This window comes from Marmota monax, unplaced genomic scaffold (assembly GCF_021218885.2).
Source record: "Marmota monax isolate L192 unplaced genomic scaffold, Marmota_monax_Labrador192_F-V1.1 WCK01_AAM20220418_F8-fsc00175, whole genome shotgun sequence".
NCBI classification, from domain to species: Eukaryota; Metazoa; Chordata; class Mammalia; order Rodentia; family Sciuridae; genus Marmota; species Marmota monax.
This window is the reverse complement of record NW_026695246.1, coordinates 448,037-592,215: the sequence shown is the minus strand read 5'-3', so window position 1 is coordinate 592,215 and position 144,179 is coordinate 448,037. Positions and strand designations below refer to the sequence as shown.

General features: G+C 33.4%; 1 protein-coding gene across 1 annotated transcript; it reads right to left on the bottom strand.

Annotated features, from left to right (window-relative positions):
• Positions 1–45,772: 45,772 nt before the first annotated feature.
• Si (sucrase-isomaltase) lies at positions 45,773–125,067 on the bottom strand. The gene is made up of 48 exons (XM_046422983.2): positions 125,011–125,067; positions 122,580–122,697; positions 121,057–121,166; positions 115,823–115,940; positions 115,405–115,514; positions 114,425–114,576; positions 112,572–112,743; positions 111,148–111,247; positions 110,154–110,266; positions 107,085–107,210; positions 106,332–106,463; positions 106,131–106,250; positions 103,578–103,691; positions 101,481–101,565; positions 100,936–101,053; positions 99,134–99,305; positions 95,317–95,433; positions 93,193–93,347; positions 92,302–92,386; positions 91,491–91,547; positions 89,688–89,812; positions 87,842–87,930; positions 86,759–86,808; positions 85,864–86,034; positions 84,937–85,092; positions 81,408–81,608; positions 78,360–78,514; positions 75,901–76,069; positions 74,567–74,663; positions 74,361–74,473; positions 74,150–74,275; positions 72,608–72,736; positions 71,678–71,788; positions 69,979–70,041; positions 69,555–69,671; positions 67,883–67,970; positions 66,673–66,811; positions 62,049–62,182; positions 61,096–61,130; positions 60,886–61,002; positions 60,368–60,516; positions 59,094–59,178; positions 58,951–59,004; positions 58,226–58,350; positions 52,262–52,350; positions 49,210–49,259; positions 48,868–49,032; positions 45,773–46,302 (listed from the first exon to the last, which is right to left on the bottom strand). The coding sequence occupies exons 2-48, from the start codon at positions 122,695–122,697 to the stop codon at positions 46,234–46,236; spliced, it is 5,445 nt and encodes a 1,814-aa protein (XP_046278939.1). The 5' UTR covers positions 125,011–125,067; the 3' UTR covers positions 45,773–46,233.
• Positions 125,068–144,179: the final 19,112 nt, after the last annotated feature.

The window sequence follows — 144,179 nt, the reverse complement described above, 5'->3', positions numbered from 1 at the left end:
GGGGCTGTAGCAAGCACACCCATGCATGAGACACTGACCCTTGAACCCAAGAAGGGTGGGGAAAGCTCTGTCACATTTCTGCGACTGAGCGCCTCAGCATCCAGTGGGGGAGTGTGACTCAGTCACGTGTAAGGTTGGTCTCCCACATGTGAAGAGACCATGAGCAGAATATTTAAGGATCTAGGATAACATTAAGAGATTTGTTAATGTTAACTAAGAACCTTTACATAGAAGAAGGCACCGAGATACAAATGAGAGAAATGTACAACAATTTAAATTAAGTAATATAAAAAATGCTTTCAAAACTTAGGAAGGAATGGGAATTCAAATGCAAGAGCCTTCTAGAACCCCAAATGGACAAGATCAAAAAATATATATTATAATTAAATTATCTAACATACAGAAAAAGAATTGAACTGTAACAGCTGCAAGGGAAAAATGACAGATCATATTTTCAGTAAGCCAATTAGATTTTTCACTTAACAACCCAGATGCTAAAAGCTAAGAGGGCTTGTATTAATATGTACCCAGCCCTGGAAGATAATGGATGTCAACCAAGACTGCTGTATATAGTAAGCTATTCTTCTAATTTGAAGAAGAAATAAAAACCTTTCATAATAAAGAAAATATAAATGAATTCTTAGTTTTTAAGCCATCACTACAAAACATACTTAATGAAACATTGCATAGAGAAGAAAGAAAAATAAACATCAAAGTGACCAGATAAACGAATTTCACTGAATGATAGTCAATTAGACTGCATTAAACATTAGAATCAAAATGGCAGGAAATAAAAACCATTTCATTATAACACTGAATCTAAATGACCTGCACTGTGGAATTAAAACAGACAGATTGGCAATGAATTAAAACTAACTAAATAAATAAATAAATAAATAAAAGATCAAACAATGTGTTGTTTACAAGAGATTCACTTTATAGGCAAAGACATCTACAGGCTAAAGATGAAAATATACACAAATGGAGACTGAAAGCAAGCAGAAGCAGATACTCTCATAGCTGACAAAATAGACTCAAGTATAAATTAATCAGAAGAAGCAAGAATGTCACTTCATACCAGTTAAGGAATCATCCAACAATAAAGTAGCAAAGAAGTTCACTTCATATTGGTCAAAGAAACCATCCAACAATAAGATATTGTGATTGTAAACATTTATGGCCTCTAATTTTGTTGTATTTTATGTACAGAAACAAAACCTACTCATAAAGATTCACATAAACACCAATTCACGAATGCTGGGTGATTTCAACAATCTCATCAATTTGGAGGTTATCCAAATAAGAATGAATTAAAGAAGCTGGGGTTGTGGCTCAGAGGGATAGCATTTGCCTCGAATTTGTGAGGCATTGGATGTGATCCTCAGCACCATATAAAAATAAAATAAAGATATTGTATCCATCTATAACCAAAAAAAGAAATATTAAAAAAAGAAAGAATAAATTAAAGACTTTTTATAACTAAGAAATATTATTAATCAAATCCACCCAGCAGATATCTATAGAATGTTTCATACAATACCAAAGTCACTTTTTTTCTCAGCTACACATGAAGAGACTTTTTTACACATGAAGAAAGTCTTAGAAAACATTAAAAATGAGAGCTAATTCCTTGTATCAGATATTAATGCAATAAAATTAGAAATCAATAGCAAGATTAAAAAAACAGAGCCAATTTAGCATATGGAGATTGAATAGTTTGCTTTTAAATGAGGAGTGGATTATAGAAATAATCAGGGAAAATTAGAAAGTTCTTATATACAAATGAGAAGAGAAATACAACATATCAAAATCTCTTGGAGACTCTGAAGGCAGCTCTTAGAGGGAAGAAGATAGTCATGATTTCCTTCATTAGAAAAGAAGTCAAATCCCAAACAAATAATCTAATGTTATATCTCAAGGCCCTAGTAAAACAAGAACAAACTACTTCCAAAATGAGTACAAGACTGGAAATAATTAAGATCAAGACAATAGTAAATACAATTGAAAATTTAAAAAAATTATCTGATTAGAAACTATTTTTGAAATTTGTCCTCAAATAAACTTGAAAACCTAGAAGATATTGCTAAATTTCTAGACACATGGCAAAGAGGATACAGAAAACCTAAACAGGCTTATATTAATAAATAAGAGTAAAGCAGAATTTAAGAGCCTTTCAACAAAGAAAACCCAGAATGAGAGGGATTCTCAGGTAAATACTGCCAGACCTTAAATAACAACTAATTCCAATCTTTCTACAATTAGTGTATGAAATAAAAAGGAGAGAACAATCACTAATTTGTTAGGATTTGATGTATGAAGCTACCTGATACCAACATCAGACAAAGTCACATCAAAAAAGTACAGAAAAATATCTTCAATGAACATAGACACAAAATTTTTATTCCATATTAAAAAACACATTAAGAAGATTGTACACCATGATCAAGTACATTTCATCCAAGGGATACAAGGTTGGTTTGACATATGCAAATCAAAAAATATAATTCACCACATGAATAGAATTAAGGATAAGGATCACATTAGTGTTTCAATAGATTCTGAAAAAAAAAAAAACCTTCAACAAAATCTAGCACCCATTCAGGTTAAAAACCGTGAAGAAACAAGGGATAAGTGGAAGTTACCTCAACATTGTAAAGAATATATGACAAACCTGAAGCCAACTTCATACTGAATAGAGAAAAATGGAAAGCGTTTCCTCTAAAATCAGAAACAAGACAAAGATTTTCACTCTCATGACTTATATTCAACATGAATTTTGAAATTCTAGCTAGAGCAATTGGGTGAGGGAAGGAAACAAAAAGGTATAAACAGGAAAAGAAGAAGTCAAATTATTTCTCTTTGATGATGATATGATTCCATATATAGAAGACGTAAAACAACTCCACTAGAAGAATTCAAGAACTGATTATAAAAATTCAGCAAAGTAGCAGAATACAAGATTACCATATATAAATTAACCACATTCTTATACTCTAATAATGAATCTGCTGAGAAAAAAAATTTTAAAAATATCCCAGTCACAATAACCTAAAAAAAGGGAGAGGGGAATAAATCTAACAAAGGAGATGAAAGATATCTACAATAGAAACTATAGAACAATGAAAAAAGAAATTGAAGACATTAGAAGATGGAAATAACTCCCATGTTCTTCAATACTCAAAGTAATATTGTCAACATAGACATAATACCAAAAAGTATTATACATATTCAGTGCTATCCCCACCAAAATACCAATGACATTTTTCACAGAACTGAAAAAAAATTAAAAATAAACAGTTCTAAAATTCATCTGGAAAAATAAAACATTCAGAATAGGAAAAATGACCCTGAGTAAGATAAATGATAGAGGCATCACAATTCCTGATTCTAAATTTTCATATTGAGTTATAGTAACAAAGAAAGTATGATACTCATAGAAACAGACATGGAGATTGATGGAAACAGAAACTAACCCACTGATATAAATATAATTGTCTATCCTTGAAAAATGTGCAAAAAAATTGGAGAAAAATAACATTTTTAACAAATGGTGCAGGGAAAACTGAATATCTATATGTAGAAGAATGAAACTATATCCTATATTCCACCTTGAACAAAAGTCAACTGAAAGTAGACGAAAGACCCAGGAATGAGACCAGAAACTTTGCAACTGCTAAAAGAAAACAGGACCAATAATCCAACATACTGTCACAACCACCAACTTCCTTAACAAAACCTCTGAAGTTCAAGAAATAAAACCAAGAATCAATATGTTGAAAAACATCAAATTAGAAAGCATCTACCCAGCAAAGGACAATTTCATGAAGAACGAGTCTACACAATGGGGGAAAGAAAAAATAGCTAGCTAATTTTGAAACTCGAGATTAATACCCAGAATATGTAAAGAACTCAAAAAGATTAACACAAAAAAAATTAGCCAATAGATAAATAGGCAAAAGAATTAACAGACATTCTCAAATAAAGAAATACAAATGACAAATATATGAAAAACTCTTCAACAACTCTAGCAATCAAGGAAATGCAAATCAAAACTACATTCAGAGATTTCATCTCATTCCAGTCAAAATGACAATCATAAAGAAAAAATAAATAAATGTAAATGATGTTTTTGGGTAGAGTACATTTGTACATTTTTGTACAAATGGACATAATATCAAAAAGTATGATGTCCATAGGACTGCAAATTAGTACAACCTCTTTTGAAAGCAGAAAGGACATTTCTCAAAAACTAGGAATGGAACCAGTATATGATTCATATTTCCAATCCCTTAGTTTTTTTCCAAAAGAACAAATTAACATAGTATAGCATATCAATATTTATAGCAGCATATTTCATAATAGCAGAGTTATGGATCCAGCCCAGGTGCCTGCCAAGAGCAGAATGAATAAAGACAATATGGTATATAGGATGGAGTTATTCTTAGCCATAAAGAAGTGGTGCACGTTATGTAAATGGTTGGTTCTGGAGAGAATCATGCTAAGTGAAATAAAGAAGATTCAGCAAGTCATAGTTGAATATTTTCTTTCAGATGCAGAATACAGAGAGAAATAAGGAAATAAAAAATGGCATGAAGGATCCTATACTGAAAAATAAAAAAAGCATTTCCTCTAAAATCATAAACAAGGATTTTCACTCTCATCACTTGTATTCGACATGAATTTTGAGACTATGAAGGCAGGGAACAGTCAACATGAATTTTGAGAGTAGGGAATTGAACGGGAGAGAGGACAGATGGGAAAAGGGAGGTATTACAGAATGAAAAAGAACACATTATGCTATATACATATATGAATATACAATGGTAAATTCCACCTTATTTATATCTATAAAGCACCAATTAAAAACACAATAAAAAGCAGAAGGAATAAAAAGGAAGGGAAACAGGGAGAGAGAGGAGGGGAGATAAAGTTGAAGCACTGGAGTTTGAAATGGAGCAAATCATATTTCATGCTTGTGTGAACATGTAAAAATGACTCAACAATTCTGTATAACTATAATGTATTTCTAAAATATTTTAAAAATTGTATGGATATAGAAAAAGCAGTATGTGGATGTTTATAATATGCCAAAAGAAGAGAGATTTCAAATGAACAAACTATGGAACTAAAGAAATTAGAAAAGCAAGAATAAGTGAACCCCCAAATAGCAGAAATCAATAAACTATCAGAGAACAAATAAATGAGATACTAAAAAACACACAGCATAATAATCAATAAAATAAAGTTGTATTTCTTTAAAAAATAAGCAAAATTTGCAAACCCTTAGGTAGATTTAGAAAATGAAAAGACTCAAAAGAAATGCAATCATAAATAAAATTGGAGACATTAAAATTGACACCACAGAAATACAAAGAATATTTAGATATTATGAAGAAAATCTGTGCCAACAAATTGTAAAACCTAGAAGAGATGGATAAATTTGGGGAACATTACATTGTATCAGAATTTAACCATAATTACATAGAATACCTAAACAGACCAATAATATGTAACAAAATTCAATCAGTAAAAAACAAAAGAAAACAACAACAAAAACAAAACCCCTAACAAGGAAAATTCCACAACCAAATGGATTCACTGCTGAATTTTAACAAACTTTCAAAAATTTGAAACCAATTCTACTCAGCCTACTCCAAAACATTGAAAACAAGGGAACTCTTGCAAACACTGGCATTAGCTGGAAGGCAAAACTAGACAGCAAAAAGAAAGAAAATCTATATCCCCAGTGAACATACACCCAAAAAATTCTCAGCAAAAACAACATCAAATTGATTCTAAGTGCCAGTAAAATATTATATACCATGACCAAATGATATTTCTTCCTGGAATGCAAGGACATTTCAATATACACAAGTCAAAGATAAAGCATCATATCAGCAGAAGAACAAAAAATATTTGATTATCTCTAGTTGTATAAATAGCAGTCTGTATACTTCTGCATCTCTTTATGATAAAACTGTACAAATTATGTATGGGTAGAGCAATTCAATAAAATCTAATTGTGGCAAAAATGCATCCAGTATAATAAGAGGGGAAAACAGATTTAGAACAAGATAAGAAAGCCAATTTTATTCAACATAGTGCTGAAAGTTTAAAGTACAGAAATTAAGCAAGAGAAGGAAAGGAAAGACATTCAAAGAACAATGGAATAAGTTGAATTATCTCTGCTCACAGATAAGTGAGATATATAATAAGTAGTAGATATTCAAGCTCATGGTGCCATATATACTGTGTGTGTGTGTGTGTGTGTGTGTGTGTGTGTGTAGTCTTCTAATGAAGTTAAAAAAATAAGCCTAAAATCAGTAACCTAATTAAGGCAAATAATCTGTACAGGACATTTCTTTAAAAAAACTAGAAATGTCTATTTGCTACCTATTATGCATATTATATCACTCATTATATATTACACTCACATTTATACAGTTATAAAAGATTTGTCACAAAGGAGATTTTTTAAATGTATGGTCAGTGTAACCTTTGTGGTATTCATCTTAGAGGAGAGGTCTCTTATTAAAACTTGGAATTCAGTAACTTTTCTATTTTGTTTTATGAAACTGTAACAAAATACCCAAGATTCAATATTTTGTAAATAGCAGAAATTGTAGATATCCAAGATCATGGTGCCAGAATCAGTTTTTGGTGATTTGTTGGAAGATATCATTTCATTGTAGGTGCATATACAAGAGAGAGCTCTATGGCAAGATAGGAAAAAAAAAAAAAGAGAACAATCCAAGAAATCCAAACTCACTTTATACCTATACATGCTTTTTGCTTTTGTATTTTTTTTTAGTTATACATGACAATAGAATCAATTCTGACATATTTATACAAACATGGAGTATATCTTATTCTATTTAGTATCCCTGTCTTCTAGATATACATGATGTGGAGATTCACTGTGGTGTATTCATATATGTACACAGGAAAGTCATGTTAGATCCATTCCACTGTTCTTCCTACATTATCACATTAAACAACCTAGTCTGAAGAGACCTAATTGACTCCTATTAGATGAGCCTCAATCACATTCAACAGTGGTTTTCTCTTTTAATCACCTATCACTCTATTCCATCAATGTAAAGCTTTGGACATGAGGTAGGCTCCCAGAGCTTCTGTTAATGCAAAAGTATTCATAGGTAAAATCATTAGATGTGAAAGCTACAACCTAAAGAGTCTCTACTAGTTTGAATGGACTGCCTGGGTGGTAACTGTAGGCAGGTGGGGCATGGCTGAAGAAGGTGGCTTACTGGGGGCTGCCCTGGAAGAAAGGATTGTTCCTTTCTATAATGACCTCCTTCTCCTTCTCCTTTTCTCCTCCTCTTCTCCTTCCTCCTCCTTCTCCTATTCTTCCTCCTTTTTGTTTTTCTCCTTTTATCTCCTCCTTCCTCTTCCTGTCCTTCTTCTTCTTTCGATTGTTTCTCCTTCTTCACCTTTTCTTCCTCCTCCTCCTCTTCTCCTTCTCATTGCTCTTCTCCACCACCCACCTTCTCCCTTTCTCTCCTTCCTGACCCTTTCTTCACTGGGCTCTTCTCCTATGATGCAGTGCCTCACTTTCATATCAGAGCATGGGAGTTAGCTGTCTGTGGACTGATTTCTTTGAACCCATGGGCCCCAAATAAACTTTTTCTTCCCTAAGTTGTTATGTTGAGGTATTTTGGTCACAGGAATGAAATAAGTAACCAAAACAACCTCTTAAATGTTCCATCTCTTATCAGTAACACCAATAGCTTCTGCACAGGAAGAGAAACAAATAACGGGAGCCAAGAGACAACATACAGATAAAGATATTAGCAAAACTATATTTCACAAGGTTAAATTCAATTGATTATTTCATAAGTAATGAATATTGTATGCTTAGTGTCTTTCTTTTGAATCCACGGAAGTAAGAAAGTTATTACTTTTTCTAATAGACATTATACGTAGAAGTCACAGCTGGAAATAAAGTCTAGTAAACTCTGCAGCTGCTTCCCATTTACTCAAGACATAATGAAAGAAAAAGGAGTCTGTTGCCAAGAGCAAGAATTTGTTTGGCACTTCAACTGTGGTTTGGTACATAGGTAAATTTGGGGTTATGAAAAATTGAACTTAATGTGTCCACCTACGATCCTCAACTGCTGGTATTCATGACCTTGTGTAATTTCCTGTGCTTGGTGTGAACAGTAACCATAACTCTGATTAATAGACTATGGTTGATGAAATGTTAACCTCTATGGTTATGTTACATCATATATAACTTTATCTTCCTATCAATCTCACTCTAGTTGTTCTCTTTACTTCCTTGAATAAATAAGTAGGTAGTCATAATAATGATGTACATATGGCAAGTAACCCTAGGCAGATTATAGGAGCTGAGAGTTAAATCTAGAAGCTAAGGGCAGCTTCCAGCAAACGACCAGCAAAAATGTAAAATCCTCACTCCTACAGCTGTAAGAAAATTTTGCCAACAGTCTTTGTGAACTTGTGTTTTCATCCCATCTAGTCTCCAGATGAAAACATAACTTAGCTGATTCTTCAATTGCAACCTTTTGAGACTCTCTGTAGAGGACTCATCTAGATCATGCTCAGATTTATGATTACTAGAAATTGTAAAATAATTTTAAACTGATAAATTTCTGATAATTTGTTACATAGTGTGATAGCTAACCTGGATTTTCAACTTAAGTAGATTGAGGTAAGAAATACCTAAGATTAAGAGTCTTCTGGGTGTGTCTCTGGTGATTGCAAAGACAATAGGTATGTAGGACTGCAAGCTGAGGTGATCAACATCCAAATGTGTATAACACTGTCCAATAGATTAGGGACCTGGGTGGAGCAAAAATTAAAAGAAAGAAGTCACAGCAGATGCAAACTTGATTCTTATTGAGTGGTTGCATCTATTGCTGCTGCTATTATCACCCCCAAAATCAGATTCTAGCTTCTTCATTCTTCCTATACAGACTCTTACTAGTATTCTCCAGGGATCTTCCTGGATTTCAGTATCAGAAGGGCTACATCATTGGACCTTCTTGTTCTGAGGCTTCTAGCTTCTTGAACTGGGCAGCAACTGGTTGTTCCAGCTTTCCAACATGCAGATGCCATTGAGGTGCTATCCAGCTTCTGATTGTATAAGCCAACCTAATAAACCTCCTTGCACACATTCTGTGGTTGCTGTTCCTCTATAAAACCCTGAGTAATGTACACAGCAATATAAAAACTAACATAGAATGAAGTTTTATTGATAGTATGAAGATCCTCAAAGCAAGTCAGAAGTTAGAAGATCTCTTAGAAGTATTAAAAGCTATAACAATAGTTGCACAGAAAGACATACAAATTCCTTCAGGCTGTTTCGGAGTGATAAATATAGGAATCTCATTTTTGTGTGGAGAACTACCAAAGCACAAATAATCTACTATTATCTCTTAGAATGAATAACTGAAATCCTTCACACACTTACATATGAAATGTGACATTGAAAATTAAATAAAATTGCTCTTCCAATATTCATATTGTACCACACAGTCCTGTATTTGAAATTAGTTATGGTTTAAGTAATTTAATGATAAGGAAAACTATTCATTGTTACAAAATGGTGGGCCTCACAAGAGCATTGTCCTTAGGAGTCCTAATGAGAGAGAGTTATCTCCATATCTTTGCTAACAAAGTTGAAGCTTGCACTATAAACACATCCATAGTCAAAGTTGTTTGTTTGCAGTGAGCAGGAATAAAACAACTGCCTGGAAATTCTAGACCATCTCAGTGAAAGAAGTGTACAGGGGTGTTATTAGAATAGGGATTGCAACATGAGAAATGAGGATATGTTTGAGGAAGGATGACTTGCATTAAAAAAAACAGGAAAATTTTATAATTAGTTATCTGTATATATTTTAAAAAGAGAAAAGAAATAAAATAGTCTTGTCGCGACCCCTTGCCCGCAAGGAAGACGCAACTCAGGAATCTTCTTTCAGCAGTTTATTCAGGCCCTTGATATTTCTTCTTCTCTCCCTCGGATGCCCCTCCCAGCCTTAATAAAGCATCTCAAGCCCCAATGCGAAGCTGCCACGTGGAGCTTTCTCATAGGGTGGTGAAAAACCATGCGCCAACTCTCAAAAATAAGGAGTTGTTTGTCACAGACCACAGCGGAGCCAGCGCCATCTTGTAATGGCGACCATAGTCTGCAGAAACGGCAGAAGCGGCTCACCACAGTTCCCCCTTTCTGTTTTCTTAAAACAATACAGGCGAGAGTAGAGGTCCTATCCCACTGTGCAGAAGTGGCTGCATAGTATGGCTCAGTCCTAAGGAGGGCCCTTCCCCAGATCTGAGGCCATATCAGCCGACGCCTTTTTTCGTGGGGCGGGGCGTGGACAAGTCTAACCCGCGTGCAATAGGACATGCTCTCCTTTTTTTTTTTTTTTTTTTTTTTTTATTGGTTGTTCAAAACATTACACAGATCATGACATATCATCTTCCATACATTTGATTCAAGTGGGTTATGAACTCCCATTTTTTACCCCAAATACAAGTTGCAGAATCACATCGGTTACACATCCACATTTTTACATAATACCATATTAGTGACTGTTGTATTCTGCTACCTTTCCTATCCCCTACTATCCCCCCTCCCCTTCCCTCTCATCTTCCCTCTCTACCCCATCTGCTGTTGTTTTAATTCTCTCCCTTGTTTTTTTTTTCCCCCTTTCCCCTCACAAACTCTTATATGTAATTTTGTGTAACAATGAGGGTCTCCTTCCATTTCCATAGTTTCCCTTCTCTCTCCCTTTCTCTCCCCCCACTCGTCTCTGTTTAATGTTAATCTTTTCCTCATGCTCTTCTTCCCTGTTCTGATCTTAGTTGCTCTCTTTATATCAAAGAAGACATCTGGCATTTGTTTTTTAAGGATTGGCTAGCTTCACTTAGCATAATCTGCTCTAATGCCATCCATTTCCCTGCAAAATCCATGATTTTGTCATTTTTTAGTGCTGCGTAATACTCCATTGTGTATAAATGCCACAGTTTTTTAATCCATTCATCTATTGAAGGGCATCTGGGTTGATTCCAAAGTCTAGCTATTGTGAATTGTGCTGCCATGATCATTGATGTGGCAGTATCCCTATAGTATGTTCTTTTAAGGTCCTCAGGGAATAGACCGAGAAGGGCGATAGCTGGGTCAAATGGTGGTTCCATTCCCAGCTTTCCTAGGAATCTCCATACTGATTTCCATATTGGCCGCACCAGTTTGCAGTTCCACCAGCAATGTACAATTGTACCCTTTTCCCCACATCCTCGCCAGCACTTATTGTTGCTTGACTTCATAATGGCTGCCAATCTTACTGGAGTGAGATGGTATCTTAGGGTGGTTTTGATTTGCATTTCTCTCACTGCTAGAGATGGTGAGCATTTTTTCATGTACTTATTGATAGATTGTATGTCCTCCTCTGAGAAGTGTCTGTTCAGGTCCTTCGCCCATTTGTTGATAGGGTTGTTTGTTATCTTGTTGTTTAATTTTTTGAGTTCTTTGTATATTCTGGATATTAGGGCTCTATCTGAAGTGTGAGGAGTAAAGATTTGTTCCCAGGATGTAGGTTACCTATTTACCTCTCTTATTGTTTCTCTTGCTGAGAAAAAACTTTTTAGTTTGAGTAAGTCCCATTTGTTGATTCTAGTTATTAACTTTTGTGCTATGGGTGTCCTATTAAGAAATTTGGAGCCCGACCCCACAATGTGTAGATTGAAGCCAACTTTTTCTTCTATCAGGTGCAGAGTCTCTGATTTGATATCCAGGTCCTTGATCCATTTTGAATTTACTTTTGTGCATGGCGAGAGAAAGGGGTTCAGATTCATTTTGTTGCATATGGATTTCCAGTTTTCCCAGCACCATTTGTTGAAGATGCTATCCTTTCTCCATTGCATGCTTTTAACGCCTTTATCAAATATAAGAAAGTTGTAATTTTGTGGATTGGTCTCTGTGTCCTCTATTATGTACCATTGATCCACCTGCCTGTTTTGGTACCAGTACCATGCTGTTTTTGTTACTATTGCTCTGTAGTACAGTTTGAAATCTGGTATCGCTATACCTCCCGATTCACACTTCCTGCTTAGAATTGCTTTTGCTATTCTGGGTCTTTTGTTTTTCCATATGAATTTCATGATAGCTTTATCTATTTCTATCAGAAATGCCGTTGGGATTTTGATTGGCATTGCATTGAACCTGTAGAGAACTTTGGGTAATATCGCCATTTTGATGATGTTGGTTCTGCCTATCCATGAACAGGGTACATTTTTCCATCTTCTAAGATCTTCTTCTATCTCTCTCTTTAGGGTTCTGTAGTTTTCATTGTATAAATCTTTCACCTCTTTTGTTAGGTTGATTCCCAAGTATTTTATTTTTTTTGAGGATATTGTGAATGGGGTGGTTTTCCTCATTTCCATTTCAGAAGTTTTGTTACTGATATACAGGAATGCCTTTGATTTATGCGTGTTGATTTTATATCCTGCCACTTTGCTGAATTCATTTATCAGTTCTAGTAGTTTCTTTGTAGACCCTTTTGGGTCTTCTAAGTATAGGATCATATCGTCCGCAAATAGTGATATTTTAAGTTCTTCTTTTCCTATTTTTATGCCTTTAATTTCTTTTGTCTGTCTAATTGCTCTGGCTAGTATTTCAAGGACTAAATTAAATAGAAATGGTGAGAGAGGGCATCCCTGTCTTGTTCCAGATTTTAGCGGTAATGCCTTCAGTTTTTCTCCATTTAGAATGATGCTAGCCTGAGGCTTAGCATATATAGCTTTTACAATGTTGAGGTAAGTTCCTGTTATCCCCAGTTTTTCTAGTGTTTTGAACATAAAAGGATGCTGTACTTTGTCGAATGCTTTTTCTGCATCTATCGAGACGATCATATGGTTCTTATCTTTAAGTCTATTGATGTGGTGAATAATATTTATTGATTTCCGTATATTGAACCAACCTTGCATCCCAGGGATGAATCCTACTTGATCATGGTGCACAATTTTTTTGATATGCTTTTGTATTCGATTCGCCAGGATTTTATTGAGGATTTTTGCATCTATGTTCATTAGAGATATTGGTCTGTAGTTTTCTTTCTTTGAAGTGTCTTTGTCTGGTTTCGGGATCAGGGTGATGTTGGCCTCATAGAATGAATTTGGAAGAGCTCCTTCTTTTTCTATTTCTTGAAATAGCTTGAAAAGTATTGGTATTAATTCTTCTTTGAAGGTTTTGTAAAACTCCAGTGTATACCCATCTGGTCCAGGGCTTTTTTTGGTTGGTAGTCTTTTGATGGCTTCTTCTATTTCTTCCTTTGTTATTGGTCTGTTTAAATTGTGTGTGTCTTCCTGACTCAATCTGGGCAGCTCATATGACTTAAGAAATTTATCGATGTCTTCACTGTCTTCTATTTTATTAGAATATAGGGTTTCAAAATACTTTCTAATTATCTTCTGTATTTCTGTAGTGTCTGTTGTGATATTGCCTTTTTCATCCCGTATGTTAGTGACTTGAGTTTTCTCTCTTCTTCTCTTCGTTAGCATGGCTAAGGGTCTGTCGATCTTATTTATTTTTTCAAAGAACCAACTTTTAGTTTTATCAATTTTTTCAATGGTTTTTTTTGTTTCAATTTCATTGATTTCCACTCTGATTTTAATTATTTCTTGTCTTCTGCTATATTTGCTGTAGTTTTGCTCTTCCTTTTCTAGGGTTTTGAGATGTAGTGTGAGTTCGTTTATTTGTTGTTGTTTTTTTTTCTTTTTTTGAGGAATGAACTCCAGGAAATGAATTTCCCTCTTAAAAATGCTTTCATTGTGTCCCATAGATTCCGGTATGTTGTGTCTGAATTGTCGTTTATCTCTAAGAATTTTTTGATTTCCTCCTTTATGTCTTCTGTAACCCATTGATCATTCAGTAACATATTGTTTATTTTCCATGTGATGCAGGATTTTTCCTTCCTTCTTTTTTCATTGATTTCCAGTTTCATTCCATTATGATCAGATATGGTGCATGGTATTATCTCCACTCCTTTATATTTACTAAGAGTTGCCCTATGGCATAATATATGATCTATCTTTGAGTACGATCCATGTGCTGCTGAGAAGAACGTGTATCCACTTCATGATGGTTGATATATTCTATATATGTCGGTTAAGTCTAGGTTATTGATTGTGTCATTGAGTTCTATAGTTTCTTTATTCAGCTTTTGTCTGGAGGATCTGTCTAATGGCGAGAGCGGTGTGTTGAAGTCACCCATAATTATCGTGTTGTGGTCAATTTGACTTTTGAACTTGAGGAGAGTTTGTTTTATGAACGTTGCTGCACCATTATTTGGTGCATATAAATTGATAATTGTTATGTCTTGTTGGTGAATAGTTCCTTTTAACAGGATATAGTGTCCTTCTTTATCCCTTTTGATTAACTTAGGTTTGAAGTTGATTTTATTCGATATGAGTATGGCCACACCTGCTTGCTTCCGAGGGCCATGTGAGTGGTATGATTTTTCCCAACCTTTCACCTTCAGCCTGTGTATGTCTTTTCCTATCATATGAGTCTCCTGAAGGCAGCATATTGTTGGATTTGTTTTTTTGATCCAGGTTACCAGCCTGTGTCTCTTGATTGGTGAGTTTAGTCCATTAACATTTAAGGTTACAATTGAAATATGATTTGTACTTCCAGTCATGTTTATTTATTTATTTATTTTAGTTTGGCTAGTTTTTACTTTTTGGTTGTTTTCCTCCCCCTTTACTGAGTTACCTCCCGCTGTTGGTTTTGGGCACTGTTTTCCCATTCCTCTTCTTGTAGAATTTTGCCCAAAATGCTTTGCAGTGCTGGTTTTCTGGCTGCGAAATCTTTTAGCTTTTGTTTATCGTGAAAGATTTTAATTTCATTGTCAAATCTGAAGCTTAATTTTGCTGGATACAGTATTCTTGGTTGGAATCCATTATTTTTCAGCGTTTGAAATACATTGTTCCAGGATCTTCTCGCTTTCAAAGTCTGTGATGAAAAATCAGCCATTAACCTAATTGGTTTACCCCTGAATGTAATCTGCCTCCTTTCCCTCGTAGCTTTTAATATTCTCTCCTTGTTCTGTATGTTGGCTATCTTCATAATTATATGTCTTGGAGTTGGCCTATTATAGTTTTGGATGTTTGGGGTCCTGTAGGCTTCCAGGATTTGTCAATCCATTCCATCTTTCATCTCTGGGAAGTTTTCTAGGATTATTTCATTCAATAGGTTGTCCATTCCTTTGGCTTGAATCTCTGTGCCTTCTTCTATCCCAGTGACTCTCAAATTTGGTTTTTTGATGAAATCCCATATCTCTTGGATAGATTGCTCGTGAGATTTAAGCATCTTTTCAGTATTGACTATATTCTTTTCAAGTTGATAAACTTTGTCTTCATTATCTGATGTTCTGACTTCTACTTGATCTAGTCTATTTGTAATATTCTCATTAGCATTTTTAATCTGGTTTATGGTTTCTTGCATTTCTAAAATCACTGTTTGGTTTTTTTTTTAAGATCTCTATCTCCTGGTAGAGCTCATTCTTTGCAGTTTGAATTTGTTTGTTTAGTTGGTTTTCAAAATATACTTTCAATTCTTGGATTTGCTGTCTCATGTCTTCTCTAAAATTCCGTTCCATCTGAGTTAGGTATGCCTTGATTTCTTTCCCTGTCCATGTTTCTGATGCTTCTAGGTCCTCCTGTAGATTTAAGTTGTCCTGCATTATCTGTACTCCTTTTTTCCCTGGTTTTTTATATTGTTCACGTTACTTTCCAGCTCTATTTGACTGCTTTGTAACTGCTTTCTCCTATACATTTGTTTTGGCTTTGTTTATATCTGTTGTTTCTCCTTTGTGGTGGGAGATTATGCCTATAAATGTTGGGCTTTATTGTACTTTAGAGCTGATTCATTCAATTTATAAAGGGCTTCCGGATTTTGTATGCATATAGTGATTTGTTTTTTGTTCTTAGGACTTTATGTTGAGTGCTATGAAGGTATATGGGTTAGTATGTCTTGGCTACTTTAGAAGATTGCTCTACTGAAGGGGGATGCTAACCGTCAATTGGATCAGGGTGTTGGTAGTAGCTAGGTATTTAGGAGCACTATAGACGGCCTCGAAACATTCACCTGTTTGCATTTAGACAGTTACACGAAATGGAGGACGTAATGCTTGGGATGAAAGTTGGGGGGAGGGAAAGGAAGGTGCTCTTGAAAAGTAAGAAGGAGGGGGAGTTAGATAGCATAGAGGAGAATGGAAAGAACTATAAAACTTGGAAGGGGAGAGAAAGAGGGAAAAAGGGATAGAAAAGATAAAATAAAATAAGAAATAAAATTAGGTCTTAGAGATCCATTTTCTTCTCTTCCCGTAGGCAAAGCTGTGCCCTCCGGGCTGAGATTTGCCCTCAATGTGTCAACAGCAATCCCTGTAAGGCGGCTCTTGGGAGTCTCTCAATCCTGTTGGTCCAGAGCCGTTTCACTTCTCCAGCCCCTCCTCCCCTTCCTCCTGCCAGCCAGCCAGGTCCTGTGCACCGGAGGAGGTTCTCCAAGGATTTGGTTACACTTTCAGCCCCTCTGAGTGCTCTATTTCCCTAATGACTGAGCACTCTCTCTGTCATTCATCTAAGCCCCAGTGCTGTGGAGCTGTGTTCTGGGAGTCAATAGTTTAATTTTTCCTGACCCCTTTGGTGGGCACACCTTCGGAGTCTGGCGGCTAAGACTATTGGTGTCACCACTGGTGGTAATGGGAGTTGGGGGTCGAGGATCCCATCTGCTTCCCTCAGCCCCTACAATCACGACCACTCCGCTGGCAGTAGGAGGAGTTGGGGGTCTGGAGTGTCCTCTGTTTCCCTCCGCCCCTACTGTCACGCCCTCTCAGTTGGCGGTTGGGGGAGTTGGGGGTGGGGAGTCTTCTCTGCTTCCCTCCGCCCCTACAGTCACACCCACATCACTGGCAGTATTGGGAGTTGGGGGTCAAGAGTCCTTTGGCCCTTACAGTCACGCCCACGGAGAGATTTTGAAGTTTCCCGGTTGTTTGTATCTGATGCGGGTGGGAGTCACACACCTGCTAAAGTAGATTCCGCTGGGAAGGAATCTCTTTGGCCAAACTTTGGTGACTTCCCCTCTCTGCAATGGCGGGCCCCTGCCTCCTTGCTGGAGTGTCCGAAGGGAGAGGTGGAACTGGCTTGTCTCTGGTCTGACCCAATCTCTGGTTTTAGTTCCCAGTTCGCTATTTCATAAAGGCTTGGTTAGATTTCCTTCACGTCGTCTCAGGGGAGGGAGCCATTTGCCGGGTGGGCGGGGCCGTTCGCAATGGGGGCGGGGCCGTTAGCAGAGCTGGGAGGGCACAGGCCGTCTGCCGGGCGGGGACCCTTCTCGAAGTGCAGGGCCGCTGGGGGCCACCTGCAGAGCCTGGGGCAGTGGCCGCGGGCGGGGCGCCAGCAGAGCCCGGAGGGCGGGGGCCCGTTTGCCGGGTGGGTGGGGCCGTTTGCAGAGCCAGGCGGGCAGGGGGCAGTTAGCCGTGCGGGCGGGGCGTTAGCAGCTCCGAGAGGGCACAGGCCGTCTGCCAGGCCAGGCGGGGATCCTTCTCGCTGCACGGGCCGCCGGGGGCCACTTGTAGCACCCGGTAGGCAGTGGCCTCCTCGTGGCTAAGAGCCGGGCGGGCGGGGTGGCCGATCACCGAGCGAGCGGGGCCGCCAGGAGAGCCAGGATGGCGGGAGCCGTCTGCCGGGCCAGGCGGGGACCCTTCTCGCTGCGAGGGCCGCCGGGGCCGCCTGCAGAGCCGAGCCTGCGCTGGCCGGGGGCGGGGCCGCCTACAGAGCCGGGAGGGCGGGGGGGGGGGGGGGGGCCGTTTGCCGTTTGCCGGGTGGGCGGGGCCGTTAGCAGAGCCAGGAGGGCGCAGGCCTTTTGCCAGGCCAGGCAGGGACCCTTCTCACCGCGCCGGCCGCCGGGGGCCACTTGTAGAACCCGGTAGGCAGTGGCCTCCTCATGGCTAAGAGCTGGGTGGGCGGGGTGGCCGATCACCAAGTGAGCGGGGCCGCCAGGAGAGCCAGGATGGCGGGAGCCGTCTGTCGGGCCAGGCGGGGACCCTTCTCACTGCCCCGGGCCGCCGGGGGCCGCTTGCAGAGCCGGTTGGGCGGTGGCTGCGAGATTGGACCTCTGCGCCCGCGTGGCCGGCCAAGATTCACTTGTCTGGGGCCAACTGTCACCTCTAATATAACTTACTTCTTCCTGGCAGGTCTCCTTTCAGCAGAATTTTGCTAGAAGTTCCTCAGTAGGTAGAATGTAGCTGTTTTAATGGGTGTTTCTGATCCGGTTAATGTGGAGATACTGAAAGTGCTGCTTCCTTGCCAGCCGCCATGTTGGATCCCAGGACATGCTCTCCTTGAGGTCCACGTCAAGGATCACTCAAGTGCAGTGCCTTGCCTCGCATCCTGTATCGTGACGATGGTGGACGAAGGGGGATAGCTGAGGTTGAACGGTGGCTGTTTATAACGACAAACAAGTTGACAGCACCCTGAAAGAAAGGCACGGACTTTAAGGCGATAGAAAAGCACTAGTGTGGAAACCCATCTGCGTGCAATGGCAGTAAGACCGGCAGAGTGCAAGGGCTTTCCAACACTAAGAGAATAACAAGGAAAGTCATGTCGATCCCAGTGCAATGTTATAATAACTTGGGGTGTAACGACCATGTCAAAGGTTTACTGTTTAAGATGCGCAAGCCAGACTTGAGGTGAGTTGCCATTTTCTAAAGCTGCAAGAGCTTGTATGATCATAGCCTTATCGTGAGCACTGCGGGCCTTAAGGCGACAGAGAAACCACAAACAGAGGAACATACCGAAGCAACACATTGCCCCAAAAATGCCTACCCCCACCCACTCTTTGAAGAAGGAAAAAGCAGAAGATATCCAATCGGTGAATTGACCCAAAGTCACGGGATCGACACGGGTACTGTTCAAGACAGCTATCTGGGTTAGTTGAGACTGGATCATGTCTTCCGCTGCCATGGACCAATTTCCGGCCAAATATTCGCCAATGATGCGGGAGGCATTTCTGGAATCATAAAATCTGACAGAGGTTATGCATAAATGTGCACTTTGGTCAACACAACCCAAAAGCACCAAGTCGGCCAATTCTTCTACCTGAGCTTGGAGTAAATCTATTCTTTGGTTGGCAGCTAAAATCCCTGACAAAATATGTTGATTAATTGTATTTTGGGATTCAAGTATGGTGGAAGTTTGTTGAACAACTTGATTAATGGTGGCAGCAGTTTGTACTTGACTGGCCATGGCCACTCCGGCCGTAACCGCTGCAGCAGCAGACACTGCCACAGCTGTCACTATAGCTGCCGTAATTCCAAAATCTCTACAGGCTCTAATCAGTTCAACAATAGGAAAAGATTCTGGATCCGCAGTAACCGGGATCGGGACAAAGGTTGGGATTTTCATAACCATTGCCGTAGTCCAGGAGCCATTCCAACACTCAGACAAATAACAGGTAATATTAGAACAATTAAGCATCCCCTGTAATGTAACATTAGCCAAAAGAAACAGGAACGGAGATTGGAGACAGACTGCTGCGGAGGGTAATGTAGCATTAGATAATTGTGAATTATTTGCAGAAATTTTAAGCCTCCTACCTCGCTCCGAGTCTTGGGTACTACCAGAAACATTAAACAGCCAACTTTGGACTCCTAATATTTCCCTGGGGAAACACAAGCACGGACTAGACTAGCCCAATCTGAGGGAGTCATGCAAAATCTAGTAAGTCCCTCCACCTGAGTGAGAGTGAAAGCGGCATCTATGCCATAAGTGCGGACAGATTCTGCCAAGGTTTTAATTATCTTAAAGTCTAAAGGCTCATGATATCTTCCCCTGTTATTGTCCTGAAATACAGGGTAAGCAAGACCCATCTCAGCGTTAACAGCCCTCCATGTTTGGGCATGGAAAGCTCTCCCTGAAACACCCCCACCATACGGCAGTGGATCCGGGGGATCGCTTTTCTTGAGCCCCTGTTTATTTCTGTTCCCTTCTCCTATAGCTAAACTCTCTAGCTGACGAGACAGCCTCCCGAGCTCTTCCTCCTCATCCTCCTCTTCCTCTGACCCACTTTCACATGGGGGTGTGCGCAGCGTACTGAGATCTGGATACAATCGTCTCCTCCCCTGTTTCACGCTCCGCACACTCCCATCCTTTTGAGATACCTCACTTCTTGCCGGAGACAATTGTCTCCTCCCCTGTTTCACGCTCCACACACTCCCATCCTCCTGAGGCACCTCACTTCCTGCCGTCTCTGATTTCTCCTCATGTAATTGCTCTAGAACTTCCTGTCCTTTAGTAAGTGCTTCCTGACATCTGCCATCTGTCAGGCAACTACGGACCATTTTCCAAAGGGGTATCACCCCACCCTCTAATATGCCCTGCTCAGAAGCAAAGTCAAGATCTTTGCCTAATTTATCCCAACTAGGTACAGTAAGGCTGCCCGAAAATGCAAACCACGGTGCAGCGATATCTATCTTCTATAAAAATCTCTGTAAAGTACTATGTTTCACTTCCAGGCCCTTGGAACGTAACAGGCCATCTAGGGCCAGGAGAAGCGGACTTGAAGATGCGGCACCCATGACACAACAACAAAAGAAGCACAAAAAACAAAAGTGAAATGACACAACAAAAGAAACACAGAAAACAAAAGCGAAAGTAGAAGCGAAAGTACACAGTGCAGCTGCAATAAAATGTAATGTTCTCTCTTTCTTTATAGAGGAGCTGCCCCGCTTTGGTCGCGGATCCCACTTACCTGGGACTAACCCCGCTTTGATCGCGGATCCCACTTATTGGGACTAACCCCGCTTTGGTCGCGGATCCCACTTACCTGGGACTAACCGGTGCACCACCCCTGACTGCTGAAAGTTCTGGTTCCCGGGTTTCGGCACCACTTGTCGTGACCCCTTGCCCGCAAGGAAGACGCAACTCAGGAATCTTCTTTCAGCAGTTTATTCAGGCCCTTGATATTTCTTCTTCTCTCCCTCGGATGCCCCTCCCAGCCTTAATAAAGCATCTCAAGCCCCAGTGCGAAGCTGCCACGTGGAACTTTCTCATAGGGTGGTGAAAAACCATGCACCAACTCTCCCAAATAAGGAGTTGTTTGTCACAGACCACAGCGGAGCCAGCGCCATCTTGTGATGGCGACCATAGTCTGCAGAAATGGCAGAAGCGGCTCACCACATAGGCTAAATATGAAATTGGTGAAATAATCAGATATTTGTATAATACAAGAGAGCAAGTCATTAGTATTACTATGGATTTACTTCTATTTTCAAATGTGTTTAGAGAGTAGTCTTGTTTTTGTCTTATTCCATAGTGTTTACAGATGTATGATGTTGGTATTGTGTCAATTGTTTATGTTCAACAACAACAACAACAAAAAATATCTTTTAGAATCAAGACAATTACAAGCTGATAGCAGTCTATGAAATTTGTTTTCTCACTAACAAGTGACTACTCATTAATACTTTTGTGCCTCTGTGAGAGCTTCTCAGGGCTGGGACTCAAGGTAAAAGAGAACATGCAAACTTAGTTTCACTGAATATCAAATGATCATCAGTCAAAATGGCTCTATTCTTTTAATCCCATATGCAGTGACTGGATTCCTTCCTAGCACCAGGTTTTATAATTTGTGACCAGCTTATCAATTGCCCTGAATCAGTAGAAAATTTCTTGTAAGTAAACAATTTATTATTATTGTCATTATTATCACTCTCATTATTTTTCCTCATCTTTGTATTCTGAGTTATATATTATCGTAAATATTCTATAATAGCAAAAATCTAAGATCATAATTAGTAAACAATTATATCAAGTCACAGTTGATTAGTTAAGTAAACTTGAAGTAATCTAAATGCTAAAAATACCAAGGAAATATTTTCTAGTCCATGGATTAGAGAGTCCTAATGAATGAATTAGCTAGAATGATTTAATTCCAAGTAACTGAAGAAAAATAGGCAGCAGTATTTTTTTTTCCTGCAGAAAATAAAACTTTAAAAATAAATGGATTCCTGCTGTGTAGTTGATGGTTGTTTTCATCCAAAATTCATTTGTCGAAACCCCCAAGTCACCAATGTGATAGATTGCCGCAGTCTGGCTGGGCACACAATCACGAGCCACCACACAGCTTGTAGATTCAAACAGCAACTCTTTATTCCCGAACTCACACCAGCCGTCTACAATCACGTTCTGGGGAAATCCACGTTCTCTTCCCAAATCCCTATTCACTGGGCTTCTGTCTCCCAAAATATATTGTCTGAATCCCGTGAGAACTCAAGGGGAACTCAGGCAGCAGGATATGCCCTATTCCCAGCAGGAATAATCTTAAACCTTAAACCTGGAACCTAAACTGGGAACGCCCTAAACACGATTATCTTAAAACCGGGAACACCCTAATCTGCCTTGGTCCTTGAGCAAGGTCACCTACATTCAATGTCACTGCAACATGTCAGCAACATGGGGTACGCTGGCAAGGAAATTGTCATACCTACTTGGCTAATGGCTCCCAGCAATAGATATCTGAGGATAGGGACTTTTGGAGGTAATTAGGTCCCAAGACTGAGTTCTCACTTAAGGATTGGTGTCCTAAATATTGGGAAGGATGTGGGGAAAAAGGCACACTCATACATTGCTGGTGGGACTGCAAATTGGTACAATCACTCTGGAAAGTAGTATGGAGTTTCTAAGAAAATTTGGAATGGAACCACCATTTGACCTTGTTATTTTACTCCTTGGCATATACCCAAAGGACATAAAAATCAGCATAGTATAATGCCACAACCTGCATAGCTGAACACGAGAAACTTCTGAGGGGTGATGGAGGATTAAGAAAAACATACACATTGAGGAAAAGTTGGAATCAGGTAGAACAATGCACTCTGATGGAGAAACAGTGACTGAAGAGCTGGACCAGCAAGTTTACTTATATAGGGTCTCATCACCAAGAAATAAAGGACTATAGAGGCATTGTTTTTATGCACTAAAAGTTACAGAGCTAGAAATATTCTTGTAGCTATTTCACTGTTGCAATGCTTGAGCTTCCTGCAGCACTCAAGAATCTCATTGCTCAAAGTTACTGTTAAGTGGTCAGGCTCAGAAGTAGCAATGCTGGTAAAATATTTTAGTTGTCTTGTCATGCACAGAATTCTTCTATACTTTCTATACTCCGGAGCTATGTACCTTAGATCAAGGTGGAGACCAATAAGACTCTTGCACAGAGGCTCTTTGGGTGGGTATCCCACAGTAACTAGGCTTCCTGAACCCCTGCAGAGAAACATTCCCAGGCAGCAGTCTATAAAGACCTTCAGTCTCATTCACAGACTCCAAACCTAATGGGTGTGAAATGGTAGCTCATTGTAATTTTGATGTGTTGGGTTTCTCTTTGTTATTTGCAAGATTACTTTTTAAAAAATAATGAAATTATGACATTTGCTAGTAAATGAATGCTAATGGAGAATGTCATGCTAAGAAAAAAAAAACAAATTCAGAAACTCAAAGGTCAAATGTTTTTTCTCAAATGCAGAAGGCTAAAGTAAAATAAAGGAAAAGGGGAGGGAAGGATAGGCTAACATAAAGAACCAATCGAATATAAATTAATAGACACTATTTTTTTAGAGAATTTTTAAAATATTTATTTATTTTAGTTTTTGGTGGACACAACATCTTTATTTTTATTTTTATTTGGTGCTGAGGATCCAAGCGAGCGTGCTACCGCTTGAGCCACATCCCCAGCCCCACACTAATATTTTTGATGTGTTTATTTCAAAAGTGTTCTCAATTTTGTTGTTTGCCTTTTAACTTTATGTGAAATTTTGAATGTAAATGCTTGTTTTATGTACTCAAATCTATTAATCTATTAAATCTATTAATCATTTCATTAGTATCATCTAAGTTTACTTGTGTTGCCCTCATAAGTATTAGGTATATTGTTTCCTTTTTCTTTCAATTCTTTAATCTATCTGAAATCAATGTCAGGTAAGATGATCTAACAGTCTAATCCATGTGTATTCCCCATAGTTACAAACCATGTTCCCAGCATCCCTTATCAAGTAAGATTTCATTTTCCTGATTTGTGACCACCACTTACAATGGACACCGAGTTTTTTATATATACCAAGACTGCAGACTGGACCCTGTGAGATGCTGTTGTAGGGACAAACGAGGCAAGGCACCAAAGATAGCAGGAAACAGTTTTATTTGGCTGCAGCCAGGTTCAGAGGGTACAGCCTTTGCTGTAATCAATCAATCCCCTGAACCCCAAGTTCGGGGAGTTTCAGAGTTTTATACCCAGCATGTAAGGGGAGGGGCTCAGAAGTTCACAATCTGCAGAAGTTCACTTAAAAGCAGCTTTTTCTTTCACTGTTCTGGACAAGTTAACTCTTCAAGGACAACACCTGAGAAGGGGAGAGCTTTTTCTCCCCTTTCTTTCCTCCCCCTGCCAGCTGTTACCATGGGCCCATTTGTAGCTATCTTAATAATATAGACATCTCTGTGAAGCTCAGCTCAAGGCCAGAGGCCTTGTTTGCACATTTCTTCAAAGTACTATACTGATACGTTTGTGGAAAACTAGTAAGGGGGTGTCCAGCACCTGGAGTGCTGGTATCTTCTCGGCCAGTGGCCAAGTAAACGGGGTGACATGAACATAGGAAGTTTATCTACAGTGGACTCTTTTGCTGACAGTCCTAAAATTAGCCATGGTGAAGAGGGCTTTTCTGTGGAGAAAGGGGGTGCCATTTCAATGCCTCCTAAATTCCCATACAGGAATGAAGAACTCATCTACTCAGTAGCTAGAGTGTGGGTGGGAGACAGCCCCAAATTTGGGGACTCTCTCCCCCTCCTTCCAGGAACAGATTGCATACAAGGAGTAATCACCACAGGGCATAAAGGCCCAGCCACTTTGCCTCAAAGCAGGGCAATTTTGAAAGGCTACATGACCTTTGGGTTTACTGAGCTTTTATTTTGCCCCTACCTCAGATGACTCCCTCTGCTCAGTTTTGCATCTCCCCCTTTCCTTCCCTTCTTTTCATAGATGTAGTTGATAATATCTGAGATATTATCACCAAACTGGGAATGGGGAGATGATCAAGAGTGACCCCAACATCATGCAGGATTCTCACCTTGGTGGGCACATGCTCTGCAATGAATACAAGATACATATCAGACCACATCTCATCAGATCATTGCAAGAATTGACAATATTGGTAATCACATCCATGATTGGAGAAAAATACTCCAGACCTCATAATTCAGGCTGGGTGGAAGAGTTTGAAAACAGAAATAAGATAATGCCACACAAAATTGTTGAAGGTTGCTAGTAGTTTATACTGAAATCTGGAACACCGTTTTCCTAAGCTAAGAATAATTTCTTGCAACTAACTACTATGTGTAAAATGGTTTTATGGTATAATGGAGATTCTTATCACATACTATGGAGTTAGTTTATAGAGTGATTTTTTTTCTCTCAGATTTTTTAACAAAGTGTCTTCATGTCTTGGGCCTGGTCAGTCATACTATTAATTATTAAACACTAAATCTTTGAATAATGTCAATTATGTAGTGCACCATATGAATAGTGAAGAAAAAAAAAGATAAAAGGAAACTTCTTCAACCTAATAAAAGGCTCGCCTACTATACATAAGGCCCTGGGCTTGATTTGACCTTCAGTACCACACACAATATCTCTCTCTCTCTCTCTCTCTCTCTCTCTCTCTCTCTCTCTCACACACACACACACACACACATACACACACACAAACATACACACACAATCCTAAAGAATACACATATGTTCACCCACACAATTAGATCTAATAATAAATAAGTTTATTAACTAATAATAAATAAATTTCTATTTTGTGCACTTGGTATTATCCTGGCTGCTTGGTTTTCTCTCCTCGCATCTCCAGCTCTTGTCAGGAAGCCAGCCAGGTCAGTTGCTGTGATTATTACTCTTGCCACATTTTAAGGATGAGAGAAATGCTAAGTGTCTTGCCCAAGGTCAAAGAGCCAGACAGTGTTGGTTCCTGAACTTGGGTCTCCAGAGAGCAAGGCTCTTCCCTTCCAGGAGGCATTGGTCCCAGCCCCTCAGAATCTCCCCCGCACCCACAGGAAACTCGCTTCTCTAAACCTAGAACAGACAGGCAAGACAGCCATAAAAATCAGCAAAATATATATATATATTTATAAGAATTAAACTGTCATGGGGGCATGGCACTTCCAACAGGAGTGAGTGAGGGCTCAGGTCCAAGAGGCCTCCATTTGGGGCTCATATCTTGGCATCACTGGGTGGGATGGGGCCTCCTGCTGCAGCACTGGGCTGATAGGAAGATAAACACGAAGTCAGTACATGGTAGCTGTCCCTAACCTCCACCCCACAGCTCACAGTCAAGGACCTGGACCCCTGGAGGACAGACAAAGACAGGGCTGGCACCACAAGTCACTAAAAGTGCCCTTGGGGAGCACTGTGGGTTACCCACGCCACTGCACTTTCTAATGCTCCACTCTATGTTTCACATGGGACCTTAAAACTTCCAATAAAAAAAAAAAAACTCCTTAAAACATTATAAACTACTGAACTAGTCTTTAGGACTGAGGAAGGTGGGGGATTGCCCCAAGGCCAACCAGCTAGTTAGCAGTGCAGTCTTTTTTCTTTGTCTATCCAGGGACACCTGGGTGTGTCTGAAGCTCTGTGACCTGGACCCTGTGCCTCCCAGGTATATAACCCTGCTTCTTAAGCTTCAAGTGCTTCAGCTTCAGGGCCAGCCCCACCTCAGGGGCCTCCCCAACACATGTGCAAACCACACATACCCCTCTCCCAATGTACACCTGCTACTCCTCACATCCTAAATAGGTTTAGCCTTGCCTCTCCCTGGGAGGGTGCTGCCCATCTGAATGGATATCCACAGATTTAGACTTGGTCCCAGGGAGGTCTGTGGGATGGCATGGGTGGGAGTACTTTGGAGAGAGTAGGGCCTCCAGGGGCTCCCATTCAGTCCCCTCCTCCCTCTGGAGCCACAAAGGAGTACCTCAGGAGTGACAGGCCAAATGTAAGGGGTCACTCTACCCACCTTGGCCTGAACTCACAGATCCCCCTTCACCCCTGAGTTTGAAAAGCACAGAGTCCAGGGCTCTTACCAGGAGCCTCATCCAGTCTGCAGTTCCCTCTACCTCATCTCTTGAGGGAAGAACCTAGAAAGTCAAGATGAGGGGAATTCCCAGAGACTCCCAGAGTGCCCTGGAGAAAACCCTGAAAGAAAGGAACAGTGAGTGCCAGGGCCTGGATGCTTGGGTAAGGGACCAGGGAAGAAGACCCAGCTTCACCTCACCCCACCAGCCCCAAGTTCCACAACTTGAGTCTCTGGTTTACTAACTCACTTAGGTCCCATAGATGCACAGAGGGTGATGTTAATAGTTCCTTGCACGCCCCTGGTTGAAAGGGTTGTCCCCCTGAATTGTCCCTGGAGGGAGATGGGAATGGGAAGAGGAGCTCAAAACCAGCAAGATTCAGCAAGGCCATCTCCCAGTGACCCTCCCTAAGCTGATTAGCCAGAGCTCAACCCCGGTCTGGAGCAAGACTCCAAGACCAGGGAATCCCGAGAGTGACCCAGGGCCTCCTGTCTTCTCAGGCTCCTAGGAAGTGTGTCCTCCCTCAACCCACTTGTGATCAGCTCTCTCCAGATACAGATACTGCACCCACCCCTCCTGCCTTCTCAGGGCTCCTCATAACCTTGTACCTGCCTTGTAGAATCCTTGCTTTGTCTCCATTGGCCACACCTGTCCTCCCATCACGTCCTTCCAGATGCCTTATAAGCTCTTCCTTGTGCTGCTTCACAACTGCTCCAAAGACAGTGTTACCATCCTATTCCCACTTCACTTTCCCACCTCTCATTCTTTTTCCTAAACTTGTGGCTTCATTGAATTTCACTATTCACGAGAGCAATGGCAGCAGGAATGCCCTATCATATTTTCCTAGTCAAAAATTACATGGTCTAGGAAAATATGGCCTGGAAGCCTTCAGTACACAGAGCAGTAAAGATCAAGCTCAAAGTTCAGGTCCTCCCCTGAACGCTGACTGGCTTCTTCTCTCCCTATTCCATTTTCTCCTTCCCCCTACTCCATTCATCTCCTCTCTAGACCAAATTGAGGCTCACCACAGCTTCAAGAGCTTTACCTAGCAAATATTCTGAAACAACAAAATGGGATGTGACCCAGCAGCACTTCTGTCCACCCCTAACTTTCCCATGGCACAAGCATGAAGACTTTGATCTTCAACACTATTATCCACTAGAAGAAACTAAGAAACAAAGATTCTACATCAGGACAGCTCTGGAATATTCCACCACGTCCAAAAAGCAAAACAAACCATTGGGCTCTATGAGATTCTATCACTTTTAAGGTGTTCACAACACTTAAGAAACTAATATCCTGCCAGGTGCAGTGGCTTATGCCTGTAATCCCAGTAACTTCAGAGGCTGAGGCAGGAGGATCACAAGTTCAAGGCCAGCCTCAACAATTTAGCAAGGCCCTTAGCAACTTAGTGAGACCCTATCTAAAAACAAAATAGAACAGGATTGCAGATGCAGCTTCAGAGGTAAAGTACCCCTGGGTTCAATCCCTAGTACCAGAAAAACTTAATGAACAGCAGAGTTTAAAAACAATTGCAGGATTCTTAAATTAGGAGGAAGAAATCTTGATTAGATGTTTATAAAGGATAAAAAATGTTGATTGTACGTAAGATCTAGAATAATCATCAAAGGAATAATAATTAATAATTTGTAAGAACTGAGCAGTAAATTTGAATACCTTCCTCTACCCACCTGAAACCCTATCAAACACAAATAGAATCTAACAGTTCTGAAGCACCCAGACCAGCTTCTCTAACTAGCTGCACTCCTGGGCTCCTCCTCCACTTCTGTCTCTCAAATGCCCTCACACTCCCAGGACCAAAATCAAGTGGCATCTTCCTCTTGCGCCATCTTCTGCCCAACTTCCTGTTGCCTCTCCTTCTTCCCCTTATCTGGTGGCGATCAGTGCATCAGTCTGCTCTCTGTTCCTTTCTCTCTTTTCTTCTATCCCCTAATGTAAATTCTTTTGTTTGTTGTTTTGCATGCTCTACCACTCAGAAACATCCCCAGCTAGAAATATTTCAGGCATCAAAGATGTCTTAGTCAAGTCCAGCATGGTAGTGAATTCCTCAAATCCCAGCAACTTCAGAGACTGAGGCAGGAGCATGGCAAATTTGAGAAAAGTCTCAGCAACTTAGTGAGACCATGTTTCAAAATAAAAAAAATAGAAGGGATTGAGGATGTAGCTCAGTGCTAAAGGGCCCCAGGGTTCAATAAACAGTAGCAAAAAGAATAAAGTCCATTCACTGCACTGGGGGTTGAAAGGACACTGCAAACAGAGCAGCCAGCCTGCTTTCAGTGTGATGAAGTCAGAGACACCACAAGGCCCTTAGCTCCCTGGGGAGTGGCCAGGGTAGTGCAGAAAGAGTGTATCATGGGAAAAATATAGGCAACCCAGCCCACAGCATCCAGGTACATGCAGAGTAAAAAACCTAGAGAATTAAAAAAATAAGAAATGCAAGAGGGCTATTTTAGGTACTTCCAGTTTACAGGCTGTTTCCAGTCCAGAAAGAATGATCTGAACAATGTCTGCTGGCTTTGGCCATTCATGAGATCATCACCATGACACAAGGGTTGGGGCTTCTCTGATATGGGCCAGGAAATTAAGGGTGGAGCTAGTAAGTAGTGTCAACTCTTTCATGGAATAAGTCACAATGGATACAAGAGGAGGAGTAGAGGCCTGGGACTTAAGGGTGGGGCTTGCTTGGCTTTTAAGATGAGGCACAAACATTTGTAAATGATGATGTGAAGGAATGGTTATAATAGTCACAGCAGCACATAGGACACTTTCTGGTCCCAGCCACTGTTGTATGTGTCTTCTGTGAATTAGACCAAACCTCCCTCTTTGGGCCCAGTTGGTTAAGTAGCACACCCCAGGTCTCCCTGCTGGTATGTTGTAGAGCTGTATTTTAGACTTCTGTGGTCTGGTTCAGAGTCTTTGCTACCAACCACCAAGCAAGTGGCTCCAGGAGGAGTTGCAGTCAGGGAATGGGGTAGGGAGGGAATGAAAATGGGAGCATGTAATCAGTGCCTGAAGTGGGTAGTGCAAGTAATGGACAGGAGCCCTGCCTGGTGAATCCCAGAGGATAGGCCACATTTAAGTCCCTTGAGACTGGGGATTCTGGACATAGAGGGCCTCATTCTGAGCAGAGGAGGAAGGACAGTGGCCTATGGCCTGACCTGGGGCTGGAAGAACCACAGGATGGGGGAAGGGAAAAGGCTGCCAGGCAAACTCAATGATGGAGTGAAGCTGGAGAGAGGAGAAGACAGGCAGACCACAGGGCTGATGGATAAGGGCCAAGCACAGGAGTCACAGGTGGGAGGGGAACCAGATATGGCAGTGGAGGGGTGGTGACTAAAAGGATGGGAGGTGATGAGCAGAGAGGCTCCTCTGTTGTTCAGCTGTCTCAGGGTCTGCAGCTTCCCCCTCCCCCATTGATGCTGCCCACCAGTCTTCCTGAAAGAGCCTTTGGTCAAGTGATTGTCATACTAAAGGAATCCCAGGGCAAAGATGCCCACTCCTATCATTCCTATTCAACACTGAAAAGAAAAAGAAATAAAGGCACACAGACTGGAAAGGAGGTAATGAAACTGTTCTTCACAGAGGACATGACTTCCCAAGTAGAATCAACAACAACACTCAGTGTTAGAGCACCCCTGATTCAATCCCCAGCACTGGAAAAACAACAACACTAACAACACACTTCAGCTTCTTTGGAAGATGCTACCAAGAACATGATGTGACAAGCCACAGATTGCAAGAAAAGATTTGCAAAATCATAGATCTGAATCTTGTCTAGAGAATTCTTAAAATTCAGTAAGGAAAGAACCCTTCTTTTAAAATGGATAAAAGATTAGAACAAACAATTGATCAAATATATACCAATAGCCAAGAAGTCATGCAAATATGCTCAACATAATTACATTATGAATACACAATCTGGAGCCTTAATGAGATACTACTACTCATTTATTAGGCTACAATGAAAAGACAAAACAAAATAAAAACAAATGACAGTGTCAAATGATGGGAAAAATGTGGAGCTACTGGGATTCTCATGCAATGCTGGTAGAAATTAGGAATGGTACAGTGGTTTTGGAAGATATATTTAACAATTTCTTGTAAAAGTTCCACACATGGTTACTTTATGACTCAGCAAAGCCACCACTAAGAATTTACCCAAGAGAAATGAAAAGGTATGTTCACATGCCTGTACACCAATGTTTGTAGCAGCTTTATTTATAACTGTCAAAATCTAGCTGGGCACAGTGGTCTACACCTGAATCCCAGATGCTTGGGAGGCTGAGAATGAAGGATTGCAAGTTCAAAGCTAGCCTCAGCATCTTAGTGAGGCCCTAAGCAACTTAGTGAGACTCTGACTGAAAAAGGAAAAAAAAATTAAAGAAAATATAAAGGGGGCAGGAGGGGAGGGGGATGTAGCTCTGGGATTAGGTACCCTAGGTTCAATCTCTGCTCCAAACAAAACAAAGCAGAAACAGTGTGGAAAAACTAGATATAATATAAAAATAATTAAATTGGTGAATGCATAAATAATGTGTAGGCATCCATACAGTACTACACAGCAATAAAAGGAAATAAACTACTGATAGGAGCAACACATGGATGAATCTCAAATACATTGTATACTAAATGACTGAAGCTAGACTAAAATGGAAAAGACTCTATTTATTCATGATTCTGGACAAAGAAAAACCAGAAGGACTTAGGGAGAAAAGCTGACAACAGAAGATGATGAAAGGATTTTCTGGGGTAATGAAACTGGTCTAACCTTGATTACTGTGGAGAGTGCAGGACAGTATCCATTTGTCAAAATGGATGACCATAGACCCAAAAAGGGTGAATTTTACTGTGTATAAATATTCCTCAATAAAAGATTTTTAAAAAATTCTACCTTGGCTCCCAGGTTTTCACTTCATCCAAACTAAAGTCCATGCTTGACTTTCTGGGCCTTGTTAATCTTGGCACTCCATGGGGTCAACTTCATTGCCCATGCCACCCTGTGCTTGAATTAGAGCTGTATTCTCATCATTCACTTAACATCCTACTTGCAGGTTTCTGTGCGTTTTTGCACAGGTGTGCCTCTCACAGGCAATGCCCTCTTGTCCTCTGCCTCTCTACAATCACACCTAGGTCCCTAGAGTGGTATGTCCTTCTCTACAATGTGAGCCTCGCCAAACTCTCAGTTTCTTCCAGTCTGCTTCACCATTGAGGACAGACCCCCTCTCAGAGTGCTCCTGGGTGTCTGCTGGTGTTATTCTTATCTCAAGTTGCTTATCAACACAAGGGCAGGATGTACTTATCTCTATACCCATCCCTGAAATAACATGCAACCTAGCACACAGTAGGCTCTGGAAGCAATGCACTCAGGAGGGAGAATGACCACCGAACTCCAGGGGGAGGAGAGATCTGAGCTGCATCTTAAGAGGTGGGTCTACTAATGAAGCACCATCAGGGCCAAGGGCAGTGGAGAAGGCACAGAAAGTGCCAGGTGGCAGAGGTGCAAGACGCCTCTGCACAGCTCTGTAACCCATCACAGGCACTGGGCCCCGCTTACCTGTCTAGTTGAGAATCTAGATCCTTGTAGGGGCACGTGACGATGCTCACTGCTACAGCCTGGATCAGCAGCCCCAAGATGAGTGGCAGTAGAGAGGCAGTGGCGGGTACAGTCACTATGAAGCTGTGTGGCCGTTAAAAAGCCAAGCCACGGGACAGTTTCTCCCCTGGCCCCGCCCCTTGACCCGACTCCACCCTCACTGGCCTTGTCTTCGCTTGACCCCACCCACCTTCTCTTTCTCTCTGAACTGCACTGTTAGTCCAAGAGAAATCTCACCCCACCAAGCTGTCGTCCTGCCTGTCCCTTTTCTACATTCATTACCATCTCTGTGGCAGGGGTAATGATTCTTAACTCCACAGTTACCTGCCAGACCCCATCCACCTGTCCTTGACAGGTCCCCCAAGGGGATTTTTCCTCTAGCCCCACCCACATCAGTCCTGCCCTCGGTTACCCCACCCTTTGGCCTTCTGCCACCCTTTGGCTCTCTTCCTTCCCACAACTGCTGTTATTCCCACTGTAGGCCCTTGGGACTGTGTGGAAACGATCATGGCTTTGTCCAAGGAGAATGGCATCTCTCTGGTATGCACAAGGAAGATGACACATGTCACCAACTGGGCAACCAGGTACAGGCAAAGGGACAGGAGCAGCAGAAACAGAAACAGCTGGATGTGACATGTCCCACGTAGTTGCCCACCCAAGTACAGAGATGGTCAAAATCCTAGGGGAGAGGAGGCAGGCTTTGAGTGTCAATCTGACCTGGCCTCCAATACCCCAAAATGCTCAGGCCTCCCCCAAAGCAGACTGTAGGCCTCTTGCTCTTGGCCCTACACATGGGCTCCCATCTCAGGGAGAACCTGGCATTTTCACTATTAGAGCACAGTTAGGACTCCATGACTCATCAGGTCATCTGCCATGAATGAGGTGTTTGGGGACTGGACCTGCCTGGTGTCACTTACATCCGGATATAGAATCACTCTGGGCCTCTGTTTTCTCAGATGCTGGATGAGGATGGAAAGACCTCCCTGGCCCAGCCAGCCTTCGGCACTTGGAGATCCATGCATTGTGTGCACATGAGAGAAGAGCACTCAGAACTCAGGAAACCCTCTAACTTGGACACCCAGATGAAGACAGGCAAAGATCCCCAGCATCTGGCCTAAGGGTCTGGGTATATAAAATCTGCAAGCCAAGGGATGGGACAGGTGCTTCCTTTTTTCCCCTGACTCTGCCCTTTACAGGTCAGCACCTGTGCACACAGGGCCAGCCTCTCAGGACTGGTACAGACACACAGGCAATAACAGATGTAAGTGACCAAGAGGGGCTAAGAACCACTTTTAGCAGTCCGGGAAGATGGTCTCATACCCACCCTTGACCCACTTACACTGTGGTCCTGGCCAGGTGCCCCATGATGGGTTGGTAAGTGGACAGGTAGAGTACTCACCTCCACACAGATGTTACAACATTCACAGTGGAAGGACCTGTGTGGGTGGTGGAAGGAGCAATGGGGACACCAAGGTATCAGAAAGGCTCATCGATACATCCAGATGATGTATGCTGTCTTAGGTCCTGCTCGAAGGAAGCTGGCATGGGAAGAGGTTTGGGCATTTGCAGGAGGCTGTTCAGCTTGGGGCAGCCCCACAGCATTACATGGAAAGAAAAGGGTGGGGAGGAGTTGGGCAAGGGGATCCCAGTCCCTGTTGAGCAAGCTGGCCACTCCGATGGGCAGGCATTCAAAAAGAAGGGGATTTCCAGCCACAAGAACTCTCTATAGAGCTCCTCCCTTTGGAATAGTGATCATGCTTGAAGTAGGGTGTAAACTGGGAAGGAAGAAGAGGGAACTCTATGGTTTGGAAGAGCCTGCTGGCCTCTCTTGCTAGCCTGCCCAATCCTCCCTACTAAAGCAACTGGAAAAGCTCCAGGATTCTGTTTTTTTTTTTTTTTTTCACCTTTCAGTGGCTTGGGAAATGAGGTGCCAGGGCCTAAGTAATGATGCCATGGAGAGAAGGGATCCTGAGCCATAGGTGGGGTTAGCACTTTAGAAATCACCCCTGTAGGCATCAGTACTTGGGTGCCAGCTCCTTCTCCCTGGGGTCTGAAGCCTTATCTTGATGCAAGATGCCGGGGTCAGACAGAGAAGTTCTACGATACTAGGTGGCCAAAGGTGACCAGAACGAGGAAGCCAGTAATCAGGGAAAAGCCCCACTCCCCATTCAGGGCAAGCCTCCTGCATCTGAAACCAGAGGCAGACTCAGTTCTAATCTGGGGCAACCCAGAGCTTCCCATGCGGCCTGGACCACCTGAGGTCAGACTCAAGGACAGATCTAAATATCCAGGCTAGAGACAAACCCTGGAGACACCACAAAATGTCACCAGCATTACCAACCTCCCACAGTTCCCTAAATGCAGCAGGCACTCTAGACCTCTGTGCTTCTAACTATATATCCTTCTTCCCCTCCAGACCCTCTCTCTCCACTTCCCTGCCTCTGCACTATCACTGTCTATTTTCCCTTCTATCTCTTTGTAAGAAACCTGACAGCTTGCATGGAGACTCACGGAAAAGCAAAGAACACAGAACACGCCACTGACATTCAGCAGCCACAGCATGTTGAAAGTGGCAAAACGACTGGGGATAAACCAAGCATGTCCCACTGGACGTTGGGTGGGGGCTTCAAGTCATTGGAGAATGCCATGACCGGGCCTCCTCTTCTCAGCGAAATGAAGCCACTAGTGACCTCTTCTGAGTTACCACTCGGAGTGCCACGATAACAGCAGGGAAGGAAAGAAGCATCAACTTTGACATCACAGAGTTTCCAGAATTGGGGCTTTGGCTGCTTCCGGTGACTTCTGAGTGCAACCTTCCCCTGCTCCCACATACACACATGTTGTAGACGGGGACATCCTGCTCTTATGATGTTGGCTTCTTTGGAGCTTGTGATGATGTGATGTGGTTTATTTCCCAGATGTTCATAGCCTGGAGGCAGCATCCTCAGTGTGGCAGTGTGGAGGTGGTAGAACCTAAGAGGTGGGGCCTAGTGTGAGGTAATTTGGTAACTGGGGATACTGCCTTCAGAAGGGAGTAATGTACTTCTCATGGGCCCCCATTAGTTCCTGTGAGAGTGGTTTGTTATAAAAAGAGTAAGACGGGTCCTTCCCCAAGTTTCTGGCCATGCAATCTCTATCCCTTGCATGTCTTACCACCATGATGCCATTCACCATATTGTGATCACCCTCACCAAAGATCAGTTGTGGGGCCTGCAAAATTTTGGACTCTGTCATGTCTTTATAAATATCTATTCTCAGGTATTTTGTTTGAGCAACTGAAAGCAGGTAATACCGTCTCTAGGGAGATGGCATGGGGAGGAGCTGGCTGATTTATCACCCTTTCAGGCACAGTGCTAATTGAAGCAGATAGTGCTCATTGCTTATCCTATCTCCATTTCTTCCTTTCTGTTGTAACAGAGTTTCAGTTTGGGGAAAGAGGTGGCAATCTTCCCAACTACATAACTTCCCAAATTCCCTCATTTCAAGGGTGGGCTTCATTACACAATTCCTGTAAAAGGGACATGTGCAAATGTCTATTGAGTTTTTCTGTAAAAGCTTTTGCCTTTTCAATAAAAGGGAAGATGATGCATTTGACAGAGCTCTTCCCACCTTCTGGCTTGAAGCTAGACCCATTGGCTGAGGTGCCACCTAGGGCGACTGAGGCAACAAGTCATGCTACCTAGACATGACTAGTCACATTGTTGAGTCCCTGTCCTATCCCTCAACTGCCTCCCCCTGAGCTGCAGATTATGAAAAAATAAATGGCTTTCTCTTATACTGACATGTGTCATTGTACTGGCTACTGAGCAACTGAGACCCTCTGGGTTTGGAAGATTCTTCCCACCGTAGTCTTGGTGAGTGGCAGAAACCATTTTCCCATCTCAGTTGGAGCTAAATATGGCCAAATACTTTCGGCTTCTCTTGCAGTTATTACAAAGGCCTGTGATCAAGGTGACATCAGTTTCACTCTAGAAGTGCTACCACTGACTGACTGAGAAGTATGTGCTGAGATGAAGTAAATGCACAGATGGCCAAAACCCATATGTCCTGCCCTCTCCCCTTGTTTTTGGACTGGGTATTGAATTCTAGGGAACTGTGGTACATCCCCAGTCCTTTTATTTTGGGACAGGTTCTTACTAATGTTCTCAGGTTGTCTTTGAAATTGTGATCCTTCTGTCTCAGCTTCCCAAGCCATATGCCTAAAACTAGGATTTTAGGCATATGACGTCATGCCTGGTCAAGGAAATTAAATTGACTATAAATAGATCAGGGCTGGTAGCATTGAGACCAGGGCAAAAGGGCAGGTCAGTGTAGATAATGAATAATTATATAAGTTGTTATATAATTATCATGAAAATTATATAAATAATTATATCTTATAATGATAAGAAGTGATTGGGTCAGAAATATGGAGGCTGATTCAAAAAGAAATAAAATGCTAATACCTCCAGAGCACTTCCCATATCCAAAATTTTGCCAAGTTTGCCTGTCTCCTGGTAATTGTTCCTCCCAACAAGAAGTTATTAATGAGTACCCCCTGGGTGGCTCCCTTTCAGCCTTTCCGAACAGATATGCAAAACAGGGAGAGATACAGGATAGGTCCCTTCCCCTCTTGGGCCACATAGGTAGGATGGGAGGAGGGGAACATGAGAAGAAAGAAAATCTGCAATCTATAAAATATGTATAACACTCACCAGCTCTGGACACCTGCCTCTCCAGAGGACTCTCTCTCTCCCTCTCTTTATCTTTCTCTCTCCTAATCATTTAACTAAAGCTTTTTGCTCTTGCCTTGATATTTCTTGGGTGTTTAATCTTTAACATGTGTTTGGGGGTAGGAACAGGACCCCATCCTGACTTTTCAAGTCCAGTGTTTAGATGGGGGCTCTGCAGGGGTCATCAACAGGGGAAGCTTCTCCACAACCCACATCTTTCTGAGGTGCACCTTTCTATTTGTCTTTCTGGAGAACAATAATGGGCACTTGTTAGCTAATTAAATGCAGTTAGTGCAAGCTGCTCTCTACAAGACTCTGGTGCCAGGATTCATGGCCTATGTGGCTCTTATTCACCTGTGTTGCAGGTTAGGCATGTTGGTTTCTGCCAAAGTCGTCTCTCACTATCATCTCCATGCTTGAACCTTGTCTGGCATGAGTATCCAGGGTCTCCAATCCCAGTCTACTTTTCAATGTGTGGAGATGGACGAAAGGTTGGAACAATTGTGAGATTCTGGTCGGAAGCCACTCCTCGGTAAACCTCAAAAGTTTCTCCCATGACTCCTTTCCTGACCTTCTTTATCGGGTATCCTTAGTGACAGGTTGATGAAAAGGTGCTCTGTGAAGGCTTCAGTGACACATACCTTGGGATGAGCAGTTCTGCAGTCTCCCATACTCACTCCTCCTAAGAATTCCCCTCCTCTTGCTGATCAGCCTCTAGCCATTGAGAAAGGGACATTTTACATGGAATGGTTCATAAAGAAACTCCTGGGTTCCCTTGTTTGCAAATGAAGCCTTTGCAAATCTATCTGGCTTCTCAATATTGTTGTTTCTGTGCTTTGTGAGTTTCTTTGGCTGCCAAAGGGAGGCATTTTCAATTCACTCTTTTGGTAAACTCCTCCAGGAAAGGGATGTTAAGCATCTAACAATAATTAGATATCTTCCTCACCCTCCAGAAATTCCTTTGGCCCATCAAGTAGAGAAATATTCCCCAGGTAGGTAATTTTTTTTTTCCTGTGGGTTATCACATTTGGAAGTTCATTGTGGCAGGAGAGGTCAGTTATACCTCTAAGTCTGAACTTTCCAGAGTCTTTGGCATGAGGCAAAAACAAAGACCCTTGTTCATTCTGCCAGTGACGCCAGGAATAGATTTGGTAGAACCATGTGGTGAGAGAAGGGTTTGCTGGCCATCGGAAGCTCATAGGGAGATCTCTCCCCCCACCTCCCCCGAAAAAGAAAGAAAGAAACCTGGATGGGAACTTTGTGCTTAATAATTATGCCAGTGTCACCACTAGCCTGCATACTGAAAAAAAATTGAATTTTCATGTTGTTTAGAGGGTAGCCTCATCCTCAAAAAAGAGAGGTGGAAAGTGCTGGCTACTAGAAGTTCTGGGAGCTAGATGCTCAAAAAGTACCTCATTTTCATAGGCTGCCAGTCCTTGGAAATACCCTAATCACAGTTAGACAAAGGAGAAGTCTCATAATTTTGTGCATCCAATCTGACCTGATTAGCAATTGAGGGAATAAAAACTGGTCTCTGGAAGAAAAATAAACTATAGGACCACACCTTAAGAGATTGATTTTACAAAAGAAAAAAGGGGAAAAATGTCCTATGGATGCATTCTGCCTCTCAAGCTCAGAGGAGTAGCTTTCCTCACTTCTTAGCTTCTGCCAGATCTCTATCTCTGCGAGGCTCACAGAATGTGTGGATCTTGCAAGACTTACAAGGCTTGCAGAGGACCAGTTTGAGACCAAAAATAATAAATAAATAAATTAAAAGGCATTTTTAAAATTCATTTAACATAATATTTTTAAGATTTATCCATTTTATGTTAGAATTCATTTAAGGCTGAATACAAGTCCATTCTATATATATGAATAGAATGAATAATATTCCATCCTATGGCCCATTTTGTTCATCCATTCACCTGCCAATGAACATGTCACTTGCTTCTATCTTTTGGCCACTGTAAATAATGCTGCTGTGAATGTTGATATACAAATATTTGTTCAAGTTTTTGCTTTTAATGATTTGGGATATATCTGCAGGAATAGAATTGCTGAATCATCTGATAATTACCTGCTTAATTCTTTGACGAATTGCTGTAGTGTTTTCCACAGTAGCTGTCCCATTTAAAATTCCCATCGACTATGCAGGAGTGGTGCAATTTCTCCCCATACTTGATAACACTGATAATAATTTTTTTGTTTCCTGGTGTTGTTTGCTTTATAATATCCATCCTATGGGTGTGAAGTGGTCACTCATTGTAGTTTTGATGTAAGTGTTGGGTTTCTCTTTGCTTTTGTAGGATCATCTTTTTAAAAATGATGAAATTATGGCATTTGCTGGTAAATGGATGATAATGGAGAATACAATGCTAAGTGAAAAAAGCCACACTCAGAAACTGAAGGGTCAAATGTTTTTGCTCAAATGCAGAAGCTGGTGCAAAATAAAGAAAGGTGGAGGGAAGGATAAGATAACATAAAGAACCAATCAAATATAAATTAAGAGACATTAATATTTTTGGTGTGTTTATTGCAAATGTGTTCTGAGTTTTGATGTTTGCCTTTTAATTTTGTGTGAAATTTTGAATGTAAAATGTTTGTTATATGTAATCAAATCTACTGATCGTTTATTAGCATCATCTAAGTTTACTTGTATTGCCCTCTCCTTCAAGCTCTTAAGTATTAGGTATATTGTTTCCTTTTTCTTTCAATTCTTTAATCTATTTGAAATTAATGTCAGGTAAGAGGAGATAACAATCTAATTCATGTGTGTTCCCTATAGTTATAATCAATGGTTCCAGCATCACTTATCAAGTGAGATTTCATTTCCCTGATTTGTGACCACTACTTACAATGGACACTGAGTTTTTTTTTTTTTTTTTTCATATATACTAAGATCTGCAGACTGGACTCTGTGAAGCATCTCCCATATTCCCCTACAGGAATGAAGAACTTACCTGCCCAGCTGCTGGAGTGTGGGTGGGAGACAGCCCTAAATTTGGGATCAGTCTCCCCTCCTTCCAGGGACAGATTGCATCCAAGGAGTGATCACCACAGGGCATTAAGGCCTGGCCACTTTGCCTCAGTACAGGGCAATTTTGAAAGCCACATGACCTTTGGTCTCACTGAGTTTTTGTTGGGTCCCTACCTCAGGTGGCTCCCCTCTGCTCAGTCTCTCATCTTCCCCTTTCCTTCCCTTTCTTCCATGGATGTTGATCCACAAATCATTCCCAGTAAAAAACATGCTACATGTTGATCTCTAGCATGTGTGTGTGTGGTGGTTTTATTTCATTAATCTACTGAGTTTTAGCACCACATATTTTTATTATTATTTTGTAGTTTTCAAATAAAATAAGCTTTTTTTATTCTTAATTGTTATCATCTGAATAAATATAGTTATGATGTGTAGTAAACAAAACACCATACAAGAACTGACTTTGTTGGTCAGTAGTAACACACTTGCTTAGCACATGAGGCAAGGCCCTGGATTGGATCCCCAGCATCACATTAAACACACACACATACACCATAACATAAAATACTCATCAATGAACTCACCCAAGAGTCTCCACTCAGATATCTTATTTCATTAAAACGAGCATCTTGAACCAGGCATGGTGGCTAAAGCTATAATCCCAACTACTTGGTGGCAAAGGCAGAAAGATCAAAAGTTTGAGGCCAACTGGGGCCACATAGAGAAACTCTATATCAAAAAACGAAGCAAGGGGCTGAAGTTGTAGCTCAGTGATGGAGTCCTTGCTTGGTATGTGTGAGACACTGGGTTTGATCCTTGGCACTCCATTAAAAAGTAAATAAATAAAATAAAGGTATTGTGTTCATCTACAACCAAAAAATATATACAAAACTAAAAAGAAAAAATTAAAAATAAAATAAGCCCAATTCCATAAAACCAAAAACCAAAAACCAAACATTTTCTCTAATATGTGAATGCTAATACAGAATTGCGGGTTGTGGGGGGGATAGAAGTTCACTGGATTAGATTAGACAAAGGGGAATGAAGAAAGGAGGGAGGTTGAGAATTGGAAATGCAGTAGAATGAATCAGACAACTTTCCTATGTTCATATATGAATACATGACCAGTATCAGTCAACATGGTGTAAGACCACAAGAATGGGAAGTTACATTCTACATGTATAATATGTCAAATACATTTTACTGTCAACTACAAAGGACAAGTAAAAATTGAAAAAAAAAAAGAAATGGAAATATCATTACAGACACTGTTGAAGTACAGAAGATAATCAGAAACTATTTTGAAAATGTGTACTCCAATCAACTAGAACATCTGGAAGATAGTGAAATTCCTGGAGACATATGATCTAACCAGATTGAACCAGGAAGATATAGAATATTTAGACAGCTCAATTTAAAGCAATGAAATTATAGAAGTGATCAAAAACCCACCAAGAAAGAAAAGTCCAGGACTGGGTAGGTTCTCAACCAAGTTATACCAGGTCTTTAAAGAAGATCTAATACCAATCCTCCTCAAATTATTCCATGAAATAGGAAAGGAGGGCCCTCTTCCAAATTTATTCTATGAAGCTAATATTATCCCGATACCAAAACCAGACAAAGATACATCAAGGAAAAAAAAATTAAGACCAATATTTCACCCAAGAGTGCACCTCATGATCAAGTGGGTCATCCCAGAGATTCAAGATTGGCTCAACATATAGAAATCAATAAATGTGAAAATTGCATAAATATGCTCAAAGAACCACATTTATATCAATAAATGCAAAAAAAATTAAAAAGTCATTTAATGAACTATAGCATCCATTCATGTTTTGAAAATTGAAAAAACTAGGAATAGAAGGAACATATCAACATTGTGAAAGCTATAAACAACAAACTGAAGGCCAATGTGATTCTTAATGGAGAAAAACTCAAATCATTCCCTCCAGAAAACTGGAACAAGAAAGAAATGCCCTCTTTCACCACTTCCATTTAAAAGTCCTTCAAAGTCTAGTAAGAGTAATTAGGAGAAAGAAATTGAAAGGATACAAATAGGAAAATAAAAGTTCAAACTATGTCTGTTTGATCCTATATTTAGAAGACTCAAAAAACAACAACAGAACTCCACGAGAAAATGTCTTAGACACTTCTCAGAAGAATAAATACAAATGATCAACAAATATATTTTAAAATGTTCAACATCTCTAGCAATTAGAGAGATTAAAATTAAAACTACACTATTTCATGTCAGTCCACTCAGAATGGCAATTATCGAGAATATAAGTAACAATAAGTGATGGTAAGGACTTGGGGAAAAGAGCACACTCATATATTGTTAATGGGACTGTAAATTGGTGTAACCACTATGGAAAGCACTCTGGGAAGCAGTATAAAGATTCCTCAAAAAAACAAGGATTGGATGTACCCTTTGACCCAGTTATCTCACTCCTCAGAATATATCCAAAGGACTTAAAAATATTAAAAATTATAGTGATGCAGCCACATCAATGTTTATAGCAGTATAATTCACAGTAGTTAAGCTATGAAGCCAACCTTAGTGCCCTTCACAGCTGAATGGAAAAATAAATTGTGGTATATATACACAGTGGGATATTACTCAGTCATAAAAAAAGAATGACTTTGTGACATTTGCTGGAAAATGGAGAGACCTAGACACTATAATTCAAAATGAAATAAGACAATTTGAAAAAACTAAAGTCAATTTTTTTTTCTAATATGTGGAAGCTAAACCACAATAATGGGAGAGGAGTGGAAGAATAGAAGTTCAGTGGATTAGAGAAAAGGAAACAAAGGAAAGGGAAGAGGATATGTAATGAAAGACAGTAGAATGAATCTAACATATTTTTCCTTTGTACATATATGAAAATACCTAAGTGAATCCTATCATCAAGTATATCCATGAGAATGGGGTCCTAATTAGAATAAGATATATTGCATGCTCATATAATTATATCATAATGAATTCTACTGTGAAGCATAACTAAAAAGAACTAATAAAAAACATGAACAATCTGTTGATATAAGTAAATGACATATGAAAATTCTTTGTACTAATATTTTAACTTTTCTAGAGTTGTAAAAAGGGTGTCAAAATTAAAAGTTTTCAAAAAATTTTAGAAAAGTATGATGCTATGACGTATCTTAAGATGACAGCTAACTTGTTAGCTGGTCTGAAAGGAGGAGTTCATCAGAAGCAAGTCATTTAATGTCTAGTTGACTAGCTTTTGAGTTACATTCTTCAAAGAGCTGAGCCTCTAGAGAGCTTTGAGAATTTAGGAAGTTAGAATCAGCTTCCAGGCTCTAGGAATAAAGGAAATAAGCCAAAAATGGATGGAAAAAAAATAAGCCAGTAATGCCAGTAAATGGATGGAGCTAGAGAATATTATGATAAGCTACAATTCTCAGGAGGGTAGTGATGTGGCAAAAACACACACTCTTGACAGATTTCAGCTTAACATGTTCTTAACCTTTCCTAGTCTTATTCTGAATTAGTGTTTTAGTTGGCTTTTTCTTGCTGTGGCCAAAAGACCTGAGAACAACAATTTTAAAGAAGGAAAAGTTTATTTGGGGGCTCACAGTTTTAGAGGTTTCAGTCCCCAGAGGTCCAACTCCCTTGCTCTGGATTTGAGGTAATATTATGAATATTATGGTTTCACTGACTATCAAATGATCATCAGCAAAAAACTTCTCTATTCTTTCAATCCCATATGCAGTGATGGGATTCCTTCTTAGCACCAAATTTTATAATTTGAGATCTGCTTGCCAATTCCCCTGAAACACTATAAAATTTCTTAGAATAAATAATTTATTATTATTGTTGTTGTCATTATTATCACTTTCATTGTTTTCCCTTGTCTTTGTATTCTGAGTTATGATTATCGTAAATGGTCTATGATAGCAAAAATCTAATTTTATAATTAGAAAACAATTATATCAAGTCACAGTTCATAAGTTAAGTAAACTTGAAAGTAATCTAAATGTTAAAAACACCAAGGAAACCTTTCCTAGGCTGTGATTTAGAGAGTCCTAATGAATGAATTAGCTAGAATGATTTATTCAAGTAACTGAAGAAAAATAGACAGTAGTAGTGTTTTTTTGTTTTGTTTTGTTTTATTCTCCTGTTCAAAGCAAAACTTGAAAATCAAATGGATTCCTACTATGGAGCTGATAGTTGTTTTCACCAAAATTCATTTGTTGAAACCCCCAAGTCATCAATGTGATAGACACCTGTGGATGGGGACTTTAGGAAATCAGCCATGAGATTGAGTTCTCACTTAAGGATTGGTGTCCTAAATGTTGGGAAGGATGTGGGGAAGAAGGTACACTCATACATTGCTGGTGGGACTGAAAATTGGTGGAACCATTATGGAGAATGCTGGGGATGTCTCAGAAAATTGGGAATGGAACCACCATTTGACCTAGCTATCCCATTCCTCAGTCTATACCCAAAGGACTTAAAATCAGCATACTGCAGTGACACAGCCTCATCAATGTTTATAGCAGCTCAATTCACAATAGCTAACCTGTGGAACCAACTTAGATGCCTTTCAACAGATGAGTGGATAAAGAAACTATAGTATATATGAACAGTGGAACATTAATCAGTCTTATAGAAGAATGAAATTGTAGAATTTGCCAGTAAATGGATGGAGCTGCAGAACAATATGATAAGCAAGATAAGCGAATCTCAAAGAAACAAAGGCCAAATATTTTCTCTGATATATGGATACTAATTCAAAATAAGGGGTGGGGGAGAATAGATGTATTTTGGACTAGACAGAGGGGCGTGAAAGGAGGCAAGGGGCATGGGAGTAGGAATAATAGGAGAATGCGTCAGACATTATTACCTTATGTGTATATATGATTACTTGACCTGTGTAACTCTACATCATGTACAAAACCAAACAAATGAGAAGTTATACTCTATGTATGATGTAAAAAATGCATTCCATTGTCATGTATAATTAATTAGAACAAATAAAAATATATTTAAAAAAAAGAAAGGAGACTTGGCAGAATTTGCTGTCTTTCCCTCTCTTTCTATGATGGGAGGACTTATGAAGACACCATGGGCAAATAAGGATGATACACTCAACAGACACTGAATCTGCAGGAGCTTTGCATGATCTTGGACTTCCTAGCCTCACAAACTGGGAAAAATAATGTTTCTTGTTTAATCTACCAGGTAATGGTAATTTAGTATAGCAACCTAAACTGAATAAGACAAATTTCATTATGAAAATAATGGGAAAATGTGCCCATTTTAATATATATACACACATTTTATTTTCTGTTTCCTAATTAAATACACATGGTACAAAATAATTAAATTTTGTAACGACTTGTTACATAACAAATCTGTGAAATATTAAAAAATATTGTATAACACTTATAATTACATGTTTCACTTAATTTAAAAATCACATTTTAATTATAGTTTAGTTTTACACATATATATTTAATATTATGTGTACAGATCGACCTTCTGCTTATCAACTATCCAAACTATTCAACATAGAATTATCCAAATCCTATTAAAAATTTTAAATAATTGAATACAAACTACATTAATATAAAAAATTTAGCATTACTTTTGATGTACACTGTGCAACAATTTTTAGGAAAGTGTTATGAAAATTATATTTTACAGAATGTAAGAGTTAATGAGAAGGGACACTTGTAAGTGCCGTGAAACTTAAATCCAGTATTAATTTCTCCTTGAGAACTTGAATTGGTGGCACTCTTCATGACCAGCTGATTTCAAATGGTTCATCAAGAGTAACATTTTTGTCTTTAAGGTCAATATTTAATATCTGAAAAAAAAAGTAAAATTGAAATTATTTAATTAAAATCACATTTTTGTTCTTTTTCAAACAAAGATGATTTTATTTAGCATGAAACAGGATACACTTTTTTTTTTTTTGCTAAACTTTTATTTCACAGTTGGAAACCATCTCAGCTACCCATGTTATAGATAACGGAAATGAATTACCTGAGGCAGAATGTCAAAGACATAAAAAGCCAAAACTACTAGGCAATCACCTTGATATCTATTTTTTGACACAACACCTAAATTTGGAGGAGTTCATAATTGCACTACATAAACTGCTACACTTCCAATCCTCAAATGTTATAAAGGCATCTATCCTTTATGGCCAATTGTCAATTTTTTAAGTATCACCTTCTTTACTGGAGATAAATTTAGCTAGACTCTACAGTGACTAACCATAAAAATAATCTAAGCAATTATGGTCAAATAATCATGTTATATTTTTATTGCTTTTTCTCTAATATATGCTTACATGATTCTCTGTGTCTTAGCTTTAAAAGTTTGTATTCAACCAATAGGCAAGTGAAGGAGAATATCAACATTCTCTGCTGCCTATCACACATCAAGTACTCAATTAAGGGCTTTAAAAAATTTATTCTTCACTTAGGCATAGCAAATCTGGGTCAATTTACCATAGTAGTAGAAGCATTTAAATGGGAAAAAATACTTATCTTAATATCTATTAGTCAGTTTTAAAATTGATCTATTGTAACCAAAAAACCCTAAGCTAGTTCTTTAGTAGTACTTTATCACTTTTACTCAAGAGATACATATCATTAGAATTTCCATTATATAACAGAGGAAAGTTAGTATCAAAACTATTAAATAAATTGCAAAAGTAAAATGACTAATTACTGTCAAGATCTATAACCAGAAAAACAATAGCTCACACAAAATCAGCTAGACATATTTGTTTCTAGGAAAATGTTTTAAAAATTATATTGATATTGCAGTTAAATCATCCTTTGCATAAAGTTGCCACACCTATGCAGAAGGGCAACATGAGTGTAGAAAGAAATGGACTGTCTTTCTGTAAGTTCTTTGATTAACATCTGGACAGCCATCTTAAGTGACAATGCCATTAAAAAAAAAAAAATTTACTTTCCTGCCCAAGGGCATTTCTGAAAAAGGCTCACCATTCCCTCATACCTAACCCACCCTTAACCACTCTAATCCCTGAGTCTGCCCTATAAAATCCAGAACCCCAAGCCTCTTTTGCCTCTATCCATCTATGGAGAGATGCCCTTTATTTGTCAGCTCTGACAAATAAACTCTCATATATATCTCTGCCTGGTCTTCCTCTTTCATTTCTTGCTCTCCAATCTCCCTGTTCCTCGCTTCCCTTTCATTTTCTTCTATAACTTTCCTACATTAATGCTTGAAAAACTGTGTCCAAAAATTTTTTGCCTTTGAATGCACTTGTAAGCAACTCTTCATTTTGTTAAAATGAATATCTTCATTTCAAATGGTTCACCAAGAGTAACATTTTCGAAACCATTAGTGTAATGAAACATCAAAAAATTTCTTCATAGTATTTAAAATTCTTCATAAATATGTTTGGAAGCAGTGAAATATCAACCTTTTTAAAATGATCTCTTTTTTTCTGCCACATTTGTTCAAAACAAAATAATACCCAACACATTAAATATAATTTGACATCTTCATTTGACATTATTTGCTTCATTTGAATAAAAGTTATGGGACAAGTGTTAAATTTCAAGTGGAAAAAAAAATTTGGTAGCCGCTGTTTAAATCTAATATCCTATGAAATTTACAAAAATCTGAGACAGCCCAAGATATAGTCTTTTTTTAATTTAATTTGAAATCAGCAAACTGGCTATTCTGTAAGTTCCAAGTGAATAATGGCTAGGTGGTTTAAACAAGTTTGTTTAAATATTATGTAGTCACACATAGTTTTAGCAGTGCAGATCTGACCTTCAACTTGATCAAAACCTTAACTATTTTGTAGAATATATATTGTTTGAAGTATACCTTAACAATTCACAGATTCACAGAATTTAGAATTGGAAGGAGTTTAGCAGACTGTTTACCTGTTTATTTTTATTTAATTGGAAAGAAAGAGAGGACCCAAAATCAATTTTTCAAAATAAAAAATCAAATTAATGGTAGCAATGTTACTTTAACATAGGAATCCTGACTCCTTGTTTAATGTCTGTATCCTCACTCAGACCTGTATTCATGAGTAAGAGTAGGTAGCTGTATTAATTTTGAAATTTTTTCAAAGACATTTTAATCTGACACACACAATGTCCAAATTAACATATTTTATTTAAAAATACTGAAATAGCAATATGCATATCTAATGTAAATTAATTTTGCTATGCCAGAACAATTATTAAAAAGATACTATTTTGATTGATACCTGTGAAATGTTTCTAAGGGTAATACAGAAATAAAATGGGAAGTTTAATTACTGTGAGTATTTGAGAAATGTCACAGTTGACTCATAATTATGTTTCTTTAGGCATGAGAAATATAAGAAGTTCATATTCATATTTTGAATGTCTGCATTTTCTAACTCACTTACCTCTTTTTCTAGGTTTTCAAATCTAAGTGGTACTGTGTTTCCATTATATATCAAGTTGACTCCAGTGACAGGAACATTTCCTTTCCCCCATACATGGACAGATCCAAGCCTCATTTCACTTTTATTTATGTAACCATTTTTCAGTATAGTGCTTGTCAAAGTTTTCTACAAAGGTAAAGGAAAATTTTAAGCCCTTCATTTGCAAGAGCAATTAAATTGACAAAATGTATATTATAGTATATAAAATTATTGGTATATTTAAAGTAAGTGTTTTATCTAATAAACATGGAATGAAACTTCACACATTCTTTAACACAATTGTACATAAATAATTTTAAATACCTCTTTTAAATTAAATTGTACCAAGAAGTATAGGTCTCTTTCATAGGTGTCTGTAGAGAGAGAAAAAAAGTAATATATTTTTATTTTCAAAGAACAGTAGTAAACTCTTAGTATAACTAATTTCCCTTCCTGTTAAAAATGTTATAATGTTGTATTCCTGCATTTCTAATGAAAGTCAAACTGACAAAACATAAGATTTTTAGTTCATCTGGTATCTATTTTATAATAATTTTAGAGCTAACACTTATTAAACATTCTCATTTTGAAACTCTAAGCACTTTATCACTGCTACTTTAGAGATATATATTACTTGATTTTCCATTGTATAATAGAGGAAAGTCAGTGCTAAAATAGTTAAATAAATTGCAAAATTGAAATGATTAAATATAGCCAACATCTGTAATCAGGATAAATTTACTCTGACTTCTCTGACTGTGCATATATGTAAAAAACAAAGAAGCATACAGAAGATGGAAAGTACATCAAATGCCTGATTAAAATACATATTGAGATAACATGGAAAAAGCAATATATTTTAATTCCCCTCTCTACTTACATATGTCAGCATCATATTCCTTAATTTAATGAAAAATTAATAGACTAGTTTTCCTGTAAGAAAATTGATATTCAGCCTCAAACTTTCTTCTCTGAATATAAACTAACATATGCATAACTAATTTAATATGAATTGTGAGTATATTAGTGCCAATATGCCTTAAGTATTTTAGTCTTAACTTTTCAATTTACAATTTTAGCAGAAGTTTTAACAGAATGTTTTACTCATAGAATTAGATTAAATAAAGCACAGTGACAAGTACTAGGAAAATATGAAAAGTTTTGTTGAATAGGAAGAAGTTAACATCTCTGATCATAGTCAAAGGCACCAATATATCTAGATGCTTCATTAACATCCATAAGGCAAATAAAGATTAAATATTATAATGTTAGAAAGGTTAAGACGTACTTTATGTTTGCAAGTTTTAGGATGTGTTAATTTTTATCTATCTTCAATTTACTTTGAGAGAACTGTTCTGCAAATTATATCACAAAATTTGAATGTATTTGTCTAAAAGAAAGAATAACATCAGATGGGAATATCAATTTAGATTGGTGTCCTCCATGTAGAAGATAAATTTAGAGATTCCAATCTAATAAATTCAGAAATGAAGTATTTTTTGCATACTATATTTGGTGTCTAGTCAAGAAATTCCAGGGGATTATTTGAAAAACCTAATTATTTTATATGTTGTGATTACAAAAATTGTCCAGAACAATTTTTGTTCTTGAATAAAGAGATCATAAATATATAATCTGAATCATATTAGTAATTTCCAGCAATTAAAGATAAGTCTGCCATGAAAACTGAATAGGACACAGGGCATACTAAGTTTTCACTTACAACTTAGTGCAGTAGGAAAAGCTGGGGAAAAACAATTATACATATATCAACTTAACACCCCTGGAAAATTATTGGTAAATTCAAAGTACATACTGCTGGAAGATAAGGGAAAGAAAGGCTGTGAACTTAGTAGAACATCAGTTAAAATAGTATTGAAAGTCAAGGTTCTAAACCAAAGGGTTTTATCTCATAGTGGTTTACTGGTTCGCCTTCTAAACCAGAAAATGAAGAGGACTTTAGGCCAATTTTATGATTGTTCACTTGTATATGATTATTTCTCTTTTACTTTTCACTTTTTTGTTTTAATTAGTTACACATGATAGTACAATGATCTTGACATATCATACCTTTGAATCAGACGGGGTATAATTTCTCATTTCACTTTTTAATACTAGGGATTGAACCTAGAAGTGATTTACCAGTGAGCTCCATATCCAGACCATTTTATTTTTTATTTTGAGACATGGTTTCACTAAGTTGCATTAGGGCTCATTGAATTGCAAAGGCTGGCTTCAAACTTGCAATCTTCCTTCCTCATCTTCCCGAGTTACTGAGCTACATGTATGCACCACTCTTCTCTGTGCTAACATAGAATTCTTATGTCAAGTTTCTCACATGCTTTATATTTACTAATAGATTCTTATCTTTTTTGGTTTTAGAATATTTATTTGATTAAAAGATGATACATATCTTTGCTATTAATGAAAATTTATCATCTGTGGACAGTTAATTTAAATGGTAGTATATGAAAACTACAACTTCACATTGGTGACAATTTTTATGACTAAAGTTTGTGTCAATAAAATGTTTAGAACTCCATCTGAGAGAACTGGTACTATTAATGGCGATTATATTTTATCTACAGAATAAGAATCTCCTGAGGGAATTTTGCTCAAAGGCAGAAGATTCCTCATTTTCTCCTCAAACTAGTGGAATTTGGATGGGCCCCAGAAGACTCCTTTTTTTGTTTGTTTGTTTGTATCATGGTACTAAAGATTGAACCCAGTGGTGCTCCACTGTTCTTCATCTCCAGACTTTTTTTTTTTTTGGTGGGGTACTGGGCATTCAACATCTGAGCCACATCCCCAGCCCTATTTTATATTTTAGTTAGAAACAGATGTCACTGAGTTGCTTAGAGCCTCGCCATTGCCAAGGCTGGCTTTGAATTCGTGATCCTCCTGCCTCAACCTCCCAAACTGCTGGGATTACAGGCGTTTTTGCTTTTTATTTTGTAACAGGTTTTCACTAAGTTGATAATGCTTTCCTCAAACTTTTGGGCCTCCAGAGTCCCTGGGATGACATACTTAGTATCTATGTATTTTAATATATACTCAGTATCTATTTTGTGAATGGCACTGTATTAGCTTCTGCCATAGGTAATACACACTATACAAATCTCTTCACTAGTCAGATATTTAATTTAGGTATTAAACAAATTTAAAACAAGAAAGGGGTCTTGAAATATTTCCAACTTTGTTTATCCAAGTTGATTCAAGTAATTTTCAAGGTCTTTTAGCTTTGAATAAAAGCTTTGTACTCAGCTTCCAAAAAAAAAGTAAAATATGAAAGAACAGAATATATATATATATATATATATATATATATATATATATATATATATAATTATATTTATCTACTAAATGGAACACTCACTTATAGTATCTCCATCATCCCAAAATAGAGATCCTTGTGCCATCTGATTATCATCTGCAGCAACAATGAGCTTCATGTAATTTTTTCGACTGCAAAAAAGAAATATATAATTTTACCCATACTAGCAGAATAGTGCATTTTATATGATGTGGCATCCATAAAAGTATCCAAAAGAGCACAAATGGAATAGCAATTAAGGAGAATGCAAATTATTTAGACAAAGAAAATTAAAGAATTTTTCTCTTTAAAATGTTACAAATATTAAAACATAAAATTCATCATATTTAATACAAAATATCATGCATGTCTTTTTTTTTGAGACAGGTTCTTCCTAAGTTGCTTAGGACTTCACTAAGTTGCTGAGGCTGGACTGAACTTGCAATCCTCCTGCCTCAGCCTCCCATGTCACTGGCACTACAGGCATGTGCCATGACACTATAGGTGTGCACTACTATGCCCAGCACTAGCATATAATAACATCTACTCTAAATTATCAAGAGTAGCCTTATTTATAGTAATTACAACCATATAAAGTTCATTGATAAATTTATTTTTCTCTCTCTAATCCTGTCATTGGCCATTAAGCATTACTATATTACTTAAGTCTTCTATGACTTAAGCCTTCTTCATGTTTCCATATATAAATCATTCAATTATCATTGAAAAATTATTAATAAGAATATAGAATAACTGGCAAGTTCTATATATGTAATAGACAACACCTCCCAAGGTGAGGCCTAACTATGAACTAAATACCTGTGCCTGTGCTCATTCAACAGCAATTTATGGAAAGTAACTGGGTTTGAAAGTCTCATATTATTAAGAAAGGATTTCTCAGGCAAATTATTTTTAGATATCTACCTTTTCCAGTCACAAATGTTGAAGGATATATTGTCATGGGAGTCTGCTAAAATATCTGTGATTAAAGCTCAAGTCTTCAAGTCTTCTCAGCAATGACATATTTTTTAGTTAAAAGATGTTAACATTCCTCAGCATTAATGTGTGTGTGTGTGTGTGAATGTGTCTGTTTCAGTTAATAGGCACTAGTTTAACAGAGAACTGTGTTTTTTAAATATCAAAAATCTGATTCAACCCACAATTTCTCAACCCATGTTAAAACTTGAGATTAAAAACTCCATAAGCTTCATTGTACCCTGGGTGTATTCCTAAATCTTATATCAAATTTACTACATTCCCTTTTTAATCCATGCACATAGATTAAAAAGAGAGACAGAGACATAGAACCTGACCTCTTTTATAGGAAAAGTAAAGAATCTTCTATGCAGAAATTATGAATGGTCTCCATGGAGACCTCACTTATCATTTTTCTCTTTTTTCAAATAATGTCAGAACAGGATATTGACAGAAAAAAAGTTAGGTGGTTCCAGGAGATATGGCCTGTCAGTACATAGGTCACCAAGAAAGTGTTTTCAGTATGAAAAGAGAAGAGAGACAGGAACAGAGTCCTCCATAATCTGAATGTCTAAGCCAGGTCTATAGGTCTTGGGAATAAAAATTATTATGGTACAAGAAATTGATTCTTACGTCAGTCTCATGAGACAGAATCATCCTATGTTCTTGGTGTAATGGACATGATGGTGAAAAAAAAAAAAAGACAAGGATAATAGGGAGGAGGACCTCTCGGAAAAAAAAAAAAGTTATCATGGCTAGATGATGATCAATTCATGGTGATAATGAGTTTCTGTGTTGTCCCTCAACTCATCATTATGTGGGGTAAAGCCACTAAAAGGTAGGTCTCCGGTTGGGCTCAGTGGTGCATGCCTGTAATCCCAGCAGTTCAGGAGGCTGAGGAAGGAGGATTGCGAGTTCAAAGCCAGCCTCAGCAAAAGTGAGGTGCTAAGCAAGTCAGTGAGACCCTATTTGTAAAAATAAAATACAAAATAGGGCTGGGGATGTAGCTCAGTGGGTGGAGTGTCCCTGAGTTCAATTCCTGGTACCAAATAAATAAATAAATAAATACATCAAAGGCAGGTCTCCTTGCCTTTAGAGAGCAGGGAACTTAGAAATTTGAATAGTGATATTTTCAATGGATATCTACATTTCCATGAGTCTGAAAAATATATTGCAGGGCAGATAAAATGAGGCAGAGACAGGAAAAAAAAATAGATGTAAAAGAAAGAGAAGTTTTCCAAACAAAGTTGACTTAAAGTTCATTAAAACATTCATGGTATGGGATATTATTTAGTGCTAAAATGAAATGAGATATAGAGTCAAGAAAAGATATGCAAAATATTAAATGTGTACTACTAAGTGAAAGAAGTCAATCTAAAGAGCTATTTGATGTGATTCTAACAATATGTCATTCTGGAGAAGGTAAAACTATGAGGGGAGTAAAAATGTCAGTGGAAATTTTGTGTTGGAGGGAATAAGTAGGTGGGATGCAAAGGATTTTCAGGGCACTGATATTATTCAGTATGATACTGTAATGGTTCATACCTTGTAAAATCCACAGATTTAGATAAAACACCAAGAGAGAAACCTAATATAAACAATGGACACTGGATGATAATGACGTGTTCATATGGGTTCATAAATTATAACAAATGTAGCACTTTGGTGAGGGATGTTGATAATAGGAGAGGTTATGATAGTGGGAGGTATGTGGGAAATCTCTGACATTCCACATAATTTTGCTATGAAAACCTAAAATTAATCTCTAAAGACTTTTAAAACTTCATGCTTTCAGGAAGCAAATGATAGTTCTTTCTACATGTACAGTAAAAGATGAGGACCTAGCTAAGACAGTCATTCAAAAGAAAAGGTTTATTAATTCTTCTACATATTATGTACAAGGGGCATAAAGTTTTAATTTGTATTTTAGTTTGATAAGTTTTCTTACTTTAAAATTAGATATTTCATTGAAAGACAATTTTCCATAAGTTTCTTGCATTTCTAAATATCTCACATAAAAACTCACAGCTTTTCTTGTGAACTATTGTTTAAAAGAATTTAAAAAGCAAACAGCATTAGTCATGATATACAATAATGTATATTTAAATGTAAATTGTTGGTATTTTATTGAGTATTTTTGTATCTGTGTTCATCAAGAATGGATCTGAATTTTTCTTTCCTTGATATGCCCTTGTCTGGTTTTGGTGTCACGGTGATACTAGCTCCATAGAATGAATTTGGGAGTGTTCCCTTATTTTTTACTTCATGCACTAATTTGAGGAAGATTATCATTAGTTTTTCTTTAATTGGTTAATCAGCTGAGAATTTATCAGGGTTCTATGCTTTTCTGTGTGGGAAAGTTTTTATTACTGCCTCAATCTCCTTGCTTGATATTGGTCAGTTTAGGTCTTTTTATATTCTCTTGGTTGTAATTCAGATAGTCCAGAAATTTGTCAATATATTTTAGATTTTCGGATTTATTTGAATATGTTTTCAAAATAGTCCCTAATGATCCTCTGGACTGTATACCATAATCAAGGAGGTTTTATTCTAAGAATGCAAAGTTGGTTCAACATATGCAAATCAATAAATGTAATTCATCAAATAAGTAAAATTATGGACAAAATCACATGATCATTTAAATAGTTTCAGAAAAACTCTTCAACTGTATCTTGCACCTATTCTTGATAAAAAAAATAAACTGAAAAAACCATATAATATTATTCAATACAGTACTCGAAGCTATAGCCAAAGCAATTTAGGCAAGAGAAGGAAATTAAAAGGTTACAAATAGGAAAAGAAGAAATCGAATTATCTGTTTTGGGATAACAATCAATTTCCTGTGCATCAATAATGAGAAAGAAATTAGGAAAACTATTCCATTCATAGTAATATTAAAGAAAAAAACTGTAAAAAATATACCCAAGGTAGTAAAAGATGGCTATGATGAAAATTAAAAAACACTGAAGAAAGAAACTGAAGAAAACCTCAGAAGGTGGAAAGATGCCATTTGTGTCTATTCTTGGGATAGACACAAATAATATTGTTCAAAAGATGATACTTCCAAGAGTAATCTACAAATGTTACCCAATACCCATCAAAAATACTAATGACATTCTTCACAGAACTACAACAAACATTACTAACATTCATATGAAAGGATAAAAGACCCAGCATAGCCAAAGCAGTCTTCAACAGAAAGATTGATATTGGAGGTATCACAAAACCTAATCTAAAATTATAATGTGGAACTAAAGTAAAAATCACATTGTCATATTAGTATGAAAACAGACATGAAGATGAGTGGAATGGAAGTAGAAGACACAGAGACAAACCCACATGGAAAAATTCATCTATTCTAGACCAAGTTTTCTCCAAACTTTGGAGAAAATATAGCCTTCTTAACAGAAGGTGCTGGGAAAACTGGGTATCCATTTATAGAAGAATAAAACTAGATCATCTCTCTTACCCTCAAAAAAAAAAAAATCAAAAATCAACTCAAAGTAGGTCAAAGACCTAAGAAGTAGACTAAACTCTGCAACTGCTCAAAAAATAATAATAATAAAGTCAACATTCTAACATATGATACAGGCACTGACTTCCTTAATGAGAATCCTAAATTTCAAGAAATAAAACCAATAATCAATAAGTGGAATGGCATCAAATTAAAAAATATCTACACAGCAAAGGAAATATTTAATAGCATAAAGAGACAGCCTACAGAATGAGGAAAAATCTTTGCCTATAACTATTCTGACAGGGGATTAATGTACAATATACAGAACTCAAAAATATAACACCATAAAAACAACCTAATAAACAAATGGACAAATGATTGAAATAGACATTTATCAAAAGAAATACAAATGGACAACAGATATTTAAATAAAATATTCAATATCCTTGGCAATCAGGGAAAAGCAGATCAAAAATACACTGAGATTTCATCTCACTTCATTTAGAATGGCAATCATTAGGAATACAAATAATAATGATTGCTGTAAGCATGTGGTGAGACTGTAATTAATACAACCACTTAAACATTGTTTGGTGGGACTGGAAATTAATACAACCATTTTAGAAAGCATATGGCAACAGTAGGAATGGAATCACTATATGACCCCCTATCTCATTCCTTGGAATTTATTTGAAAAATCAATAAATAATGTAAACATATAAACAATATTTATAGCGGCACAATTAAAAGTAGCCAAGTTATGGAATGAGTGTAGGTGCTCTTAAACAGATGATCTCGTTTTATTCTTATATAAATGGATACCCAGTTTCCCCAGCACCTTTAACAGATGAATGGGTAAAGAAAATGTGTTATATATACACAATGGAGTTTTATTTAGCCATAAAAAAAATCTCATTTGCTGCTGAGTAGGTAGAACTGCAGAATACCTTGCTAAGTAAAAAAAGATAGACTCAGAAAGTTAAGAGTCAAAAGTATTCACTCACATATGGAAGCTGGAGAGAATTTTAAAAAGGAATAAAAATTGATTTCATGAAGTAGAAGGGAGATCAATAGAGTAGAAATAAGGGGATTGAGACGAAGGGAAGACGGGAAGGAATGGAGAGTTCTGAGGCACGAAATCTACCCTACTATGCTATGTTCATGTATGACCATAATTATAATGCACTAAATAATAATAATAATAATCATAATCATAATAATAGGAGGAGGAGGTGCAGGATCAGTAGAGTAGTGCAAGTGGATCAGGGATAGGCAGAAATATAAGAAAAGGGAATGTGATGGGGAAAGGGATTGATCAAATTGTTATGTGCATGTATGAATATGGCATGATTTCCACCATTATATACAATTGACAATCAAGGGACTTGACAATCAAGGAAAATTTATGTTAATGTGAAGTTTTCTGTTTCTTGCTATGCTATCATTAATAAAGATATTCCTGACTCAGTATCCCCATCACCATGGCAGGCAAACTTATTAGCTTGCAGGTCAGAGAAAAATCTTAGACCTTTCCAGACATTTCTAGCAGGATATATCACAAAACATAATCAGAGCCCTGAAAACAGTTAACTTACCTATAAAATGTGTTTTGAGCAGGCTCTTGGCATGGTAGGATGTAACCACCTCTAACATGTAGATTTATTTTATCCCAGTCAGTTGGAAATGTACTATTTTTTCCTCTGAAACCTATATCTTCACCCTGGAAATGAAAGAGATGAAAAGAATAACAAGAGAAATAAGAAATAGATCATCAGCAGTTTTGTACTTGAGGGCATACATTTATAAACCCAAATGATATGCTTTCCAGTTTAAAAATTAACAAAACTGTTTATTCAAGGAATCATGTTGTTTAAAGCATACCCATAGTTCTTAGTTAAATAGGGTCCTCTATAATAACTCTGAAAGTAATTTATAGCTATTTGTTTTTGTGAAGCTTATGTGCAGAACACATATGAATTCTGAAAGGTCACAAAAGCTATTTCTGACTTTCCATGTACATGATCCCTGGAAGGATCTCATTACCTTTAATGATTGTTTATCATAACCAATGAAGGACAAGACCTTACTTCAAGTAATGTTCAATTTTCATGTTTATTTGCAGAAAGAAATCAATGACTACTTAACAAATTAGAGCAGAAAAAATTTACCCTCCTTCACTGTGTGTTAATTTGATTCAGATATAGTTAGCAAGACAAATGTTATTCTTTTAAAGAGGAAAGTGAACACACTTCATTGGTTACATCAATGCAACTCTATGCATATATCTTTAGTCAATTCCCCTGAGTTTTTAAATACTTACAGTATAGTAGTTAAACCACCGAGCATTAGGGATATAGCCTTCTACAGTGTCATCCTGGAATTTAAAGTAAAGATATAATCATTAAAAACATATAAAATTAACTAAAAAAAATTTTTTTAAACAAAACATGTGGTGGAACTTACAGGATCCAACACAGGGGTGACCAAAAATGCTGGACCCCACAAGAATTGCTTGTATATATCCCAAGTTGGCTTTTCCTCAAAGAACCTTGACAAAAATAATTACAAGTAATTAAAGTAAGTGAAATTATCTTATCTCTACTAAATACCATGAAATGTTTATTCAAATCATGTTTTTTACAGCAGACTTTAGTGGATTAAAATGAAAAACAAAGTATAAAAACACTAGAGATAATTCCAATAATTGGAATTCAAAGTTATCTCAACTATCAATAAATATCCTTACATAATGCAGAAAATGTGATGGAATGTAAGACCAACCAGATGAGAAACCACCTTGGAGGAGAAGTCTCACAGGTAGAAATATTAACTTTTCCTAGAATATAATAAAAAATAGGAAGCAACATTGATAACACCCTGGTAAAGAACCATAAAACAAACTTGGGCTGTAAAGACGGTGACTTGGAAATTTTGAAACCCCCATGATTCCTTATCTCAATTTAAATCAAAATTTGTGTATCCTACTTACACTAGAGCTCTCTCAAAGTGTTTTAAAATTCTTAAAGATTCTTTTATGTCTCAGTGGATATCTGCCTTTGAGATATAAATGGCCATAAAATACAGGGTCTATCTTACATGCTGAGAATAGCCCTTATTAATTGTTAACACTTCTATTGCATTCCTCATTGGATTGTGTTTGGTTTTTTTTTTTTTTTTTTTTGTAATATTCACATCAAGAATCAGAATTTGCCTTAAAAATTAGAACAAGCAAAAATGTTTGCAACAATGCTCTATGATGAAAAAGAATTTTTCAAGATTTGTCATATATCAAATTGAGGTTTAAGGGGTAAATCTAAAACATATTTCTTAGGAGAATGTTTAAGGTATTCTAGGGTACCCAGTCAGTATATCTCCTGGAAGAATTGGTATGCTATTTAGTCAGGCATATTTGGTGGACTTAATTATATGCATTAAAACTCAATTAATTAAATCGCTACTTTTCTCCAAGAAATTCTGAATATATGCAATGTAATTCTGCATGCAAAACATTTAGAATAATGCCCATTATACAGTAGTTATTTTAAAACCAAAATAATTTACGTGTTTCATTTATTTCTGACTCATACTACTCTATTAGTAGATGTATTTATAAAAATGTTTTATTAACCCAAAATGCCTGATTAACATAACAGCAAAAAAGTTTCCTATAAGATTATTCATTAAATTAAATTAAAGTTATCTCTTTGTAGTAGGAAAAAAACAAATTTTACACTTACTCATGCAAAAGGGGTCGGATAACAGTGCCACCATGAACATGAACTTCATGCATTTGTGTATAAAAATAGGGCAATAAAGTATATCTAATTTCTAGAATACTCTTTGACATTGCAGCAAAAGTTTCATTCCAAGAAACAGGATCTTGTCTCTGAAACAAAGCAAAGTGAAACCATCATGATTCCTTATCTCTGTTTAAATCAAAATATTCAAATATATATTTGAACAATAAAAGTAGAAAATTACATTAATTCACTTTCTCCCCAAAATCTTATGCAATATTTTTATCTTATATATTAAAGGGATATGGCATAATATTCATATTTAAATAAGAAAAGTGCAAATTAAAATTACACTTGATTTATTTTAGAGGAACATAGTTTAGAGGAACATACACAAAGAGTAATTCACATTTTAATAGGTGACAACAAATATGTTGTCAATTAATGATTGTCATTCTATTCAAAATTCTAAGGTTCACTAAAGAAAAGAATTGGAAGTGAATGTGATAAGAACATACTCTAGTAAATGCAATGTTGTGATTTCTTGAGTATGGATAAAATGCTCCAAGTTGCATCCAGCGGGCACAGAGATGATATTCAGAATTGTTGAAGAAACCACAGATGTCTGCTCCAATCTAAAAGATATTGTTATATATAATTTATTTTGAATAGTTGGTGTTTTTTAAAATATTTTCAGCTTTTGAAAATAAGAGAATAGATCTACTTACATATGATATTCCAAAGAGACTAAATTCCATCATACCTAAAAATTAGGAGAATAAATCTTAGAAAATTATTTTTATGTTTTAATATTTTCCTCATATTAATGAAGACACTCTTTAATGTCAGTCTCCAGTTAAATGAATCTTTTTCAGATTATAAATATATTTTTCATTCTTATAATATTCTTGCTTTTTTGACTATGTAATACAAATGATGTTTAGAAATGGACATTATGAACTTCAATATTTGCAAGGACATTCAGAGTACAAATCTTTTATGAAGACATTATAGAGAAAAAAGAAAATATTAGTGGTTTTGATTTTTTAAAGTTTCCAGTTTCATTTTTTAAATTAAAAAGGATGTTTCTGCAATTATTTCACTGTAAGTTTCATCCATTAAAATAAAATGAATTATCTTTATTAAATAAAATCTCTAAGAAGTGATCACTGAAACAAAATACAACACATATGTTTCCTCAGATATTTGTTCAAGAAATATTTCTAAACACTGTTTCCTTGAATCTATGATTAGTGAAGAAACATACAATGATAATGTCCAATTTACCAGTTATCTGAATATTGTTCAAATTTTCTTTCAAAATTTAGTTTGACATATTTCATTCTTGAGCATCTTTCAGTGGTTCTTATGCCTAGAATCTAGCAGTTCAACCCATTTCTTTATTAGTTCTAGATACTCTTTCCCAGCTCCTGCCTTTTCAACCAAGAAACTAAGACCAAAAAGGATGAAATTTATTTTCTCAAAATAAGCTACCTGGTGTCATTAATTTCTACATAGCAAACTTGATTCTGTTTCTTGGACTACTGCCCTTTCATGATGCTCTGTGTCATCACATTTGATGCCAAAAGCATAATCCTAAGGATTTGAAAAGTCTATGAATTATCACCATCAAAGGTGAACACAATTAAAAAAAAAGATAAAGATAAAGATTAGCTCATACCTATGATGGATTTGTCCAAATTGTCCCATTGTGCATAGTTGTCTCCAAGCCAGTGCCCCCCCCATCTTCCACCAGTAGGATACGTGGAACGTGAAATAACAATCCCTCTTTTACCAGTGGTCTTCTGCACTGCACTAATACAAAGGAAAAAAAGACTTTAATTGTTATCATAAGGCATTTTCTTCAAACATTTTTATTTATGAGAACTTTATGGAATATATGTATTGAGTTATGAAGTTTATGTTGTCTTCTACTACAACTAACTCTTAGCTTTCTCTCACTCTACGGTGAAATCCTCACAGGTATGAAGGACTTTTGTTTTGTTTTGTTTTTTTAGTATGGTAGTGAGCAGGGTGGGGAGGGCAGTTGCTGGGGATCAAAACCAAGGCCTTATGCATGCAATGCAAATTCTCTAACACTGAGCCCCAGTCAGTGGTTTCTTCCCTTCCAACATTTACAATATTGAAATGCAGATATTCAGTGGACTTTGTATATTTTTTCTGTGAAAGAAAATTAACTAATACCTAAATCCACTATTTACTTAAACAGAACACTTTTATTCTATTTCAATGTGTTATTTTTAATAAATTTCTAGGCTCTAATTATTGAAAAACTCCCACTCTTCTCAATCATAGTTTTTCAATATTTAATATACAAATTACTCTGCAGAGAATCCCTGCTAAAATGTTCTGTTTTAGAGGGTAGTTGAAAGAGAGCAAGGTTTTAATAGGTTAAAAAAAAATTCCTTCCAATTTTAAGCATAGAATCTGTCTAATCAATAAAATGAGTACAAATGAGTTAATATTGATTTTTCTTTTCTCCCCTCCTCAGTCTTCAGAGAGGGACTTTTAACAGCATGCATTTTAAAACAGTTTAAATTTAAGAATAAAGCACTATTTTTCATTATCTGCATGTTTGCCCCTTTTTCAGCTCTAAATGTAGAACATTTCATTACAAAAGTATGAAAACAGGAAACAATTCACTCTCAAATTAGTTTAAATAAATATTATACTGTATTACTCAAAAATCAGTTTTTCAGTAAAAGCCACAGAAATATTTCAGGAGAATATACCTCAAATACCTAATTAAACAAATTTTATCATAGACTAATTTTGTCATCAGTATTGAATAATTTGATTGTCACAGCATGGATCACAGTATTTGTTATGATTTGTTTGTACATAACACTTCTTGAATGAAACTGAAATTTCTGCTGGCAAGCATTATGCTTTAGTATCTCTTGCACTTACTATAGCATTTGCCATGTAGAGGTAGCTCAAGAAATTTTTGAATTAATAAATTTATTATACCAAAAGTACAGGAAACTCAAAATATATTAAACAGACATGAGATGATATATGAGGTATCTTTTGATAAAAGACACAATATCATATAATATTTACTGATACAAATGTTATGTCCCAGTTTAAGTAGATGATATAAGGGAACCATTTTCATTGCTTTATCTTCATATAACAAATAAAATGGGTCCAGTTTAGGAAAATTAATATTTGTATTATTTATATATATATGTTTGTTGGCATTTAATAGGAGATAATTGTGTGTGTGTGTTTGTGTGTGTGTGTGTGTGTGTGTGTATATATATATATATATATATATATATATATATATTTAAAGAACAATATATAATCAAACTAAATTTCCAGATGAAATATATGTTCTGAGTTACTTAATCCCCCCCCCCAAATTTTATTTCATTTAACTAATGTAAAGAAATTTATATAAGGGAAGGATTTTCCAAATTCTTTAATGTATTCACATGCAAGGAATACATTTTCCTGAAGAATTTCTTCTCTTATATCTGCTGAATGTATTACTTTGGCAAAAAAAAAAAATTATCTAATGCCGCTTTAAATTAATAACTGAATAAATTCCTTCTCAAATAACCGATTAAGAAGGATTCTACTTTAAAAGTTGTCACAATAATTATCTCCTAAAGGAAATCTAGACTCTTACACTAGACAAATCTCTTTGTAACATGTAATATAAAATATTTATTTGAAAAGTCACTTGATACTTTTAAAGACATCCATTCCCATCACTATAAATATATTTTAATTATTCCCAACAGTGTTCCAACATTAAGAATAATTTAGTCACAAGCAAAAAAGCTTTATTAATTTTTCAAGAATAAGTTTTCAACCACACCATAATTTGTATTCTTATCAATTGAATAGAAATAATTTCAGCCTATAGAAAGAATTTTAATTCTGTTATACATGTATTTTTGTTATGGTTTGTTAATGCATATTTTAGCACATTTTTAAAAAGCATTAGTAAAACTGTAAAAATATTTTCAATTATTAGAGAAAAATTTGTTCTAAAAGAAAAATAATGACTTTTTAGAAAACTATACATATATTACAAAAAATTGGAGATGTTAAGCAAACATTAAATTGAAAAATTTAAATATATTTTGAAGCTTTCAACAATAAATATCTTACATCTGTTAGAATCATGATTTCTAGAGTTAATAATATCAAATTAATCACTTGACTATTGTTTTTAATTATTAATTGAATTAATTTATACATATACTCCAAGCATTCATTATTGAGTGCTATTAAGTTCTTTTAGAATATAAGCTAGGGTCACTCAGAGAAAAGAAAATTATTATGGATTGTTTCTTCAATTTTATAAATCAAAAATTCTCTTTGGAATTAAGATACTTTATTGGCTTTTTGGATTATTTTTTAAAAATATTAACAATTAGTATTATATATTTAGAATCCATTAAAAATAGAAACTTGCTGTATTCTTATCAAACATTCAGCATTATTAGATCATAAGATTTTGTTTTGAAATTTTAGTTTTGAAATTTGTTAATAAGTATGTTTCATGCTAAAAAATTTCTTTGAGTTCTATCATGTACAAATTTAAAACTTCCTTTATTGAGAAAATAATGTGAAATTTTTTTATGGATTCATTCCTTATATTTTTAAGTCATTTTCAACTCAACTGTAGTATTAAGAAAATTATGTGCTCAGAGATGTGTTCAGTATCTGCTTAGGTGAGTAACAACTAATAATTTAAAAGTTTAACCAAAAGAACTTCCAAATCAGTGAAAAGGTAACATCTGATGGTTCTTTTTACCTACACAAGTCTTTTCCTATAAAAAACAAACAAAAACCAAACTGGATTTTTCTTACTATCTTCATGTATGAACTACTTAGAAATTTACCTACTTCTACCTTGAACATTTTTACACAATTTTGATAGTCCTAGAGGGATAATGATATAGTCATTTAAATTTCCTAAGCATACAGAATATGTCAGAAATCATACTAGACAATGTAATATATTGGAGAAGTTTAATTTACTATCCTTAATATAGAAAAATGTTTTTTGATTTATCTTAAACTGCATATTTTCTTATTAAATTCATAATTTTTGCTAAGGAGATCATCAATCAATTCTTAATTTTTTAAATATCTATAGTTTCAACTAAAGTGATGTTGGTTGATAGTAATTGTGTCAGTAGGGCTAATGAAAGTAACATTTTTTCCAGTAAAAGGGCATTTTGAAACCAGTTTGTTCACTCTTAATTTAACTTAGAGACTTTATTTGGGAATGTAGTGGGTAAGTAAGGCAAGCAGGTATTACCAAGTGAGTGATTTTATTCATACTTTTAAATTCAAAATATTTTTTATTCTTTTACTAACATCAGTCATATACTAGAATAGTTATTTTCAAAGCTGATGCCCATTAGAATCATCTTGGGACTTGTTAAAATATAGGTGCTTTGACTATAGAAGAGATTAAATAAATCATTATTTGTTAAAAATCTCCAGGTGGCTAAAATGTGTAGTCAAGAGCCAGTAACCCATAGCTATACTGTCTTCTAATATGGTGACTACGAGGCACCTATTATTTTACATTTTATTAAGTATTATTTAATGAAATATAAGTAAACTTAAAAATTCTGTTCCTTAGTAACACTAGTCACATTGCTCAACAGCCAAACATGAATAGTGGATACCACAATGGGTACCCAGAAATCTAAAACATTTCTATCAATCTGAGGAAGTTTTATTGAACAGGGTTAATAGAGACTTGATACTCAGAGAATTGTAAATTTATTGATCCTGCATAGAAGTTTTTTAAAATTGCAGATGAGTCATGTAAGCATTAAAACTTAGATGTTAAAAATCAGTAAGATATGTCTAGTTTGCTAATAATGGACTTAACTAAATTTAACCAAGATTTAATGTTATGGTTAGTGTCATTAAATTATGTTATTTACTCATTTACTCATTCAACACTATTTTTTGAGAACCTTCTATTTGTAGGCATTGTGCTAGGTTTATGGTGGGGAAACAAAATTAAAATAGTCTAGAATTCTTTAAGGAACAAGTTGAAAGTTAAAAGCAATGGCAACAGAGATGATAGTAGAGAGGTATATAGGTAGATATGTGTATACATACATAGAAACACATTTTATCTGAGTTTTATCAAGAAAGAAATAAGTTACATAGAATAATTGGGAAGGAAAGGACTACCACAGATAGTCCCCAAAACTATTAAAGTAGGTAGCATTAATGTTAAGATCTGAAAGATTTAAAAAGAGATAAAAAGAGACAGAATAATAACAAACATTGCTTACTCATATGTAGGTTTCATTTGTGACCATCCATATAGATTGTGAACATCATAATGTAAAACTGGTGATCCATCACTAAGAATTTGTTCAGTTTCCATGCACATAGTTCTAAAATGTAATCCCTCTGTTCTTTTTGTAAGTTCTGAGGAAAATTAATGAAAAAAGTTAATATGTTATAGTGTCCAGTATTAAAATATTTGGCTCAGAACTATACACATTTTATTTTTAATGTTTTAATTGAATGTCTGATTGACACAGCATTATATATATTTATAAAGTATAATGTGGTGTTTTGATTAATGTGTGTATTGAGTAGTGATCAACTCAGGTTAATTAACATATCCATCACCTTAAATTTTTATCATTTCCTATGGTGAGTACATTTAAATTCCTCTCTTTAGTATTTTGAAGTATAAAATACATTGTTGTTAATTATATTCATCTTATTGTGACACAGAACATCAGAAATTATTCTATCAAATAATAACATAATATCCACTTATATATTCTTTTGGCAAAAAATTAATCATTTTAAAATAATTATTGATCATTTAACAATATGCATGCTTTATGCTAATTTTAAATGAATAAACTGTAATTATAAGTGAGTTATATGAATTAATAAAAATATAAAAAGTAAGTTCACTCCTAATGGCTACTATTTTTGAGGAACTTTTGTGGAAAATGCTGATAAAATAAAGTTTTATTAAAAATATATTCAGTAATATAAAAGACTGTAGTAAAGTGCTGCACAAATGAAATTGTACTTTTGATCCATATTTTCTCAGAATACGTTGTCTTTTTTCAGACTTTTGCAGTCACTTTATATGTATTAAACTAGAACAGGAACAGAGAAATAATACTTTTCCATTTATCTCTAGTTTAATAAAATATTTAAGTATTTCTATTCTTCATTTCAAAGATTATTTAAATTTTTTACATCTGGAATGATTCTTAAGAAAACCAAAGTAAAAATTTCACACAATTTAAGAATTATGTCCAAAGTAAAAATTTCAAACAATTTAAGAGTCATGTTCATATAAATAAAACACATATCTTGGATTTTTTTTTTTTAAATAGTGTTAAACATTTTAGTAATGGGTAAAGGTAAGTTGCAGGCTGTGGGTGGGCAGTGAAAAATAAGGATACGGATTCTGTTTTCTGCATCCTAAGGTATACATAGACTGCTTAGTAAAAAATAATAATATTGTACCTGGAAAATAAGGTGGATAATTTAGATCTTTATTTCTGCATTGATTGGTAGTTGTTCCATGTACAAAACTTGATGGCTCATTCATATCCTTAAAGAGAGTGATTTAAAAAGATTTAAAAAATAAATTTAGAATATATATTCTGAAAAGAACAATATTACAGAGCAAGTAAACTTAAAAAAGTTTTGAACTCTTAGACTTACTTAGTATTCTAAAAAATAAAATTATAAAGCTTCTCAATGACACTGAGAAATTTAGTTTAGCTCAATGTTTCCTAACTTTTTTATGATATAAGCCTCCTTTTGAGAAACATAAATGTCATATTTCCCCAGTATTGTGTATTATATGCATAAAAGTAAACTGATTTTTATATTTCCAAGACATAAATTAAACTATTATAGTATCTGTCTTACCCCCTCCTTCCCTTACACTGCTGCATTGAGCCTAATATAAACCACTTTCACTTTTAGAACCACAAGATGTAATTTAAAGATATAGAAAAGTTCAATGAATATCTCTGTTGAACACATATCTGAGTCTCTGTAACCACATACAAATGGACCATAATCTTAATATAAGAATTAGCTATTATTTAAAGGTGATTTTCTCCATCTGAAAACAAGTCTTTTTCCCTGGATCATATTATCTTCAGGGATATACTTAGAATTTCTTTTACTTTATAAATTTGTATATAAAGTATATCTGTTTCCATTACTTTAAAAAAATGCTTTATATAATTTTATATCCTTCAGGTAGACACACAGCAAAACTTCTATAAAGCTGTCTTTAAAAAATAAATTTAATATACTCATGTGGATAACCCAACAAAGTAAGAAATGTCACTTCCAGGTATCGAGAGAAACATTATGTATTGCCACAGTCTCAGGGGATGACAAGCAACTTGTGAAGGTTGATACAGCAGGAGCCGCTTTATTGTAGGACAGCAGAGGTATTTATACCTAACTAATTATACACAGCTTGTTTCAATTAACATCATCTAGATACATCAATTAGTAATTACACACAGCTTAACTTAATTAACACCATCTAGATACAGCAGTCAGTCATTAAGGAATCTCCATCATCTTAATGGCTCCCTGGCGTTACTTCTCAAATCACTCTTCCTGGCAAAGTGCCAGACGCCATCTTGACTTGTCTGTGGCCCTCAACAATGTATAATCTCTTGTATTAAATATTTACTTGTAGTAAAGTAAATCTTTTTTTTTATCTAAAATTAGATTGCTGAAAATATTAGCAGTAAGATTTTTAAGTTTCATATAAAGTAAGGAAATTGTATAAAAGACAGTGTTGCTACAAAAATTATTTTATTATATATGAATTATTATTTCTTAACACTGACAGTTGAGGTTGAGAATTATTAGCACATTAAATAAAAATAAATGTTTATATATTTATTAATAGTTAGAAAAACAGGCTATTTTGGTTCTTTGCTCAAATTGGAAAAGTCCTATAAATAACTTCCTTAGACATATATTGAATTATGTAAAACTGTATTTTAGTAGTCCTTTGATTAAGAAAGTCCCATAGGAGAAAATGTGAGTGAGTAAATTTTCACAAAAAGTGTTTTGTTGACATTATTAAAGTGTCAGAGAGATTTGTACAATTACTCCACAATAAATAACTGAAAAGATAAATTGTTTAAAGCTTACTCACAATCCACAAGCCATCAAACTTCATCTGGTCATTGTAGAAATCTAAAATTTCCCTTGTCCACCACTCTGCTGTGGAGTTCCTGAGGAAATCTGGAAAAGCTACATGAGCTCTGGAAGCCTGCAAAACCAAAATTCAGATTCACATGTAGAAATTCATATGGAATTCATAAATGTCTGAATCAAAAATATATGCCCAATCCACAAGTCATGCTATGAGTAATATGAAGGAAATCAGATCTCAACTTTAATTACATAAACGTATGCAATTTTTTTCAAATGACACAAGCAGTTGCAGGTGGTTAAAGGAGATTGCAACATATGTGGAGAGGGAGGAATATATTCAAATTTAATTATGGATCAAAATCATCATTAAGTCCAAATTCTGGATTTCTTTTGGTTATGTAATTAATCAACATAAAACTTACATTAACAGCTTCATCTTCAGTAATTGACTCATCTATAGTTACATTGGGCAAATCTGGCCAAACCTATAGGGGAGAAGAATTGTTCAGTATAATGGTTATGAGGCACAGAAAGAATGTATTATTTGTGATGCACAGAAAAAATGTTATCATTAGAAGCATATTGTTCTCAAGATTCCCATATGCACGCCATTCAATTATTTTCTTCAGTTTGTAGGGTTTTCTTTCTTAAATTTATATCTTGCAAACTATTCCTGTTTCCATATTAGTCTATCCTAATGATAAACATTAAGAAAGAGATGTCAACTTCTGTGATACTTAGTGATTTAGAAAACAACACGTGTAAGCAATTGTTCTGGTTAAGAAATAATATGAAAAGCATACACCAACCTTGATTTAATGTGATATTGGAACTATTTCTAGAATTATTCCAGAATTGAAAACTAAAAACAGTATTTTTTTTTTACTTGAAAAGAACTGATGATGTGATTTAATAATGTTGGGCAGAGTTGAGTAATCCTATTAATTTTCAATTGATACTTAATCTTTACCTCCTTTTGTCTCATCTCCCCTGCCTCACTGTCTACCAATGTTTTCTCCTTCTCTATTAAGAAATACATGACAGTCCCTAAATTCAATCATGCTGAAAGCTCTAGGAATTTGAATGTTAAAGAATCTAGAATGCTCCATATAAAAAATGTAAATACTTCCCCCTCAAAAACATAGTTATTTAAAAAAGATTAGATACTTCTAAGGAATAGTGCTCTAAAGCAATAAACAGGAGAGTAGAAGAAAGTAGAAAAGATCTTCCTTGATGGCCAATATATCAAACTATGTACTTGCAAGTTTCTTAATATTTTATTATTATTCATTAATTTTATTATAATATTTCATCTATATTTTGTTTTTACCTTTTTATTTTTGAATATTTTTAGACTTACAGAAAAACTGCAAAAATGTATCTAGGTTTCATGTACTTCCTTTATCTAGCTTTCCCTGATGTTAATATATTCTATAACCATATATAGTTATCAAAACCTAGCAATTAATGTTGATTAATACAATTGATTGATGTGTAGACTTTCCCCTCCTTTTGTCCCACCTCGCTATCTTTATCACTAATATCTTAGTTTTATTCCAAGACCTAGAAGAATTATGTTTCCCATCATGGGTTTTTGTGGGTCTTATTAATGTAGATATTATTATCAGATTTTTTTTCATGATTTATAGGAAAACCAAATTAAATTTTCTCTAAAATATTAATATACTCACATATGTATATTTTCATTTACAAAAAATTGAGCAAACAATATTCATTGATCAAATTAGTAACATAAGCATAGCTGTTTAATACAGCTTTAATTTTATTAATAAGATATTTTCTAAGAGAAGTACTCACATTGAAGTGGCTCTTTCAGCATAGAATAATGGACAGCCTTTCTAATCATGGTAGTTCCACAATAAAATACAAAATATAACAAGAAATATAATGAAATAACAATTTAAAAATAAGCCTGGAATTTGGTCTTATGAATTATATGTACTCTTTGTGTCTAATGAATTGGGTTGAACTCAAGAATGCATATATTAAACCCTTATATTTTTTGTTTATCTGTTTTTCTGAATATGCCTTTAATATGTAAATGGAAGATTTTAATGGAATAGCATTTTCATAATCATTCTATTTCAACATATTTAGTACCTTTGCCCAACAAATGTCACTGGTATTAGGCCATTTGACAAAGACATCTTTTTCCATTCCTCTTTCAAATGGAGGGTAGGGCTTTGTTTCATTTCCTGAAATTGCTGGATCCTAAAATTAAACATAAATAACATGAATGTGGAATAAAAGTATAGCTACCTGGAAGGTCACTGTGAAATATTATATTCTCCCATTATTATATTGGAATAAGACTGTGCTCTCCATGGACAAAGGGTAAAATCATCAGTGCTGTAACTAGATTGTCCTCTAAATTACTCAGAAGAAAACTTCTCAGAACTTTTTTTTTTTTTAACACAATACCTTCATTTTATATATTTACTTTTATGTGTTGCTGAGGATTGATCCCAGCGCCTCACATGCACTAGATGAGCACTCTAGTGCTGTGCCACAACCCCAGCCCCACTCCTCAGAATTTTTGAATGTCCATTAGTAATTTGTCAAGCAAAAAGTACTTTTTGTCTTGCTTTTGTTTCTCTGGTGGAGATTCCTGGATCCTTAGCCTGCTCCCTATAAGACATTGATAAAATACTACAGTATTACTAAGCTGATGGCATTTTAAATGTGAAAAGCTTCAGAAGCAATCCCAGAAAATTTTTTGAAAATAGTATAATCACAGAAAAATCTACCACATTTTTTAAAGATTCTATAAATTTATGCCAGTTTATAGAGTGGATGCTAACTAGAAACAGTGTGCCTTCAACTTGTATCTCTAAGGATTTACCTGAAAGTACATGGTAGTTTGTGTAGTCTGTGTCAATACAATGAAGTGCTGAAGGAAGAAAGCTTTAGATTTTAGTGGAAACCAAAGTTAAATACTTTTTTTTTTATTTTGAAATATCTTTCCTACTCTTATTTTGGGAGAATTAATTAAACTAAGATAATAAGATTCAGATAAAAATAAATACCAACCAGGATGATAATATATTTCATTCCTTCTCCTCTTATTCTGTCAACAAATTGAGGAAGGTCATGGAAGTTTTCACCAATTGTGAAGTCTAGTTGCCTTTCCATGTAATTAATGTCTGTATATTGAACATCCTGAAATATATGAGAATAGTAGCAATGGGGTAAGAAATACACAACTGTGAATATATTACAATCCATCATACTTTTGAAAGTTACAGCAGTATGAAAGCTTTAGTCCCTCCTCAGTTAATACTAAAGAGGATTAATCACGGAATGCAATGCTCAAGAAATAAAAATGGCATGTAAAGATGTAAAATAGTCTAAGAACAAGTTTATATGCATATTCTATTTTTCAAAGTTCATTTAATATATTTGATTTGGAAATAAAAATTCTAAATCAGTATGTTTTTATGTAATTTCCAAAGGAAATAGAAAAACAAAAATGTAAAAGGCTTTATGGTAGTATGAAACTATGTTAAATGAAAAACTAGAATTTCATAGAGTATACACTTAAACAAATGTTGAACTCTTTCTGGGAACTATAAAAGTAACATTGAATAATTTCAAATAATTCTAAAATTGGTAAATAAAAAGGGACACCAATTTGTCAAATATTATAACCCCCTTATTTTTAAATAATAGCCCAGCTTAAATAAACATCCATATTGTTTACAGAGAAGTATTTACAAACACATTTAAATAAAACCATTTTAATTTTGTCATGGAATCTTTGATCTTACCCTAAATACCTAATTTGTTAGTTATTTTGTTAATTGACATGAACTTGATATCTCCTGATTGTTAAAAAAATATCACTGAGAAGGATAATGTTGAAAACCCTTATTTTATGATGAATTACCATTTGCATATTTCTGTATAATCAAACTATACAATTGATTTCCCTACAATAATGTCCATAGTAGCATTGGATTCTACTGTAAGTACAGTGTCTTATAATGATGTCCTTCATAATTATTCTCAAAATTAGCTCCTATCTAATCAGCCTTCTACATTTCAATATTTAAATGTTATCAGGAATATCCCTGGGATTCCATAACCTTGCTAAAAATATAATTATAGAGACTGATACTTTACAATATTTAATTTTCCAAATATTGAGGGAAGAGTGTATTTTACAAAGCCTCACATTGTGTAACATATGAATTTTATCTATTACAAAGCTAAAATCACCCAGCTACTCACTCTAACAAAAGAGAAAACATGAAATTCTTCTATCTATGCAATCAAACCCGGTGCATGGAGAATTGAGTAATACAACGTAAGGTCATAGAATTGAGGAGGAATAAGAAAAAATGGTATCATACCTTCTCCTTTATCAATCTGATAAAGATATTATTATTAAAATCTCATATTCAATTCATAAGGTACTACATAAAAATTAAGAATTATTACCAAATGCTTAAAATGTTTTAAAGCATGTAGGTGAAGTGCTTAATTTTTTTATCCCACTGTTATAATTATTATAATACACATAGAATTTATACATTTTACATTTAATAGTGTCTTGAAAATTGGTATACATACATAGGGGACACCAGCAGCCACCATTGCATCATATAATTCCTCAATCTCTGATGTATTTCTGTACCCATAACGACACAGTTGGAATCCTAAAGCCCAATAAGGTGGCATGACTGGTTGGCCAATTACCTTTAAAAGAAAATTGCATAGGTGAACTGAGAGAATTACTTTGTAATATGATAAAACGTTTTCTAAAATAAATACAAAATCATACTTCATGGTATTGCTTTGTGGCAACTTCTGGAGTTGGACCCAAAAACATGTAGAAATCCAAGATCCCTCCAATTATCCGGTAGGTTAGAGCAGGAGTTGGCTGAAAGGTAACATCTGGAAATCCAAAATAATATCCCATTTTTATCTATGATATTAATTTATTAAAAAGTCACACAAACTTTAGGAGAAATCCAACAATTGTTTTACCCATTGCATTGCTGTTGAGTAAGAGAACTCCATGGGCATTGCCTTCATCTTCCAGAGCCATATAATAGGGATGAAATCCATAGGAATTAAATTTATACTGAAATTTTTTAAAAAAGCATAATACATACTTAATAACAATAACATGAATTTAATCAATGCTATTTTAAAATTCATTATAAGATTGAACCTTGGAATTCAATGTTCTTGTTTTACAAAACTTATGATTTAATTAAATAAACATTTATCTTAGAAAACAATTTCCCTATTCTTTGAACTATTACTGCTTTAGAGAAAGCATACATATTCATATGCATACATGTAGCACCCATAAAAAACTTATGTCTTATAATGATGTAGAATACTGTTGATATTAGAATAATTGAATTTCTTTCCAGAGGTGATATTTTATTTATAAATTAGCAATAATTTTTGGTTAAAAAAATGCCCTAGAAGTGATGAAATTAATCAAACTTTCAAGAAAATGAGTTTGTAAAAAATAAAGTTTTTTGCACTTGTAACACTTTTAATACATTGTTCCACACTTCAATCTCAGTAACTTATTGCCATGAAAAGTCATTTTAAAAAGCAAAAGTTGTTTGAACACCTCAATAAAAACATTTGCAATTATGCACATATTTGCTTCTGTTACTGAATTTATATTTTAGGTACATATATATGTGAAGAATTAAACTGTTTTAGTTTTTATTAACATGGATTTTCTTCATGATATGTTTTAAAAAATTATAAGTCATATATGTGTGTGTGTATATATATATGTATATATATATAACTGATTTAAAATGCACATATATGTATATATTTTTTTAATTTAACAATGCCACAGCTATTCATGAAATGTACCATTAACAAGACAGAACCCTGGGGAAAGTTATGAGTTTATAAAAGTATTCTGTAAAGATGTGACTAAAAGTTTAGTCTCAAAAATGCAAAACTTCAGTTGTGGGTTAAAAAGAAAAGTTAGAATCAAATCATTATCTAAGAAGTAACAGTAAACCCTACAAGAAATCTAGGCAGTTAATTTGCAGGAACACTGAATGAACCATGTGTTTTCCGTGCAATTGAAAGTGTTAAGAAATTGGATCACAATCTGGTGTTTTAATGCATGTCGTTATCTATCCTCTACTTTCACCTGTATTTTATGGTGATTTTGTTTATATATTTTTCAAAAAATCATTTTAGCAGATCTAATAATCTCTAGCCTCTTTTTCATTATATACTTCAATCTTGAACAAATAAAAGGATTACAAATAAAAGGATTGAATGCTAAATATGAATTTTGTTGCCTCATGAGATATTCACATGTTGGTACCTACACCAGGGGGTTGGTCTCTTGTGAACATTCCCCAAGTATGCCAGTTCAGATTTCTTTTAAATGCTGTATGTTCTGCTTCCCCAAAACCATATATATATTCTGATGGCAGACGAGTAGATATTTGAATGAACTGGTCATTAAATGCAAATCCAGGCACTCGAGAATCCCAACTGAAAGCAAAAGAAAACAATGTTATTCCTGGAAAAGTCATACAAAGTAGTATCACAAATAATGATAGGAATTCTTTCCTTGGTGATCTAAAAACAAATAATTTTCCCTATGTACCTAATTGTACCAGGTACTAAATGAACATAGATAATTATGCTGACACATTTTTCTTTTGGTTAAGGAGTGTGTGTGAAATATGTTTCACATACCCATATGTGAAATATAAGAAGTATAATGTGGTTGCATGTAATTATCTTTATAAAAAAAATATTTTAAAAATAAAATTAATGTCAATTTCAGCAGAAAAACAGATGATGATATCTCCAAGCTGCTTCCTGCTGAAAGGGGGCAAAGTTGGGAGAAGCAACACAAAGTCCTTATTCTCTATCAGGTGAGGCATGGACAGTTAAAGGCATTCAGCTTCAGAGCAGTTCAGAGGTCCACAGTGGCAGATAACAGGTGACTGGACAAGGCACACATAGGGAAGCAATCATGCTAAGCCAATAATAAACAAGACAGCAAAGTATTACATCTTTTTGTAAACAGTTAGCACGAAAGCAATTAATATTTCAACCAGTCTCTGAAAAACAGCAAGACAGTAACTCATATCAGAGAAAACAGATTGACTTTACCAACATAGGAGGTTAGGAAAATGTATAGGTCTTTTAGATCAGGCTCAAAATTGATTCCGGACAAATTTGTGACTCTAAAGTCCTTTTTGACCATTATTATTAGGCATTTCCACATAGTGGGGAAATGTAACAGTAGTTCACTTTATGCTTTGAATATAGCCCTTGCTGCTGTGCCAGGGCAACTGATTTTTAAAATGGACATGTTTTTTTTTCTCTTCCTCTCTCCCTGCTCCTCCCTGGTCTCTCCCCCTCCTTAAACTCAGGGGAAACAGAATTACTTTTCTTCCCCTTTTAGGCAGATTTTTCTGTCCTTAAGTACACACCCACCTAAGGAAGGAAGTAATCCAGACTTTGGGGATGATGCCAGAACATCTCAGAAATGACTCTCCCAAATTAACAAGTGAATTACAACTCCAATAGAGAACACCTGGATAATGCAGCCTTGGCATCACCTCTTTAAAAGCCCCCTGTTCCTGCTAAAGGGCAGAATCACAGCTTTTGGGACAGGAATCCCCTGCATTTCTCTTTTGTTAGCAAAGCAATAAATCTTCATTTTCCTTTTTCTCAGAAATTATAATTAAATTAATTTAATGTGAAGTTCAGAGTGATTCAAATACACAATATGATATGGCATGTTATCTTTTTCACCTGGGCTTTGAGATCATCACTATAAATGTTTTTCTACTTATGAAACAAATATAAATCAGTATCACAAAAAACTGTAAGCACAATAAATATTTTAATTCTAAATTCTTCCCAATTACTGCTCTCAATTGTTCTTTTATAGTTATTAATATCACTGTTTGTGAAAATGTGTTAAAAGAATGTATTATTATTTGGGTTATTTGCAAAAATAATATAAAGGAGGAGGAAAAAAATTGGCAGGACAAAAACATAAATATTATAAATAACTTGGGACAACTTCAAAGTTTTATATTACTTATTTCATAAAACTACTTAATAGAAATTAATTTCTTCCAAATAACCATAAATAATGCCCTTTATAAGGATTTTCTTTGAAAAAAATAGTTTCTCATTTTTTTAATAAAACTTTGTCAAAACAAAATAAAAATTAAATAAGTACAGACATGTTTTTTTTCATCATTTGTATTCTGCCAATCATCTAATCTTTAGAGCTTGCAACATATAAAATACATTTTAATACACTATAGTTTGACTAAAATAAAGACAGCATTTCAAAAATAAATTTATTTACTTTGAAACAAAAATAAATATATATCTTTTATCTCAGTTTCTGTTCATCAAAACTGGAAGACAAAATATTAACTCTCAGATTTCAGTCCAAGTAAACTTTACCCAGTTCCAATGAAATAATTCTATGACTTATTTTCAATTATTATTTTTACCAACACAACATGCTCTTCAACAGAAGGCTAGATGTTTAAAGGAATAAGTATCATATTTATTAATTAAAATTAATCACATTTACATGCAAATGAAATTTTACACTAGTCCTTTATGATAGTCCTGTAGGTGTACTAATTGTCTAATTTTAAAATTGGCAACTTTTCAATATGACTAAAACTTTTTAATGTGATACTATTCTAGTATGGTGAATGCTATGAAAATAATAATACTACCTTTTCTTTCTTCAAATAAAATTAAAATATCTTTCACATCAAATGATTCAATCACTTACATAACTCTTCCACTGCTTCTCCGTCTAATCTGGATGCCAAAAGGATTTTCCTTGATTTCAACATCATAAAGTCTGTTTTCATAAGTACTTGTTGGAGTGGTTGGAATGTTTAATGGTACTGGAACTTCATATCTCTTATTCTGGGGATCATAAATCTATTGCAGAGAAATAATAAAAGTAGATGTAGCTTATTCTTATTGCTGACACAGCATGCAAATATTATTTACTAATTTAAGTAATTGTCCTAAAAGATTATTTAAAATTATTGTGCATAAAATATATAATTCTAAATCTATGGCCTATTGTATTTACATAGCATTTGAGATGCACAAATATAAATGGGATCCAATTTGAGAATTTGGGGATCTTTTAAAAAATGTTTTTTGAGTCATTTTCTAAAAAAGAAATCAAAAATGAAACTTTTAGAGGTAAATGGTCCATTTTATGAATAAACCGTAAAATGTGTATGTCCTTTCACACATAAACAATGCAATCATTTTTTCAATATTTTTGGTCATACGTGTAATAAGACAACAAATGTTAATAATAAATTATATTTATTCATGTCGTTATTTTCTCTGTACATTTTTAGGGTCCTTGATAACTATTAGTAAACTGCTTTCTAGAATAATGTAGAAATTAATATTCTCACTGAAACTAGTACTCAAATACTAATATTAAATTATGAGCTTTTTAAACAATTGTTAATTACAGTTATGTGCTGCATAATGACATTTTCATCAATGACAGACCCCATATATGATGATGGTCCCAGAAGATGATATGGCCTAGTGATATTTTTAACTGTGTTGGTTTGTGTTAGCACACTTAAAGAAGTTCACAGGACAGAATCGTTTTACTGTGCATTTCTCAGAATGTGTCCTAATTGTTGATTGACACTTGACTGTTATTTTCTTGTTCATGGGAATGTTTGTTGTTCAACATTTATTTATGTTTATAAACAAAGTTTTTATGTTTTGCTTTTTAAATTTGACTTGTGTTCTTAAATTTTTAAATTTTAAATTTTTAAAGTATAAATATTTTAATTGTCTTATTTTCAGTTTTTATTTCTCCATTTGTTAAATATCTGTTTATGAGACTTTCTTATTCTTTTCAGTTGCATGAGATGAAATTGTGACCTAAATGTCATATCTTTTTCAGTTATTTACTCATTTTCATCTTCTTTTTATTTTATTTTATTTTATTTTAAAAAGAGAGAGAGAGAATTTTTAATATTTATTTATTTTTTTAGTTTTTTCGGCGGACACAACATCTTTGTTTGCCTGTGGTGCTGAGATCGAACCCGGGCTGCACGCATGCCAGGCGAGCGCGCTACCGCTTGAGCCACATCCCCAGCCCCTTTTTATTTATTTTAATTTGTTCTTTTTAAATATACATGACAGTAGAGTATAATTTGACATACAGATATGGAGTATGACTTATTCTATTTAGGATCCCATTCTTATGGTTGTACTAGATGTGGAGTTTCACTGGTGGTATATTCATATATGAACATAGAAAAGTTATTTCTGATTCATTCTACTGTCTTTCCTATTCCCATTCCCACTTCCTTTCATTCTACTTTGTCTAACCCACTGAAATCCTACATCCCCATTTGTTGTGTATTAGCATCCACATATCAGATAGAACATTCAGCCTTTGGAACTTGGGTATTTTGAGATTGGCTTATTTCATTCCAGATCCATCCATTTACCTGAAAAGGTGTCTTTTATTTTTTGATGTAAAACCATGATTAAGTTTTATATAAGACATTATGGGATGTCTATGAGATTTGTTCTGTGGTAGTTAGTTTGAAAGACCTCTACTAACCACATACAAGATGATATGATGCTACATTTGGTTTTAGGTTTATGCTTAATTTATTTTTCATATGCAACTCAATCTTAATTTTATTTTAAGGTGTTCTTTGAGGCAAACACTTTTCTACATGAGTAATTAAGTAGGGTAGTTCATCATTACTAATTTTCTCAATCCTTCATTGTTTGGTATTAAAGTTTTGCACTAAGTATATTCATATGTTATACATGCATACTGTATATTGTATACTTTAAGCATATCTTTTATGCTTTTGTACCATAATCTATCAGACAATTTTAGCTCCAGATCCATATTGTTTCAGTTTAGTAACTTTTTAAAACTTTCTTCCTTTTTAAATTTTAACTATTTCTATATGTCTATCATTTCAGATAAACTTAAAGGTTATTGCATGAAGTCTCAAAAATATTCCACAGTTATTTCTATGGAAATACTTTAAAAGCAACAATTGATATAAAGTACACTAACATTTAAAATAAAATTTAGTCCTGTATAGGATTTTTAGTGCTTATTAGTATCTATCAACATTTGTTTTTATTTTACTGACAGTGTACTAATTCCTATGATGTTTGGTGTTTTGACTTGATTTGCTTGGCATTTCGAATTTTTTTCTTGATTTTAGTAATAAGATCTACTGTAATTTCAGCTTCTAAATGATGACACACAGAACTCAAGAAATATATTTTGAAGATTTTATTTTACATCCAGTCACTTTACTGATCTTTCTTATAATTTCCAGTAGTTTTATTAATGGATTTCCTTAGAATTCTTAAAAATATAATTGCTAATTGTAAATATTGAAAGAACTTATTTCTTTTGTATGTTATATTGCATTAGTAAAAATCTCAGACCACTTATTAGGAACTATACTAAGCATCTTGTTTAATTTATTTTAATAAATCTATATTAATATAATACAATGCCAAGTGATGTGTCTCTTCAGCGTTGAACTTATGTATTTAACAAGAATTTAGTTTTTTTAAAATTACCACTGCTTGTTTTTTTTAATTCCAAAAATTAGCAAAGATGAGAAGCTTTATTTAATGATCATTTACCTACGAGCTGTGTGGAAAAAAATTGTATAGAATCAAAACATCATCAAGCTAATTAATATCCTGTAAAATTACATTCAAAATGCAAATGCTTAATCTACTAAAAATGTCTTATTTCAAGAGCTGAGTCAAGTATTGTAATAGTTTATATTGAACATACCTTAAACTGCAGCATATCATTTTTGTGATATTTCACCTCCACACGCAGAGTTGAAATGGAAACAGATGGTAGCGCTATCTTAGCATTTCCAGTATTCCACTGAAGGTCGGCTGTTATACCCGTTGGTAAATACTGAGTTGAGGTGACTACATAAGGGTTGTATTGTTTAGGAAAGTAACACGGAGGAGCACTGGATAAGGCCTAAAAATACAATGTATATTTATTGTCAGAAAGTGTAAGCATTGGATCATTTGACTCTTAAAAACATAAGGCATCCTTCTGAGAATGGTAGCTCATAATTGCAATCCCAGTTACTAGGTTGACTAAGGCAGGAGGATGGCAAGTCTAGAGCCAACCTGAACAACTTAACAAGACTATTTCAAAATAAAAATATAAATTAAAATTAAATTTAAAATTGAGCTAGATTTATATTTAATCAAATGCGTGATTTAGAAAGGAAAAGTATAAAACAATCTGAAACACTGGGTTTTATAATTGTTATATAAAATATCATTTGAATCTAAAGGTAGAACAGTAGAATTGAAACACAAACTGTCATAGGTTTGCAATTAAAAAAAATAGATCTGTTTTCTTTATAAAAATTAAGTATAGTAGTCTCATATTTTGATAACACATTTTTCTTTTTCTTCATTGTGACTTGACTATCGCTTTTTGCATGTAAAAGTGGCTCCAAGCAATAAAAAATAAATAAATTTAGAGCTCACACACACACACACACACACATCACACATCACACACATGTGACAACCATCACAAGGGTATTTGCTTAGGTTCTCTTGTTCTATTTATAAGGAACCTATTTAACCCTTCTTTGATGACTAGTTCTTAGGCCTTGGTCAATTCTATCTTGACCAGAATTTAAAATAGAAATTACAGTCAAAGCTCAGAGCTGACTGGTTTATAAAGAGGTGGAGGCTAGAACCTAAGGAAGAAAAGTGATAAATTCTGGTACTAAATGGTAGTTGCTTTATCACAAATCCATTCTTCCTATATATCTATTTATTAACTTATTATATTGTTGGGAGAAGAAATATACTCCTTATTATTTCCAAGTCTCTTTGACAAGAGTTGTGTAAGACTCCAAGGCTCCCTAAAAGAGCATGTTGACCTAAATAGATTAAACTGGGCTAGTCCTTACCTTTCCATGTTTCTTGTTCTATATGGAAAGCAAATGTATTGACAGAAGTCATGATGTAACTCTGAGTAAAATCAAGTGGTAAACATAGATATGCCTGAATCATTGATGATGCTAAAATGACAATATATTAGACCTGAGATTCTATAATCATGGTGGGTGTAATTGATCTTAATGATGTACTCATAACTGTATTTCCCAATCCTGTTAACCATTACTCTGGGCTGCATGATGTTTTTCTGTATTCTCTGCCCACTAATACATCTTTCCTTATTCTCATAATCACCTCATGGAAAGGAAAACAATCAGAATGAAATCATGACCAGATATTATATGTGCCCCCTACTGTTAAATAACATGAACAGTTTGGCTTCCATTCAAGGAGAATCTTCTCATATGTATACCCAATTCTGTCTCTCTGCTTAAAAGGACATTTATCCCTCAGTTCTCCACTCTAACAAATGTTATATTTAAATAGGTTATTCTTAATAGTATTAGTTAATTTTATTTCTCTTATTTTAAATTAAAAAAAACATTACCACACTAACTTCTTCAGCTCTTTTTCGATTTCTCTGTATTCTTTACAGCAAAACATATAAGAATTCATAATATTCACTGTCTTACTATCTGCAATACCTTTCTTGATTTTCACTTACATTTACTGTAGTCAGGATTTTACCCTCAAACAATCCACAAATATTTTGCTTCTCAATGTTATCACTTTCATTCTGCCAAATCCATATGTTGGTTTTCAGTCTTCATATTACTGATTTAGAAAAAATGTTTTGCACAATTGATCTTTTTTTTCTGTCTTACAATGTGTTATTCACTTGCTTTCCAATCCAGCAAATACTTTATTTTCAACTTATTGCTTTTCCTATTGTTTATCAATATCCTTTCTAATTCCTCCTCATTTTCCTTATGAAGTGTAGAAATGAACAAGGGTTTGGTCTTTGAACTCTTCTTTCTTATCTAATCAAGTTCATACCTTAATAATGTTATCTTATTACCTGGTTTTAAATACTGTATATCTGCTACCCTAATTACAGCTGTGTCCATATTACACTACTGGCATTTTTTTCTTTTCTTGTTTATTTTCCTCCATAGCACTTACCCGACACATAATTTCTTTATTGTTTGTTTTCCCATATTAGAATACAAACTGTAACATGGCCAGTGGATTTTGTTTAAATTGTTGACCTAGAGCAGTAATTAGAACATAGTAGGTCCCAAAAACATATTTGCTAATGAAGAAACATAATGCTCCAAAGGAAGGATGTATGCATCAATCATCTGGCATCCCATTAAAGCTTCACTTGCTTCATACAAGAATCTTCAGATGCTAAAATATTAATTGTTCTTGAAACAGAAAAATTTTCACAATTTTGTTGAGAAGTAGTAAAATTTGCTTTAGAAAATTTTTTCTCACCTTTCTTCAAATTTTGATAATGGAAGAAAGTGAGCATGCTTTGAATGGAATGGGGATGAGAGTATTTGAAAGGATAGCTGGAATTTAAAGGGAACACAGAAGAAATAAAAATATTTCATTCTTTGGCTCTCATCAATCTCAGAATCTCTTCTCCTCGCTTCTTTGTTCAATTGTTCCCTATTTTTTCCTAAGTTGAAGATTATGCTCCTTTATCAAGCAACCGAGAAGAATGAAGGCAATTTTTCTGGAAGCAGAAATTCTACTTATTGTCTCATACAAATGCGGACACTCTTGGGAAGTTGCTGACAGATGTGTTTTGATTTCCATGGTATAATATATAAATTCAGTGCCTTGGTTATAGGAAATAACTATTTCTACTGCCAAAACCTGGTGATGTAACCAAAAGGCCAGCATTTTAAAAACACAAAAGGACATGTTTCTCATATCCCTTTTCTGTAGTATTGGTAAAAACACTTCTATACACAACCAACACTATTCAGATGAGAGAATGGCCAAAATAAATGGCTAGATATTATCGTCTCTTAAAAGAACAGAACTTTATCCCATCACACACCTTCATAAGTTTTAATATCTAGAGACAACTCGTTTGAGAGACTGTTCATCAATGGCAAACTAGCTTACCCAGTTAAGCTGGTCTCCTACAGCCAATATCTAGCAAAGTGCCACAAATAAAGCACAATTTTATTAAATAAAGTTACACTATTCAAACTGTCTGGAAAGCAATTTAAACACCCATTGAGTCTTGGAATTATTAAGGTAAGTCTTTGAATAATTGATTAATATAAAGTACAGTTTCTGATTTCAAATTCTGCATGATTCTGTGTATGAATCTTATTTATATGCCATGGAATTAAAACTGTAATATGTAAAGTTCACATTGAAATACTTATGTGAAAATCATATCGAGTCATAGTTAAAATTACCGTTTGCCATAAACAACCACGCTGTATGCACTTTGGTTCAGTTACTTCATCTGCATCTGGATAACAAGTAAATCTCTCATTTTCAGTGAAAACTTGATTCCATCTAACCATAAAGCTTTTTCCAAGTTTTAAGTTGAGACTTCTAATTAAGAGAATCTTTGAAGACAAAATAAGAAAGATTTTAAATAATTATTTAATTTGACCACAGACAATTAAAAATATTTAACATTTTACAATATGTGACAGCCACGGAAATTCTTTAAAATAAATCGTTAATAGTTTTGCTACAATACTTAAAGAATAGAAGAGAAAGAAGAAAAACATAATGCAATTCCAGTAAGTAAAACTTCCAAGATGGAGTAACTATGAGAGATTGTAGAAAATGGAAGAAATCTATTATCTTTAATTCCAGACATGAGTTCACTTTTCAGTTCTATCATTTAATGCTAATGAGTCTTTGGGAATACTGTATAACTGTAATATCCCCAGATTCTGCTCTTCTAAAAGAGAGTGCAATACAGAACGAATTAGATATGAAATTTAAGGCAACTGGTACAATATCTCAGACATACTAGGTATAAAGTAAATGTACTTTTCCTCAAAGAATATAATGGGGGAAAAAGTTGATCTGTTTTTTAGAAGGAAGCTTCCAGATTCAGAGGACAAATACATATTTCTTCTTAACCTAATTGTATCCAGTACTTAAAATGCATCAGGCACAAGTTGAAAAGGAAGCAATAGAGCACTATACCAAATAGAAAAAAAATGAGAAGGATAGAGAAAGGGACAGGAAAGAAGGAAGGCAAGAAGGGAGGGAGGGAGGGAGAATTCGTGAAGAAAAATAATTTTAAAAAACAAGTGTCTATGGTTCTTTAACAATAAATATGAGAGTATACCACAACTAAAATATTTTGTAAGATGGTTTACCTGGTTGGAAGCATCATAAGTAAAATCGCTGTGAAGAATCACTGGCTGTCCATTTTCTTCCACTTTAACTTCTGTAACAGTATCTGTCAACCCAAGGACTTTAATAGTTTCAAATGCTAAGGTAGTTCCTTCTTGATATGATGCATGTGAGCATACAAGATTCAAATTGTTCTGGGGAAAATAAAAGCTTATAATGTCATACAGAGAGTCATCACATACTAACCTGAAATAATGTAAGATATAAAAAAGAAAAAGATTCAATCATCTACCTCTCCATTCTCACCTCTCCCCAAGCAAGTATCTCTTCGTTTTTCATATACATGACATAAAACTTTATTTTCAGAAACAACCTAAATCTCTCCTGATGCAATTCATATGTGCCCCTCCTAATTTTGGCCCCCACATTGATAAAGAATAACTTAGTTTGGGCAACAAGAATATATAAAGAAAAAGAAATTCAGCCTCTATAAAAATAATCACTATTAGTTAAATAAAAATTTAACCTGGATATAGATTTTTTTCATTCTCCACCAAAATCTGCTTTATTACCACAGTGACTGATATACTAAAACATCTTCAAATATGTCAAAATTATTTTCCTAGGACCTGTTGCTTAAAACCCAACATTATACCTAAGAAGCCCAAAGACTTCAGTGCACAAATTTTAGTATGAAAAATCATCTAGTACAATTAAATATAAAATTTCATAATAATAATTTGTTCATGATTTAACAACTTGAATTTAACAATTTAATTTAATGACTATTTCATTGCATTTAGGTAAGATCTTGAGGTAGAATTATTTATTATTATTTTTAAAATAATTCATAATGAAAGAATAACCCATACATTAACAAAATATACATTTAACTATGTATTAAAGGAGAATACTTACATTAGAAACTGAAAATGTATATAATATATAGTTGCCCTTCTCTATGGAGTCTGAAATGGAAAATAATCAAATCTTCAGATTAAAATATAATTAAATTATTTGCTTTTTTTACAGTTATATAAAACAATATTTTAAAAAGTAGATACAATTTATTAATGAAGATTCCTAAACAATTTTGCTTTTATATTGAGTTTCATAATTATCTGTACACAAAATAATCTTAGCATTTTAATTTCCCTGTAAGTTAAGGTGAAGAAAACCTATTTGCCTAATTTTTCAAAGTGCTAATATGTTTCTAGAAAATCATAAAAGATGTATAATCACGTTTATCATTTTAATGATATTTATCTTATTCCCTACCTAGGAAATCACATGTCAAGTTTTTTGTAGAAGACATGGCATACCATAAATTTATTACCTATCTTTTAATTTATTTTTAAATTACTTTCCAGTTTTTAGAGATAAAGACTGAATCTGGAGATATCTTAAGATTGAGATAGACTTTAATCTATAATTTAGTTGACTAACACACATAAATATATTATGGTTTAATTAGATATTTGCACAAAAATGCCTGTTTTTATTTCTACTTTTCTTTTTGGTGTACTAATTCTCCAGTTTGTTGCTGAAAACAAAATTTAAGATACTGAATAATGGGAATAAATTGTAAAACATTCTTACCTCAAGCAATTTGACATTAATTTAAAAATATTTAAATATTGGTTTCCCCTTAAATATCAGTTTCCCTTTTTGTTTACAATTACACAATTTTCAGAACTACAGTCATAATTTAGTTGTGCATATGGAAATTTATTAAAATTTTAATTTTAAAATATTAACATGGCATAGAAAGATATACACAATTGTCAAGAACTAAACAAAAAGCCAATAGACAAAACTAGATATTTCAATTGAATATATATATATATATATATATATATATATATATATATCAAATAATGTTAATTTCATGGAATAACTAAAAACCATAAAAATAACATAATGAATCCTATTTTTATCAGTACATTCAAAATGCAACATTATCCCACTAAACATTAAAAAACACGTTACCTGGAAACTTACCTTTACTTTCTCCATCATCCCAGAAAAAGTCTCCTTGTGCCATGTTACTTTCATTTAATGCAATAATGAGTCCTAGAGGATTCTTACGGCTGTTGAGTAAAAGTAAGTGTGCATATAAATTTTTAAAATTTATGTAAGTGAAATATCCTATAAGTAAGTCCATTTCAACCTAATAGTTTTGTAGTTCTTCAGCAACATAAGATCACTGATATTCACAAATTACTGCCTATGCTAGAAATTTTTCAGTACCAATATTATTATGTGAATGCAGAGATAACTTATTTTCTTAGAAAATATATAAAATAACTAAGTATAATAGTGTGGTAATGAAGTTTTTATGTTATGACATCTGCAAAATTTAAATAGTATAAGGTTTCAAGTGAAATGAAAATAAAATGATGTCTTATCAATGCTCAATTCAACTTGCATCACCCTAAATTGCAGTGTATAAAGTCCACAACTTGTACACAAAATAATGAAGACATGATGTCAAAAATTCTAAATATCTTTAATGAAATATCTAACATTAAAATAAAGATAATTGTAACAGGAGTAATGAGACATGTGATCAATAAAAATATTTTCCTTAGTTATATATCTCCACAAATAGCACCCCTGAGGATACAATGTCCAAGTAACTGTTTTATACAGAATATATTCTTTCCAATACACATTTACAAAGGTGGTTTCTCTTGTTCAATACAGCTCAATGACCAATTTTGAGAGCATGGTCATTAAAGTTACATTATAAGAATAAACAATTCTAGAACACCAAGGTAATTTAATTACTAACATATAGTCATCCTCTCATTAATTTGTTCCTTCAAGTAAGTATATACAGAAAATAGTTTTTGATGGGCCAGGAACTATACAAAATTGGAAAGATAAAATTGAAAAAATTCACATAATTGTTTTCATGGAGTTTATAGTCTACATGCACATACATGGTACACAGAAAAGTAAATAATATACTTTCATATATATAAAATTTTCAGTTATAAAAAATGTAGCAAGGTAAGTCATGGAAGGTGTTGCAGAAAATGGGAAATTAGGTGAATTAAAAGAGACTACTATGCTCTTGGACTCAATACTGCAAAATAAAACACCAGAATCACTAAGTTTCTTATTTTATTCTGAATATAGAAATATTTAACAGTCCTACTAGAAAACTGTTTCTCTATTGTACTTTACCTAACCTGAAATATCTACTTCATTTACCAATGTTTAAAAAAAAATATTTAATTATTTGGTCAACAAACTATTGAGCCATCCTATATAATACTGAAGTATGGAGTATTTGGAGATTTTTTTTTTTATTTGTTTTGTTTTATTGAGACAGGCTCTCCCTAAATAGCTTTGACTGGACTCAAATTCAGAGTTCTATCACCTCAGCCTTCTATAGGCAAATGCTACAGAGTCTGCTCACTTAACAAATTAAAAGTAAAACATTTTAGGAGAAAGAAAAAATTGTTGACAGTGTGTGTTAAAAATCCAAACATGTAAATACTGACACATCTTCAAATTGTATAACAAGAATTAGTATTTTATATTTTTATCAAGAACCAGAGATTATCTTTAATCCTCTATGTTCTAGAGAGAACATGACTAAATATTTGGTAATGAAAAAATATTTAATCCAATAGTGTTAATTTTTTTAATCAAGACATTTGCTTTTATATATAAAAACTAAGTCTTTTTGTAACCATGAAGATTATAGTTAAGCATTACCTCTGTGTGTCAAATATGTTCTGGTGAAAAAAACTAAACATTAATCTCTGATTCTTAAGAAAAATATGAACTCTTAACACAAATTAAATTGCAGATTTCAGCTAGTGACTCATTTTACCTTGCTGTTGTTGTTACTGCTGGTTCTTGGGTAGGGATGATATAACCTCCTCTGAGATGTAACCCTATCTTATCTGCTGGAAGAGGAATATCAACCCGCTGTTTTCTCCATGGCCTTTTTGCACCCTAATATTTTTTAAAAATGGAAGGTCTTTTTATTATCAGTGAAAGGTTTAAATTCCATTCCACATTTTTATTCTGAGCATTCATATCAACCAAATGAATATGATTATATTACTTTCTAACTTTTTAAGAAAATTCTATTCCTTTAGTTTGCTATATAAATCAAAGAAAAAATAAATTTGCTTTCTCTAAAATTCAAAAGATTGATATGGAGAAATTAATTTTCTTTGAATGTTAATTAATAATAATTTTAGATAACCCCACTCTACCATTTACTTTAAATTTAATGTGATTCTAGTAATCACAATTTTAAATACTGATCAACAATTTTAGCATCCACATGAGATAGAGAAAACGTGGTGTTTATCTGGCTTATTTCATTCAACACAATATCCTCCAGTTCCATCCATTTTGCTGCAAATACTAGAGATATCATTTTTTAGGACTGAATAATATACTATTGTGCACATACATACATCCTTTATCCATTTATCTGCTAATAGACATTTAAGTTGATTCCATATCATATGTATTGTGAATAGTATATCAGTAAACATAGAAGTGCAAGTGTGTTCATATAATTTCCTTTGGGATAGATATATCATTTGGTGGATCTATTGTTATTTTTTTAAGAAACCCCCTATATTGTTTTCTGGAGGAAGCGAGGCAGAGAGAGATTAAGTAATAGGTACCAAAGTGCAATTAGAAATAAAAGTTTTACTGTTCTACAATACACTGAGGTGGTAATTTTAGTTCACAATAACCCATTGTATATTTTATGAATAACTAGGAAGAGTTCAAAGTCTCCAAAAACAATTTAGTGATAAGAAAATGAAAAAGCTAATTACTCTGATTTAATCAGATCACAATATTTACATGGATTGACATATTCCATCATACTTCATAAGTATGTACACTTCTTATGTGTGAATTTAAAAAGTTAAATGTTTAAGGAAATTGAAATGCTTACTACACTGATTTGATCTTCACACATTGTGTACTTATGTCAAATTGTTACACCCTATCCCAAATATGTACAATTAAAATAACAATAACAAATTTAAAACATAGGGAAACTGACTGACTTTCACACACAGAAAATAAAGTTAGCATGTATAGTTTCTTCATAAAAATTGTTTTATAAAATTAAAGGCTCTGCTTAGCAAATTAAACAATATACAACAAAATAACTTTGAAAATAAGTACTTCTAAGACGTATTGCCAAATGAAAATGATTGCGCATGAATGATGTTATGTTGCCTTTACAAGAATAAAATGAAAATATTTCTACAAATGTTTAAATATACCATATAAAAGCAAATGTATAACATTATTTCAGTAATCAAATATAATTAAATATATAAAATAGAAAAGCATTAAAGTAAGCTACTACTATATCCTAAAAAACTTCTTTTATTCCGTTTTAAATGAATAACAATACCTCCTTAGACTAAATAGAACTTTACATTAAAGCATAGCTCATGTGCAACAGAGTATATTTTCACTATTTTTTACACAGTTCTCAAAATATTCTTTTTATAATAATTACAGAACTCTTAAAAATAGGTATGCCATATATTTGGAGTTAAGTTTCCATGTCTAGATGTTTGAAAATATAATAGTTTAATAACTATATATATTTGAGTGTTTAATACACTCAAAGTGTATTAAATTTACTTACAGTTTCGTAGTCATACCAAGTAGCATCAGGTATGAATGCATTCACTGATTCTGCTCCCTAAATTGAAGCAAGACAATATGTACTTTTAATTTTTTAAAATTTTTATCAAATAATACATTGGGCTTTCCATTTTTCAAGAGGAAAAATTTAAATTTCCTCTTTGTTGTCACACACCATTATCTCCTATGGATACTAATCAAAGTGCCATTTTCCTAGCATTACTCATCAAAATGTAAAAAATAAGCAAAATCAAAGAGGCAAAGATGAAATTATTTTAGGTATCAATTAAAATAATGCATGAATGCACTTATACTGCTATAAAGTATGATCATTGTGAATGTAAATATGTTCATTTCTGTATATTTCTCCACAGACACAGAGACATTAAAAGACAGGAACCACCAATTCGCTCCACTATTTTTTGAACACTTTCTTAAGATCAGATAGTTCTCAGATTACCCTTTACTTACACTTTAACAAAATTTCAACATTTATGTTTATTTAATGAAAAGCTCACTGATATTAATGTTAAACTTGACTTCGATTAAATAAAAAAGCTTTTACAAGAAAATATTAGTTTTATGCAATGCCTGTGCCTTTAATACATATTATATATTTGATAAGCATAGATTTACTTAATATCCTTATAATTTTTAAATGTCTTCTGCACTTTAGTATTCAATTAAACACTTATAATCTTGAAACAGTCCATTGAGTAACATCTATAACCCAGATGCTTCATAATTAAATATGGATTTAATAATACAAAGTTCCCTTTAAGCAATAAATTTATTAAATTTGTAAAACTTACCTGTTTCAAAACAGGAGTGATAAGTAATGCAGGGCCCCATAAAAACTCAGTATCCTCAATCCAGCTGCTTGTATCCTCATAAAACCTAAGAACAAGGACAATGTTTAAGATAAAATAATACAAAATAAATATATCCAAATTCCTTGTTTGTTTGATATTTTCAGTTTTCCCGGAGTATCATTATTCATTTTACTTGCTTAGAAGGTGTGATTTTAAACCAATAGTTCCTACATTATTTATGATTCATCTCACAGTTAAAAGGAAGGGAGAGAATAGGGAGAAATTAAAGAAATTAGTTCTGATATTCAAGAAAAAATCTTCCATAGGTGATATGGCTACTTTGAGTCTGTAATAAATTATTTTTTAATTTCTCCTGTAATTAGCTTTATCAAATACCACAAATCTTTCATATTCTACTCTTTTCCTTTTAAACTTTTTCATCTTAAAACTCCAGTTTTGAAATGTATTTGAAAAGGTCTTTAAGTCATTTCTTAAGGAAAGGTTTATTGTAATCATGTTATACAAGTATAAGCACAATTCACGTTTTTTAAGCATTTTACATTGTAATCTATATTTACATGATTTTACAATGCACACTTGATATACTTTCAATGATTCTGTGTTTAATCTTACTGATATAATTTTCCTAACATATTATATGTATGTTTTTCTTGTAAGTTTTATTCAGTTGTAACATTTCTATAATTAATGTTGTCCACCCAACAAATTATGTTTAGTAAAATCATTATGTTATTTGTCAAATTATATATATAATTGTAAATATAAGCAAACATAGATTCACTTGATATTGTAATTTATCTCTTCTAATCTTTTCAATGTGTGTCTTAATATATTTTAAAAGATATTTTAATTCTTATACATAGTACTCACTCATGAAGAACTGGTCTTGCTACTGTTTCTCCAAACATATGGGCTTTATAAAACAGAGTATAGAGGAAAGGTAATAAGGTATAGCGAATATTTAAATAGTGTCTTGATGATTTGACCAGAAGCGAATTCTGTCCAAAAAATGCGGGATCCTGATGCTATAGGATAAAAAGGGAAATTAAAATAAGAAAGCTAAAATGTAAATGTATATTGATATAGAAATATTTTCATGTATTTCTGAAACACAAATTATATATATGAGCTTGCTTATAAAAAAGCTAAAATTGTCCTTATTTCGTCATCACAGTGTGTGATAAATATTTCCATTTAGTTGATTATGTATTTAATAAGATTTACATTAGATATTTCTGATACAAATGTATCAGGGAAGATGACTTTTTTTAAAACAAAACAGGAGTTTCACCTGTTAGTTGTGGTAGAATTAATTATTGGCCTCAATATTTCATTGTACTAACATCCTTGGCCATGTAATTTGTAGTCCCTATCATTGAGCAGGGTGTTCCTACCATCACAAGTTGTTACCATACTTGATGTTGTGCTCAGATCTCTGAAGTAGTTTAGGCCAGTGGGATGACAGTATGTGTGTCATAATCAAGCACAGTATTGAAATGTGCTTGCTTGAGGATCTACTGTCTTGTGATTGTCACTACCATTAGAATACACCCAGGTAGTCCACTCTCCCAGGAATATAGGGAGCAGAGCTACCTGGCCAGTCTGCAGTCTTGAACCTTGAAGTGCAGCATTTCTACTGAGCCCCAACTAACAGTCTAGATTAGCTAACCTCCTTAGGTAACCTGTGGGAAAGCCAGTTTAGATCTCCTTTTAGGAAATTTACTCAAGATAGCAGCCACTGTTTCTCTGGATTTACATTTATGTTTACACTGAAATCCTGTTTCACTTTGGCTGCTCCTAACCATTGAATGTTCATGACAGGAATACTTTGCACACCCTATTCTAGGAGATGTAGGACTCTTTCAGTGGTCAACTTGGCCTTAAACATCCCCATCTGACCTCAATGAAACTGTGAAACTATGTTGCAATCGGTGATTCTCCTTACCAAATCACCTTCTTTCCTGGCCAGCTTCCCTGCTTGAGACCTGATTTGTGGTTTGAAGTCTCCTGCCAGTTGTCCTTCACAAGTATTTCATCAATGAATCCCTAACACATTAATTCTGTCATACCATCTACTTCTTGGAAAACACCAATTAATACAAAGTACAATATAATCCATATCAGGATCTACTATGGACATGAATTGCTCCTGAGTATCTTTTGGGTGAACTACTCACCATCATTGGATGGATTAGGAAGTGGCTAACCTCCAATTTGCCCTTTTAATTCTTTTCCCTCATGCCACCTTTGAAGCCAAAATGAGGAGTTGTCATCTTCTTTTTAAAGAATTAAGTGCAGGCAATAAATGTGTTAATACTGAATAATTCTTAAACAGCACACATTTCATTACCTTAATTGTTTAACTGAACTTTACCCTTCTCTGAAAAAATTATATATATATATATAGAACCATGACATGCTGAAATCTGGGCTGGCTGAACAGCTTCACATTTCCTTGTATTGGAGCTACTACTAGTTCAGAACCATGCTATCAAAGTCTTAGTTTTGTTTTTCCCATCCTATTTATTCCGGTTTTATTTATTATGGAATAATTTGGGACTCAAATTTTTTTGCAAAATGTCTTTAATTTTTATCTTTAATGAAACAAAAAGTGGAGATTCTTAATAGTATAATTTTTATGAAAACTAAGTTACCTGAAATTTACATTGCCAGAATCAAAGAATCCATACTCGAAAATCTTTGACTCTAACTTAAAATACTAGCAATTTAACACACATTTTTTATGACTGAGGCTTTAATAAAATATTTACATTATAATTATATTTTGCCTCATGATTTCCTTACTTGATTTTTTATATAATAGTTGTATTTGTATGTGTGTATATATGTACATATAAATGTAAATATGGGCATTGAGACAAGAACATCTAACTATTCTTTGCAAATTATTCTGTAATCTTTCAGATCATATCTTCTGTAGACAAATTTAGAACATAATTAGACCTATAGTTGTGGAGAAGAAAAGTCACTTGCCTGATATCCATCAGCATTATGATTTCTAGAAAATGGATAAAATGCTCCAAGTTGCATCCATCTTCTGCAAAGCTCTTCTGTAGTATCAGCCACAAATCCACAAATATCTGCTCCAACCTAAATAACAAATATATGTATTATTTATAGCATTAAAATTCTCAAATTTTCCAAGAGAATCACATTTTATGCCTAAACTTTACATATTTCTTTTTGAACCTATTTTTCGTTTTTGCTCCATCTTTACCTCTAATACCACATTGTTTTACATACTTTTGTCTCCACTGTCTCTACACATTTGTAGCCTATGTGTTTACTTTTATCAATTTTTGTTTGATAAAATCATTAATTCAATGTGTAAAGATAAAATTATTGTGTTAAAATATTTTGCATCTTAATAAAAATGAAACTCTTTAATTTTTATTATTGTAAGAGTAATTGATAGAATAAAGCCTGTGACTACGTATTCATATTGATTTTATGAATAAATTATTCTAAAGAAAATTGAGTTCCACTCCAATAGACTTGCTTCAAGATGTCTACAGAAAAATGCTAATTGAATGTAGTTATTTTCTATTTATAATCATTTATTCATTTTTCTATGTAAGTACATTGTACTATATGTACCAATAAATGATATGACGTGTCGTTTGCATGTTTATTAACCATATAAATGACATGTTGTATTTTTCATTTTTGGTAAGATTCAACTATATTAATGTTACCCTGGTTCTATTTTTTTTGTTTCAACCAAGAGATTTATTGGGGAGCTGCCAAAATGGGAAGAAAAGGAGGGGCAGAGAGAAAGAGAGCAGAGGAAGAGCAGAGAGAAAGAGAAAGGGTAGAGAGAGGAGAGAAAGAAGAGGAAGAGGGCAGAGAGGAAGAGAGGAAGAGAGCATAGAGCAGAGCTACCCTGGTTCTATTTTGAATGGGATCTCATAACTATAAGAGATAGTCCTATGAAATTGATGTATATATTTCCTTATGAACATATAAAGTACTCTTATTAAGTATTATGTATACATAGATTTATTTTTCTGGTTTCTTGGAAATATACATTGTTTAATCAGAACTGGCTATAAAAATGTATAAGCATTAGCAGTAAATACATGTCCCTACTGTTTATTTTCTTGATAGTTCTTGATATTTTCAGACTTTTTCATTTCTCAGCTATCTATATGAAAAATATATCACCCAAGTTCTACTTAAATTTTTCTGACTTCTATGGAAATTGAGATCTTTTTCTAATTTTATTGAGTTATATGAGATATTCTTTCTATAGAATTGTCTGCTACACACTTTTTACTATGTTTTCTATTGATCTTATTTTGTATAGATTTACAGTATACTATAATTGCATTTTAATCATTTATTAGTTATATGAATTGAATATATTATTTCCTAGTATAAAGTTTCCTTTGTAAAATATCTGTTGATAAGAAGTTTTAGTTTTATAGTAATCAAATTTATAAACATTTCCTATATGATTTTTGCCCTTTGTGTCCTATTTAAGGTGTAATTCCTATAATATAATGTTATAAATTTATCTCTTTATATTTTTTCCTAAAATAGTTAATATTAAAAGACAAAAGTATTTAATCTATTTGGTATTAATTTTTTATTTTTTAAATTTGTGTTAATTAGTTATACATGACAGTAGAAAGCACTTTGGTACATTAAATATAATGGAGTATAATTTTTCATTCTTCTGGTTGTACATGGTGTAGTCATATAGTTATATTTGTATATAGGGTAATGATGTCTGGTTCATTCTACTACAGTGATACAGCCATATCAATGTTTATATCAGCTCAATTCACAATAGCTAAATTATGGAACCAACCTAGGTGTCCTTCAACAGATGAATCAGTAAAAAATATTATATATATATATATATATATATATATATATATATATATCATATATATGTATGATGATATATATCATGATATATATATGATGGAATATTACTCAGACTTAAAGAAGAATGAAATTATGGCATTTGGAGCTGGATAATATCATACTAAGTGAAATCAGCCAATCCATAAAAACCAAAAGCCAAAAGTTTTCTCTGAAATGTGGATGTTAATTCACAATGGAAGGGGGCTAAGAAAGAATAAGAGATACTTTAGATTAGGTATAGGGGAGTAAAAGGAGTGGGAGAGAATGGGGATAGAAATGGTATTGATTTTTATACACAGTATCAGAAATGGGTTCATTTTATTTTGTTTTCTAAAAGTATGTTAAATTGTTCATATAACTACTTGACACTTTCCTCACAGATCAATGGATAGTACTTGTCATTTAACAAATTTACATATATGCATGTGCTTCTGTCTTATTTTAACATATTAATGCATTTGAACATCCACATCATTGTGGTAAACACCATTGCATTATCGAGTAGGGAATATTCTCATGCACTGAATTTTGATTATAATTTGGGGAAATGCATATCCTTTATATTGTGAATTTATTGTTCATTAATATGGTAGAGCTTAAATTCATTTACTAAGCTGTTCTGGTTATTGTTTCTTAATTTGTACAATCAATAACATTTTGTATTAAAATACATTTTAATATTTTTTTTCTTTTTGACAAAACATGCTATAAATGCATGTATTTTATTTAAGTCTTCAATGAACCGCCTTTGTATTATAATTTTTGAAATTATTTCTCAAAACACTTTGCTTTAATTGCATTAATATGTCTTATTTTTGTTACATACACCTTTCTTTGGATCACTACTTAATATTAACAAAATCTTTTTGTGTTTAATTAAGTATTTGAGGCTATCATTCTTCTTTTACACTAATATATCTGAAGTAACACAAGATTTGATAAGAAACATAATTAACATTCAGCTATAAGGTTCTTTTTTATTGCTGTTTTTTTGCATTTCCATTCAGTTTGGTTTTCAGTGCATGAATAATAGGATAATGTGCTTTTTAATTTCCAAGTGCAAGATGGTGGTAGGGGGATCTTTATTGATTGTTCACTTAATTTTTTGGTGCTTGTGTAATTTCTACACATGAAAGAAAGAATAAATACTTCACCAAAATCTCCAAATATACTTAACATGTTTAAATCAAAGGATTCTCTGTGATCTTGAATATCAACATTATATAATATTTTTGCTTGATATAATTAGAGATTGTGTTGAATTTCTTTTATCTTTTTAGGTAAAAGAAGTAGCTTTATTTTCTGTGTGAATCTAAACTGATTATAAAAACTTTTAAATATAATTCTTTTCCATAATTTATATTTATCTTCTGAATTAGTTTCCATAATAAAGTTTTGTTAATTCCATTTTCCATACTGTAATGGTTTGAATGGTAGAGATGTCAAAATTTCAGTTTTTTCATAAATTCCTAAAGAATGAAGACTGAGATTATTCCTGTAATATCCTCTTTAATAATTTTACCAAAAAGCATTAAAGATGCCATTACAAGTTTATGTGCTGGTGCTAAGGATGCAGCTCTGTGACTGAGTATTTGCCTAGCACATACAAATTCCTGGATTCAAGCCAGGCATGGTGGTGCATGCCTGTAATCCCAGCAGTTTAGGAGACAGGAGAATCCGGAGTTCAAAGCCAGTCTCAGCAAAAAAACACTAAACAACTCAGTGAGACCCTGTCTCTAAATAAAATACAAAATAGGGCTGGGGATGTGGCTCAGCAGTGGAACACCCTGAGTTCAGTCCCAGTACCCCCTGTCAAAAATAAGTTCCTGGATTCCATCATCATGACGAAAAATGACAAGAAATCTAATATTTTTTTGTCTTTTATAAATACATATAGCACTGTATTGAGCTGCCTTACCAAAGGTGTTCCAAACAAACTGAACTCCAACATTCCTGTGATAGACCATTCCATTTGTTCCCAAGAAGCAGTATTATCTCCTAACCAATGTGCAGCATGATGTCCAGATCCAGCAAAAGTTGACCGGGTGAGAATGAAGCTTCGCTTATTAGGAAAAACTTTTTCTACAGCTCTTAAAATGAAACAAAATTAATAAGATTTACCTTAAAATAAAACTGATATTTGCTAATTTTAAAACTTTAGTTTCAAATGTAATTTGAATATTCTCTGAGCCAATTCATAATATTTAAGAGCTTTTTCTCAAAAGTTTATATCAATTTTATTAACCTATCAATACTTACTAATTTAAATATATCGTGATCAAATACAGAAGAATATTTTTTAGAAACAATGAGATTTTGAAAGACTTCACTCATTGTTTACCAAATCAAAAGCCCATGGTATCTACTCAATATCTGCATTAGTAATATATTGTTTAAACTCATTGAAATCCTTTCATAAATACAAAGTTTATAATCTGAACTTAAATATAATACTCTTTCTATAGAGTAATGACTAATCGTACCTTAGTGTTTACATTTTCAAGTGTTAGCAGGCAGTTATAGCAGAAAAAAAGCTTATGTGTATGTAGCATTTAATTTTTTTATTTTCTAGAAGTTAACTACCAGCAACAACTATTAGCATTATTCATTTTAATCTCTAATGGTGCCTGTTATTGATTGTTTTTTATCAGTGCCAAATTATTGAGAAAAGATAGAAAACTTTAATTTAACATATAAACTTATTCAGGATACCTTAGAAAAAATATGATATTTACAGATGCTTTTTCCACATTACTGTTTTAATTATTTTGGATTAAATATAGATTTTATTGACTTAAATAATGTAATATATAATACTGTGGTAAGTATAAATACAAAACTAATGCAACACTATGAAAATAGTGTACAAAACTTTAACATTATGGTGTGATTTGGGATGAGAAAAGCATGGATTTGAATTAACACTCAATCACAGTTATTTAATTATAAGAGAATTATGAATATATTAAGAATTGAACCTATGTTTTATTGACTACTGCATTATAGAACCTTATATAATATTTAAACATATGATGATCTGCTTCCTTAGTTTTATATCAAGTAAATTTTTTACTTTATTGCATTTAAAAAGGACTTGGAAAAATACTACTTAGAAATTACACTTTAATTTTGATTGAAACACTTGATTTCAGAAAATAATCAAGGACCTGTTTTAGGAGCACCTTTGGCTCAATTCAATTGCTTAGAAAACAATTATACTGCTGAGAGGCACACGCCTGTAATCCCAGCGGCTCTAGAGGCTGAGGCAGGAGGACTGCAAATTTAAAGCCAACCTCAGCTACTCCGAGGCCCTAAGCAACTCAGTGAGACCCTGTATCTAAATAAAATACAAAATAGGGCTGGAGATGTGGCTCAGTCGTCGAGTGCCCCTGGTACCCCTTTCCCCCCAAAAAATAAAAAAATTATACTTAGAGATGACAAGCTGAATCAAATTATTGAAGAATAATTATATCTGATCAACAAATGATGATGTAATAACGAGCGTCCAATTAAATACATAGACCACATAGTGATGAATAACTAAGGACCAAATTCATGACTATTAGTAATAGAACTGATACTTCTACTGACAAATTTTTAGCATGAAATTATTATTTCCTTTCTTTATTACCCTTGTTATTTTCTAACTATACTGATAAATTACAAAAAAAATATTTCTAGACAAATACAAAAAGAGTTTCTGAATGAAATGATAATTACTTCTCTGTGGCTATAGCCATGCTGTATCCATACAGGCTGTGAACATCATATTGTTTCCCCCAGTTTTGCAGAGCATCCATGCAAAGTGTTTTAGAATACATGAGTTTGTCAAGAATATCTTAGAGAAAGCACATAAGAAACACGTCTTAAATTAAAAAATACAATGAATTAAAATAAATTATAATTATATCCTTATCCTGTACTCTTACTGAGCTTGGAGAAACTATTAGATTTACATTTATCTTGATAAATGCCAGTGAAATAATATTTCCTAACTTAAATAACAAATAAATACATGGAAAAATAGCCATTAATGGGAGTATGAAAGCATATACATCTATATTATGCATCATATACTCATAGACTCATTTTAAATCTCTACAGTAGAAAGTTTATTTAAATATAATCTTACATTATATTTCATATTGATTTCATGTTTTAAAAAATAGATCAAAAATTTTGATTTATAAACATATGCTAGAATTTACCAGTTAACAGAAAAACTATTCTCAATTAAGACTTCTAGTTAACCAAATGAAATTTACCAGGAGTAAAAGGTGGATAATTCAAACTATTCTCACTGCACCCTTCTGTTGAACCTTGAACAAAGCTGGAAACTTCATTCATGTCCTAAAAGGATATAAAAATGAAAATCAGCAGATTTTAAATAATTCTATGTCACACAAGCAAAAATTCTCCAATTTAAAAAAAATACTTTATCAATGGGAACCACAAAGTTCTTTTATCCCTGAGGTACATCCAAGCTACCAACCTAAAAATAAGCAGAATTTAAATATCATCTCACAGAAGTATTTTAGCCAGCTTGAGATATTGTAGACACCCAAATGAATTTCACTTAAGTAATTTTCATTGAACATGAAACACATTAATTTAAATGTTAAGTTTTTCACCTTTTTTCTAAATGGTTGTATGAGTGTCTTCTTTGAGTTTCAATTGTTACACACACATTCCTAGCACATTAATTTATTCAACATAATTATGTTTTGGATCACTTTTATTTAGTTTCTATGATATGCTAAGCACATGACTATCAACACTATTTGTGTAGCCCAAGTTCCTGTCTTTGCTCCTGAGAGACTGGAAATGGAAAAAAAAATGCAAAAAGTCTTCAGTATTCTAATTCAAATAGTACAACCTCAAGTGAGCTTGATCATATTCTGACAACTCATGACCTAAGCATCTTTATAAAGATTAATTTAAATGTTCCTATATTAACAGTAGTGCTGGAAAAAGTTTTTTTTTTCCTGATAGCTTCTCCATTTCATCCTCTCCTGCCTTTGAAGATGAATCCCATTCTTTGATTATATAGAAAATGGAGTATTCTTTCTTTCTTTCTACAGCACAAAGTCTCTTTCACTGTTTCTAAATTATCAATTATAATTATTATGGTTCTAATAAACCAAAGTGTTTCATATGTAGGAAAAAAATCTATAGAATTTTTTAAATTCATAATTTAATAGCTAAAATGAAAAATAAAGCTCAATGTCATAGGATTTTTTAAATTATTACTTTCTGTAGCTAAGTATTGGCAGTATGATTTTGCTGATTTTACGTTAAAAAAAAGAAAAAAACAAATACCTCTATTTTCATTCTATCAATAACATCATAGAAATTCAAAGATAATGCTCATTCTTTACTCAATTCCATTTTGTCAGAAAAAACATCTAATTTTTCCTTATTTGTATTTTTCCCAACATATTTGATATACAGATTGTCCCAAATAAATACTTGCAAAATAAATAATTTTTAAATAAATCAATTTATAATTAAAATATGACTAAATAAGTAATTAGCACTTCAAGGACATAGAAATACTATGGACCTAAAACCCAAAAGGCATATGGTCCAGAATGTCTCTCCAGGGTTTCATTCAGTTGTAATACTTTTGAACAAAGTCAATGTTGTTCTATGTTCAAGCTCATTAAATGTTTTTCCTAAAATATAGAATTTCAGGATCATGGTGGTTTCTTTCACATAATGGAGTTACATTTGCCATAACACAAGGATTAACTATCATCCAATATTTCTTTATACCATAAATATGTTTAGTAGCTAGCTATTTATAGTTATAGAAATAAAACTTCATTCCAAGAAACATCCAAACACTTGTGTTTTCCTTTAATAACTGCACAAGTCATCTAGTATTTTGTTTCTTGTTTCTTGATATGAATCACAACTTACTGCCAATTCTGATTTGTTTTATTCCATGGCTTACTAAAAGTTTCTAAAGAGTAAAGACATTCAGATTGATATTACTTGACTATTGCAGACCTACATTAATGTTTTTGAAATTGCAAATAGGTTTATGAATTTCTACAGGATTATCCTCAATATGATTAACTTTTTAAAGATAAATTATTAGCTATAAAATTCAACACTTCAATTTAAAAAGTTAAATTTATTCTATAAAGTACATTGCTACAGAAGAAACATCTCAATTTGTATTTCTTGTTGTTCCTCTCTAACCTATGAAGATACCAAATATAATATTTACAGGTTCTAGAAAACATTAAAAGCTTTTACTTTTATGTTGAATATATTAGAAAAATAGAGCTTGTTGCTTTTTTATAGCTAAATTATTCTATGTTCATTGACCAAAATGACACTTTTAGACTACTTACAATCCAAAGTCCATCATAGTTCACTGTTTGATGAAAATCACTGCATTCATTTGCCCACCAATTTATGCAGTTTGGATTAGTGAAATCAGGATATACAGATAATCCTGGCCATACCTACAATGAACACATTATCCACATAAATACATAAATAAAAGTACAAATACATAGTGGATTTTTAAATTAATTGAGTTGTGTATTCTAAAATTATTAAAATTTTAATATTGTATATTTTTTAGGCATACACGATATGCTTTCATTATATTCTCAGGCCTATTTCTAGATGTGTTTAAGTAAAAACAGTTAAAAAGAAAAAGAGAGGAATATCATGAGGCATTTAAGAAGGAAAATATAAAAGAACTTTGTATGAGACTGCTACTTTTTTTATTTATTTTTAGTTATTTTATTCTATTTTTAATATATGACAGAATGCATTAAAATTCATATTAGATATACAGCACAATTTTTCATATCTCTGGTTGTATATAAACTATATTCACACCATTTGTGTCTTCATACATGTACTTAGGGTAATGATATCCTTCTCATTTCACCATCTTTTTTACCCCCATGCCCCCTCCCTGCCCCTCCCACCCCTTTGCCATATCTAGAGTTCATCTAATCCTCCTATGCTCCACCTCCCAACCCTAAGGCTGCTACTTTTACTGTAGCTAAATTTATTTCTTAGCCTCCTTGTATATTAGATTAAAAAGTACACACACAAACACACACAAACTATATGTATATATACTACATGTATATATACATATATAAATACATTCCCATCTGAATAAAACAAAGCACATAGTTCATTTCTACAGAAATTTGCTTCCAAGAAATCCAGGTAAATAATCTCTTTTATATTTATGTCTTATCCACAATGTCACTATGATACTAAATGTATGCTAGGCCACTATTCCAAGCATTAAAGCATTTTTACAATTTTTAACATATAATCTTCATTGTGAATTTAGGAGGTGGGGTAGGTACTACTTTTATCATCACTTTACAAGTAAGGTAACTGCCATATGTGAATTCAGCTTGTGGATGAGAAAAGTTATACACAGCAAAGTTAAGCATGTTGTTCAAAGTTACACTACTAAGAACTGATGTAGCAAGAACTCCAACCAAGGTAATTTTATTCCTTAGTCCATGCTGGTAAACACAAAACATATTATGCTACCTCTTTGTGATTTATGCTCCTCCAAAGTATTTTACATTAATTTACTTATTGCATCCAATAACTGCATTAAGCAAGAAGAATTCAATTTTAAATTAATTGGGATAAATATAGTGTTTATATCCAGATAATCACTACTGACTGGCTGGCTGATGTGGACATAACCAACAGATAAAACTTTTTTTTTTTTGCACAAGGGATTGAAATTGGTGGTGCTTTACCACTGAGCCACATTACCAGCCTTTTTATTTTTTATATTGAGACAGGGTCTTACCAAATTGCTTAGGGCCTCACTAAGTTGATGTAGTTGGCCCTTAACTTTGACCCACCTGTCTCAGCCTCCTGAGTTGCTCAACAGAATAGATCTCCAAAAATTATATTCCATGAAATATTAATAGGCATCATGTGTAGGAAAACTTGGTTCTAATGGGCTCATAATTATTCAAGGAGATCTTTCTAAAGAAAATTTAGCAAATGCACTAAGAAGTGATAGGAGCCAGGCTCAGGGACATACACTGTAATCCCAGCTATTAGGAAGCCTATGGATGGTTGGCATGTTCAAGGCCAACGTGGGCAATTTAGGGAGACCTCTTCTAAAATAAATTTTTCAAAAGGATTGAGGTGGTCCTCAGTGCTAAAGAACCACTGGGTCCAATTCTCTGTACTAAAAAGAAAAGAAAAAACTAGAATATTCTTCATTATAGTAAATAATGCTATTCTAGACACGTTTTTAAATTGATATTTTTGTTTCCCATTTTATTTTTTTTTGTTAAGTTACAGAAGTGGAATTGCTTACTTATTTTGTCTAGATATTGTTTTGCTTTTCAACACGTCTTACAAAATTGCCACCAAAAGGATACTTATTTGGGTTAAATACATACATTTGAGAGCTAGGCACATTTCTGCCCTTATTCCTCATTAGTTGTGTGACTTTGAATAAGTCGCTTCACTTTTCTAAAATTTGGTTGCCGAATGCAAAGAATTTTAATAATAGATATTTTTTATTGTGTTATAGGTAAATTTTTAAAATTTAATGCTCATTTTATAGGTGCTTAGTATTCAAATTTTGTTTTCAATTATTTTATGTCAAATAGCTGAATAGACCTCTCAGTATTTTTGTGAGAATCTAAATTATACATCATAATTTATTAGTTACAATTTTTGTTTATAGTCTTTAAATGTGATGTCTATTTACTTTCTGTATGATGGAACTATTTAAAGATTATTAAAATATATTCTCTGTCTATAATTCCTTACCACAATTAAAATATAAAATCCAAAAATAAAAGCAAACACACACACACAAGCATACAGAAAGATCCTGTTGATTAATAGAAAATAGGAGTCACACAAGAGTAATGGATATCATAACATACCTCTCCAATAATTGGAGTAATTCCATCTGACTTGTTCACCCACACTTTCTGTGCATTTCCTCTCTCATAAGTTTCATATGCTGTTCCATTAGCACGTTTTTCAATAGAAATTGCAGGGTCCTAAAAACAGAAAGAAGAGACTATAGAAAACCTATTAACCTACAAATACTAAAAATATTCTAATGTATAATTTATCATTACCAAGATAATAACATATTTCTGCCCATGGTTATGCAAATCTTCAACAAATTCAGGGAGCCCTTTAAAGGCTACTTGATCATAAGTAAAGTCTTTCTTGTCTTCCATATAGTCAATGTCAGTGACTTGTGTATCCTGAAAATTAACACAGAGTGTTGCAATCAATCATACTGAAAGAACAACTAATTACAATCTCTAAAGCCAATAAACTTGTATTATATATATATATATGTATATATAAATTATTAAAAACAAATCAACATCTCTTATATCATGATCTAAGAAGAGATATTGCTTATAAAACAATTTTTTCTAGTTCTTAAAAGTAAAAGCTTTAAATGAATATTCACATTTTTCTCTGTGATGACTAGATTTTTATTAGGTTATACATGTGATATTTATTGCACAAGAAACAAAAACCTGCAGAGTTCAGGAAATCATTTTTTAAAGACATGAATTCTAAAATCAGGTCTATTTTTAAAAATCATGTGATTTTGTTAACAGTTAAACATATTCAGTTCTATAACTTCTGATCACTTTTCAAAAATATATACTTTTAACTTTTTAAAAAAAGTGGGAATTATGTTAGGAGATTAAATAGACTTTACCATTTAAAAACTAGCTTTAAAACCATATACATCTATGGGTATATCATATACAGATATATATGATATCCTAAAATTCACTACATTTGTTATTTTATGGCAATGCTTAAGATATATATACAAATCCCCATAAACCCTTCGTTCTACTTACAAAAGGTATGCCAGCTTCCCTGTTTCTTTGCACTACTTCTTTCACTACATCTAATGATGTATAATTCCAGCGACTCAGTTGGAATCCAAGACTCCAATAGGCAGGCATTGCTGGTAGTCCAATGAGCTTGAGGTAAGTTGACATTAAATTAGTTTCAATAAAGAGAAATTCATTCAGCATTAGTAACTAAAGAGTTTTTTATTCTGCTATATATCTAGAATTTACTTAATTATATATTGTAAATAATTATTATTACCTGCATTTAAAAATGTTTCCTAAATATTGTTAGAATTTTGTTTGTGAAACATTTAAGAAATTTATGTTCTGTGCCTCATTTGTTATTTTTCATTAAAAGTTAGAAAATGATGGCCCAGCACAGTGGCACACAACTGTAATCACAGCTGCTGCAGAAGCTGAGGCAGGAGGATTGCAAGTTCAAAGCCAGACTCAGCAAAAGTGAGGTGCTAAGCAACTCAGTGACACCGTGTCTCCAAATAAAATACAAAACAAGGCTGGGGATGTGGCTCAGTGGTCCAGTGCCCCTGAGTTCAAACCTTGTCCCCCCACCAAATACAAAAAAAATTAGAAAATGAAACATTCAAGAAAGTAATATTTGACAAAATATATTTTGTCTAATCATAGAAGGGGAAAGAAAAGAATAAAAAGATATCAAATAAAATATAATAGAATGAAAGGAAAATTTTCCCAGGGTACCCCCACCTCTCATTAGAACAAAAACATCATCATTCATCATTGCAGACAAAAACATGTTTAAAATTGCAGTTTGCAGTTTGTATTCCCTTACATTTTGTCATTTATTTCCTTTTTAGTTAGTTTGTTTGTTTTTTGATTTTTGTTTTGTGCCAGGGATTGAACTCAGGGGTGCTTAATCACTGAGCAACATCCCTAGCCCTTTTTTTTTTAATTTATTTTTTTATTATTTCTTACATACATCACAATAGAGGAGTGCATTACAATCATAATTTTTTTGCATTGCCCAGCCCTTTTATTATTTATTTTGAAACAGGGTCTCACTAATATGTTTTGTGTAGAAAGTAAGCCTACTTTCTACACAAAGTACTACACAATAGGGCCTTGCTAAATTGCTGAGTCTGGCTTTGAACTTGCAATTCTCTGGCCTCACTTTCCTGAATCTCTGGGATTACAGGTGTGTACCAACAGACCTGGCCTTTTGGCAGTTATTTCTTTTCAAGTTTTCAAAAAGTTACTCAAAATACATGTTCTACAAGGTTTGCAACCAGTTACTGCCTAGAATTTGTCACATGCAGTGTCTTGGCCGCTTTTCTTCTTCCTAGGCCAAAGGGATCCCTTTCTCCCCTCATTTCCATAGTGGTCAAAGCAAGCCCAGTACAGAATTTCAAGATAGCATCATTTTCTCATCACAGAATAAGACACAAATTTGTATGTGGAAATAAAGATATAATTGCTATAAAACTGTTTATTGAAAATTTGGATTTAGGTTACTTTATGACAAATAATCTAACTAGGCATAATAGTTCTCTTTAGACTAAAAAAATACATATATATGTACATATACATGTATATAAAATACATATATACCCATGATTTCCTTATAATCTATAGCTTAAAATCTATAATGCAAAATTTTTAAAAAATTACTCATGCTTATTTTTATTCATACAAAGAAATATTAAATTTATCTTTAAAATAATTTCATGTCTAATAAATCTCCAAATAAAAGTATTCGTTTTCCAACTATATTCCTAAATATTTCATATTTCATAGAATTATTTAAATACTTGGACATGTGATTGAAATTTCTTCTTATAGATATGATACATATATGTGTATATATACACGTAAAGTATACACATATATATACACATACTGCACATACATATATACATTATAAATTTAATGTTTTGCACAAGTATTTTATTCATTTTCCCATTAACTGTCTCCTATTTATCTTATACTTTGTATGCATGCATGGTTTTTAAAACTGATAAAACCATCTAGCCACTCAAATGAAATCTATTTAAAATTTTAACATACTAAAAACTATGTTGGCAATATATAGAGAAGATGATTTCTTTTTCTTCAAATAAAATTTAAGTTTTTTCTGCCTACTTTCTACACAATTTGAGTCATTTAAATTCAGCAGTGATTTCTAGTGCTATATTCAAGCCTCGGCAAGTCTACCCATAAAATATTGTAAGAAAATATATCATTATGCCAATATATATGGTATATTCAGATATTTGATAGTACTAAAACTCAACTATTGTTTACCACAAATTTGGCTCAGCACTTAACAATGAGCTACAGGAACTAATGTTTGACAATCAAAATGTCAGGTTTTTTTGTTTTTGTTTTTTTTTGGTGGGTGGGGAGGCAAGTACTAGAAATTAAACTCAAGGACACTCAACCACATTCCCCAGCCTTAATTTATATTTTTTATTTAGAGACAGGGTCTCACTGAGTTGTTTAGCTCCTCACCATTGCTGAGGCTGGCTTTGAACTCCTGTCTCAGCCTCACGGGCATTGGAATTACCGGCATACACCACTGCGTGCAGTTAAAATGTCAGTTTTTTTTTTTTTTTTAAAGAAAAATATACTGTTTGGACATACAAGTATCACACACAGAATTTCTCTTTATATGAAAGTCCAGAATGATAATTACAATTTTAAATTAAAGAGATTGTAAATATTTTTGTGATTCTTTTCCAAAATTCACATTTATGAATAGATTTGGAAATTTTCAGACATAATTAGTAAACTAACTGGGTAAAACTCTAACTAGTCTCAACTCAGATTTTTAGATCCTTTTCTCAGAATTTTTTTGACAGGTATTATTTCTTAGAGTTAAGTTTTGGAAATAGAATTATAAATTAAGAAGTATATCATGAAAAGAAGGTTTTTAAAACAGTTATGGTCCTTGAATCTTATTAAAAATAATTTCCTTTTCCCAGATGTGTTTAGCTAAGAGGTCCCTGATATGTAAAGAAAAGTTATTCAAATATGTGGACTTCCTAGACAAAGAAAAAATATAACAAAATAATTTTTAAAAATAGGCTTGAAATGTACCTCTTGATACTGTTGAACTACTTGTTCTGGAGTATCTCCTAGGAAGATATAAAAGTCCAGAATGCCACCAGTAACTCTATAAGTTACTATTGGAGTAGGCTGGATGAAAATCTCTGTAAAATAAAAATTGGTAAAGTATATTTAAATGGTGAAAAAGATACTTAATAATAAAGCAATTGCAATGTACACTTAAAATATTTTACATAAGTCATATTATTTCACACTCTTTTAAATAGTTAAAAAGAAATCTAACATTGAATACAGGAATACTGTAGTAGAAAAGTAGAATGCCACCATGAATAAGAGGAATAGACCTCTTAACAGCAAAAACACTGTTTTTCTAAAACTAAAATTTCAATTAGTCATTTCAATTCAAGACTCCTTGAGAGATCATAGCACCACATATTAATTTCTAAGAAGAGAAAATATGAAGGTTTTTAATTTAACTTCTTTACATATAATTGACTTGGTATCCATGTAATATACTGCTCCCGAAGGAACATTAATTTTTGTAACATTTTATTAACACTGACTCACCTATTAAATAGATATTCCACTTTACAATATTAAAAAAGCAAAAGATTCTACATTATTTGAAGTATAATAAGCTAAAATATTACTCTTTCTTTTTTCTATCCCCATAGAGATCTTTCTTTTTTATATTTGGAGAAGCATATTATCTTATCATGACAAATGATGCTGTGGGGATGAGAAAATTAATTTGTGTGGGTATGTTTCCATGTTGCTCTGAAGGGAAAAGAAAGCACCTGTATGTCAAAGCATAGCATACTCTCCCCAAAATAGAAACATTGATATGCAAAAATCTATTGTCTCACTAATTTCAAAACCTACTTACAATAATTTTGCATCCTAAGATCATTTATAATAGAGTTTACTCAATTTTTATTGCAATCTCAATGATTGCAATAAAAAGAACAGTTAAACATATCAAGATAATTTCATGTAAGCATGTTATCAGAAAGATCAATCTTACCCATTGCATTGCTGTTCATTAAGAAAACACCAAATGACTTTCCAGAAGTGTCTTCAATGCACATGAAGAATGTCTGATGGCCATATAAATTATTATTATTCTAGAAAGCAAACATTAGAAAATTAAAATTTTAAAGTAATGATTAAATATATTAAAATGACTTTTATAAGTTCATTTGTTTCTGTAACCTATACCCCCTATATCTCTATACCAATATTCTTCATTATTTGTATCATATCAAACTTAGGCACAAGTTTTTTTAATTGTTTTAATTAGTAATTTTATATTAACATGTGAGATATACAGCATACATATTATTTTAATAGGCCATTTGCATTTTTATGTATTTTATAATTAAATAGGTTTTAATATATTATTTATGAGGAATAATAACATGTATATCCATTACACCTCATGTATGCACAACAAACTAATGGATGACTATCCTCATAGAACTTTTGCGTATATTTGTTGATTGCTGATGAACAATAGAAGTAGTGGATGCAAACTGTATAGACACTGAAAGGTGTAAGGTGAGACACTTCTTAACTGATTGGATGTGGAAGTTTAAAGAAAAAAGTGGATGTAAAGTAGGGATGAAGATTTTAGCCTGAGGGATATTACAGATAGTCATGTTATAAATAAAGATTGGTAGAATTTATTAATAGCTCAGTACCAAGTGAAGCTCCTTAAAACAATCATTTACTTGTTCATTTTGGAGAATGAAATAGCACTGACATTTAAAAAATAAAAAACATCATTAAAAAAATTATTTAATGACTATAGTCTTTGTCCTCAAGCATCTCAAATTCTAGAAGAGGAGACAAATATATAAGAAATAAAGCATGGTGATTATTGATGCACTAAGGTTTTTATATGAGGGAGACTTCAGCTGAGCCTTCAATGATACATTGTATAAAGGATAAACCACCCTAAGTTTCAGTAGGTAAAAAAAGAAACACAACTGGCTTGCAGTAATTCAAAGTTATGGAAGATAATCACATGTTATGTTCAGAAGAAGGGGACAAAAGTGCACTTTGGCGTTCAAAAGATAGAAAAACACCAAATCACATAAAATTTTGTGCAACATGATGTTTGAAACTATTCTAGCTTAATGGGTTTGAATGCAAGGGTAATTGAAAAAAGAATGATAAAATATAAATATGAAAGTCAAAATAAAACATTCATAAATAGGAAATGCCTCTTGAAACATTCACAAAAATCTAGCCATCACTGAGCCAATTTAGGATTTAGCTATCTGTCCTCACCCCTACAACAAATATGATTCTGGATTATATGTTACTAATACCCGAATAATTTATTTGGTAATGTCAAAATGATACCTTAAAATAGTTTAGCTATTTAAAACTATCAACTGCTTCAATGTAATGATTTTATTTATAACAAGAAAGATAATTTCTTACATCACCCGGAAGTTGATCCCGAGTAAATATTGGCCATCTTTTCCAATATAAATCATGACGGAATCTCTTATGAATATGCTCTCCAATTCCATAAATATATTCATTGGGAAGTCTGGTTGAAATCTGTAAATATTGGTCAGAGTACACCAGGGGACCAATGCTGGTATCAAATCTAAATCATGAACGAAAAAAATAAATTACATAGAAACATAAAAAATGTTATACCAAATATGGGTTTTTATTAATACTATACAGAATATTTCATTTTAGAGATGTCAGTCTTTTGCTTGGTCACCTTTTAAGGGCATACAAATTACCCTGCAACCAGGGGTTGTTTGCTGCATCAACACAGTTTCATTAAAGCAATTTTTTTCACATGCATTCTTTCCTTTAATCTTCATCACAACCCTAAAGCATAATTAACATTATTAACCCCATTTCACAGATAATACATTCTTGGAAAATAAATTCATGTTTATTTCATGGAGGTAAACAGTAGACAGACAATATTTCAAATTGAGTTCTTCCTTGTTCCCATGACTGAGATTTATAATACAACATTATACTGGCTTTTAAACATCTAACATTATGCTATAATTAGCTTCAAATTGATTTTTTTACAAATATAAATATCATTTCATATTTTATGCAGGCCAGATATATACTACAAGGAATGCTAATTGGCCAGGCATGGTGGTGCATGCCCAGCGGCTTGGGAAGCTGAGGCTGGAGGATCATGAGTTCAAAGCCAGAACTAAGCAAATCAGTGAGACCCTGTCTCTAAATAAAATACAAAATAGGACTGGGGATGTGGCTCAATGGTTAAGTGACCCTGAGTTCAATCCCTAGTACAAAGAAGGAGAAGGAGAAGGAGAAGAAGAAGGGAATACTAACTTGCATTTAAGACTTTTCATTTTTGTTGGTAAATTATAATTTTATGCATTTATTTAATACAATGTGAAAATTTTAAGTACATTATTGAATGTAAATCAAGCTATTTAACATAGCCATCATCATACATTTTACTATTTTGTATTGTGTGAGCAACTGGCCTCTATTAGTTCTGAAGGATACATTAAATTATTATCTACTAAATTCACAATGCTGTGCAAAAGACTTTGAAAATTGTTTTTACTATCTAACACTTTTCCACAATCTTTTTATTCTGCACCTCTTCCCAGACCCTTGTAACCACCATTTCACTCTTTGCTTCTTTAAAGTGAAATTGTACAGCATTTTTACCTCCATACCTGGTTTATTTCTCTTAGGATTTAATATTTTTATAACATAGCACAATGTTAATTGCAAAAATATTGAAATATATTTGTTGAAAGTCATTTCTGAGATTGCACTTTACAATTAACATTTCTTAGGAATGGAAGAATATTTATCTTGAAAAAATTTACAGGAAATTACTAAGTTCCTTCCACCAATTAACCCCCATCCCCAGTCAATACATTCAAAATGAAGGTGTTCAAGTGATATTTAACATGCACAAGAAAATTTAATATTAATTACTGGTCGGTAAATAGAAACCATGTGATCCTGCAGGTTATTAACAGATTAATTAGGACAGAACACGGAAAAATTTTACATATGCAAAAATATAGGCAAGGCAGTAATTAGGTGGGTGATTCTCTCCACCTTTATCTTTGCTTGGCTGGAATTCCAATTTTCTCATTTATATTTAGTATGTTGCATGCACAGAAAGGAAAACTACCTTGAAATCATAATCTTTAAAAAGTTCTATCTCACTTTCTTTGGGGAGAAAATTTATTCTTTGTGATATTACCTTGACATTGACATCCCAGTTTTTAAATTCATAATAAATGTAAATTAAAATCAGTACTTACAAAATTCTGCTATTGCTTTTCCTAATAACTTTGATGCTGAAAGGATTTTTTTGAACTTGTACATCATACAGTGTTTCAGAAGATGTGGGTCCAGTAAATTCTTTTACAAACTGATGAGGAACTTCATATCTTCTACTATTTGGATCTGTAATCTGCAAAGATTTAAAGAAATTAGCATTACTTAGTTTTAAGACAGTATTCAATTTTTGCATTACAAATGCAGGCACTAAATAGAAAATAACTTTAGCCATGTGAATTAAATTATTCTTAGTGTTCTTTAATGTTTACCTCCTTAGTGCCTTAGAATTTTTAAATGTACTTAAAGAAATCTTAGGGCTGAAGTTATATGTATGGTAGAGCCATTACCTACTATGCATGATGCTATGGGTTCAATACCTATATTCACCAAAATAGATGAATAAATAAAATTTCAAAATAACTCAATTCTTATGAAATTTTTCCAAAAACACAAGTAAACAAGTATTCACAGTGCATGGTGCTGTTTCAATTTCCAAACTTAAAAAAAAAAAAAGATCAATTAAGCAAAATGCAATAGGAAGTAGTAAAACCAAGCATAAAAGGAAGTAGTAAAACCTAGCTCTAAAAATAAGAAATAAAAGTTGCATTCACAGCACTATTAACATTTTTCTTCAAATTATGTTTTAAACTAATATTTTGTCACAAAATTTGAAATTAAAAAATATTATTATTTATGGAGTACATAGTCTCCTCAAGACAACATGTTAAATATTTTACCTGGATTATGTTATTTAAATTCTTCAAAGTAATGGCAGGAGAAGCTATTATTCTTAAGTTATATTTGAACAAACAGGCTCAGAGATTTGGAGTAACTAGTTTAATTAATTATTTGCCTTGCAATAAATATTCCTTATGAAGGAAAATGTATGGATAAGGTAAAGAGTGTGTTCGTAGAACATTTTTAATTATTAAATTTTCTTTAGAAATAGAAAAAAACAAACCTTGAACCGGAAACGATTGGGTGTCTGACTTTGAGTTGTAAGGAGGACGTTATTAATGTCCTTTCCAAATAGTGTAGGAGAAGCTATCCTGTTTAATTTGGTTTCAAGTCCTTAAACAAAGAAAACAAACAAGGATGAATGAATTTAGTCATAAACAGCTATTAAATATTTGAATATTTCTAATTGTATTAACAACTATTAAATATTGACATATTTATAATTATATTCATCACAAATATGAGTTTTTTTTAATTTGGAAGATAAAATCATGGAAAAAATAAATAGTATAATCAACTTGAACATTTCAGTATGTACTTATTTCATGTTATTTACAATATTTTCCAAAGAAAAACTTGAAAGTACGTTTTTTTCACTAGGAATGCACTATATTCAGTCATCATGACATAGCACGTCTCACCAGTACTACTTGTGGTTGATTCTTCCGCATTATAGCCATGGTTATCTGCGAAGAAGCACCAAGGAACAATAGAGTCATTCCGTGGCCTCCAGCAGCAGCCCCGTTGTGCACAGATTGCCTGATAAAATATTTTGTAAAATAAAGTATTTTATAAAAATAAATACTATGATTAGAGGTACTGTCAGATAACCTAGTCTTTTGCCACTAAATGAACATTTAAAAAACAAGATTATTTCTTCAAATATAAAACATACCCATGTATCATTTATTTTTTTATTATTTTTACATGGAAGATATGTAAATATTTGATGACTTGAATTAATTATACCATATTAAATATTGATGCTCTGAGTTTGATTTATTAAATTCATGTGTTCCTGCATGTTATTGTTAGCTCATCTATTTTTAAGGTTCATACTCTCTGGGTAATTATAAGGAACTCTGTTGTTATGATGTTGATGAACAAGAATTGAAATGCTTATTTTGTATTAATTATGTATCAATTTGTGGGTGATACATAATTAAGATGAAGATAAAATTATAAATTCAAGACTTAAGATAGTTATTTTTAACTATTTAATAGTTCAAAATATAGCTATTTAAACTATTTTAACTAGTTTATATGCTAGGTGTCACATCTAGTTATTACAGCTGCATTCAATGAGTGCAACAAAATACTGAATTCTTAGAAAATTTTATTATTTATATGCAAAGCGTATATGAAGCGGAAAAAAACTATAAATGTTAATCTAAATAATATTTATATTAGCATGTTAAATGCTAATATAAATAATCAAACTAATGCTCTTATGTATCAATAATGATGTAATCACCAATCTACTTACTATCAAAATTTAATAGTGTGACAGATCTTTATAATTTGAATACTTTTTTTCTTGGATTTTTTTTATCAAAGTTTCCATGTTTAGTCAGCTGAAGATATACATAGACCTCTCACCTACTTTCCTAGCAAATTAAAGTGGCTTTAGAAACACACACACACAATACTGCTAGCAAATGTGCATACACACACACACACACACACACACAAACATATGCAAATGAGAATACAATTGAATCTGATGAATCCAAGAATCAAGAGGATCCTTTCCAAGAGGAAACAATATTTAGGCCCTTTTATCAGAAACTAAGGTATATGTTACTTTAATCTGGTAATTTTGCCTCTAGTTATCTAAACTATAGAAATACTTCCAAAAATAGAAAGCTGCTGACTTTACAAGAACTATTATTTACAGAAGTCTAAGATATATTTTAAAACCATTACTACAAAACCAAAGGGTAGTTCTAGACATAGGTAAATGATTTGAAAAAAGTGTAAATGTATTGTTTAAAGACAAAAAAAATGGAATATTATAATCACATTCTAACAAAAATTTAAGATTTCAGTACAATAGACTTACATTAATTTTTTTCCAGATATACTGTATTAGTGTCTTAGGGTTGCCATAACAACATGGTAAAAGATGGCTTAAAGCAACAGAAATTTATTTTCTCATAATTTTGGAGTTTAGAAGCTCTAACTCAAGGTGTCAGGAAAGCTATGCTACTTTTGAAGATTCTAGGGGAAAATTTTCCCTTGTCTATTCCTAAACTTCCATTAGCTGTCAAACCTTGGCATTTCTTGGCTTGTATTTTCATAGCTCCAATCTCTGCTTCCATCTTCACAGAAGATCTTTCTTCTTTGTCTCTGTGTATAGTCTCTTCCTCTTGTAAGGTCCCCAGTCCCTAGATTTAGGGTGCATCTTAATCCAGTGTGACTTCATCTTAACTAATTACATCTGCAAATCCCTTATTTCCAAATAAGGTCACATCTGGGGCTTTAAATGGACTTAAATTTTTGAAGAATATAATTTAACTCATTACATATACATACCAAAGTATTATATATATGTATATGTATGTGGATGTGTATTTTGTATTAACTTAAAAGCATATATTTCAGAGTTAAAGCTATCCAGTCTCTTGTATTTTGTTATGGCAGCCTGAGCTGACTAATACACTCTGGGTGAAATTATGGCTGTTTTTAAAATTATCATGTTGACTCTTTCATAATTTTTCATTATGATAAAATAAATATGCATGTCTTTTATAATAAAATCATATACAAACGTTTACTATAACCAATTCTTTATTTTTAATTATTTTGTAAACATGATCCATTTTCATAGATATAGAATCCTAAAGAGAATTTTTCAACTAAGAAAACTTAAGGAAATTTATAGATGTTTATCATTTTGATTAAATTAAATCTTATCCACCTTGATTGGACCAAATAATATTTATTCGAATAGTATGCCTCTCATATTTAAAATTTCAAATATAAATTATTGCTTTAAGTGATTACTTGAGATGATGAAAGGTAACATTTGAATGTATTTTAAAGAATCTTACAATGTGTTAATGAGAAAATATTATCAAAATCATAAAATGATTAATAACAATTTTTTTAAAAAATTAAGTGATGGAGTTTGAATTAAAATCCCATTTGAAATTTAATTCTCCTAAAAAAGAAAAAGAGGAAACAATATTTAGGCCCTTTTTACTTTTTTATTCACTTGTCATTTATTTTTAATCAATTTTCTTTCTTTCTTTCTTGCTTATAGATTTTTTAAAAAATAAATGACAGCGGAATGCATTACAATTCTTATTACACAAATACAGCACAATTTTTCATATCTATGGTTATATATAAATTATGTTGACACCAATTCTTGTTTTCATACAGGTACTTTGGATCATAATTTTCTATAGTAGAAAAGTATTACCTTGTAAAATCATTCAGTTAGAGAAAATTGTAAAATCCTGGCTAATGAAGAATGACTACTGAGTTCATGGAACATAAGGTAACATTGAACACTACAGTTCTAATTCCAGCTTTGTCCATCACTAACAGAATGAGCCGGTCATATTCATTTAAAATTGTAACACACTCTTAAGTTCTCATATAAATCTAAAATTCAACGAATGAGATTTTGTTTCACATCAGAATCTCATCAAAATTATTTTGCTACATTTAACTTTTTTAAAAGATATCAAGAAAACATTGAAATTCATTTGAGGACTTGGAGCATAATTCAGTGGAATCAGTTGAGATAAACTAAGGTAAGCTTTCAAAATAAGTTCACTTTGGCTATTGTAAATCACATTTATTACAGCACAATTCACAATAGCCAGATTATGAAATCAGCCTGAAGGCCTGTCAATAGAAGAATAGATCAAGAAAATGTGGTATATGTGCACAATGGAGTTTTACTCAGCCATAAAGATGAATAAAATGATGGGACCTGTTGGAAATGGATGGAAATGAAGAAAACTATGCTAACTGAAATAAATCAGATGCAGAAATCGAGGATTGAGTATTTTACAGCATAGGCAAAAGCTGGAGTGAAATAAGGGAAATACTGGAGAGATCAGATACATAAAAATTTATGGAAGATCAGTAGAGAAGAAAAAGGAGATCTAGAGGGAGGGAAGATAAATGGGAAAGGGAAGGAAATATGGAATGAATTTAACAAAATCCCATTATATGCCTGCATGAACATACCACAGGAAAATTCATCTTTATGTATAAGCAGAAAGTACAAACCAACAAGTAATAGATAAATGAGTGAAAGGAAGATGGTAGAGGAGGAAGATTAAAGGGAAGAAGGTGGGGAGGTTCAGTGGGGGAAATGGGGAGTGAAACCAAATTCCTTACAAGTATGATTTTGTCAAAATACACCCAACTGCTATGCATAACTATAATGCTCTAAATAAAAACAAATAAACAAACAAACAAATAAATAAATAAACTTACTTCATTTTCTTAAACAGCAAATGCAAGTATATTTGTGGAAATTTAATGAATGTAATTAACAAGTTTAATTTGTCTCACATTGAAACCTAACAGGTTAGATTGACATTAAAGACCAGTGGTAGGCATTGACATCCTAAATCATTGGCTTAAATATTTTTTCTCTATTTGAGGCACACTATTGTTTCTAATAGTATTCTTCATTAAGCTTCAGTTGTTTCTCGAGTAACATGTTAACAAGATAGAATACCTAGTCAGTTTCCTCCATAGGTCACAGTAAAAACTATTAATTAGCTTTTTGACCAGAGAGTAAGATATAGGAACTAGTATTTCTCCTATTTCTGCTATTTCTATTTCTGTGTCACTGAAGAAATTATCATGCATTTGCAATTTTTGTTGCAAATTAATCAGAAAATTATGTATAAATTATGATAGCAAAAAAGGTAGGATGAGGCTAACAGAAATAGAAATTTTATAGTTAGTTTAATTATCTTTTTTTGTGGTGAGAGAGTGACAGAGGTAAGGTTTAGACATGCATATTAGATAAGTTGCTAACCATGGAGACAGATATACATGTGCATATTCATTAATCTATTTCCTACACAGTTTTTTTTTAATAAAAAGGAAGAGTTGCTGTGCACGGTGGTACATGTCTATGATCCCAGCAGCTTGAAAGGCTGATGCATGAAGATTGCAAGCTCAAAGCCAGCCTCAGCAAATTAGTGAGACCCTAAGCAACTTTACTAAAACCTAAGCAACTTAGCGAGGTACTGTCTCAAAATAAAACAAAGAAGGCTGGGGACATAGCTCAGTGATTAAGCAACTCTGGTTCATTCCAGAGTACAAAAAAAAAAGAAAGAAAGAAAAAGAAAAAACAAGAAAGAAAGAAAGAAAGAAAGAAAGAAAGAAAAGAAAAAAAAAAGTGTCAGTTCAGGGTTACACATATCCAATCAGCTATCTTTAATTTTCTTTGTTGTGTTTTTTCCTCTCCTAATTGCCAAATAATCAAAAAATGTTACTTTTTGAAAAAATAAGAGTTCTTTTATTTTCTGTAGATTCTTTCTAATGCCATCATTACAAATACTCTAATAGAATATAGACATTCTCATGCAAACATTCCATATTTTCAAGTTATATACTTTTTAAAGAAATCAATATAAGAGATTAAAATATTATAAAGGTTTGTAAAATAATAATAACTAGTTAAACATGAAGGAAATTTAGTTTGTTAATTTGAATTGAACAGAGGTCTGGAAAAGCAAGCTCAGTTATTTCAATTATCTTTCATTTATTTATATGGAGCAACAAAAAAAAATGGCCTAATTTATGTTTAGGTTCTTAAGTATATGTAATTATCTAGTATTGAGCAATTATCTTAATATAATGATCCACAGAAACATTAAGAATTGTTTTTACAGACCTCTGTTGGAAATTGGTCTGGAATGCAGCTTATTCTCTCATTGACGGGATCATTTAATGCAGCAGGACATTTTCCTACACCAGCTGGAGTTGAAGTAGGATGACTCAATTCTGGGAAAGAGAATATTCAGTAAAATAAGACATGACATCAAATTATTTCCACAGACTTTTTCAAGTAATACACACTTTATGTTAAAAGAACACAGGAATCTATACAAAACAAAAACTTTAAAATAAATTTTGCATTTACGAAGACCCCAAAACTCAAGCCCCAGTAATAGTAAAGACAAGAACCAAGTAATATTTTAATACTACAGTCTGTAATTTCTAGATGCCAGGAACTATCTTAACAAAGTAGTTATTTCAATTGTATCCTCTCTTTTCAAAACTATTTCATTATTTATTTAGATATTGTTTAGTAACTGTTTCATCTGAATCAGTGAAACTTAAATTTTCACTGAAAAATAAAAAGAGAAAAGAGAATTTTTTAAACTTTTGCAAGAACTAACAATTAGAGCATAATATTTCATATCAGTGTAGAATCTTGCTGTCTCATTCTTCAGGAAAACAAAATATATTCAGAGATTTAAAAAAGTACATTCACAATGAACTTACAATTTGTATTTTACAGATGAAGAAAGAAGATAGAGAAACATCAAATCTGAGAAGAGTGCAGAGAAGTTCACAAGAGATTGGGAAACAGAAAAACAGGAGAAAGAAGATACTTTGAAGGGAAAAAATGTATAGATAGAGAACAGAAAGTTGGGAATAGCAAAAACAAATAGATAAGAAAGAATATTATAGGAATCATATTTGTGTAAGGTAAAAAAAAAAATGATTCTCATTACAATGATCTACTGCTGAAAAGGGGTCAAGTATTAAGAGCAGTAGGAATTCCTAACTACTGTTAGACTAGAATATAATGTGTAACATTCTTTCCAATTTTGATTTGGTCTAGAGAATGATAAAGAAAAAGAAAGTATATTTGGTAGCCCACAGTAGTATGCAATAACTCTAAATTAGAACAAAACTATTCAGAGAATCTTATTAAATACCTAAAAACTTGATTCACCTTCCCTTGACTTTATTTTGTCATAAAACTTCTTTCTCCTTTAAAACTTGAGTCAATCAGAGAATACATTCTCCATGTTCTTCACCTGCTTTGCCAATTTCTGAAGGCCACAACAAAAATCTAAATTTTGCCATTAGGGAGCATAATCTCAGTAGTCACAATAGTAACAAATATTCTATTTTACATTGCCACCTTCATCCCTCTGTCTCTTTGCTCTTTCTCAAGTAATGGGGAAGTCCATTAATGTCAAAGCAGATGCATTCTTAATTGCAGAGGGTTTTCATTGAAATAACCAGAACAAAATGATAGAAAGTTGAAGGGATTATGTAACTTGCCACAGAACATCCTTCTCATGTTTCATCTCTCATAGATTATCTTTTTTGAATCAGCAGCTATTGTTAAATAACTTTCTCTTTACTTCACTATTATGTATAAGAATTTTTATTACTTACCATCAACCGCAGGTGTTTTAGTTGCTAAAACAACAACTAGGGCAATAGCTATTATAGTAACTATTGCAAAGAGGACAATGAGAGAGATTTCTAATCCACTAAATTTCTTCCTTGCCATCTGAAAGAAGGAAAGGAATTTAAGATTAAAATACAAAATATATAACCACAATGAACCTTATCAATTATTATGAAATTACATATACTAATTTTTACTAAGCAAGAGACAAGCAGAGGTGAAAATAGCTTTATCAGTTTATCAGTTGACAAAAATGTAAGCAACACATATGATTTTTAGCAAAAGAATGAACTAATTGTACACACTACATAGTACACTAAGATGTAAACAAGGAAATAAATAATTCCAAACTGGTGTTCTTTGTCCTCTTGTTTTAAGGCATTATTCAAGTCAAAGAAAGCTTTAACTTTCACCATGTCTCCTGATTTTTACTGTTTTTAATTCTGTGAAGGAGATGTTCTTATTCACACTTTCCTGATCACAAACTTAAAACTGAGAGATGTTATATTTCAAAGTAAAATGGAACAGTTCTACCTACTTTAATTCATGTCTTTCCAATCCAACAGTGCCATCATATAAAAAAAATTGTGGAAACATCTAAGTACGTATATTGGGAAGGATGCTATATATTTGGAAATGTTACTATATTTTAAAACATTCTGAACTATACAAATGTATTTTTTTCTATGAAATACACCAAACTACCATATATTTATTTTAGATAGCTTTATGTATTTGAGACAACATATGGAGGATACCTAAAAGTTGATTGCAAAGGACCTTTCTCCAATAATTATTTTAAATCATATTTAAATTAATCATGACAATATATCTCTCATTTTTCCTAGTTTTTAACTATCCAGGATTTTCTGTATTCCAGCAAACACCCAGGTAGAATTTATAATTTCTATGGTTTTCTTTAGTTGGTAAAATACTTTTAAAATCTTTTACTATTTTTGCCTAAAAATGGTTCCTTTTGTGACTACCCAGTTGCCAAAACATACAAACCTCATTTTCCTCCCCCATATTTTTCCATGACATTCAATAATTCAACAAGTTCTATTGACTTTACCTACAAAATATTTTCAATATTATAACCTCCACCTGCCCCTAACCCTCAGCATATCTTTTGGATAACAGGTCTTCTTATATTCAGTCCCTTCCCATATACCCTGATAGGGAAGTTGAGACTAATGCCCAGTTCATATGTCAGGGTCTCTGTGAGTGGATTCATATTCTTAGAGGCAGAATTAATCTAATTTTTCTTTATTTTACCATTACACATAGTATCTGTTTCAATTTTTTATGTCCATGTAAGTTTCCTCTCTTTCACAGTAATATTCTTAATAGCAAGAAGGATAAAATGTAGTCCAGAGGCTGATACTGAAAAAACTCAAGCTTAGTTTTTTTTACTATGCCATATGAATGGATGTTTGAAGATTACATTAAATTTGAATATATATTTTTCAGTTTTGGATATGTAAAGTGTTCATTACAATGATAGTAGTCAAAGAAATTAAAAAGTGTAAGTTTAGTATCTATGCTAAATTTAATCAAAGCAATAAGTGATGTTTATAAAATGAAACCCAGTTGCTCAATGTTACATGAGAAATAACATGGTCACATTTAATGTTTAACATTAAGTAAGGGTAAATTTCACTTAAGGAAACAATAACAAGGATTGTGCTTTTCATTTTGCAAAGGGACATTTAAAAAGCACACATTATCATGGCAGAAACCTTCCTTTACCTAAAAAAAATTACAACAAAAAAAATACCAAAATAAAATTACTCATATTAATAATAATAATAAATACCTGCTAAAATTATTCATATGCTATAAGTGATAATTGCAGTGATTATATTATATATCATAGTAATTTTAAACATAAAACTTTGGGGGAATTGCATATTGATACTTTTACTAAAAATTAATAATATTTTGTTTGATGGTAACTTGATGACTGTTTTTTAAAAGGTCCTCTAGAAAACATTAAGTGTTTTTAGAAATCTAGCATAAATAAAGTATATTTCATCATACTTTGATCCTTCTATTTTTTCCAAAATATTTACATTCTTGCTATTTTTCTATATAGAGCAATTAAAATAAGTCATGATTCCAAATTTGACATATAATTTGACAAATTATACTGAATTGGTAGACATAGAAAACAGTCTCATATATTTAAAAAAATATATATATAATATTATATAAATTTTATATATAACATATATATAAATTTTTTCCTCTATTTTTAATATTAGGGACAATATATTTAAAATGACACCTTAAAATATATTATTTTGCTATTTTGAATAAGTGCAAATAGATAGGGGTATTACTAATGTGAATTAAGAAGAGATATATTTACTTAAAAACATATAAGTAACAAAGTAACATGATCCATAGACTCACCTTTCATAGTCTTTTCTATTTGCTATGTTGTTCCAGAGCTGAGTAAGGCTGTTAAAGTAATGACCATGGGAAATTACTCAGGTATATATTGACCTACTCATAAATTTTTATTACACACTCACTAGCCTATCAATATTTAATATACTTCTGTTAAACATGTAATTGTAAAAAGCCTTAACCCTGAAAGAAGTTTGTATAAATATTCCTGTGAATCTGAGTTAATTAATAACTATGTTCTCTGACGGTCTTTGACTTGTAGAAGCTAGGAACCATCTAAGAACATAAGAGTAGTTATTTCAATTATTTTTGTTTTCAAAATTGTATTTTTCAATATTTAGTTATTTAAATAATATCTCATTGTGTTAAATTTAAATTATCACTGAAAAGCATAAATATGTTTTAAATATTGAATTGGATTTATAAAACATTGGAACAATTGCAAATTAAAAGATGATATTTCATTAAAAAATGTTGATTAACATTAACCACGTATTGTAGTTAACTTTAAATTTGAAGAACTGACCAAATCCATAAGAAAAATATATAAAAATAAAAACATGAATAAACAGTTCAGATATAAAATCAACATTTTATTAATCTGCTTATTTTACATAAATATCACTAATTTATGCAAAATCACATTGTAAACACTTCATAATTCATACAGCAAAGTTTATAGAGCCAATTATACTGCTAATTTAAACTACAATGCTGTTTGAGAACAGCTGTAGTATGAATACCTGAGAAACCATGGGCAAATTTGTTTACTTATTTAAGCCTACATCTCTTTATTTATAAATTGTTAAGTACAATACTTCCCGACAGGGTCACTGAGAGAATTATATGAACTTATATGAATTATTATTGAACTTATATGAATTTGTATGAATTATTATTGCAATGTTACTATCACAAAGAAAGTACAATTTGATTATGAAATAGCATTTGATTTCTATACAACATCTGTCACTAACTTTTCACAAGAACATGCATTAAAATAATGTGGTCACACAGAGTAGCACAACTCACTTTTAGGGCACCCTTAATTCAAGTATAAAGAGAATAAAAGAACTGCTGGATGAATTACTATAAGACTCAGGGGAGGTACAAACTTCCAGGTACATGGAAAAATAATAGAATTACCTAGAATGGCCTCAATGGGCACAGCACTGAGTTCAATGTAATTCATTCCATACTTATAGACCACAACATTATATATGTGGAAAATTTTAATACATCCACCATAATCTCCTGGAAACAATATGTGAATGTAAGACGGTCATAAGCTATAATACCAATATGCAAAAGCCAACCAAGTTCCTACATGATAACACATTATCTATGTGTGTGTGTGTGTGTGTGTGTATATATATATACACACACACACACACACACATAGATAATATATATATATATATATATATATATATATATACACACACACACACACACACACATAGATAATAGTCATATCAGCCCAAAAAATAAATACTTGGATATAAAACTTACAAGATATATGCAGAGTATCTGTTATGAAAACTTCAAATTTTGATGAAAAAAGTCAAGGAAGATAAAAATAAATGAAGAGATGATCAATTTCATAAATTGGAAAATTCAATATTATTAATCTATTACTTCTTCACAATCAGATCTATATATATTCAATATAATAAAAATCAGATTCTCAGCAAGTAGAGATAGATGAGCTGATTATAATTTTGTGTATCATTTTTATAAGATTTTATTTCATGATTTCCCCTGAATGGAAACAATTGAGGTGTCCATCAGCCCCTGGCATTTCTTTACAACAGTAAATAACTCAGTAATAAAAATTTATGAACTCCTGCCTCATTTAACAATATGGATAAATTTTAAATGTCAGGTTATTTTTTTCCCTGAAATTTCAGTTCTCTGATGAGATTTTTTTAAAAATAGTTGATTGCTGGGAGCCATTAGCCAAGTAGGTATGACAATTTCCTTGCCAGCGTACCCCATGTTGCAGTGACATTGAATGTAGGTGACCTTGTTCAAGGACCAAGGCGGATTAGGGCATTCCCGGTTTAGGGTTTAGGTTCCAGGTTTAAGGCTTAAGATTATTCCGGCTGGGAATAGGGCGTATCTTGCTGCCTGAGTTCCCCTTGAGTTCTCACGGGATTCAGACAGTGTATTTTGGAGATAGAAGCCCAGTGGAGGTGGATTTGGGCAGAGAACGTGGATTTGGGCAGAGAACGTGGATTTCCCCAGAACGTGATTGTAGACGGCTGGTGTGAGTTCGGGAATAAAGAGTTGCTGTTTGAATCTACAAGCTGTGTGGTGGCTCGTGATTGTGTGCCCAGCCAGACTGCGGCAGTCGATTAGCAGTTCATCCGTATTTATTCTTCTCTTAAGAATAGGAGTAAGCGCTCTTTCCAGCTTTCCATGTCATTCAATTGAAACTTTCAATTTTGAATTAGTCCTCCATTGTAATTAATTAATTAATTAATTAATTAATTAATGGTACTGGGGATTGAACTCAGGGGCACTTAACCACTGAGATATATCCCTAACCCTTTTTTTTTCCGCCTGTATTTTTATTTAGAGACAGGGTCTCAATAAGTTGCTTAGGGCCTGGCTAAGATGCTGAGGCTGGCTTTGAATTTATGATCCTCCTGCCTCAGCCTCCTAAGCCACTGGGATTACATGTATGCACCACTACGCCTGACTCCTTGTATTTTATTTCATATGTCAAAATATTTTCAATAATTGTGTTTTTTCTTTTCAATTAAGGATTTTATGTGATTTTAATTTTTCATGTATTCCATTTCAGATCTTAATCTTCCTGTGTGGTGATATAGGCTGGCCTTGTGCTTGAGCAGTTTCTTTTGTTCTCTTTGATCTATACTTCTCCCCAGTTTATTTCTATCAGTGAATTTCAGCCTATACAGGAATAATGCATGCATGAAATACTTAGAAGCTGGGCTGGGGATGTGGCTTAAGCGGTAGCGCCCTTGCCTGGCATGCGTGCGGCCCGGGTTCTATCCTCAACACCACATACAAAAATAAAGATGTTGTGTCCACGGAAAACTAAAAAATAAATATTAAAATTCTCTCTCTCTCTCTCAAAAAAAAAAAGAAAGAAAAAAAAAGAAATACTTAGAAGTTAAATTCAGACAAAACCACAATGTAAAAGTATTCGGCTATAAACAAAAGGAAATCATATACAATAACAAAAGAAGGCATTTTACCCTAAAAATTTATTGCTTTTATTTAAAAGCAATTGTGAATATTAAAAAATTCAATAACTAATATCCAAACTGTACAAAAATTTAAGACTGCATCAAGCACAATAACCCCCAAATTGAGTTGGTTAAGGGACAGGAAGAAAAAGTTCTAAACACCTAGAACAAAATTGAATGGTAACTGGTGATTGACACCAAATGTAATCAAAACAGATCAGTGCTAAACTAATCTTTTTATAGAGTGTGATGTACTTAGACATTTTACTTTGAATTTCAGAATTTCAAACATATGGTGGTTAAATCATGTATATTAAATACAAACTTGATGTTAAAAGTTGTATGATTCAAAAATTATATGCTGGTTTCTCATGTCCCTGCCCACTAAAGAGCAACATAAGAAGATAAAATTGCTTTTCACAGTGATGTACAGAGATACTTCTAATTAATAAATCATCAGAAATGCTTCCATCTCTTTCAGGTTGAGGGGAGTACTAGAAAGAAAATGGTTACATGGAGAGTGGAGGAGAGTTGGAAGGAGACTAGCTGTTGCTGAACTTTTAAGGAGTTTCTACTTCTAGAAGTCAGAAGTAGATATAGTCACACATATAAAAGGAAAGCAAAGGTTCCTGCCTGAGTAAACATTAAAAAAAAACATCAAAAGTAAAAAAAAAATTAGAAAAAGAAAATAAAGTAAGTAATTAGAGGTCGGTGGAATTTCCAGGAAAAGGGGTCATTTGCAAGTGCTAGTAGATACCTTAGTTTTACCATTCACTGATAAATGGAACAGATGATACCTCATGTCTTGATCTCCCCATATGACCATAATATAAGTTCTCATAACTTCAGACCCAAATTTCCAGATGACTCATCCTCAGCAGATTGAAAATACTCTTTATTATGATTATCAAGATATGTCTTGATCTAGCTTTATCTCAATTAATATTTTTACTTCTCCATGTCATGCAGGCTCCAAATGTTCAGTTTTTTTTGTTGAGCATTATATGCAGATAATTTTTTCCCACGTTTTCTCTTAATCTCATATGTAATAATTTCTATTCACTCTACTTCCACTGCTATAATTTGTAAATTTAAGCCAACATTTTTGTAATTACTGCCTAACGGGTCTTCCACACTTCAACTATTTATCTCTTTTCCCTAAAATAAATTCATCTTCCTCTCCTCAAGAACAACTTGACTAGTTGTAGTCCCATTATTCCAATGAGACTGCCTACAAGTACTGAATCAGCCTTCTTAATTTTACCTTTAAAAGCCTATTTAATTTGGCACCTCACATTAAATCTCACAATGAGCTTGCTTTCCTGTCATATCACCTACTAACCCTCTTCCAATTTCTCATTTTTATTTCTGTGTTTACTTGGTTTCAAAATAGTTGTCTTAGTGTGAATTGTGTCCACATTTCAAGGCCCAGTTGACATCACTCCTTTCAAAAGGACTCTTCAAACCATCTCCTTGCCCTTGAGAGCATTGATTTCTCCCTTCCATCTCTCTGTGCAGTGTTTTATACTTTTATTACAGTACTGGTTTAGCTTGTCCATTAGGGACACAACTGTAGTCAAACAAGGAAAATAAATGTCTTAATAATGGGGATTTGAAATGGGTTTATTATAGAATATGGATTTGTTCTGTGTGACAGTAAAGAGTGCTTAGAGAGGGGGAGACTATGTCTGCATTGGATAATGTCCATAAGCAAGGGCAATTCAGCGGTACAGTTGCCAGGATTCATAATCCTTGTTCAGCAGGTGGGAAGAACCAAGTTGAACTAGGGATATAATTGATAATAAAACAGCAACCTGCTCAAAAGTCAATTTTTTCTCTAACAATTTAGTATTGTTGAAAACATTGCTTATCACAGTCTGACCACTGGTAGAACTAAATTTTAATTGCTCTCTTTTCTTTCTTTTCATAGAATTACTTAGATTTAATGGGTTACGTCATTACCCATCTGCAAAGTGCATTTCCAAACCTTTCACACTGCTTTTTTGCCTGTGTAACAAAATTACATTCAGTGGAATGAAAGCAGAATTCATATATACAACTTCCACATCACAGTTTTAAAAAGAAACTTCTAGTCCCCCAAATCCTTTATTTAATCTTTTCTTTGAAACAAATACACATGCGCTTCTATAAGACATCTTTGACCATGTATGCCCTGGTCCCTGGTAGAGAAACAAGAAGCAAGATAAAAAGTTCTTAGATTCCTGGACCACCTATTTGACTATAGCTACCTATCCAGTTAGGTCATTCACCTCCCTCTTAATATTAGAAGAGAAAGAAATAATCTTTCAGCCAGTAAACAGTGGATCTTTTAATTAGATAAGCTTTTTCCAGAAGAGATGCTGTTTACTGAATTATGAATTCTAAAAAACATTAACTATGTCCGGGAGTTTATTGGTTGGATTATGCACATTATCTATTGCCTCCTTGGGCCTCCTGATATGTAGTTCACCAACAATTTTCACAAATCAGGAAATTACATGCATGCATACCCTACATAAACATACAGAACTAATAGGAAAAAATAAACATCTTTAAATAATTAATAGTATCATTATAAATAAAATGGAATAGAAAATTAAAACTCACTCGTGGTTTACTTTTTGATGAGAAAGGTTTTATTTGCTTTTGTCATTATTTTTAGTCTTAGAACCTAACCTGTGGAGTTGATGGTGCTATGACCTGAATGTTTATTTTTTCTCCAAAATTTATATGTTGAAATCCTCACCCTCAAGATGATGGAGTTAAAAGACAGGGCCTTTGAGAAGTGAGTAGGGCAGGAGAATGAGACCCTCAAGAATGGCACTGTGGCCCTTATAAAAGAGGGATGAGCCTATTCTCCTTTTACCTTGTGAAGACACAATAAACAAAATAAATATTTTTGACACAGGAAACTGCCTCAGACAACTAATCATCTCGGATCTTGCCCTTCCCATCTTCCAAAATGGTGAGAACTAAATTTGCTTTGTTTATGAATTTGTCTGAATTTATCTGAATTTATGATATTGTTTTGAGAACAGCCGAAAAGGACTTAAATAGATGCAAAAGATTTTATTAATTTCTATTGGAGGGCATCAAGGTTGGTTCCATAATTTAGCTATAAACATTGATGTGGTTGCAAAAAAAAAAAAAAAAAGATTTCATTAATTTCAAATCTAAATCCTAAATCTTTGGTGAAATTCTAATAAGTTAATATTCTGTCCTTTAATATGCATTGGAGTAAATAGAAAAAAAATAGATCATTACCTAATAACTTTTCATCATGTGATATGTAAAGAAAATTTTTCTTTTGTCTGCATAATATTACCAGTGCCATAAAATTCACATGAAAAGGAACAATTTGTACAAATGAATGAGAAAAAAATTTTTAATTATCATAAATATTGCAGAACTCATTGAAAAAAATCTCATTCCTAAAAACAGTCCTAAGATTTCAAACATGTTAATAATCTTCTTTACTCTAGTTCCATATTTTAATTATAATAATTTTATGATGGGGAAAACTACTTTTGGAATATGAAATATTCATTTATATGATGGAAATCCTGATAAAAATGACTAATTAAGAAATTTAAAGTAAATGGGTTGTGATTTCTTTAAAACAGCTATTTGATGCACAGAGTCCTGCAATATGATTTTCCCAAATAACAGTAGAGATAAATAAAGTGACTATAGACAGTTCTGAAATTAGTCTGATCTTCCTAACACTTTGAGATTTACCTGCATTTAACTAAATGTTTTCTAGAGAGTAAAAACATATTTCTTTGATGAATAATTCGAGAACCCCAAAACCAACTTAGAAATTTGCCTTTTAGCTTTTGCACAGCAAAGGAAATAACTAAGAATGTGAAGAGGCAATCCACAGGGTGAGAGAAAATCTTTGCTAGGTACTTCTCTGACAGAGTATTGATATCCAGATTATATAAATAACTCAGAAAAACTTAACAATTCAAAAACAAATAACCCAGCTAATAAATGGGCAAATAAACAAAGCAGACATTTCTTAAAAGAAAGAATGCAAATGGCAAATAAATATATGAAAAAAAATGTTCAATATCTTTAGCAATTAGGGAAAGGCAAATCAGAATTACACTGTGGTTTCATCTCATTCCAATTAGAATGGCAGCTATCAAAAGTATGATATTAATGATTAATTCTGAAGAGGATAGCAGGAGAGAAGAAATTTTACATTTTTGGTGGGATTGTAAATTAGTACAACCACTGGGGAAATAAACATGGAGGTTCGTCAAAAGACTAGGCATGGAACTACCACATGGCACAGCTATACCACTCCTTGGTGTTTATTCTAAAGAATTAAAGTCATCATATTATAAGAATACATGCATATCTATGTTTATAGCAGTACAATTCATAATAGCCAAACAATGGAACCAGCTAAGGTATTCATCATTGACAGAATGGATAAAGGAAATTTGGCATATGTACATAATGGATTTTATTCACCCATAAAGAAGAATAAAATTAAGAAAGAAAATGGATGAAACTTGACAGAATTATGTTAAGCAAAATAAGCCAAACTCTGAGCAGCAAGGATCATATATTTTCTTTCACATGTGAAAGCTAGAGAGAAAAAAAGGGTGGGGAAGAGCTTATGAATATTGAAGAAAGAATAGTATAGTAGAGGAAAGGGACTAGAGGAGAGAGGAGAAACTGGGAAACTCCCAGGGAACAATACTCACCAAATTTTATTGTTATTTCATGCACTTATATGCTTATGTTACAAATAATCCACTATTATTTATAATTATAATTTACCAATATAAAATATGGGAATTTTTTTTCCTTTTAAATTCCTGTAAGAATTTTATACTATTATGGATAATTTGTAAAAACTCCATTGGACTCTGCGTTCATAGGACTTCATGAAATTTTCAACTCCAATTCCGCAAAATATTTAATAATGATAGTAAGTTCTCAATGAAACATGAACATAACATTCAGTTTCTTATACTTTTACACCTGTACCCTAAAATAAAATGCTTAACTGGCAGTTAATAAAAGTGAATTTTAAATATATTTAAATATAAATTATTTGAAAGTAATGGCACAATCAGTCTCCTTAGGTGGACATACCATGATGTAACTTTTCTAAAGACTTCAGTTAAGAATATATCAAATACCTTCCAAGACATTTTTTAGTATTTATTAATATTGGCAATAGCTTCCAGAAACTAAGTTATTAGGAGGAAAATATATACTTAAAGTTTTATTTAATTCATAAGTTTACCTACCCAATGAATAGCCATTGAACCAAGAAAATATGACTAGTTGTAATATTCAGATTTATCACATTTTGAGAATTTTATAACCATTCTAACATATTTGATATGTTAACTAGTGCCAATTCTGCATTATGGAAGATAAATGGGTGAATGGCATGCCCATCATTGTCTCATTGAGATTTTGAAATTGATGCAAAAGTCTCAAAAGTATTGAATTCTTTATTAAACAACAATAAATCTGTCTAATTGAGTTGAAGTGCAAAAACAGGTTAGTGAAGACATTTTATGTTGTTAGCAACCTTCCCTATTTTTTTTTTCAAAAATACACAGAACAAAGTTTGCAGTACTAACAGTGTAGTGATTTTCCATGGAAACTGAGAATTTTGCCTACCACATAACGTCAGACTAATATTAGGGATTAATTTTAGGTTTAGACAATATTACCTAAATTTTATATTAAGAAATTCTAATCTGGAAAAAGTTCTTGTGCTATATGTTGCCTCTAATTTACATGTTAATTTAACCATTTGCCTCTTACTCACCTAATAGAAAAGACCTCATAGAACACCTTTGGAGGACTTTAGATAGTCACTAGGTTGTCTATATGCAACTGAAAACTCATAGCACCAAGAAATGTCTTGTCAGAAATAGTGCATCAGCTTCTTCTGTGAATATTTAATTCTTAAGAATTTCTACTTTTGGGGCATCACATACAAATTCTCAGCATCACATACAAATAAATAAATAAAATAAAAGCATTGTGTTCATCTATAACTAAAAAAATAAAAAAAGAATTTCTACTTTTTGTTATATCAATTTTGGCAATACTTCTACTTTAAAAAAAATCTTACCTAAATACTTCAAAATGTGGAGTTTCTGGTTACTGCCTGAATTACAGAAAGCTAGAAAGATCATAATGCTATTATATTTACAACAAAAAAGAAGTTGGATACTCTGCCAGAGCACAATCTTTCTAGAACTTCTCTGGCAATTTTTAATTACAACATAAAGCCTCTTGTAAACTGTATACTTTATTCCTCTAAATGAGAAAAAAAAATATTCAGTTAAAGGAATTAATGCAGGGAGTGGAGAATCAGCAACTTTATAGGTTTTAAATATTTTACGCAGTACTGTTTTCTATCACAAGCACATTATGCCAATATGTAATCTCAGTCCCCCTCAGAGGATTTCTGAGGCTACTTTGTTTCAGATAAATAATTTGAGATAGATTTTGTTTAAATTTTATTTATTTACTCAGCAATTATTTAGCAACCTCCCAATATCAGGTACTGTTCTAGGAAGAAGTGATAAAATATTGCAAAGGACAATATTTTGCTTTATACAACCTAGTAGGGAGAAAGACAAACAAATTATAATGAAAAAGAGTAATATTTTACTCTAATATCCTAAAGATTTAGGAGGTAAACATCATAAATCCAGTCCTTCTTCATTTCTCTGTCTGCTTTATTTATGTTGTTTGGCTTTGGTTAGAACAGTAATAATATACTAATATAGTTCTTATCCCCATGTAAATATTAAAAATAAACAGATGTTATATATATATATTTGAAACTTCTCCTTTATGAGGATAGTTTCTCAAGTAAGCCACAAATGTAATTAATCACCTTCAAAGATTAAATTTCCTTATTTGCCTTTTATTTTAGCCTAAATACATGTGATTTTTCCTTCTATATTTTTTTTTCTATCATCAACCTCCATATGTTTATAATAATACAATGGGAAGTGTCTCAAGGACCACAAATGGTAAGAGAACACATAGTAATTTCCTCTTGTCTGGCAACAGCCTGCCAGACCCTCAGAGCAACAATATAACCCTTATTGATTCATATCTGAGAGTTGAGGCTTCTAACACATCCAGGATGTGCATTAAAATAGTCACAGGCATAAACTGTACTTGGAATGCCTTCAATAAATGTATACTTGAAGCTAATTTAATGAACTGTTAGTTTTTTGTTCTAGAAAAAAAGTAACAATATTACTTGTACCTAAGTTTTACTATTTAGAACAAGAATGAAGTTCCACAACTAAATTCAATTTAAAATCAATCAATAATTACAAATGAAGCATTTGTTTTATCTGTCTTCCTGTTATCCACTTTTTCTTGACACAATTAGTCCTAAAGGCCAAACTCAACATAAGTATGACTACCCCTAATCATAACTGCTAATTAAGAACCTATTTTTTTCGAATATTTGTGGTAAAAAACTTGATATTTTATTTTCAGTTGTAATTCAGGATCTTGGAATGCAATGCATTCTATTTGTCTGAAGTTTACCTACACCTTGAACCCTTTTAGAATTCCTACAAAATATGGATACTTTGCTGTTCCTCTAAGATTCCTTAAACTAAAATAATAAAATATTTTGAAAAAGAAAATCATGAGAAAACATGTACCTAGATAGTCTGTACATGAAACATTTCATTGTACCCAGTAAATTGATAAAAATTAAATTATATTTGTCTCTTTGCTTTTTTTCACAAAGAATTTTAAAGAGGCAACACCATTTACTTTCTGAAAGTGGACAATTCATATTTTTCATGATTGTCAAGGGAATATTGAGTTAGATCTTAAAAGATGGATCAGCAAAATATATGTTTTATTGACTTTTAAAATTACTCTGGAACTCTGTTCTTTCTCAAAATCCTATCCTTCAGAGAATGCATCATTAGTTTCTGTGTTGAAATCTACTAAATTTGTTTTTCTAGTTTTTCTTCTTGCCTAAACTATAATGTCCCTAAATTTTACTGTACACTCTTTCTAGTTTCTAAATTACAATGGATGTAACATTCTAAATTACAATGGATGTAACATTTTTCTGGAATGAATTTTTATCCCTCAAAGACAACAGTTCTGAAATCAAATTTAGCATCCTTTCTCTCAGTTTTCTCCTCAAGTGTTTCAACATATTTTTAGGGCCACTGTCACAGATAGTTGTGCAAGGAGGTCCCCAAAAGGGAGAAGGAGACCTCAACTTAACTTTGGCAAGCTCTTTAGTTTAAAAAGTAATTCCAGGCTACATCAAAAGTGGCACAGAGATTTATTTAGGAAAACAAGGAGAATTATTTGGGAAAGCAATAGAATAGGATATGAGTGCAAATGGACTTTTTGGGTCATGGGCTCTTCTTTTTAAAAGGATTGTAAAGAATGAACATGAGAAATGGACAGGTGTGGGGAGTTGATGACATCAGCCTGGTTAGACCAGTTTTTGTAATCATGGAGTTATGCTGGTCTGGTTCTTTCAGGATCTCTAGATTGATGTCATCCAGTAAAACAGAATATCTTCAGAATATAACTGTATAATACATCTCTAATAATATTTTCTTTTGCTTTGTTTAGTCTAAAGAAAAGATATACGCTAGTAACATGTAGGCATTTGCAGCTAAATGGATGGAGTTGGAGAATATCATGCTAAGCGATGTAAGCCAATTCCCAAAAAACAAAGGCCAAATGTTTTCTCTGATAAGTGGACATTAATCCATAATGGCGGGGGGCGGGGGGGGCATGAGCTGAGTGGAGGAACTTTGGATTTGGCAAAGGGGAGGAAAAAAAGTGGAGGGGGATGGATATAGAACTGATGGTGGGAATGAGACAGACATCACTACCCTAGGTATATGTATGATTGCACAAATGGTGAGACCCTACTTCATGTACAACTAGAGTAGTGAAAAGTTGTTCTCCATTTTTGTACAATGAATTGAAGACCATTCTGCTGTCATGTATAACTGATTACAACAAATAAATAAATAATTAAAAAGAACCAAAGCAATAACTGCTTTTTTAAGAAAATAAACTTAAAATATTTCCTCAAAAAAAACCCATTGAGTCATATGTAATACACAAAAAGTAATAAAATCTGAAATTAAATGACAGATTGCCAAATGTCAACATGCAAAAGTATATAAATCATAACATGAGAAAAGGGATTAAAGGGCATAATTGATTAATTTTAAATTCTGTATAATGCCTCTTGTATAATACGATTAGTTAATGCCATCAGTGTAATAAAGCATCAACCTTGGAAGCACTAAATATTATTCATTAAGTCTTTTTTGTCTTGAATACAAACTATGTAAAGGGAAATCATATTTACAACATCTCAAAACACTTCCTATTGAATAAAGATGCCAAGATATGAGAAAAGCCTGCTCCTTGTGATAAAATGTAGCACAGTCTCATTCCTTACTCTCAGCAGATATATTAACTGCTACAGATAAATTCACTGGGAAGCAGCAGAGATGTGGGTCAAGCAGTGCTGATAGAATCCTATTCAGATCAATAAAGATTTTTGACTCTTAATTTTGTGTCCCACAACTTTCTTGAATTTGTTTTACAGTTCTGTCCTCTGCAAATGCAGATAATTCTGCAACTCCTCTTTTTATTTGGTTCACTTTCATTTGTTTTTCTTCCTACCTATTCTAACTAGGACTTCAAATATTATGTTGATAATTATTATTATCCAAAGTACGTGTATGAGGACACAAATTTGTGTTGTTATGCTCGAATTCGGGACCCCCAAAAGACCACCAGAGACCCAAGATCGATGTAAGCAGCAAAGAGGTGTTTATTGCGAGTTAGCTCTGTCCTCCGCACACACACAGCAACAGGTGACGCTAAGAGGCCCCAAGCCCAGGTTTTGCAGCAGTTTTATACATTCTTTGGAGAAGGCAGGGACCCCCACATACATCATAGCATCTCCTAGCAAATCATCACACACCGCGGGAAAATCAAATAACAATTCTAAAACATGATTAGCACATTCACTGGCGGGAACAAGTTGGGTAGGGGGGATTGGTCACTACAAGAGGGGGATTCATTTAAACTGATTGGTTTAAACCGTGAGGATGTTGCAAGGGGAGTACATGCCAAACTGCAGGGCTTCTAGTTTAGATATTGGTCACCACACCTAGGTGGAAGCCATCTGGAATTTCAGATATGTGGTTATCTTGGCCTATCTGTGGCTTTTCCGGCTTTTCAGAGAATTGGACTGTTTCCACAGAGCTTTTCTGTAGATTTTTTCTTGACTTTAGGATTACAATAAGTCAGAAGTTAAGTTTCAGAGCAAAATAAGATCCCAAGCAGAATGAAATTGCTTAGGTCTTTTAGTGTGAGTATACTATGTATACAACCAAAGGTATGAAAATTGAGCTCTATATATGTAATAAGAGTTGAAAAAGAGCAGAGGGAGATGGGTATAGGGGATGGGTAATGCATTCCACTGTTACATATAAATAAAAAAAATACAAGTTATGAAAGTAAACATCCTTGTGTTGTTCCTGATCTTAGAGGAAATGTTTAAATCTTTTACTCATTACATTCACAATGTAAATAATGTTAAGATTAAAATGTATAAGTATAAATGCTTACAAATGTAGCATTCAAGCTATTATCTTATAATTCCTTTTATTTCTATAAAGTTGGTTGTGCAATATCTCTTCTTTGATAGTCATTTGATTATGTCAGGTTTTTTTCTTTTTTCTTTTGTTAGCTGATGTACTCAAAAGTTAACTATGTTTGACTTTTCAAAATACCAACTTACTATTATGGATGTCTTCCTACTTTCTATTTCCTTTTTATTTTTCTGTTCTAATATCTAATATTCCCTTCCTTCCAGCTTTGGTTTTAGATATCTATTTTTTTTAATTTTCTTAAGTTTTAAAGTTAGATTTTTGGATTCAAGATTTTTCTTATTTTTTAATGTAAATATTTAAGCCTATACATTTTACACTTAACACTACTTACATTGTGCAATAATTTTAAAATGACATTTGCTCAATTTTTTTCTCAAGAGAGTTTATAATACCACCTAAGACTTCTTCTTCAACTCATTTATAGTTTAAACAGTATATTTGTGAATTTTCACAGTTTTTTCTCCTTATAGAATTAGATTCATTCCATTATAGTTGGCCCAATAATTTGTATAAATTCCATCTCTTCAAATTTATTTAGACTTCTTTTGTGTTCTAAAATGTGGCCTATATTGGAGACATATTTACTTGATAAAAAAATTGTATTTTGCTAATGAGTGGAATGTTCTTTTTTAAATTTATTCTAATTTGTTGTACATGATGATAGGATGCAATTCATTTCATATTATACAAATAGAGCACAATTTTTCAAGACACTGATTGTACACAAAGTATTTTCACATCATTCATGTCTTATACATGTACTTAGGGTAATGATGTCTAACTCATTCCACCATCACTCCTACCCCTCTGCCCCCTTCTTTCCCTTCCCTCCCCTTTGCCCTATCTAAAGTTTTTCCATTCCTCCTATGCTCCCAGAGCCCTGCTGGATTGCCATTATGAGTCAGCATCTTCATATCAAAGAAAGCATTTGGCCTTTGATTTTTTGGGATTGGCTTTCTTCACTTACCATTACTTTCTCCAATTTCATCCATTTACCTGCAAATGTCATAAATTTGTTATTTTTTAATGCTGAGTAATGTTCCATTGTGAATATATACCAAACTTCCCCTATCCATTCATCTACTGAAGGGCATCTAGGTTGGTTCCATAGTTTAGCTATTGTGAATTGTGCTGTTGTAAATATTGATATGGTTGTGTCCCTGTAGTATGGTGTTTTTAAGTCATTTGGGTATAAACCAAGGTGTGGGATATATAGGTAAAGTGGTGGTTCCATTCTCAGTTTTCCAAGGAATCTCCATACTGCCTTGGAGATTGGCTACACCAATTTGCAGTCCCACCAGCAATGTATGAATATGCCTTTTCCTCCACATTCTTGTCAACACTTATTGTTGTTTGTCTTCTTGATAGCTGCCATTCTGACTGGAGTGAGACGAAATCTTAGAGTAGTTTTGATTTGCATTTCTCTAATTGCTAGATATATTGAACATTTTTTCATGTTTGTTGATTGATTATATATTATCTTCTGAGAAGTGTCTGTTCAGTACCTTGGCCCAAATATTGATTGGGTTATTTGGGGGTTTTTTGGTGTTAAGGTTGCTTAGTATATTATATATCCTAGAGATTAGTGCTCTATCTGATGTGCTTGTGGTAAAAATCTGCTCCCATTCTGTAGGCCCTCTATTCACCTCACTGATTGTTTCATTTGCTAAGAAGAAGCTGTGGCTCAGCAGTAGGGCACTTACCTGGTATGTATGAGTGGAATATTCTATTAGTCTATAGTATCATTCAAGATCTCTCTTTTCTTGTTGAACTTCTGAATGGTTCCTTTACTGAAAGTGGATTATTAATGTCTCTTTTTATGCTTGTAAGATTGTCCACTTATCCATTCCATTCTGTCAACATTTTTCTTGTATATTAAAAGCACTAATATTTTATGAAAATATATTTACAATTATTATATATTCTTGGTAAACTGACCCTTCTAAAATTAATGAATGTCTTATTTTTGTCTCTTGTAACAATATTTTGACCATTATTTCCATATTTTCAGTTTTAACATATCCATGTCCTTAGACCTAAAGTGTTTCTTGTAGATAGCAAATATTGGATCAGCTTTTCTATCAAACTCCTAATCTATGTTTACTGTAGTTTAATCCATTTACAATTTAAAGTAATTATTTATACAGAAGAAAATACTACTACCATATAGTTAATGGCTTTCTGTACATGCTATATATGTTTCATCTCTAATTTCCTCCCTGCTGCATTTCTTTTTGTTGAATTAATATTTTAATGACTTTTTTTAGTCTATTCTTATTTATTTTTGTCTGTAGTACATAGATATTTCCTTTGTGAATACCATGAGTATCATATAAATCAGCCTAAAAATATAACCATTTAAACTCATAGCAATTGAACTTCAGTTGTATAAGAATTCTACTCTACCCCATCTGCTTTATAACCCAGATGTCATAAATTGTGTAACTGTGTGTAATATGCCTGTGAACAGAAAACAATAGCTAACCTATGCTTTGTCCTATGCTGTAAAACCTATGCTGTAAAATCAAAAGTAAACATAAAAATTGACATTATAAGTTTTAATATTTGTATTTGGTTTTTAATAACAGCATTATACTTTCATGTGGCTTAGAATTATAATCCTGTGCCATTTCATTTTAGCTTTACTGTTTCACTTGTATTTCTGTCAGTTGATTTTCAACAAAAGTATGAGAACATGTAATGGATAAAGGAGAGTATATTCAATAAAGTGTGTTGGGAAAATTATATATTCATGTGGAAAACAATGAAACTGTACATCAAGGTGAGGTACAGACAATCTGCATGGTAGTACAAGCATATAGGGAAGAAAATATAACATCTCAGATCCACACTGCAAAAAAGGAAGACACATAGACAACATGAAAAAACAAGGGAGGAAAGTCCCCAAATAAACTAGGACACTATAATAACAGAACCTAAGGACAGCAAAGTTGATGAAATGTCAGAGAAAAAGTTTAGAAGGTTCATAATTAAATGATCTGTGAATTACAGAATGACCTAAATGAGCAAATACAGGCAAAAATTGATTACTCCAATAATGAGATAAAAGAGCAAATAAAGGTAGCAAAAGATTACTTCAAGAGAGACAGACTCTGAAAAAAAACAGTCAGAAATTCTTGAAATGAAAAATACAATAAATCAAATAAAAAACTCAATTGAAAGCATAACCAATAGACTAAATCACTTAGAAGAAAGAACATCAGATAATGAATATAAAGTATACAGGCTGAAAAATAAAGTTGATCACACAGTGAAGATAGTAAGAATCCATGAACAGAACATCCAAGAATTATGGGACATCATCAAAAGAACAAATCTAAGAGATATTGGGATAGAGGAAGGCACAGAATTTTAAATCAAAGGGATGCACAATCTCTTCAATGAGATAATATCAGAAAATTTCCGAAACATGAAAAACAAATTGGGAAACCAAATACAAGAGGCTACAGGACACAAAATGTATAAAATTACAACAGATCTACACCTCTACACCTAGGCACATTATAATGAAAATGCCTAGCATACAGAATAAGGATAGAATATTAAAAGCTACAAGAGAAAGGAATTAGATCATATATTGAGGGAGACCAATTCATACCTCAGCAGATTTTTCAACCCAGACCCTCAAAGCCAGGAGATCATGGAACAACATATACCAAGATCTGAAAGAAAATGGATGCCAATCAAGAATCTTATTTCTAGCAAAACTAAGCTTTAGACTTAATGATGAAATAAAAAACCTTCCATGATAAACAAAAGTTAAAATGATTTGCAACTAGAAAGTCTACATGACAGAACATCCTCAGCAAAATTTTCCAAGAAGAGGAAATGAAAAGCAATGATGAAATGATAAAAATCAGCAGAAGGAGGTATTACACTAAAGGAAAATCTAATCAGAGGAGAAGCCAAGTCAAAAATAAGCAAAAATGGCTGGGAATACAAATCATGTCTCAATAATAACCCTGAAGGTTAATAGCCTAAACTCACCAATCAAAAAAAAAAAAAAAAAAAAAAACACACACACACACAAAAACAAAAACAAAAACAAAAAAAACCCAATGTGCTACCTCCAAGAGGCTCATAGAAAAAGACATCCACAGACTGAAGGTGAAGGATTGGGAAAAATCATACCACTCATATGGACGGCAGAAGCAAACAGGGGCTTCCATTCCCATATCAAATAAAGTATACTTCAAACTAAAGTGAATCAAAAAGGATAAAGAAGGACACTACATACTGCTCAAGGGAACAATACACCAACAAAACTTAACAATTATAAATATGCTCCAAACAATGGAGCATATCGTTCTTCAAACAAACTCTTTTCAAGCTCAAGAGTTCAATAGACCACAACACAATAATTTTGGGTGAACTCTTTCATCACTCGATAGATCTTCCAAACAAAAGGTGAACAAAGAAACTATAGAACTCAATAATACAATCAATAACTTAGACTTAACTGGCATATATAGAATATTTCATCCTTCAATGAGCGAATACACTTTCTTCTCAGCAGCACATGGATCCTTCTCTAAAATAGACCATATACTATGCCACAAAGCAACTCTTAGGAAATATAAAAAGGTAGAGATACTACCCAGCATTCTATCAGATCATAATGGAATGAAATTAGAAATCAATGATAACCAAAAGAAATAAAATCCACTCCAACACCTAGAGACTAAATAATATGCTACTGAATGAACAATGGGTTGCAGAAGACATCAAGGAAGAGATTAAAAATTTTTAGAGGTGAATGAGAACACAGATACAACATATCAAAATCTCTGGGACACTATGAAAGCAGTTGTAAGAGGAAAGTTCATTGCATGGAGTTCATTCCTTAAAGGAAGACAAGGTCAACAAATAAATGATTTAACATTACATCTCAAAGCCCTAGAAAAATTAGAACAAATCAACACCAAAAGCAGCAGAAGACAGTAAATAATTAAAATTAAAGCTGAAATCAATGAAATTGAAACAAAAGAAACAACTGAAAAAATTGACAGAATAAAAAATTGGTTCTTTGAAAAAAATAAATAAAATTGACAGACCCTTATCCATGCTAATGAAGAGAAGGAGAAAGAAAAATCAAATCACTAATGTACATGATGATAAAGAAAATATCACAACAGGCACTACAGAAATACAGAAGATAATTAGAAATTATTTTGAAAACTTATACTCCAACAAAATAGAAAATATTGAAGGCATTGACAGATTTCTAGTGTCATATAATTTG

What these genes read in the sequence shown, in the direction of transcription:
- Si (XM_046422983.2), bottom strand. Translation starts at nt 122,697, where the DNA reads ATGGCAAGGAAGAAATTTAGTGGATTAGAAATCTCTCTCATTGTCCTC. An exon ending in AAAAGCAATAGCAGAATTTT is followed by an intron (nt 112,744 to 114,424) that starts GTAAGTACTGAT and finishes TTCATGATTTAG; the next exon opens with ATTTGATACCAGCATTGGTC. An exon ending in CAAATGAAACCTACATATGA is followed by an intron (nt 62,183 to 66,672) that starts GTAAGCAATGTT and finishes CCTTTGTATTAG; the next exon opens with TGCAGTGCAGAAGACCACTG.